Source organism: Rhinatrema bivittatum, chromosome 3, assembly GCF_901001135.1.
Source record: "Rhinatrema bivittatum chromosome 3, aRhiBiv1.1, whole genome shotgun sequence".
In the NCBI taxonomy this organism is placed as follows: Eukaryota; Metazoa; Chordata; class Amphibia; order Gymnophiona; family Rhinatrematidae; genus Rhinatrema; species Rhinatrema bivittatum.
The window spans coordinates 242286024-242430202 of NC_042617.1; the positions used below are offsets into that span (position 1 = coordinate 242286024).

The following is a 144179-nucleotide window of genomic DNA, read 5'->3' on the forward strand; positions in this document are numbered from 1 at the left end:
TTCCATATTAGGTGCTACAACCCAAGAAAGAGATCTAGGTGTCATAGTGGATAACACATTGAAATCGTCGGTTCAGTGTGCTGCGGCAGTCAAAAAAGCAAACAGAATGTTGGGAATTATTAGAAAGGGAATGGTGAATAAAACGGAAAATGTCATAATGCCTCTGTATCGCTCCATGGTGAGACCGCACCTTGAATACTGTGTACAATTCTGGTCGCCGCATCTCAAAAAAGATATAATTGCGATGGAGAAGGTACAGAGAAGGGCTACCAAAATGATAAGGGGAATGGAACAACTTTCCTACAAGGAAAGACTAAAGAGGTTAGGACTTTTCAGCTTGGAGAAGAGATGACTGAGGGGGGATGTGATGGAGGTGTTTGGAATCATGAGAGGTCTAGAAATGGTAGATGTGAATCGGTTATTTACTCTTTTGGATAGTAGAAAGACTAGGGGGCACTCCATGAAGTCAGCATGGGGCACATTTAAAACTAATCGGAGAAAGTTCTTTTTTACTCAACGCACAATTAAACTCTGGAATTTGTTACCAGAGGATGTGGTCAGTGCAGTTAGTATAGCTGTGTTTGAAAAAGGATTGGATAAGTTCTTGGAGGAGAAGTCCATTACCTGCTATTAAGTTCACTTAGAGAATAGCCACTGCCATTAGCAATGGTAACATGGAATAGACTTAGTTTTTGGGTACTTGCCAGGTTCTTATGGCCTGGATTGGCCACTGTTGGAAACAGGATGCTGGGCTTGATGGACCCTTGGTCTGACCCAGTATGGCATGTTCTTATGTTCTTATGTTCATATTATAAAATCAGGTAGCCGTGCCACGCATGCGGGTGTGTACTTTTGCAAACTCTGCGCAGCAACGCAATCGGGCCTTCCCCAGTTCCCTAACCCCCTGCCTAACCTTCCTTCCCCTTCCCATTGCCTAAAACTAACCTACCAGCCTTGAATGTTATTTCATTAGTTGCTGCTCCGCGGGAGTAGAATTAATTTATGCGCACTGCTTGCTGCCGGCATGCACTTTCCCGGGACACTGGCTAAAGGCCACTGTCCTGACCGGCTTCCATCCTGCCCCTTCCTGCCCAGACCATGCACCTGGCCCACCTCCTTTTCAGGGCCCAGTAATTATGCACGTATCGTCACTTACGCGTATGGCCGGGCCCTTTTGAAAATGTACGCGGGGTCCGGCCAAGCATGTGACGATATTTGCACGCATGGCCAATTTAAAATTCGGCCGTATATGCATCACCTTGCACTTGTCCACATTAAATTTCATCTGCCATTTGGAAGCCCAGTCTTCCAGTCTCACACAGTCCTGCAATTTATCACAATAAGTTTGAGATTTAACTACTTTGCATAATTTTGTGTCATCTGCAAATCTGATCACCTCACTGTCACAACTTTTCAAGAAAGTTATAACTGAATTTAAAAAGGTACAGAAAAGTGTGACCAAGATGATAAAGGGGATGGATGGAACAATTCCCATTTGAAGAAAGGCTAAAGGGGTTAAGAATCTTCTGCTTGGAGAAGAGGCAGCTGAGGGGAGATATGATAGAGGTCTACAAAATAATGAGTGAAATGGAACAAGTACACGTTAATCAGTTGTTTACTCTTTTGAAAACTACAAAGACCAGGGGACACACAATGAAGTTATAAGGTATTAGATTTAAAACTAATAAGAGGAAATATTTTTTACTACATGCATAATTAAGCTCTGGAATTCATTGCCACAGGATATGGCGAAAGCTATTACTGTAGCTGCGTTTAAAAAAGGTTTGGAAAAGTTTCTAGAGGAAAAATCCATTAAACATTATTAAAGTAGAGTTGCAGAAATCCACTGCTTATTTTTGGATAAGCAGCTTGGAATCTATCTACCCTTGGAATCCTGCCAGGTACTTGTGACTTGGATTGGCCACTGTTGGAAACAGGATACTGGGCCTGATGGACCCTTGGTCTGACCCAATATTGCAAGTCTTATGTTCTTATGATTTTAAATCAAAATAAATAAATGTCACCAAATTTTGCATGAAAGAGGAAAATGGATATATCTCACATAAGTCTGAAAATTAGAAACATTTTGATTCAAAATTTTCAGAGAATCGAGCCTCCCCAATCCCCATTACTTTTTATGGGAAACAGTTATAACTGCAGGATATTGTACTGCATTCCAACAGCACCCCCTCATCCTTCCAGGATTATGGCAAGTAGTGCAGGCAGTCAAATGAAAAAATAACTGAAGCAGCTGGTGGAACGTTATGCTAAGGCACCTTCCAAGCCATCTCATCCTACACTTTTCAAGTCACCCCTTGCAGCCTGCACACTCTGTACCCCCCTCCTATATACACCTCTTCCCCCCCCAAAAAAAACCCAACACATATAACACTGTTTACAGAAGAGAATGTTTGAATGAAGCTAGCAAAATTAAAAGGGCCAGATTTTAGTACCTACATATGCCCGATTTTATAACATGCGCGCGCATGTTATAAAATCCAGGGTCAGCGCGCACAAGGGGGTGCACACTTGTGCACGCCGAGCCCTAGGGGAGCCCCAATGACTTTCCCTATTCCCTCTGAGGCCGCTCCGAAATCGGAGCAGCCTCGGAGGGAACTTTCCTTTCGCCCCCCTCCACCTTCCCTTCCCCTACCTAACCCGCCCCCCAGCCCTACCTAAAACCCCCCCTAACCTTTGTTTGGAAAGTTGCGCCTGCCGGCCTAGAGGCCCTACAGAGGCCTCTGGCCACGCCCATTCCCCACCCCTTTTTTCAAGCCCCGGGACACACGCACGTTTCGGGGCTTGCGTGCGTTGCCGGGCCTATGCAAAATAGGCTCGGCACTCGTAGGGCTTTTAAAATCTGCCCCAAAGTGTAAAAAGCCATGGAGCCATATGGGATGCATTCTAGGATATTAAGGGAGTTCAGAGATGTCCTGGCCAATTGATCTTTGGAGATGGGAGTGGTTCCACGGTAATGAAGAAGGGCAGATGTGTTTAAAATCATGAGAGGTCTAGAACGAGTAGATGTGAATCGGTTATTTACTCTTGCGGATAGTAGAAAGACTAGGGGGCACTCCATGAAGTTAGCATGGGGCACATTTAAAACTAATCGGAGAAAGTTCTTTTTTACTCAACGCACAATTAAACTCTGGAATTTGTTGCCAGAGAATGTGGTTAGTGCAGTTAGTATAGCTGTGTTTAAAAAAGGATTGGATAAGTTCTTGGAGGAGAAGTCCATTACCTGCTATTAAGTTCACTTAGAGAATAGCCACTGCCATTAGCAATGGTTACATGGAATAGACTTATTTTTTGGGTACTTGCCAGGTTCTTATGGCCTGGATTGGCCACTGTTGGAAACAGGATGCTGGGCTTGATGGACCCTTGGTCTGACCCAGTATGGCATTTTCTTATGTTCTTATGTTCTTAATTATTAGGCAGCACTGCAAATATTACACCAGGCCCTAGAATATCAATACATGGGGAGTTCGATATTCAAATGCTACATAGCTGGATAAATAGGATTTATCTATAGAAACATAGAAATATGTTGGTAGAAAAATACCATATGGCCCATCAAATCTGCCGATCCAGTTATCTAATGGCTGTTGAATATCTGGTTATGTTCAGCGGCCGCTAGATAGCTGGATAAATTGTGGGCAGGCAGTGGGTGGATCCGGGTGGTACTACTTAACCGGATAAGTTATCCATTTAAGTAGCGATATTCAGTGTTAGGCACTTAACCTATCCGGCTAAGTTAGACCTGCTACTGAGCAGGTCTAAATTTAGACGGCTAAGACTTATCCACTTACTATGGGGATCTCCAGCAGCATAGCCATGCTGCTGAATATCCTTTCTAAGTTAGCCGGATATGTCTATCCGGCTAACTTAGAAATCTGGAAAACTTTTGAATATCTACCCCCTCCTGTTGGGAAAACATAATAAACAAGACTACTACAGATTCTACACAGAAACTACATGATAGCAGAATACCTCACCTAAATCACACATGCAAAACAACCCTCAAAAATACAAAATAAGTAATCACAAATTAAAAACAGAAATATGCAGCAAAAACTATAATGGTAACCTCAAGAAGCCAGACTCTGCATGCAATGCAACACTGGAGCACTAGAACCAGACATGCATTTTCCCCTAGACTAAGCTATGCACCAGTCATTTTTCTTGTGGGGCGTGAGGGCAGTTATGTTACATAACACACCCCACAAGAAAAACGACAAAGTCATGGCGGTGCCCACACAATATGAGGGCCACTCAGCCTTTGCCGTTTTTCTTGTGAGGAGTGGGTAGGAATGGAGGCAGGAGGGAGAGAACAACAGGAAGAGGAATGGGAGCAGAGAGAAGGGGAGGCCAAAGGGAGAAGAAGAGGGATGGGACAATGGGTGAGAGTAAGAGGGAATGGAGATGAGGGGAGGGATGTGGGATACTGAAGTGGAGAGAAGGGGTGGATTAAGGAGAGATGTAGGTGCTGAAGAGGGGAGACGGAGAAAGCAAGAAGGAGAGGGAGAGAGATGGGATGCTGAAGGAGAATGGGGTTGGGGATATAGGTGGGGTGCTGAAGAGAAAGAGGACAGGGCTGAAGGGGAGGCAGGAGAGGTTTGAGGGCTAGGAAGGAAAATCTGCCCCCAAGAAAAACAATGAAGGCTCTATGGCCCCAACATAATATGATACTATGTTGAACCTGCCAAGCCTTTGTTGGTTTTCTTGTGGGGGGAGGGGGGTTGGGGTATGGGTAGAGATTAGGGGTGGAGGCAGGAGGGAGAAGGAAGAAGAGGGGATGGCAGGCAGAAGGAAGCAAGGATGGAGAGAGGGGCTCAGGGAAGAGGTGGATAAGGGAGGGAAGTACAATGCTGTTGGGGGAAGAAAAGAGGGCTGACTCCAAGAAAAACAACGAAGGCCCCAACATAATATGCCCCTCCCCAACAAAAACTATGACCAGGCATCTCTTCTTGGCACCCTACTTTTTCTTCCTGATTCCAGCCACTCACCCTCCAGCATCCTACCTCTCTCTCTTCTCTTTCAGCCCCTTCTCTCTCCCCTGTAAGAAGGCTGGGGTTTGAGATGCTGCAATCATGTCTCTGTGAGCTAATCTTGGTTATCAGGCCTGGCAGTTTCACTCTCTGGAGTCCTTCAGTTTTAAAGGAGGTGGAATGCTCTTAGGTCAGTAAGTTTCTAATTTCTAGAATCTCCTCTCTACATTATAGGCCTTTTCCTGCCTAAGAATGTGTTAAACTGGTCTTCCATCCCTCAGTATTGATTCCTGTAATGCTATAACACTTTCCCCCATGGACTCTGTTCTCTCAACCCCCAATAACAATTCTAAATCCTTTTTATTCAATGACTTACTTAACCTCCAGTCATAGCAGTGATACCATTTTTAAAGCCTGCCTTAAGATTGCTTAAGAAACGCTCAACTTCGGGGGGGGGTTCCACTACATAATTTTTTTACATAAGGTAAAACAATTGCAATGCCATAGTCTTCAACACACAAAGCAAAATGAATTAGTAAAGTTCCACTTCTGGGTCTTAAATGTACAACCTGAGCAGATGCCAGACCAAAGTTTCCAAAGCACCAGACAAAGTCAATTAGCAACTAGTCAAGCTCTGGATTTGGGAGGTCAGGCAGGTCCTGTACCTGCCTGGCCATTGTAATATGGTGCCAAGCTCGCTTATGGCAAGCCTGGTGGGCTGGGGTGTAAACGTGGGGAGGGGGGGTGTTTTGGAGAAGTTCGTTAGCCTGTTAGCAGCCTTTGGCACAGTGATTTGGTGATAGAAATTCAAACAACCTGGGACTGTGGGAACCGATTGCTTCCTTTAGGTCTGGGGTAGTCTGCATCTCATTTCAAGGTCTACCGCTTACCATGATCAGCGTTCTGGTGGCCGATGGAGTTGGAGGAGGTGGTGATGCCATGTGAGGAGGCAATTTTGGTGCTGTTGGAGGAGGTCCACAGCAGTGCAAGTAGTGGTGCTACTCCCGCAGCGGTGAGCCTTGAGGGCTCAGCAGAGGTTGTGCGAGGTCGGGGCGCTCCGTTTTCGCCGCACTCTGATGGGGCGGTCAGTTCTGCCGGCTCCAAGGGAAGAACCGTGTGCCCGGGTACGCAGCAGCAAGAGCGCTGCTGTTAGGAAGAGGGCAGGTGCTTCTTCGGCCTCTCCTGTTCCCGACGCACAGTCTCAAGGCGGCCTTCCTCCTCCTTCTCACAAGATTTGCGGGCTGTCTTTCCCAGCAGCAGCTCCTGCTTCAGCTTCACACACAGAACTGTCTGGTGCTGAAGCTGGGGGTAATGCAGCTGCTGGAGTGCTGTTCCTCCATGCTTTGCAGTCAGGGCTAGCACATGCATCAGAGCCAGGTCCTGGGTGCGTGCAGGGTTGTGATCGAGGTGGCCCTGGTGGACGGTTTGAGTGGTGTGGGTCTCCTGGTTGGGGCCTTCAATATCCCAGGGCGGAGGCTTCTCTTGGAACGGATGGTTCCATTCCTGCTCCTGGCCCCGATTTGTCCGGTGATTGGTGCGGTGCTGGTGGGGTTCCGGGATATCTCAGGGGTCTATGGGACAAATGGGGTCCCTATTTTCCAGCCTGGGGAGAGGGTCCTCTGGCTCCATGGCCCGGCTGCTATCCTCAAGGGAGGTTTCCTCCTCCTCATGGATTCCCTTGGTGCTCCTCTTCTGGCCCATGGCAGGGGGTCCCGGCTTTAACCTCCTTCAGCCTGGGCCCTTGGCATTGGCCTTTCTCTTCCGACGGTTCTCCAGGGTCCTCAGGGGGTCCGGTGGTACCTGGGGCTACTGGTCCTGCGGTTTCTGCTGTTCCTTCTCTTTCACAGGAGTATCCGGCTGGGGATCCCGTTGATGGCCCTGGACCTTCGCAAGGGGATTTCAGTCTCTGCGGCAGTGACTACGTCTGGTACTGCAGATCTGAATTCCAGTGGGGTTGGTCCGACCAGCAGGCAGCCTGGTGAGTCATCTGCTATTCCTGGCACTGAGGGATGGGTCTGCTCCAGGTCCAATTTCTGGCTTGGTCCAGAGGTGGGGTTGCTAGCTTGAGCAAACATGCTTCAGCTTCACAGGTGGGGTTTTTGGAGCCGTCTGCCCCAACTCTTCTATTTCTAAGAAGCGGGAGACGTCCCGGTGTAAGAAGCATTTCAGATCTAGTTCCTCGGATTTTTCTTCCTCTTCTTCATCATCTTCTGGTCCCCTGCCTGCAGGCTCTAATGAGAAAGGTGGATCTAGTGAGATAGGGCACGATAGAGGAGCGCCTGTGTTGGTTAGCCTGTCTGAATTGTGGGAGGATGTTCCTAAGTCCCTTCGAAAGAAGATCAGACAGCATAAGTATATAGATATTTTCCAGCTGTTGGAGGGCCTCAGGGGAAAGTGGAGAGAGAAGAGGAAAAAGGGGGACTGTTGAGAGATTTCCTGGGACGCAAAGGAGGGTTGCTTGTAATATCCTCAATTGGATCCATTCCTTCCTTCCGTTAGCTAGTGTGGTGGGCCATCACGATCCTGCCCTCGCGTATGTGTATGCCATCTTGGCTGCTAGTCGCATGTACAACTTGGCTCAATTATGATGAGCATTTTAGGGATCAGATGGAAGAGAACAAATTCATGACCTGGGTACCAGAGATGTCGGGTTGTGGTTGACCCAGATGAATTCTAAGTCTGGGTCCTCCGGCGGTGGTAACGTTACCGGAGTTACCAGTGGGTCTGGCGGGCGGTCCTTTCAGACTGGGGCAGGTTCAATGACTGGTGGTCAATCGGGGGCTGGCTTATCGGATGTTTGCTGGAGGTATAATCAGATGGCCTGCAAGTTCCCCAATTGTAAATTCAAGCATGCTTGTTTCAGCTGCGGGTCGATCATCACACCTCTAAATGTCTGAAGCGATCCAGCAATGGGAGTCTCGGCGTGGTCGCTGCCAAAAGTACCCCTACATGAGATATTCGAGAGGACTCCCACCCCCATTCATGTTAAGGCCATACTGCCTTTGTTGGGGAGGTACCCAAAAACAGAGGCTACCTTTCTTCTGTTTCACGGTTTTGAATATGGTTTTCACATTCCTTTTGTGGGGATGGGGGCAGAATTGCCCATTGGTTCGGAAATTGTCTCATGTGGTAGCTGCCAAGTTGCAAAGTGAGATCGAGTCGGGTAGAATTGCGGGTCCTTTCCCGGTTCCCCCATTCCTAGATATGGTTCTGTCGCTTTTATCGGTAGTTCCAAAGAAGAAGCCAGGAAAGTTCCATATGATTCATAATCTTTCATTTCCGGAAGGCAATTCTGTCAATGTTTACATTCCCAGAGATCTTTGCACCATATGGTATGCTTCTTTTGAATGAGCAGTGGTCCGCTGCTGTGGCAAAGGGGCCTTGATGGCAAAGGTGGACATAAGTCCGCCTTCTGGCTGCTCCTTCTGTTGGTTTTTTGTTTTCAAAAAGCATTCCATTTTGATAGATGCTTGCCCATGAGGTGTTCAATCGTGTGTGCTTATTTTGAAGCTTTTAGTTCATTCTTCCACTGGGTAGTTGCTGAAAGGGCTGGTGCTGTAAACATTGTTCACTATTTGGATGATTTTTGGTTTGTGGGCGACTCGGCTTCGTCGATTTGCTTGCACTGCATTGTTTTCAGGTGACTGCCGCTGATTTTTGTATCCCTATTGATGAGGGTAAGGCAGAGGGACCTTGTATTCATTTGGCTTTCCTCGGTATTGAGTTGGATTCAGTTGAAATGATTTTGTGGTTACCAGTGCAGAAGGTGGTGGCCATGAGGGATCTCGTGGCCAGGGCACTGCTTTCTAAGAAGTTGACCTTGCGTCAGATGCAGTCTTTAGTGGGCAGCTTGAACTTTGCTTGTCATGTAATCCCCATGGCTAGGGTTTTCCTGCACAGGTTGACTTTCGGAATCTCCGGTGTGAGGAAGAGCAGTCATCGCATTCGCATAACCCAGCAGATGTGCGAAGACTTGCGAATCTGGGATCATTTTCTTTCTGGACTTTAACGGTTGTTTGTTGTGGCAAAATGAGTTTGTTTCAAATCACAATTTGGAATTGTTTACTGACGTGGCAGGATCGGTTGGTTTCGTTGCCAATTTTCAGGGCTCCTGGTGTGCAGCGCCACCATGAGGAAAGGAAAGCTACTGGTGTCACTAAGAACATTACTTTCCTAGAATTGTTCCCTATTGTGGTTTCAGTTTTTCTTTGGGGTTCGCACTTCCGGGACAGGAGGGGAGTGTTCTGGTGCGATAACCTTGGTGTAGTGGAAGTTATAAATAAACGATCTGCCAAATGTATGCTAGTCTCAGACTTGTTGAGCGAGTTTGTGTCCTTCCTTGCAAATTTGGGTTGGCAGTGGGGTCCGGTTTTGGACGGGCTCATTGTGCAATTTATTGAAAGTGCCAGAGCTGGTGGGGCTTCGAGGGCTTCCGTCTCTAGGCAGCTATTGGAGTTCTCCTTCTTCATGAGGGCCCATGGTTGGGGCTTTCCCATAGGGAGGTTCCTGATCTGTCGTTTACTGTTGGGGTGGTCTCGCAGTTCCGCTCCTGAACAAGATAAGCGTTTACTCATTACCCACGATATCTTGACCAAATTGTGGGAGGTTTTGTCCAGTATTTGTGATGGCTATTATGAGTGTTGTTTGTTCCATCTTGCCTTCATCCTTGCCTTTTTTGGTGCCTTTTGGAGGGTCTGGGAGTAAATGTTTGCTGGCTGGGTGGAGGGGAATGCGTTGGGGAGAGTTGCTGCCTTGCTTGCGTTGGGGGCTTGCTTGGCTCAGTCATTCACATGTTTTAGTTATTCATCTCGGGGGGTAATGACTGGGACAAAATGTCTGGCCGCAAGTTCATTAGCATGGTTCACAGGGACTTTATGTCCATTTCTATCCTTTTGCCTGCTGCAATTGCCAACAAAATTTGGTGTCGCAGTCGTGCTAAGGCTAATCAGCAGATTGGTTTGTGGTTGGCTGCTATGGGTGGCTTTCATATCAGACATGATTGGTCCTGGGACCTGGAGGGGTGGTCTGTTTAGGTGGGATGGGGTCCACTTTTCCTTTATTGGAATGGACCTATTCTTGAACTCAATACAGGAAACCTTGGGATGCATCCTCTGGAGGGGATCCTGGCTGCATCTTTGGGGTCACAGGTAATTCTTACCTGCGTCTGTGGCGGGTAGCCCAAGCAGATTGGGTTAAGCCTTGGTTAATGGTTGTCTGACTTGACAAGTGTCATGTCAGGGATTCCTAGCAGAACAACTGTGTGCAGTTCTTTCTGGTATGACTCCTTGCTGGACAGTGGCGGGGATCGACATGCTCAGCTCCTTGCTGGGTGTGGCGGGGTCGTCGGATCACTCTATTGATGTCACTTCATACAGGCTGGGTTAGCCTGCTGGTGCCTGTCTTGCTGGGTAGTGGCGGATGGGCGGTGGGGTAAGTTTTATTGTTATCCCATCAAACCTCAGACTGGAGCCATGCCTTTTAACTTTCAGAAAAGGACTTAAGACCTGGCTCTTTCAACAAGCCTTCCCTGAACCAGACAATCAATAGTTGGCCTTCATTGCTACTCGGTCTGGCACTCCATTTTTCAATGAAGGAATAAATGGACTCTGAGTCATTAAGGTTAAAACACCGTCTAAGTTTTTAACTTGTACTTTCTATGGTAAAATTTCTTTTACCTGCCTATCTTCCTTCCAGCTTGTTGCAAGCTTCCAAGTTCTCTCCCCTTGTTGATTGTAATTTTTGACTTATTCCTACTTATTGTTATCTTTCGTTTACGTGGATTTGTTACTCTTGTTGTTTTTCCCTTTTGTTAATCTGTAAACCGATCCGATATGGTAATTTACTAAGAAGGTCGGTATAAAAAACTGTTAAATAAATAAATAAATAAATAAATATGGATTTCTGGCTCGGGCTCCTGGGTGTTGGTAATAAAGCTGCGGCCTGTTTGATCCCAATTCCGTTGTTTATTTATTTGTTGTGAAGGGGCGGGCATGGGCATCAGTCCTGGCAACCCATATTACTAAATGTGTAACTTCAGTAGTTGTAGTAGTACAAGTTCCAAACCATTACTTAAGGTTAATTACTGAGAATGCAAATTCTGGGTTCTAGATACATAACTTCAACAGTTGCAGTTCCAATGCAACAAATGAGAGACTTGAGGAAATTAAAATGTCATGGGATAGGAGAGAATGTTCTCTTACGGATTGAGAACTGGTTAAAAGACAGAAAACAGAGTAGGGCTAAATGGCCATTTTTCTCAATGGAAAAAGGTAACTAGAGGAGTACCCCAGGGATCTGTATAAGAACTGCTGCTTTTTAACATATTCATAAATGATCTAGATATGTAACTGACAAGTGAGGTGATCAAGCTTGCTCATGATATAAAACTATTTAAAGTTGTTAAATCACAAGAGGACTGTGAGAAATTGCAAGAGGACCTTGCACGACTGGGAGACTGGGCATCCAAATGGCAGATGACATTTAATGTGAACAAGTGCAAAGTGATGCATGTAGGGAAGAGCAATCCAAATTATAACTGCTTTCCATGACTTTTTAATTTCCTAAGAAGTCTCTCATGAGGACTTGGTCAAATGCTTTCTGAAAATCCAGATACACTATATCAACTGGCTCAGCTTTTTCCACATTTATTTACACCCTCAAAATATAAAACAAATTTGTGAGGCTAAATCCATGTTGGCATTAACTATGCCTATCTATAAGTTCAGCAATTTTATTCTTTATGATAGTTTCTACCATTTTGCCTGGCACAGACATCAGGCTCACTGGACTGAAGTTTCCTGACTCACTGGTCTTTAGTTTCACCCCTTGATCCCTTTTTAAAAATTGGTATTACATTGGCAACCCTCCAATCTTCAGGTACCATAGACAATGTTATTGATAGTTTACAAATTTCCAATAGAAAGTCTGCAATTTCATTTCTCTGTTCTTTCAGCACTCTGGAATGTATACCATCTGATCCAGGTGATTTACTACTCTTTAGTTTATCAATTTGCCCTAATAGTTCTTCCAGGTTCACTGAGAATTGTTTCAGTTCCTCTGAATCATCACCTTTGAATGTCATTTCTGGCACGGGTATATTTCTTACATCTTACATATAGCCTCCAGGCAGGCGCAAGTTGCTCGCACCGTCAGCCTGCTGGCACTTGATCCTCCAACACAGCGGCAAATGGCTGCTGTGCCGGAGGCCTCTGGCCCCACCCCCACCTCACTCCCGGACCACCCCTTTTGTAAAACCCTGGGACTTGGACAGGTCTCGGGGCTTTACGCGCATCGTCGGGCCTTTACAAAATAGGCCCTGCGCGCGGAGGGCTTTTAAAATACAGCCCTTAATCTTTGCAGTTGTTCCTTTTCAGTTTTTTCCTAAACATTTTCATTTTCTCAGAGTCACCTTTTTGAAAGTTAAATGCTTTAGTACGCTCCCTCCAGTGATTGTCAAATCTGATAATGTTGTGATCACTATTGCTAAGTGGCTCCAACATTGTTACCTCTTGCACTAAATTCTGTGTTTCACTAAGGACTAGGTCTAAAATGGTTTCCCCTCTTGTTGGTTCTTGTACCAGCTGCTCCATGAAGCAGTCATTTATTTCATCCTGGAATGTTACCTCTCCACCATGTACAGGATTGTCATTCTCCCAGGCAATACTGGGTTAACTGAAATCAACCATACTGTGCTGCTGATCTTATTGTTGAACTCGTGGACCCTTGGGCCGATCGGAACCAGAGGATGAATTGCTGAAGGTGGTAGGAGCAGTGGCCCCGACCGGGAGGCGGCAAGGACAGACTCGTAGCTGGCCGCAGGAGGAACTCTGGGAGCCCTATGCGACCAAGGGCTTTGGCGCGGAAGACGGAGACGATGAAGCCAGCACTGTGGTGGGAAGGTCTTCGCCCTGGAAGCCGATCCTCCCCCGAGAGGAGCTCGTAGGAGTTCGGCCGCTGGGACTTAGGAGATTCACCCTGGAAGCCGGAGTCCCCCCAGGAGGAGCCCGTAGGAACCCGGCCGCTGGGACTTAGGAGGGCCCGCGGGGGCCGAATCTGATGAAGTCCAAGGTTGAGTGCCGAGGGGTCGTCGTTCGCCAGTCCAGAGTCAGGAACCAATGGATCACCGTAAGCCAGTCCGAGGTCGAGAGCCGAAGAGTCAACGTAAGCCGGTCCGGGGTCAGAAGCCAGAGGTTCACCGTAAGCCAGTCCGGGGTCAGAAGCCAGAGAATCAACGTAAGCCGGTCCGGGGTCAGAAGCAGAGAATCGTCGAAAGCCAAGGCCGAGTCAGGAACCAGGGAGTCACCGAAGCCGATCCGAGTCAGGAACCAGGAGACGAAGAGAAGAAGCAGGAACGGAGCAACTGGGAGCAGGCAGGACCTGAGAACCTCGTTGCAAGGCAGGGAAGGCTTGTAGCTGCAGGGCTTAAGTAGCCCTGCAGCTTCTGACGTCAGCAGAGGAGGAGCGGAGCTTCCCCGCGCTGGCCCCTTTAAATCTGGGGCTCAGCCGCGCGCGCGCGGCTAGGGGGCGGGGCCAGCCGCGGGAGGACGCCGGCAGCTCCGTCGGCGCGGCAGCAGCGCGTTTCGAGGCCTGCATGGCCTGGTCGAGGCAGAGGGAACCCGGAGCTGGGTGCAGGTAGGCGGAGGCGGTCCCGGCCGGCCCGGGAGCGCAACACTTATTAGCTTCTCTAATGTCTTTTAACATTTCATTGCCTGTTAGTTGTTTTTGGCCAGGTCAATGGTAATACACTTCCCACTACTATTTTATTCCCCTTTTCACCTGGAATTCCTACCCATAAAGATTCAACATAGCAATTTTTTTTCCTGCATAACTTTATCCTGTTTGTCTCAATGCTCTCTTTAACATATAGTGCCACCGCTCTACCAAACTCAACCATTGTATCATTTCAAGATAATTTGTATCCTGGTATCACAATGTCCCATTCCTTATCCTCCTTCCACCAGGTTTCTGAGATTCAGTTCTATCTACCTTGTCATCCAGTGCTATTCCCTCTAATTCTCCTATCTTATTTTTTTTTCTTTTTTTAGACGTCTAGCATTTGTATACAGACAGTTCAAGTGTTTTTTATTTGTATTAACAACCTGCTCATCAATTGACAGGGATAATTTGGAATCTTTATGCACTTAACTTAAAGACACCTGGTCCACTTTGGCATTTATTGCAACTTCTCTACTGGGATGCCCTTTTTTCCCTGTTCTGTTGGTATCCTTCAAAGATACATCATTATAAACCCTGTGCTTCTGAGCAACTGCCGGCTTTCTCCCATCATCTAGTTTACATGTTGTGCCTTATCCTTTTTAAAGGTTAATGGCAGCAGTCTGGTTCCACTCTGGTTAAGGAGGAGCCGAGCCCTTTGGAAAAGCCCCATATAATGAAGTCCAATTCCTAGCAAACCTAAAATCTTCTTTCCTGCACCATCATCTCCATACATTGAGACTCTGGAGCTCTGCCTGCCTCTGGAATCCTGCACAAGGAATGGGGAGCATTTCTGAGAATGCTACCCTGCAGCTTCTGGATTTCAGCTTTCTACCTAAAACGCTATATTTGGCTTCCAGAATCTCCCTCCTGCACTTTCCTATGTCATTGTTACCCACATTTACCAAGACAGCTGGCTCCTCTCCTACATTATCTAAAATTCTATCTATGTGATGCGTAGGGTCTGCCACCTTCGCACCAAGCAGGCAAGTTACCAAGTAATCCTCACATCCACCAGCCACCCAGCTCTTAACCTTCCTAATATTCAAATCAACAACTATAATGCCCATCCTTCCCCTTCCCTCCTGGGCATGTGCCTCTGGAGACCTAGCCTCAATGCAAGAGGATGCTACATCAACTTGAGGGGCAGGTCCTAGCTACAGGATTGCTTTCTGCTTCAACAAAGTGATGCTCTCCTTCCAGGTGACCTTTTTCCTCCAAGACAGCAAAAGGAATACTAGATTGGAGGTGGGACTTCTCTACTATGTCCCTGAAGGTGTCCTCTATATATCCCTGTGTCTCCCTTAGCTCCTCCAGATTTGCCATTCCAGCCTCCAGAGATAGGACTTGTTCTATAAGGGCTGGGAGCTCTTTGCGCTAGGTGCACATATATAACCTATCACCAGCTGGGAGATAATCATACATGTGACACTCACTGCAAAAGACTAGAAATCCTCCCTCATGCTGCTGGACTACTTCCTGCATCATAATTTTGTTGATTTGTTATTGAGTTAAAATTTCTAAAGATGAAGGGATGCAAAGCTAACCTAAAGCACCTTTAATCTATAAATTTATTTTATATTTGTCTAGCAATGACCCTCAAAACACTACAATTAATCTACCTTTATCTTCCTAGTTACCTTATTGACTCTAGTTTTAAATTAAATTCCTTTTGTATAAAATCTGCTGCACATTACTCCTAACAATCTCAATTACCACGTAAAATCAAAGATTTGTAAAAGCTCTAAGTAAAGTGAGTTACGCGTATCACTTTATTTCCATGCAAATAAGATATAGCAAGGTAAAAAGAGTAAAGTAAGGAAGTTTGAGGTGCGTGTGCCACTAGGCCCACAGTTCTGGTTCTTTTATGTTGCAAGGTGTGTGAGGTCTCTGTAAGCTGGGGCTGTGGAGTTCAAAGCCTGGATCACTCTTCCTCCAACACAATTGAGGGCCCAGGGATAAATGTTCAAGACATCAAAAGATTGTCTTAAACAGAATATTTTATGTTGAAACAGCCTTGTCTTCTTTTTGAAAGCAGATTTTTCTTTTCTTTGTAAATTTTGAAAGGTCACTAAGGACCGAACATATTGCAACAACTGGATAATTAAACATAATGAGGTGTAGCATATATTCAAGATATAACGTAAGACACCCACCACCCTTCTAAAAATCTGTGTTGGGATGGCGTTCTGATCAGACGCGTTGAAAGAAGCTCCAAGCCTCCGCTACTAAATTTCTTTGTTTAATACTTTATTCCTGGGTTCCAATGCCTCATACGAAGCGGAAGGCACGGGTTAGAGGTGTAGAAACAACTTCTACACCTCTACAAACAACACTACCCCATATTGGAACTTTTTTCTCCGCTGTACCGTTGTTAGCACTGGGAGACCTGGTCGCTGGAGAGCAGTCTTTGGAGCGGGACTGCTTCTCCCTGACTGAGACATCGCTGAGTCCCGGTTCGCCGGCAAGACCCACGCCACCAGGACAAACGGAAGAGAGCGAGAAGGGAAAGATAGCTGCTGAACCGTCCGAGGTATTCGGAGAAGGGACAGCGGGGAGTTTGGGGAAACACGAAATGAAGGGAGGACTTACTATTCAAGAGCCCCAGAGGAAGGTAAGGTCCCAGGAGGCAGGGAAAGCCGAGGGACAAAACCTTCCAGAAGGGCTGGGATCCGTGGAGCTGGTGGAGAACGCTGGTCTTGCTTCGGGTGGAGGAGGGGCTGTGAGAGTGCAGGAGGTACCGAAACTGTTAAAGCTAACAAAACCTCCAGAGGAAATATCCTTAACAACGATCTGGGGAGCACTTCAATCGATTGAAAAAGCCATACTGGGGCTTACTAAAGAAATTATAGAGGTAAAACAACAAGTGAATCTAAATGCTACTGAAATTGACCAGCAGAAACAAAATTTGAACAAAATGGAGAATCGAATGTCCAAAATGGAGAAAGTTCATTCAGCAGTGGTATTGACTCATAATGATGTGAACAGAAGATTGGAAAAACTTGAGAATAACATACGTGTCCATAACCTGCACTTCCTAAATTTTCCAGTGATAAAAAATGTCACACCACTTGATTTATTCAAGTTGTATGTTGCTCAGGTTTTGAAATACCAGAGGAACTAAAACCAGTGGTAACAAAAGCGTATTATCTATATCCTAAAGGAGGAGTTGATGGAGGGCATGATGAGCAAGTGTTACCTGATTTGTCCACAATACTGGATTCATCACAAGAATTGGCGATTACTTTAAGAAGACCCCTATTGGTAACTTTTGCCCTGTTAATGGACAGGAATAATATATTTAAAAATTACTTTAGAAATAGTCATATATTATTTTTTGGTCAAAGAATATGGTGCTACCCCGACCTTGTTAAACAAACACAGCTTAGAAGGAAACAATTTCTAAATATGAGAGAGGAGGTGGTAAAAATTGGAGCTAAGTTTAAACTCTGTTTTCCTTGTAAATGTTGCATGCAATATCAACAACAGATGTATGTATTTATGGAACCTTTACAGTTAAGGTCCTTTCTAAACTCACATAGTGCCCCTCATTAATTCCAAAGTGTGCGATAGAAATGTAAACGATGGTTTGAATTCAGAATGTCATATTTGCTTGAATATATTTTACTTTTTTGTAGCTCCTTAATTGCATGCTCTCCCAGTATTTCCTTTATTATTTTAGGGGCATAAATGTTAAATTTCCTATTGGAACTATTTCATGTCTTGGTTAAGAATGTTGACAATTTCTGATTTATGACCTTAACAAATTACAATGCAAGAGTTTTTCTTGTAATAATGTTTAAAATGCATAAATTAAAAAAAAAAATCTGTGTTTGAATGTAGTTCCACAGCCATGATTCTGCATGCTTTCCATGCTTGTTTATGGTTTCCAATATATGGAATGTTGCAAGGAATTATGTAAAAGGGATCCATATTTGTCTGTCTATAACAATAACACTCCAAAAAAAGGATCAGAAATTTGGCATGCAGTAAAAAGAAATAAGTAGGAATATTTCTGACAAATTCGAATAGTAGAAACATCAGGCCAGTATATTCAGAGAATTTAGCCTCCCAAAGAATACACATTGCTTCTTATGGGAACCAGAGCCTGCAGAATGTCGATGCCCTCCATCTAAAAACACAACCACATTCCCCAAATATTCCCTACCAACCCAACATCTATACACACACATCCCTTACTCACACACCCCTAATGCACCCTCATTCCCCCATACACACACACACATACACACACAAGAACATGCCATACTGAGTCAATCCATCAAGCCCAGCATCCTGTCTGACAATAACAAATCCAGGTCACAAGAATCTATAGAGTAAATCCATTCCTTATTGTTGACTATCAGGGATAAGTGAACATAAGAACATAAGAAAATGCCATACTGGGTCAGACCAAGGGTCCATCAAGCCATCCTGTTTCCAACAGTGGCCAATCCAGGCCATAAGAACCTGGCAAGTACTCAAAAACTAAGTCTATTCCATGTTACCATTGCTAACGGCAGTGGCTATTCTCTAAGTGAACTTAATAGCAGGTAATGGACTTCTCCTCCAAGAACTTATCCAATCCTTTTTTAAACACAGCTATACTAACTGCACTAACCACATCCTCTGGCAACAAATTCCAGAGTTTAATTGTGCATTGAGTAAAAAATAACTTTCTCCGATTAGTTTTAAATGTGCCCCTTGCTAACTTCATGGAGTGCCCCCTAGTCTTTCTACTATCTGAAAGAGTAAATAACCGATTCACATCTACCCGTTCTAGACCTCTCATGATTTTAAACATCTCTATCATATCCCCCCTCAGTCGTCTCTTCTCCAAGCTGAAAAGTCCTAACCTCTTTAATCTTTCCTCATAGGGGAGTTGTTCCATTCCCCTTATCATTTTGGTAGCCCTTCTCTGTACCTTCTCCATCGCAATTATATCTTTTTTGAGATGTGACGACCAGAATTGTACACAGTATTCAAGGTGCAGTCTCTCCATGGAGCGATACAGAGGCATTATGACATTTTCCATTTTATTCACCATTCCCTTTCTAATAATTCCCAACATTCTCAGGTCGATACAGTAAGGCCGCGGTAGAAACAGTGCGGCAGTGTCAGGCGCACCCTTCCTCCCCGCACGCACAGTTCTCTTGACTTAGCGCCTGCTACTCTCTTCTAATTGCATGCAAATGCATGCTGCGGCTTTAAAGCGTTAGGGAAGGGTTATGCCCGAGTAACCCATTTTACTGTATAGGCGCTTAATACAGGGCCTATACAGTAACCTGGGTACGCTGGTACCTGTCATTTCAAATGACATTTGAAATGACAGGCACCAGGAAGTGTAAAAAAAAAACAAAAACCCAAAAATATGTAAAAACCTGAGTGTTATAAAAAAAAAAATTTTTAAATACCTGTCACTTTCATGCGGTCATCCAGGCAGCGGCGTGGGTCCAGGCGGCCGGCGGCGGGAGCCAGGTGTTCGATTGAGGCTGCGGGCGGGTAGGCGCGTGTTCGATTGGGTGGGCGTGGCAGCGGGATCCGGGGGGCGGGTGGGCGCGTGTTCAAACGAGGCCGGGTCGCACAGGCGCACATTCACTGCCGGTGGGGGTTGCCGGAGGCCGCTTTCGCCACCGGCTCCCTCCGACTGAATTAATGCGCGCCTGTGCGACCCAGCCGGGTCTTACAGGTGCGTATTAATTCAGGCGGAGGGAGCCGGGTGGTCGTGCATTCATCCAGGCAGAGGGAACCGTGGGCCGTTTTCGCCACCGGTTCCCTCTGCCTGGATGAATGGCCGTGCGATTTCAGCGCTGAAGGCAGTCACATGCCGTGACGTCACGTCACGGCATGTGACTGCCTTCGGCGCTGAAATCGCACGGCCATTCCTTCACTGCCGGTGGCCGCGCGATTTTGGTGCCCAATCTTATTTTTGTTGTTATTGCGCCTTGCAGAGCGAGAGAGACCCCTGGACTAATGCAGAAACTTACCAGTCGCTCCCGGACAGCACCGCCCGTTGGGCCTCTGGTGGCACAGAAGAAACGGAACGCACACTCCTCGGTTAAAAGCGATACATCAACGATTTGCGGAAGAAAGAAAAAGTTTAAACTTCCACCGCTGCGGCACTCGCGCCAGTCCCCGCTCCACTTCCACTGTCTACAAACTGCCAGTGTCTGAAGGGCTTCTGTGGCTTACGTCAACACATTTTGGTGCGATTTGGAATGAATGGCCGTGCGATTTTGGTGCGATTTTGGCGTGCGATTTTGGAATGAATGGCCGTGCGATTTTGGCGCTCATGGCATGAGCGCCAAAATCGCACGGGCATTCATTCCGGCGGGGGCCGTACGTTCATCCAGGCAGAGGGAACCGGAGGCCGTTTCGCCGCCCGCTCCCTCTGCCTGGATGGATACCCATGCGAAATCGGGAGGAAGGGAGAAGGGGCTGCCGTAGCAGGCCCGAGCCTTGCTACTTTTTCGTTTTGTTTTTTTTTTGCTTCGGGAGGAGGGGACCGGACGGGGCTGCAGGAGACCGGGCTGGACCGGAGACCGGATGGGACCAGGGCAGGTAAGCAATGTTTTTACACTACACTACACTACACTAACGCCTACTAGGGGGAGGCGGTAAACTAACACGTTAAGGCCGCGGCAAAACAGCGGGTTACTGAGGAGATAATATCAGCGCCTGTTACAGTATCGGAGGGGAATAGCTAATTCCTTCATTATACAGCTTTTTCGTTCATTTACATGCCGCGTGCGGAAAGGGTTATGAGTCTATTTTAGGAAGCGCTAAGGACGCATGAAACTGGAGACTGTATCACTGAATCGCCTTACTCGTCTGTATTGTGCGCTCCCAGCACGTTACAGACGGGGAATCTTTAACTGCACGTTACTGTATCGACCTGTCTGTTTGCAGTGAGAAAGTGGTAACTTTCTCACATCTACTCACATCTACCTGGCTAATAATGGTTTATGGACTTTCCTCCACGAACTTGTCCAAATCCCTTTTAAGCCTAGTTATGCTAAATGCTTTAACCACATCCTCCAGTAACAAATTCCATAATTTGCTGAATGAAAAAATATTTTCTCCAATTTGTTTTAAATCTGCTACTTGTTAGTTTCATGGAATGTCCCCTACTCAGTGCAATTTGAAGGGGTAAATAACTGTCCACTATTTACTTGTTGCACCCTACTCATGATTTTATAAACCTCTATCATAACCCCTTTGTCACATCTTCTCCGAGCTGATGAGCCCTAGGCTGTTTAACCTTTCTTTGTAAGGCAGCCGTTCCATCCCCTTTATAATTTGTTGCCCTTTACTTTACCTTTTCTATTTTTTGAGATGGCGTGACCAGGAATGCACACAGTAGTCAAGGTACGGTCACACCATTGTTCAATACAGAAGCATTATGATAGTCACTGTTCATTTTCCATTCTTTTCTGAAACATTCCTACATTCTATTTGCACATCCATAATCCCCCACATACTTCTACAGCTGCACACTGACTCCCCACATATAACCATACATCCCTATTTGCAGTCATTTTGTTTCATACAGCTAAATTGTAAAAAAAAATAAAATTATATATAGAGAGGCATTGCCCTAATGCAGAGGCATTCATAATAATGAACAATTAGCCACAGAAATTACATGGTGTAATTATATATAAACTTTCCCTTGTCCCAGTGCAATCTCCCAGCAGCATTCAAATGATTCTTTTGAAGAAAGACCTCTAGAATCAATTGGAAAACATTCTAGAAGCTTGACTTTAGAAATATAATAATTATTAAAAATGTATTACCCTCCTGCTCTGTAGTTCACCATGCCTCAGAGTAGTAGTAGTGTTCTGTGAGAAAAGGAGAGAGAGGCCTTCCTACATTCAGCAGCATTTCCCCTCTCCCACTGCACCCATGTTCGGTGGTGGAATGGCAGGCTGTGAGATACCGGAGAAAACCAGACTGGAATCTCCATGACTGCAATTTGACACCCCTATTTTAGTAAGCAAGGCTTTAAATGTATAAAATTACACAATTTTCTGTACATTGCATCAGAATCAACCACAACAATATATCTAAATGCATTCTAGCTACATCCTTAGACATGTACATTGAATAAGTTAAAGATAAATCCCTTAGAAAAAGTTACTGTGTACTATTTACTATATCGTCCAAGCTTTTATTCATTTTGCGGAATACAAAAAAAAATACAGCTGATTGTCTAATGCATTTCTAGTTATTTTATAGGTTGTGCATCTTTCCTGACTCTGTCAGAGCTTTTTTCAGCTGTGGTCGCAGCTTGCGTTTCCTCCAGGTGCACAAGTTTCGCACTTATTTCCCAGAGGTTTCTAGCAACTGCTTCATCTTGAGCTTGTGGGGCTGGCTTTTTTTCTTTCATCCCATCAAAATACTTCCCAGATACACCTTCAAGTTCCTCAGCCACGGCTAGATATATGCTGGGTTGCGCTGCTTGCAGTGGAGTTTTTACTAGAAGCCAAAATATAGGTCCTAAAATAACAAAAAAAAAAAAAAAGGTATCCGAGAGTTAAGATATTACTTTATAACAAAACTGCTATCCAAATTTATCCATCAGTGCTAAGAACTCATTGGTGCATACCTGACACCTTGAATAGTTCATATCTTTCTAGATCAGACTGTCACACAAAACCTTGCTTGTCCTGCACTCGTAGGGTTGCCAACTGGCTCCAGATTTTCAGGACAGTTTGATCCAGTCCTAGTTTTATGCCCCTGTATGCAGGTACTTATAGTCTTGCTTTTATTAGGGAATGAAATAGGGAATTCAGAATAACGGCCTGCATGCAATGGGGTAAAAGTAGGACTGGATAAACCTGTCCCGAATATCTGGAACCAGTTGGCAAAACTATGCACTCTACTACTATGGAGCCTATGCACTAAAGGTTGATATACATGCCTATGCTATTTAGCATGCACAACATTTGCACATTATGGAATAAGTTCCTCATATATACACTAACCTGTACTCAGAAGATGTTAGTGGGTACATACAAAAATTAACATCTACCCACATATAAATGAAGGAATATCATATGAAAATGAAGCTTTAGAGAACATACAAAATATCACAGTATGGTGCTCCTTCACTCACGATGTGGTGTGCGCTTACTAAGTTCTAACTGTTTATATCTGTCTTAGACCAGGTGTTTTAAGTATGCATGCTAGATACATGGTTCAGCTATCAGCATATATTATAAGTTTTAAGATGGAGGCAATATGGCTGTTGAAGCAAGAGGAACTGAGAAGGGATCAAAGGAGAGATAGAGGAAATGGAGAACAGCAGGCGGTAGAGAGGACAATGAGAATGAGAAAGAAGAGGAGGAAGAGAGGATTCCTGATGGTGGCAGAAGGCAAGGAGGAGAAAGCCAAGATTAACAGAGGGCAGCAAGGAGAAAACTCTGCATATACATCTACAGATCCAGTACCACCCTATCGGGCTTACCAGAGGAAAAGAATCCGCATCTACTGCTAGAACTCAGAGGTAGTTAAGGCCCTTTATAAGGAGTTAAAGCCTGACACTGATTATCAGGTAGTTAGGTCCCATGCTGTAGCCGGGTTTTTCAAAAGGCTGTGCTTGTTACATTATTTCACTTATGGGTATTCTCAAAACATAGTCACTGCAATTGGTGAGATGGAGCAAAGCACTTACTCCATATGTTTCCACCAGAAACTGCTAGCCCTGCATAAATGAGCTGGGATTTATATTCAATATCACAATGAAAAGCAGGACCTCAAATGGGATTTTCATGACATTGCCAACCTACCTAATGTGATGGGTGCAACAAATTGTATGCATGTAAAATTTATGTTGCTTCATGAAATGGAAGGGGTCTTCAGGAATGGGAACTCCTTTCATTCCCAGAATGTGCAAATAGTGTATAATGTGCACATGCAAATTCTGAATGTGTTGGCCAGATTTTCCATGTCCTGTCATATAACCGGTTATATATTACGTACTGCAAACACTGTGGGGCAGATTTTATAAGGGTTACGCGCATATGTCCTGGGGCTTGCAAAAATGGATGGGGCGTGGGCGGTCCGGGGCGCGGGGGATGGCCTGAGTCTCCAGGCACAGCGGCCATTTGCTGCTGTGCCCGGGATTGTGGGCCGGCCGTTGGCCGGCGTGCGTAACTTCTTCAACAAAGGTAAGGGGGGGGGTGTTCTAGGTAGGACTGGGGGGCGTGTTAGAGAGGGGAAGGTGCAGGGGGGGCAGAAGGAAAGTTCCCTCTGAAGCCACTTCAATTTCGGAGGGAACGGAGGCAGGTGCGTGGCTCGGTGTGTGCAAGTTGCACAATTGTGCACCCCTTTGTATGGTATAAAGCCACTTCGGCATCAGGACCATTTTGAACAATTGTACTCGACCTGTCAAGGAGATAGGTAATGTTTGCCATTTCAAGTTCTCTGTTTGTGCCAATAGTGGTTGGATAGTCCTGAATTTTAAGTGGAATACATATTCCCAAATATTTTAGGTCAATTTTCACCCAGCATAAAGGAAGTGGAGATGGCCACAAATCTTGTAAAGTACCAGTCACATCAATGGCTTCCAATTTTTCTTCATTGATTTTCAGACCTGCGAACATGCCGAATTGTTTTTGCAGCCCTAACAGTTCCGGGAGTGAGACCTCGGGATTAGTCAAGAAAACTAACACGTCATCTGCAAACGCAGCTATTTAAAAAATATGCGGGTGGGTGCCGAAGCCTGTTATGTTCCTTGTGTTTTCTATTTTCCTCAGAAGGGAATCAATGGATAATATATACAAGAGGGGAGATAAGGGACATCCCTGTCGAACACCTCTTCCTATATGAATATCCCCAGAGATCAATTTATTGGCAATGATACGGGATATCGGCTGTTCATACAAAAGGAGTAGATATTGTAGGAATTCTCCCTTGATGCCATATCTACGAAGGACGGAGAAGAGATAGAACCATGACACCCTAACGAAGGCTTTCTCTGAGTCAAATCCTATAGCTAAGGCCGGTATTTGTTTAGTCTGACAGATTTGCATGGTGGTAAGTAGTTTAGTAATGTTAAGATTGGCTTTCTGCCCCTTAACGAACCCCACTTGGTGTCTGGATATAAGGGCTGGAAGTAGGATATTTAGTCGGTTGGCCAAAATGTTTGCTAAAATTTTGAGATCACAATTAAGTAACGAGATAGGGCGATATAACGCAGGTATGAGTGGGTCTTTACAGGGTTTTGGAAGTACCATACTATGTGCGAGATTAAAAACATGCGGGAACTTATTATCAGCAAGTCCATTGATGTAAAAATCTATTAATGGAGCAGCAACCTGGTGTCTGAGACATTTGTAAAAATCATAGGAGTAGCCATCTGGGCTACTCCTATGATTTTTAGGGGGCTTTCCCAGTTTTGACCGCACTGATCATTTGTAAGACTTCCATCGTTTGTATGGGTCTATTTAGAAACCTTGATTGTGAAGTCGACAGGGATGGGAGGTCTAGTCCAGTAAAGAAACAGGTTTCTTCCTCTTTTGCAGGAGTTTGGTCTGCGGCATAGAGGGTGGCGTAAAATTTCCGAAAGACTTCGCAGATCTCTTTTTTTTCTGTGACTTGCTCCCCCTTTGTGTTACGCATGTTAGGAATAAAGGTCATAGGCTTTGTGGTACGCACCAGGTTAGCTAAAATTTTCCCTGTTTTATTCCAATATCTAAAGTTCTGTTCTCCTCTCTGCATTTGATGTTGGGTTCTGAGATTAATAATGGTGTTCAATTGGTTAAATATACTAAAGAATTGTGCCTGATGTTGTGGTGTGAGATCTTGTTGTAAAACAATTTTTGCAGACTTTAATTGGTCCCCAAGTTCTAAAAGGGATTGGTTTAAGATTTTTTTTCTTGAACAAATATATGAGATGCTGCTGCCTCTCATAACTGCTTTCCCCGCCTCCCAAAAGAGCTGGGGCGTCTGAACATGTTGGCTGTTATTCAACGTATATTCCGCCCATTGCTTTTTCAAGTATTGATTAAAGTGAACATCATCCTTAAGATAATTAGGAAACCTCCATAGTCGTGGTCCAGTCCCGTGCCTCAAACTTAAACATAGAGATACTGGGGCATGGTCAGAAATAACTTGCGTTTCAATGTTAGCACGTACTACATCTGGGAATGCTTCCCTCACCACTAATATATAATCTATTCAGGAAAGGGATAAGTGAGATCTGGAAACATGAGTGTAATCGTGATCCTCTGGATGCAAGGATCTCCAACTGTCAACCAGTCTGAGTAGAGCACATAGGAAGCCTATACCTCTCCCCGTATCTCCCCTTTTGCATCGGATAGGTGGACTTCTGTCTATTGAAGAGTCTTAAACACAATTGAAGTTTCCCATTAGGTAGAGTGTACCGGACAGATTGCATAGTAATAGATTACGCAATTTCACAAAGAAAGCATGGTTGTATTCATTAGGTGCATATGTATTACAAATTGTTACTAGTGTTCCATTCCATTCTCCTATCAGTATAATATAATGCTCTTCTGTGCGTGATATGCTTCTGGTCACCTGAAAATTAGTTGTTTTATTGATAAGGATGGCTACCCCTGCCTTCTTTCCCTTGGCCTCTGAGACTACACATGTCCCCACCTAATCTTGGCGCAATTTTTCACTTTCAGTGGAAGTCAGGTGAGTCTCCTGAAGTCCAACAATATCGGGCTGAAGCTTCTTAAGGTGGGATAATATCATTCCAAGTTATTAATTTAGATATATTAAGATAGATCTCCATAGTTGGCAAGTAGATGAATGTTTAAGACAAAGTTAGGGTAGAGAGGCCCCCAGCTTAGCCTCAACCACCCGGACTGCAATTGGGGTCTCACCTGGTCTTCTCCACACACACAAAATGCATCGCCTATTAACATTAGAACTCCAATCAGAAGACAGAGAAATATATTGACAATCATAGAACACGGAAAACCAATGAACAAACCTAAACCCGTCTTATCATTGTATTGCAAGACCAAGAGGAATGAATTTTTGCAGTTAGATCCCCCCTCACCTCCCCCCTTCTGTTCCTGAAATTTTTCCCTAGTAATTGTCCATAACCAAGTCCTTCTACACAGAAGTTTAGAAGTCATGTGAGACTGTGTATGAGGAACATACTCCTGACGCGGCTCATACATTTTGAGAAAACCATAGTGGACATTAGGGCATCTTCAGACTCACCACTCACAAGTTCTAGCTATCGGTCAGCTCCCCCGAATGAACCACAGGGCACAGTCATGTCCAACAGGGCTATAAAAGGGTGGGTGAAAACATCAGTTCTGCTCTTGACCTTAGCCTCCTCTTAGAATGTTGGTATCAGTATCGGCTGTTATGTGAAGCACATTGTGAGAGGTATGCTTTGGGATACTAGGATTAATTCTAGCAGCCCCACATGTGCTCCAGTCTCTGTACATGTGAGCCCTCCTTCTCATCTGGCCTACCTCTCCGCTCCCTCACTGGGCCCATTATTGTATGCGGTGTTAGCTGGTTTATCGAGAAGGGTCGTGGTAAAGTCTTAGGGATCTCGATGCCGCTCACCAGACCTCGTGTCTTTGCAATCTAGGCGAAATGTCTGTTCCTGGCCACCGGGCATTTCACCTGCCCTTTGATATCGTGCTGGATTTTGTGCTTCATCATTCTGCCCCAGTCTCTCGTTGCATCTGGTCCCTTCTCGGGCAAAGTCTGGTACGGGGTGAGCTGGTATCTAGCAGTTCCATTCTGGGCAACTCCCCGCTGGCTTCCTGATGACCCAACAGGCACCCCATTCCGGTCCATCTGAGGTCAACGAGAGAGCCGAAATATGGCCGGTGTCCGGTTTCATGCCCGCTGTCCTCCATTTGCGCCGCCATGTTCTAAAGCCACTCAGAGCTTAGCCAAAAAGGCCCCAGCTGCCTCAGGTGTTTAAAAAACATGGGGCCCATCTGTATGCCAGACCCATAGCTTTGCCGGGAACTGCAGCACGAACTTTATTTGCTTCTGGTGAAGTGTGGAGCATATCGGCGAGAAGCGTTTCCGGGCTTCAGACACTCAAAGAGAGTAATCTTGAAATAGCCGGATCGTGTGAGTTTTGTATTTCAGATTTTGTTGCTTCTGGGATGCCTGCCATACTTGTTGTTTATGCTGGTAATTTAAAAATTTAGTTACAACCAACTGCGATTTTTGTGCATTTTCTCTTCTCGCTCCCACCCGGTGTGTGCGCTCAATCATCAGGCTGCCCTGCAGCTCTGGAAGGCCAAGCGCTTTGGGGAGCAAGGTCCTGATCTCACGATCCTCCACCATCTCCAGGAATCCTAGGAACCTGAGATTTGAGCGATGATCCCTATTTTCCAATTCGTCCAGTTTATCTTTTGGGTCAAGTGTTTTCTCTTGCCCTGCCAGTTTTGCAGCAGAAGCCGTTGTATCATCTTCTAATAAATGGATCCGGCTCTCCGCATGGTCTAAACGGGGGTGCAATTCAGCAAGGGCTGACTTAACCTCAGCTATTTGGGAGGCTATGGTAGCTAATTTTTCATCTAGCACTTTGTTTATAACCTTTTTTATATCTGAAAATGTAGCTGTAGTAGGACAGTTTTCTTTCACAGGCTCGTGACCGGGCGCCATCTTAGATTCAGGGCCTCGCGTTTTCTCTTTTTCTTTCCTACCTCCTTTAGTCAATATTTCTGGGGATGCTCGTTGCATATAATGTACAACTGACATATTCTCTAGCGTTTTTGGAAGAAAAGAGAGCTGTGTCCCTTCCGCAGAGGCAGGATAACAGGTGATAATCAGAGTTGTCCCTCAGAGCTCAGGCACTTCCCTCTAACCCAGATCACCACATCACGTGACTCCCGACTGCCATTGTTTTAAAGGGCCACTGGCCACCAAAAAAATAAACTGCGGGCAAATGGGGAGGTTGAGCAGGGGTCATTACTGATACCTGTTACAACCCAGGGCTGCCAGTCGAGGTGGGCCCAACTCCCCCAAAATAAGACAAGTTTAAAGTATGCACATGATGGCCTCCCCTGATGTCCAAGCCCCTCTTAATGCCCCTGGCCCCTCCCCCCAACCGTCAAAGCCCCCACACCAATGGAGCAGGCTCCCCCCCCCCCTCCGGGCTGAGCCTCCCTCCTGATGGAGTCCAATCCAAAGCTTTCCCCAGTCACATGGCTGGGGCAAGGTGAGGTTGGTGAGGCTTCATCCATCTGTTGCAAGAAAGACAAATTAAGGCGGTCTCTAGAGGGGGCAGGGTCTGCTCCATCGGGGAGCTGCGGGGAATGCTATTTGTGGGTGGGGTGCTTGGACATCAGGTGGGGTGCTGCAATACACAAACTTTCCCCACAATTCCATTGCTGCCATTCACGTGAAATCTATGCCCATGAACTTGGCACTGATACTGGGTCCAAAGCTTGGCTCAGCCCTACTCTAGTATATGCAGGGCACTTGCTGATTGTGTGTCTGCCTAAGACACAGGAGAATAGAACCTTCTTCAACCTGTTCCTGCCTCCTTCGCCTGCAGAGGTTCTGTAAGCATTCTGGGTTCATTACCCTGAGACTGTGGTACAACCTGCCATTCACCCGCACAGAAGTTAAGCTGGCACAGTGACAGACTAAAATGGGCAACAGTCACTTGTGAAAAGTTGAAAATTAAGAACTTAAAGCTCAAAACAGCATCCTCCCAAGACGTCTACAGAGGGAATACACACTTTACACAGTACATCTCAGATATACTCAGTCTTCAAGATCTCTGCACTGGATCCGGAGAGCTTGGATTAGAAAAATGCTTCACTGCAATATAATTGTCTATTTGACAACATGTCCTACTCAGGTCTGACAGAACAGTGATGTCACATATGACTCACTAAGAAGGGCTGGCTGGCTGCTATATTAAGTAATTCCTAACTGTATTACACCTGTTCTCCCATTGATTTCTATGAGCTTGTTCATATAACCCATTTAGCTCATGCTAATCATATTATTTTGATTTTTAAAATAATCACATATTAAGTGAAATATTTATTCCTATTTTTATTCATTCATGACTATTTTTCATCGCATATCTTTGAATATATTCATCACTAGTTATTACATTCTGACTTACGATGTTATGTTGAAACACAATCAATAGAAAGAACTACTGATGCTTATGTGCTTTATTATTACCATTTATATCATTGCATATATCAATTTTTACCTTGTATTACTCTGAGTTCAACTAGCAGTTATACTGGCTAGTTAGGTTTAAGAGGTAATGCGTCCTTTGCAGCACATGCCATCTTAAAAGGGAGGAGCTGTAGAGGTAAACCAGTCGAAAAGGATGTTTAACTGAACCAGAGCCTGCAGGCCTAAACAAAGACTGAACCTTGAGAGAAACTTTGCATCAAGCCATGAAGTGAACATTGTTCCTGAAAGAAACCTCCATAAACTACTAGTTTTTCTGTGGGAATATGCACATACATTCTGACACAAATGTATATGTATATTCTCAGTTTGTTTTAAAATGTGTGAAATATTATATATGTTTTTTGCTAAAGGCTGCATTAAGCTAAGGTATCAGCGGCATCTAAATGTGAATACATTGTCAAATCAGGAGGCACCAATCACATGTCTATAGATGGTGGTAACATCCAAATCAAGACCAACATTTGGAGTATATGTATCTGAATATGTATGAAATCCTGAACAGAGAAAAAAGCTTTGGCCTTTACAGATTACAGGAGAGGAATTTTTCTATTACTGCAGAAACTTTTCCCTGATTCCATTGCTGCTGATCATGTAAATTCTATAACCATGAACTTGAAATCAAGCCTAAGTCCAAAGCTTGGCCCAGTCCTAATCTAGTACCCAGAGCATTGTTTTTACAGAATCAGAGGAATAGGATTACTGTTTGGTATGCAATGCTTAAAACTAATAGGCTGGATTTTCAAAAGGTTACACGCATAAATAGTCATATGTGCTCCGGGCCTATTTTCAAAAGGCCCGGCAACGCGCATAAAGCCCCAGGACGCGTGCAATCCCGGGTTTTGCAAAAAGGGACAGTCTGGGGATGGGGAGGGGGCAGGGTGGGGTGGTCCGGGGGGCGACCAGAATTGTACACAGTATTCAAGGTGCGGTCCCTCCATAGAGCGATACAGAGTCATTATGACATTTTCTGCTTTATTCACCATTCCCTTTCTAATAATTACCAACATTCTGTTTGCTTTTTTGACTGCCGCAGCACACTGAACCGACGATTTCAATGTGTTATCCACTATGACGCCTAGATCTCTTTCTTGGGTGGTAGAATCTAATATGGGTTATTTTTCCCTATATGCATCACCTTGCACTTATGCACTTAAATTTCATCTGCCATTTCGATGCCCAATTTTCCAGTCTCACAAGGTCTTCCTGCAATTTATCACAATCTGCTTGTGATTTAACTACTCTGAACAATTTTGTGTCATCTGCAAATTTGATTATCTCACTCGTCGTATTTCTTTCCAAATCATTTATAATCATATTGAAAAGTAAGGGTCCCAATACAGATCCCTGAAGCACTCCACTGCCCACTCCCTTTCACTGAAAAATTGTCCATTTAATCCTACTCTCTGTTTCCTGTCTTTTAACCAGTTTGTAATCCATGAAAGGACTCCTTCAAAAAAGTGAACTAGATTTCTGAGGCAAGACTTGCCTTGGGTAAAGCCATGTTGACTTTGTTCCATTAAACCATGTCTTTCTATATGTTCTGTGATTTTGATATTTAAAACACTTTCCACTATTTTTCATGGCACTGGTCAGGCTAACCGGTCTGTAGTTTCCCGGATCGCCCCTGGAGCCCTTTTTAAATATTGGGGTTTCATTAGCTATCCTCCAGTCTTCAGGTACAATGGATGATTTTAATGATAGGTTAAAAGTTTTTACTAATAGGCCTGAAATTTCATTTTTTAGTTCCTTCAGAATTCTGGGGTGTATACCATCCGGTCCAGGTGATTTACTACTCTTCAGTTTGTGAATCAGGCCTACCACATCTTCAAGATTCACCGTGATTTGGTTCAGTCCATCTGAATCATTACCCATGAAAACCTTCTCCGGTACGGGTACCTCCCCAACATCCTCTTCAGTAAACACCGAAGCAAAAAAAATCATTTAATCTTTCCGCGATGACCTTATCTTCTTTAAGTGCCCCTTTAACCCCTCGATCATGTAACGGTCCAACTGATTCCCTCACAGGCTTTCTGCTTCGGATATATTTTAAAAAGTTTTTACTGTGAGTTTTTGCCTCTACGGCCAGCTTCTTTTCAAATTCTCTCTTAGCCTGTCTTATCAATGTCTTACATTTAACTTGCCAACGCTTATGCATTAACCTATTTTCTTCTGTTGGATCCTTCTTCCAATTTTTGAATGAAGATCTTTTGGCTAAAATAGCTTCTTTCACCTCCCCTTTTAACCATGCCGGTAATCCTTTTGCCTTCTTTCCACCTTTCTTAATGTGTGGAATACATCTGTACTGTGCTTCTAGAATAGTATTTTTTAACAATGACCACGCCTCTTGCACACTTTTTACCTTTGTAGCTGCTCCTTTCAGTTTTTTTCTATTTTTTCTCATTTTATTAAAGTTTCCCTTTTGAAAGTTTAGCACAAGAGCCGTGAATTTGCTTACTGTCCCCCTTCCAGTCATTAATTCAAATTTGATCATATTATGATCACTATTGCCAAGCAGCCCCACCACCGTTATCTCTCTCACCAAATCCTTTGCTCCACTGAGAATTAGATCTAAAATTGCTCCCTCTCTTGTCAATTCCTGAACCAGTTACTCCATAAAAATGTCATTTATTCCATCCAGGAACTTTATATCTCTAGCATGTACTGATGATACATTTACCCAGTCAATATTGGGGTAATTGAAATCTAGGCATTAAACCATCCAAACCACGAAGCAAACCTTGCACACAAGCAAGTATCAGCAAAACAACAGTGCAAGAACAAACTTCAACGATCCACCTTCAATGTTCAAAATAGTATTTAATTGTGATTTTTGATCAATATAACCGGCAACTCCATGTAAATTGCAGTGTTGTGTTTATATATGAGTCCCCCGACACGGTCCGTGTTTCGCTTGTTGCTGCATCGGGAGGGACCACAATTGAATTTAAATCTACAACGTAAACAGAATATAAATGGTGGACCACAAGAATTAAGGCTACATATTTAGAAACAATATACATTTGTACAATAAAAGAAATTGTGTACAGTACCTTTTAGATCAACCCAGGAGCGCGAGCGCCCCTAGAGGGATCAAACTTTTAAAGGGCAGAATTGGCGCCAAACAGAGAAACATCGCGGGATCTCTGAACCAATCAAGGGGAGCATACCTTTAACAAAACAAATGCCATTCTATTTCCTTGTTTAAGCCTTTTGGGCTGATGGTATCTAGGGTAAATATCCATCTGTGTTCCTTCTTCCCCAGCAGTCCAGGATAGTCTCCCCCTCTTGGGTGACGGGGAACCACCTCCAATACTGAGTAAAGAAGAACAGAGATGGTGTGATTTTGCTGTGACCAGTGAATTACCAGTGGTTCATCTACTCTTAACAGACGGATGTTGGAGCAGTGTTCAATAATCCTGGTCTTAACCATCCGGGTGGTCTTGCCCACATACAAGAGGGGGCACGGACATTGCACAACATATATTACCCCTTTCGTGGTACAGTCAGATTTTGTACGGAGTTGAAAAACTCGGCCAGTATTAGGATGTACAAACAAATTAAATACTATTTTGAACATTGAAGGTGGATCGTTGAAGTTTGTTCTTGCACTGTTTTGCTGGTAATTGAAATCTCCCATTATTACCACACTACCAATTTAGTTAGCTTCCCTAATTTCTCTTAGCATTTCATTGTCCGTCTCACCATCTTGACCAGGTGGACGGTAGTATACTCCTATTACTATAGTCTTCCGACACACAAGGGATTTCTACCCATAAAGATTCAATTGTGCATTTAGTCTCATGCAGGATGTTTATCCTGTTGGACTCTATGCCATCCCGGACATAAAGCGCTACAGCACCTCCTGATGTTTATTGCATCGGCCCCAAAGTGCGATAGCTTCTCTTTGCTTAATTTGTCAGTTTTGTTTTGCTTTTAATTTTTGCTTGTCAATGTTAAGAAACTATTTGTATTTGTTTTTATGTTGAGTTTCTCTTTATTTTATTAGGTATATTTTTACTGTAAGTGCTATAGAACTTTGGTTATAGTGCCGTATACATTTTTAAAATAAATAAAAAATAAAGAGCCATGACCCCAGATACGGAGTTCAAGTGGGGCAAAACTTCAAGCTCACTGTATTCTAACAGACAGGAAATGAATAAGCAGGACAGAATTCCTTTTTATCAATCCACAGATCCTGACTCCAGAAACTATTAAACAAAATGGAGTGAGTCTGATTAGTTGGTTACAGAGCTCAATTAGAATGATGTTGTAGTTCACAAATATAGCAGAGATGACTAATTTTACCTGAAGACAAAGAGCCAATCGAGTCACTTATAAGAACTATTGCATTTGGCTACTTACCTAATACAGAACTAGAAAAGGCAGATTTGTGCAGTCCTGTGTGTCTGCCAAGCTCAGTAGCAGCAACACCAGGGTGAAGAGAATTTGCTGTGACTCCTGTCCCTGTGTAAAGCAAAAAGTCAGCTACTCAAACACATAACACCAAATCATTTTCAAATGACTACAGATTATTATTAATCCAAATGAGAAATTTCTTCAGAAACAGTGAAGGAATAAACCAAGGAGTGCACAGATTTACAAACTGCATACCAGTAATTTATATATTATTGGTACAAAAGATAGAGAGACTAAATTAATTCAGGGAGACTCTCCTGATCTGGGTGCTATCACCTGCATAAAAGAAAATCAGTTAATGAGGTATGGGGGAACTTGATCTCACTGCACCAATATATGAAACAAATAAACTCATGAATTAGCAGAGAATGGGCAGAGTAATTTTCAAACATTTTTTACACTGGTAAACTGTTGTAAAATGGCTGCTGAAAATTGCACTCCCTCACCGAAGATAAAAATACTCATGGGAAAAAAAAAAGGCAAGTCAAGGTTAGGACAGGGAATTGAAACTAGATACAACTACATGTGAGTATCTGTATCCACTATGCGCTACTAGCCCAATTTTTAAAGGGAAACCCCAAGAGAAGATGAGATTCCCTCTGAAAATTAGCTTGCTGCATCATGTGCAATCTCAAAATTTGGAGAGTTCAAAACTGGGTTTAGAAGAGATTAAAGCTCACCGATAAGACTATCTTCCTGGGTGGAGAATTAACATTTTACAGTTAAGTTCAACAAATTCACTCAAGCAACATTATTACCGGGTGCTCAGTTTCTACAGGGAGATTCACTCGAAAGAGGCCCCAAATATTCTGTTGTAACTTCCATTAGGATGAAGCAATCTGAACAAAAATAAAATTACTATACATACCTTGACATATGTGTAATATTTTGCATTACATGCAATGCTGGAATTGATCGCCGATTTCTGCCAGACACATTTCGACATGGCGCTCCATGTTCCTGAACATGTTTGTGAGCATATCGGGGAGAATAGCAGCAATTTCACATTGGATGTTTTCCTTCAAATCTTCCACAGTGCGAAGCTTGTTCTGATAGACTTTTCATTTGAGCATACCCCAAAGGAAAAAGTCTGGTGGGATCAGATCCAGGGACCGTGGTGACCAAAGCCCCTTTGAAATTACCCTGTTACCGAAAAAGGACTCAATTTCTGTTATATTATTTGACGATGTTTGACACGTTGCTCCATAGAAACATAGAAACATAGAAATGACGGCAGAAGAAGACCAAATGGCCCATCCAGTCTGCCCAGCAAGCTTCACACACTTTTTTCTCTCATACTTATCTGTTTATCTTAGCTCTTGGTTCTATTTCCCTTCCACCCCCACCATTAATGTAGAAAGCAGTGATGGAGCTGCATCCAAGTGAATATCTAGCTGATAAGTTAGGGGTAGTAGGGGTAGTAACCGCCGCAATAAGCAAGCTACACCCATGCTTATTTGTTTTACCCAGACTATGTTATACAGCCCTTATTGGTTGTTTTTCTTCTCCCCTGCTGTTGAAGCAGGGAGCTATGCTGGATATGCTTGAAGTATCAGTTTATTCTTCTCCCATGCTGTTGAAGCAGAGAGCCATGCTGGATATGCATCGAAAGTGAAGTATCAGGCACATTTGGTTTGGGGTAGTAACCGCCGTAACAAGCCAGCTACTCCCCCCTTTGTGAGTGCAGATCCTTTATTCCACATTTCCTCTTGCTGTTGAAGCTAGAATGATGTTGGAGTCACAGTAAGCATGTGTACGTTTATTGAATAAGGGTATTGTCTCCAGGCATTAGCCATCATTCTGGCGAGTCACCCACTCTTCACTGGCGGCCTCTTGACTTTATGGATCCACAGTGTTTATCCCACGCCCCTTTGAAGTCCTTCACAGTTCTGGTCTTCACCACATCCTCCGGAAGGGCATTCCAGGCATCCACCACCCTTTCCGTGAAGAAATACTTCCTAACATTGGTTCTGAATCTTCCTCCCTGGAGCTTCAAATCGTGACCCCTGGTTCTGCTGATTTTTTTCCTACGGAAAAGGTTTGTCGTTGTCTTTGGATCATTAAAACCTTTCAAGTATCTGAAAGTCTGTATCATATCACCTCTGCTCCTCCTTTCCTCCAGGGTGTACATATTTAGATTCTTCAATCTCTCCTCGTACGTCATCCGATGAAGATCCTCCACCTTCCTGGTCGCCCTTCTCTGTACCGCTTCCATCTTGTCTTTGTCTTTTTGTAGATACGGTCTCCAGAACTGAACACAGTACTCCAGGTGAGGCCTCACCAAGGACCTGTACAAGGGAATAATCACTTCCCTTTTCTTACTCGATATTCCTCTCTCTATGCAGCCCAGCATTCTTCTGGCTTTTGCTATAGCCTTGTCGCATTGTTTCACAGACTTCATATCATTTGACACTATCACCCCAAGGTCCCTCTCCTGCTCCGTGCACATCAGCCTTTCCCCCCCCATCGAATACAGTTCATTCGGGTTTCCACTCCCCATATGCATGACTTTGCACTTCTTGGCATTGAATCTCAGCTGCCATATCTTCGACCACTCCTCCAGTTTCCTTAGATCCCGTCTCATTCTCTCCACTCCTTCCGGCGTGTCCACTCTGTTGCAGATCTTAGTGTCATCCGCGAAAAGACAAACCTTGCCTTCTATCCCGTCCGCAATGTCGCTCACAAAGATATTGAACAGGACCGGTCCCAACACCGATCCTTGCGGTACACCACTTAAAACCGCTCTCTCTTCAGAGAAGGTTCCATTTACCATCACACATTGTCTTCTGTCCGTCAACCAATTTGCAATCCAGGTCACCACCTCGGCACTCACTCCCAAGCTTCTCGTTTTATTCACCAGTCTCCTGTGCGGAACCGTGTCAAAAGCTTTGCTGAAATCCAAGTATATGATATCGAGCGCTCTTCCTCGATCCAATTCCTTGGTTACCCAGTCAAAAAAGTCAATCAGATTTGTCTGACAGGATCTTCCCCTGGTGAATCCATGTTACCTCTGGTCCATCAATTCTCCGGACTGTAGATAGTTCACTATTCTCTCTTTCAGCAGTGACTCCATTACTTTTCCCACCACCGAAGTGAGGCTGACTGGTCTGTAGTTGCCAGCCTCCTCCCTGTTCCCACTCTTGTGAAGCGGGACCACCACCGCTCTTCTCCAATCACTCGGCACCACTCCCGTTTCTAGGGATCTATTGAACAGGTCACACAGTGGAGCCGCCAGAACATCTCTGAGCTCCCTCAATATCCTTGGATGAATCCCATCAGGCCCCATGGCTTTGTCCACTTTCAGGTTCTTTAGCTCTTCCCACACATTTACTACTGTAAAAGGATTTTCATCTATTCCACTTCCCACCAGTTTTTTGTTGTGTAGAGATGGTCCTTCTCCAGGGTCTTCTTTAGTGAACACAGAGCTGAAGTATTCGTTTAATATTTCTGCCATTTCTTCGTCTCCCTCCACACATTGATCATTACCACCTTTCAATTTCACTATACCACTTTGGATCTTTCTCTTTTCGCTGATGTATCTGAAAAATGTTTTGTCACCATTTTTTATCTCCTTGGCAATCCTCTCTTCCGCTTGACTTTTTGCCAACTTGATTAATTTCTTTGTCTCCCTCAGTTGATACAAATATTCTTCTTTGTGTTCCTCCCTTTGGGATTTTTTATATGTCTTGAATGCTGTTCTTTTAGCTTTAATTTTGTCCGCCACCTCCTTTGAGAACCAGATAGGTTTCAATTTTCTTTTGCTTTTCTTTACATTTCTAACGTATAGAGCAGTTGCCTTGGCGATTGCTCCTTTTAGATTGGTCCACTGCTGATCCACATCTCTCTCGTTCTCCCATCCTTTAAGTTCTTCCTCCAGGTACTTCCCCATTTCCTCAAAGTCTGTGTTTTTGAACTGTAAAACTTGGGTCTTTGTGGTTCTTTTCCCTATTCTTTTAGTGATATTAAACCATACCGTTTGATGATCACTGCTGCTGAGGTGGGTACCCACCTGGACATCTGAGACATTATCTGCATTAGTGAGCACTAAGTCGAGTACAGCTCCTTCTCTGGTGGGTTCCAACACCATTTGTTTGAACAAAGATACTTGCATGGCATCCACTATCGCTCTGCTATTTTTAGTTTCTGCAGATGGGATTTTCCAGTCTACATCTGGCATATTAAAGTCACCCACGATCACCACTTCTCCCTTCTTACCTATCTTATGGATGTCTTCAACCAGGTCTCTGTCCAGCTCTTCCTTTTGGTTTGGAGGCCTGTAAACCACTCCAGTATAAATGGACGCTCCGTCATCTTTTTTTAGGTCGAGCCATAGAGCTTCTTCCTTACCCCAACTTCCTTGTAGCTCAGATGCTTGGATGTTGTTTCTGACATAAAGAGCCACACCTCCCCCTTTTCTATCCTCTCTGTCCTTCCTTAACAAGTTATAGCCTGGTATTGTTGTATCCCAATCATGAGATTCTGTGAACCATGTCTCTGTGATAGCAACAATGTCCAATTCTGCCTCAGCCATTAGGGCCTGCAGATCTGGGATTTTATTTCCCAAACTATGAGCATTTGTGGTCATAGCCTTCCAGGTACTCTCTTTAAGGTTATTGCTTTTCCTGGACTCCTTATAAGATATTAGTTGAGATTTGCTATTCAATTCACTCTCTCTTTTTTTAGTTGTGCCTCTGTTGACAGAGTTATTCATCTGAATTAGATTTTTCTTTTGGTTATGGATCTTGAAATACTGCATGCATTGTGTTTTTTCTCTCATTTCTGGTAACACTTCAATGTTTTTCTGAAGAACTTCTTCAGTTTTTAATATAGAGATGGCTTGTTCTTTTTGCATTTGGTACATTGTGTGTCTCCTCATCACAGGTCTAATTCTACCTGAGCCCACTGTATTCCTGGATTTTAAAGAACTTAATGACCTGTTTGAGTGGGGGGGTGTACCTGTTGGCTGCCCATCTGTCAAGAATGGGTGACTGTGGGTCCTACCTGAGCCTAATGAATCTCCTTTTCTTGACTCCTGGTTTTTTGTGGTGTTGGGGAATTATGTTCTGAGTAATGCAATGAGGGTGTATTACTTTTAATTGAAGCTAATTGATCTTTAATCTCAGTCAGCTCCTTTTTCAAGGAAGAGAGTTGTGCACAAATTGGGCAAGCTCTAAGTGTCCAGATGATTTCCCTCAGAATAAAGGCTCCACAGCAGTTACATTGGATAGTCCTCATCATGGGAATTTGTGAATTGTATTTTCTTGACTTTTACCAATGCACTAATTTATCTCACCGCCAATGGTACTTTAGGCAGTCTTTATTAGAAAACAAGCCCCAGGGGTGGGTGGGTAGAGGGGCAGGATGGGAGGGAGTCAAACAGGTAAGCCTGGGACAAGCTGGGTTAAGCAGGGCACTTCTGGACGGCTCCTTGCTTTTGGTCAATTGTTTTAAAAAACAGTCTTTATGCCCCAATTTTTGTTTGAACAACTTATTTATGCCAGCTAATTTCAAAACAGAGAGACTTAAACAGTTTACAAGCTGGAGAGCGATTTGGTATGGGGGGTGGGGGTTTTTTTTTGTTTTTTTTTTCTTTTTTCAACTTATGCAGCAGACAGCGAAATTAACTTACTATCAAGAACTGAAACACACACTATAATTAAAATTAAAACACACAAGAATTAAGAACAGAAGCTTTCTACACAAATTCTAAGCAACAGCAGAAATACTTAGCTCAATGCAATATACACTGCCTCCAAGAGAACACACTAACGTGTGCCCAGGACCACAATGGCTCTCCTGCTCAAGGTCTGAGACACAATGGCTCTCCTGCTCGAGGTCTGAGACACACCCAATTCAGTTAGATTACGTCACTTCTGGACGGTTACTTCCATCTTGCTGGAAGTAACCTTCCATTAACTCACAATCATCCAGTTGATTCACGAACTGTTCAAAAATGTCCATGTACACATCAGTGTTCACGGTGGTGTCAAAGAAAATGGGGCCTATGATGCACAACCGAGACATCGTGCACCATACACCGAATTTTGAGAATAGAGTAGTTTTTGGTGAGTGGCAAAGGGATTTTCAGCGGCCCATATACAGGTGTTTTGTGAGTTAACATAACCCGACAAATTGAACCACGCCTCATCTGAGAACCATGTGACGCCCAATATATTCCTTCGTTCTCCCTTACAAATGCCTGGAACCAGTGATAGTATCTGACTCTTTTCTCCATATCACTCGGTTTGAGCTCCTGAACAATGGTGACATGATATGCATGTAATTTTGCCCTTTTTGCAGCTCTTTGACATATTGAATATGATCTTCCAGTCTCCTGCGCTAGGCATCTCCGAGGTTTCTTAGGCAACTGCTCAGGAAGATGTTGCACGTCATCAAATGTGTACTGCGACATTTTTGGATGGCTTCCGCCATGAGAAGAATCAATGATCCCATCGTTTCCAGTTTCCGTACCATCTTCTGAATAACACTCTTTGAGGGTACATCACGAACACCATATTTCTTCCTAAATTCACTCTGACATCGCTTAAACGAATTAGTGACCCAATAGGTTTGCACCATGAAGACGCTCTGCTCAATACTTTACACCACCATCCTGATGAGAAGTCGAATGACTGAGTGAAAGGGAATGGGGGTATGCACCCAGAAGTCACAAACTGAGGTTAAACGTTGCGACGGCTGTCCGGCGCCTACCTCATCGCTCTGACGCGGGGCATCCCGGCTTGTTCAAAGCTCCATATACCGAGGAGCACATTGTACATTGTTTCATTCAGATTGCTTCGTCCTATTGAGAGTTACTACAGAATATTCGGGGCCTCTTTCGAGTGAATCTCCCTGTAGATTGTGAATGACAAGTGCTGATCCATGAACTTATTCCAATAATCTTCTTATATTCAGAAAAGACTTATTTTCTCTCATAACACATGACAACTGAGTTCAACAGGACATTTGCTTCCCCAGACCAAAAACTTAATTGCCAGCACAATTACACATGTGCATATGGTTAAGGGAGGGGGGGGTCATAAGAAGTAAAAGAGAAATAAACCCCCCCCCCTACAATACTATTAATGCTACCATTCCAAGAAAAATGCACAAACCTTTTGACTTTTGCATTTTCAGAATAAGAAAACTAATGGCAAGCATGAACTCTTGAGATTAATTCTTTTGTAATATTATAGGGCAAGAGACTGGAAACAGTAATTTTTTTGCAAATATTAAGACTCACTGAGTATTCCTTTTAGACAATTTCCATAAATCAATGTTGGAATCACCATAGGTACTTTGATCATCAGTGAGCGGGGGGTGCAATTTTCAGCAGCCGTTTTACAACTGTTTACCAGCGTAAAAAAGGTTTGAAAATTGCCTCACCCATTCTCTGCCAATTCATGCGTTTATTTGTTTCATATATTTGTACAGTGGGATCAAATCCCCCATACCTCTATCACTAACTGATTTCTTTTGAGATAGCGTCCTGATCAGGAGTCTCTCTTTGGTAGAACTAGAGGTCATGATATGAAACTACAAGGGGGATGACTCGGAACCAATATTAGGAAATATTTCTTCATGGAGAGGGCGGTGGATGCCTAAAATGCCCTCGCAGACAAGGTGGTAAAGACAAGAAGAGTGAATGAATTCAAAAGGGCATGGGACAAACATTGCAGATCCCTAACAGCTTAAGGTTGGAAATGAAGAAAGGGGATGGTATAACATTTCTGCATGGAGGGTAACCTGCACAGAGCAGCAGTTACTACCATAAGCAAATTGCTGGGCAGACTGAATGGACCATTTGGTCTTTATCTGCCAACATGGAGGAAAGAAGAATTGTAGATTTTCAGAACTATTAAAAATAAAAATACAGGTGATCTAAGGGAATAGCATAATGCAACCTCTGAAAACATAACATTAAACATTAAAGCTGTTTTAAGAGTGGTTTGAACCAGAGTGAGCCTGTTTTCCTTTAAAATGAAAGGAGAAACAGGCTCTAACAAAGCTCCTAGAAATGTTTTACATATTTTTAGTGCTCCCATTGGTGACTTTATTTCCACCTGGTCAGTGAAAGTGTTACAAAAGGAGACAGAATTGCACCCCGCTGCTGGAAGGTTGCTTCTCCAGATACCTTCCTGAATCCTTTTTTTTTTACTTGAAAAGGAAAAAGGTGTGTTAAATTAGCAAATGCAATGCTTGTGTATTTTACCTGGTAACAAAACTTGGAATTAAGCTACCAAAGCTCCAAGACATTTTTAAACCATGATACTGCACCTGAAGATATGAAGGGGATTCTTCACTTACCTTTCGGTAGACTTTCTACACAGAAACTGCACTGTTTAGGTTTATCAAGCATGTATTGTGCATGGATCAGGCTTACCCCTTGAAACTGTGCCATAACTATCACCAGCCATCAAGTTTACTGGCATATACCGTTTCACCATCCCCCATTAAGTCTTACAATTCTGACCACATTTTGGTCTACAACAAATAATTCCAATAATATAGCACTAAAGGAGTTTTTGGGAAAGAAGTCAGTGGTGGATTTGGAAAAAAAAAAAATTATCCTAGGAGAATTTTTAGCAGAGGTAAATAACTTGTTTTTCCTTGTGTGCTTACTTACCTTGAAGTTGTCTAGCCAGCTCTTGAGTAAATAAAATATTGGCAAGTTTGCTTTGGCAGTAAGCTTCTTTGGTATTGTACTTCTTTTTTTCCCAATTTATATCATCAAAATCAATTTGTCCTATCACGTGAGCTAGCGAGGAAACATTAATGATGCGAGCATTTCCCGTGCTTTTCATCTTATCTAGCAGTAAATTAGTCAACAGAAAATGACCTGAGGAAAAAGGCACAATAGGTATTTGTATTAGCAATAAAAGCCTTAACAGAAGTTATTTTGATGGGTAAGCCTTTATTAAAGCAATTATCTGTCACATTATCATCTACAAACTGCTTTATATTTTCCAAACCCAATTGACATCCCCTGAACAATCTGTTGCATTGCCAGCAATTTTGTGATAATGGAAAAAGTGTAACACGCTACTATGCAAAGCAAGATAAGCCAACCTTAGATATTGACAGATTAATGTAATTTTTTGCATACCACTTTTCTCAGGATGTTAAAAAAATGTTTCTTTTCAATTGCAATAGCATCTTGATTTCAACCCTTGTTTACATCACAACATTGATATGTGGATGGCTCTTCAGGACACAGAGGGAAGATTGAAAAGCCTGTGTAAATGGCTATTTATCCAGGTAAAATGACCATTCCTGTATGCAGGTAAATTGTGGGACAACAAACTTAACTTTAGCCACATTTTCATGAAGGTGTTTCCGGGATGGAATGGGGGATAGGGGAAAGGAGTGGGCAAAAGGAGAATGCATATGGGGCACTATAAGGGCTGCCGTCCTCTTCTTTCTGTTTAGCTGCAGGAGAGGTTAGTGAAGGGGACTGGGGGGAGATGGAATCAGGGTGAGTGAGAGATTCAAGCAGCGCGAGTGTGGTGCTCGTGGGGAGGAGGGATGGAGTGAAGTAGCGCGAGTGAGGTGCTCGTGGGGCGGAGGGATGGAGTGAAGTAGCGCGAGTGAGGTGCTATGGGGAGGAGGGATGGAGTTGAAGCAGCGCGAGTGAGGTGCTCCTGGGGCGGAGGGATGGAGTGAAGCAGCGCGAGTGAGGTGCTCGTGGGGAGGAGGGATGGAGTGAAGCAGCGCGAGTGAGGTGCTCGTGGGGAGGAGGGATGGAGTGAAGCAGCGCGAGTGAGGTGCTCCTGGGGCGGAGGGATGGAGTGAAGCAGCGCGAGTGAGGTGCTGTGGGGAGGAGGGATGGGGAAGAGAGATGGAGTGAAGCAGTGTGAGTGAGGTGCTCATGGGGGAAGAAAATCAGAAATTGTGAGATTTGTGGGGAAGGGAGGAAATTAACCAGGGTTTGTGGGGGAAACAAGGAATGAAGACGGTGAGTGAGGGTTCTTGGGACGGAGGAAGGGAACCAGGGTGAGTGAGGGGATCAAAATGGCTTTGGAAGGAGGGATAAGGGATATAGGGGATGGGAGAGGGGAGGGGGGCTGTGACTTCCTTCTTTCTCCATCCCTTCCCAATCTTCCCTCCTTCTCCTACACGCCAGGGCTGGTGCAAGGTTATTAGGTGCCCTAGGTGAAACTTACAAACTGCTCCCCCCACCCCTTCCCCTGTCACATCCTCCCTACACACAAATACAATTTATGCATTTAAAATAATTTAACATAAACAATTAAATCAAGAAATAAAAATTATCAATACAGTAAAACTATACAAATAAAAAGAATATTTCATAACAGCTGACAAATACTATTTAAAAACAACAAAGACATCAGAGAGCACCCAATAATTAAAATTAATAAAGATTAAAAAAAAAAAAAATCCCCTGCTGTCCATACCTTGGATCTTTTGAATTCCAGATGCCCTGAGATTGTTGTGGATTAGCAGGGAATGATAAGGGGGGTTGTTGCTCATAAAATTTATTCTCTCTCTCATATGTATACACATGCATGCTCTCTCATTCATACACACACACACACAAACACAAACATGCTCTCTCTCTCACATCCCCTCCCCTGGCATCACAAGGCCAACAGCAACAGCCTCATCCTTCAGCCCACGGTGCTCTTCCTCTTTCTTCAGTCCTGCAGGGGCTGATGCTTCTCTGCCTCCTGCGCAGCTTCCTACGGCTTCCTGAGTGGGCGGGGCCACGCTGGTCAGCGGCTGCTGCTGCTCTTCCTTTTAGCACGGCCCGGGCCAGTCCATTATCTTCTTGCAGAGAGGATGTGCTCTTCTTCTTCCCGTCTACATCGGCATGGTCTCTCCCTCTTCCTGCCCGTGCAGGAACCGTGCTCTCTTCCAGCCGCGCAGGCGGGAAGAGGAAGATGCCATGCCATGCTGCCTCCCCTACTGGTGGCGCCCTAGGCAGTCGCTTAGTCCACCTAGTGCTTCCACTGGCCCTGCTCTACGCTCATCCCCAATCCTTCCTCTCCCCCTCCCCCTCCCGTTCCTCCTTCTCCCCACTCCTGATGTCTCTTCCCTTCTTATCCTCCCTGAATCCCCCATCCTCTTCCCTTTCCCTCTCCCTCTGTACTATTCTATCCCTTATCCCTTAATCCCTACTGCCTAACAGGCCAATGCAATATAGTATGCTACTAAGTAGGCTACTAAGTAGGAGGAACCACAGAAAGCAGAATCACGCCATGCTCAAGGGCTCAACAAAAAAAATAATAAATCCTGCTTTCTGTGGTTCCTCATAGCGGGAACTATAGAAAGCAGTATCTCCAAGGTCTGGCCCAATTGGAACACCTGCCAGCAGTTAAGCGAAGGAGTGAATAAATCAATATTGTGTTGGGCATTTAATATTAATTTATTCACTCCTTCATTTACTGCTGATTGGTCCATTCACTGTCACATTTCAGTGAAAGGACCAATCACCTTTCAGAAGGTTGTTCTGAAAGTGTCAGTGAAGAGGACCAAATGGGAACAGCCCTGTCTGTGGTGGGGAGGGAGCTCTGGCCAGGCTGTTGTGGGCGCACAGCCACATCTCCTGGGCGCCCAATGCAGAGCGCTAGGGACGCACAGATTACCAATTGTGCGTCCTTTTTAGTGCAGCAGCTCATATGCCTGTTGCATCCAATTTGGACGCACAGTTTTTTTACGCAAGGATATTGCATCGGCCTGTAAGACTGCTTCTTCATTTGCCTCCTCTGCAGTCTCTTTCCATTCCCAGATCCCCTCCCCTCCAGGCCCAATCACTAAAAACCATTTTCCTCTAATAATCAAATAAATTAACCAGACATAGAAATGTCAAAAAATGACTATTTTTCTCAAGTTAAAAAAATACATAATTTAAATAAAAATATAAGCAAAATTATGCAAACATGCCAATTAATTGCTGCAGAATTTGCCAACTCTTGCCACAGAATCTTGAGAAATTGCCGCAGGAAACCAGGGATTCTAGCTACAGGCAATTCTGTATCAGGTGTCTTTGTAATAGGAGTCCCACCCCACCCCAATAAATAATCTCCCCTCGCCTCCCTACCCCCACTCATAATTTCACCAGTATGACAGCAGCATTTCTTACCTTTATATGCGGCCTCCTCTGCCAGTTTCACCATGAAACTAGAATCAAACGGGGCCAGTGGGTCCCACAAGACTAAGAAGCCCTGCAAGGTTCAAACTTCAGAGTGATGCCAGCAGACAAGAAGAGAGTCACAGTGTCACTTAAATTTAAGAAATTAACAGCTGTTTCTTACCTTCTGCAATACCTTATATTAATTTTGTGTTTGCCTTATATGACTCACTCACTGCAATGACAGTTTCTTCTCATACATAGAGCCAACTTTTGAAAATGATTGGGGATGCTGAACTCAACACAAATTACAGTGCCACCACAAAAAAGAAAAAAAAAAAACCAGAACACAGTGTGTTATGAATATGACTGACCAGCCTGTATTTAAATGTCCAGAGAGGAGCAGATAATGTGAGCATGGGAAAGACTCGTGTGGCCAAAACAAAAGCCAGGGAAATACTCAAAGTCCCACAATTCATTCTTCTCCCCAATCCCAGCTCATCCTCACCATCTCCTCCCTCCGATTCCTTCCCTGCTCCACCCAACCAACAAGCCATCCACATCACAGACTCTTCCCTCTCCTGCTACCACCATACTTTTCAACCTTCCTTTCCTCTCACACTCCTAATCTACCTTCCCTCTCCCCTCCTTACCTCGCTACTCTCTTAATTCTCCCCCTCCTGCATGGGAATGCTCTGATTTTTATATTTGGGGATGGGGTTTAATTCTCTTCTTTCAGCTCTACTCTCTACATCCCCTTAGAATGCTCTGCCCCCCATTTCCCACTGACCTGAGCTCTGTTCCTCTCCCAGTTCGTCTTCCCGTCCCTTCACTCCCCAGCAGGATTCTCCTCACCCCTCCTTAGCCTGCTGCCCTCCTCTGCAGACTTGGTTCACCCATCCCTTCACTGATTCCCACCCCTCATCCACATGTTAGGCTTACCTTGGTTGGCAGGTTCCACGCACCTTTCAATTTGTGATTCCCCTCCTCTACAACTTTGGATCACTTTCCTGCTCTGAGCCTGGCACTAATTCTTTCTGGAACTATCCCTACCTCCTCCCTGCATTCACCGATTACAGTTGAATCGGTCACATTTCTGCAGAGTCCACATAAGGCAATCCCACTACTTGCATGTGCTGAGCCCTAACAGCTCAGTACTTAATATCTCCCCAGCTCCAGGGCCACAGCTACATGTGGTGCCTTCCTGCCCTCGATTTGGAAACCCCAGAGAAAGTGTCTGTTTCCTATGGGATATAACAGGGGAATGTAAATGAATAATAAATAAATAAATAAGTGTAAATAACCAAGTCACATCTACTCGTTCAAGACCTCTCATGATCTTAAAGACCTCTATCATATCCCCCCTCAGCCGTCTCTTCTCCAAGCTGAACAGCCCTAACCTCATCAGACTTCTCATAGGGGGGCTGTTCCATCCCCTTTATCATTTTGTTGCCCTTCTCTGTACCTTCTCCATCGCAACTATATCTTTTTTGAGATGCGGCGACCAGAATTATACACAGTATTCAAGGTGCGGTCTCACCATGGAGCGATACAGAGGTATTATGACATTTTCCGTTTTAATAACCATTCCCTTCCTAATAATTCCTAACATTCTGTTTGCTATTTTGACTGCTGCAGCACACTGAGCCGACGATTTTAAAGTATTATCCACTATGATGCCTAGATCTTTTTCCTGGGTGATAGCTCCTAATATGGAACCTAACATCGTGTAACTACAGCAAGGGTTATTTTTCCCTATATGTAACACCTTGCACTTGTCCACATTACATTTCATCTGCCATTTGGATGCCCAATCTTCCAGTCTTGCAAGGTCCTCCTGTAATGTATCACAGTCTGCTTGTTATTTATTTATTTATTGTTTTTGTTATACCGAGTTTCATGACAGGCATCACATCAACCCGGTTTACAATTAACAGAGTGTGTAAAGCATAACATAACTTAAAACAATGTTCTCAGTAAGAACCTTGAACTTTAAATACAGTGAATAAATACAGTGAATCAAATAAAGGATGTGAGAAAGTTACAAAAAATCAGGGAAATCAACTTGGAACTGGAAAAGGGGAGAGATTGTACAGAGCAATATTTACATTTTGGCCTATTAATGTAATAGAGTAGCAAAGTGATTAAATAAGAATATGTGAGTAACTGTGGCGGTACATCACTATGAGACGGTACATAAATAACCGGATGCATAAATACGATAATGGTATGATAAAAGCTCAGAAGGTATTGATGAGTGTCAATTTAAGGTTGGTTGATTTGTATTAGGTCCAGTTATAGAATAAGAGTTTGTGCTATTTAATGGAGGTTTTATTCAATGCTTGGAAATGCTTTTTTGAAAAGCCAGGTTTTTAGTCTTTTCCTAAATGTTAGAGAGCATGGCTCTCTAACATTTCTGCTTGTGATTTAACTACTCTGAATAATTTTATAAATAAAGTAACTTTTTTATAAATAAATAATTATATTTTTATTTAATTATTATTATATTATTATTAAAAAATAAATAATTTTTTTATAAATAAAGTAATTTTATAAATAAAGTAACATCTCTGCTTGTGATTTAACTACTCTGAATAATTTTGTATCGTCCGCAAATTTGATAACCTCACTCGTCGTATTCCTTTCTAGATCATTTATATATATATATTGAAAAGCACCTGTCCAAGTACAGATCCCTGAGGCACTCCACTGTTTACCCTTTTCCACTGAGAAAATTGACCATTTAATCCTACTCTGTTTCCTGTCTTTTAACCAATTTGTAATCCATGAAAGGACATCGCCTCCTATCCCATGACTTTTTAGTTTTCATAGAAGCCTCTCATGAGGGACTTTGTCAAATGCCTTCTGAAAATCCAAATACACTACATCTACTGGTTCATCTTTATCCACATGTTTATTAACCCCTTCAAAAAAATTAAGCTGATTTGTTAGGCAAGACTTCCCTTGGGTAAATCCATGTTGACTGTGTCCATTAAATCATGTCTTTCTATATGCTCTACGATTTTGATCTTGAGAATAATTTCCACTATTTTTCCCAGCACTGAAGTCAGGCTCTCTGGTCTACAGTTACCTGGATCACCCCTGGAGCCTTTTTTAAATATTGGGGTTACATTGGCCACCCTCCAGTCTTCAGGTTCAATGGATGATTTTAATGATAGTTTACAAATTTTAACTAATAGATCAGAAATTTCATTTTTGAGTTCCTTCAGTACCCTAGGATGCATACCATCCGGTCCAGGTGATTTGCTGCTCTATAGTTTGTCAATCTGGCCTATTACATCTACATCTACATTTACTCTGCAGCACTTTTAACTCCTCTCCTCTCTTAGCTTCCCATATACCCACATCCTAAACATCATTCATAAGGCAAGATGCCTATATCTGTACTCTTCTCCGCCACTGCCAAATCTCAACTTCATGCTTTCTACCTTGCTGCACCAAATACCTGGCCTAGCCTTCTTGAGTGGGTGCATCATGTGCCCACTTTTACCATATTCAAATCCTGCCTAAAAACTTACCTCTTTGAGGCTGATTTTAAATTTTAAACCCTGGTTCTTCTGATCACAGTGTTCTTAATTTTAACCATTTTCTGAGTAAACAAAGCTTCCAAAACACCCAGTTTGTCTTGTCTGTATGTCTTAACTAAATTGTAAGCTCCATGGAGCAAGGAACAAAGACTGTCCCTTATATATGCGTATACATTGTTATATATATATCTTGTAGATTTAATTATGCTGAAAGTAGGACGCAGGGGTTAGGGGATCGCACTAGGCGGCGTGGGGGGGGGGGCAAGAAATGGAAAAAACTGCCGACAACACTACAGTTAGCCCACAGCATTGCAAGGAAAGGAGCCCCACACCCCAAAAGCCAGCTCTACCATTTCTAATAGGGTTGAAAGCCCAAAGAAATAAAAGGAAACTGCTGAGCAAAAAAAAAATAGTAGTAGTAAATTAGTGGGAAATAATATCAACAAACTTTAATGAGATCTAAAACAACATTTTCAATTTTACTATTTCTGGAATGCCTATGTTCTTTACACACCCAGAAATTTTAAGGGTGCTCATTGTAGCTTAAGCCAAAGTTCTTTGTACATTGTAGTAGAAACTCTCTCAGTCAAGAGGTACGAGTTTAGAAACATTTTAAAAGGGGGAGCATTAGAACTCAGAATTCTGAACTCATGGCAGAATACCTGCCAGATGTGTAAACCACTGTGCTCTTAAACTGAGTTTTACTGCTGATAGTCCCAATGTCCAACCCTTACTAATTGTTTTCACTCACCTAAGTGATTGACTCCAAATTGCATTTCAAATTCATCCTCTGTCTTCCAGTGTGGGCATCTCATTACTGCTGCATTGTTAATCAGGATATCTATGCGCTCCTCTTCTACAAAGGACAGAGAAAAATGCAACCAAATTCAGAGCTGCTAACTTGATATGATACAGAGTAATATATATCTAAAAAATATTATCCTAAAATAAAATTAATAAACCTTTTAAGTGGCATACACATGTACACACACTGACTACCTTAATCTGGAACCTGAGTGGGAGCGAGTAACAGGAAACAGAACTATTTTATGAGATCTGCCAGATACTTGTGAACTGGCTTGGCCACTGTAGGAGACAGGGTGCTGGGCTTGATGGATCTTGGTCTGTCCCCCAGTGTGGCATGTCTTATGTTCTTGAACTGCTTTCCTTCTTTGATTTGTTTCAGTTTCTCAGAGTTTTCCCTTTCCTCCCCAGTCAATGCTTATTATCATTCTCTGAGTCTGACTTCTCAAGTGCTTTCTCCCATTCTCTGCCACGAAAAGGAGAAATTACTACTTACCTGATAATTTCCTTTTCTTTAATAAGGATAGGTGGATCCAGAACCAATGGGTTATGCCCTCTATCAGCAGATTGAGCAAAATTGACGTTACGGTATATATACCCCTGCATAGACATCAGTCCGCCAGTATTCTCTGCAAAAGCCAAATGTGGACAAACTAACAAAAACTTGATTATTAACAGATAACCACTCAAGCACTCAGCTAATGGGAAACATTGAGCTCAGATGATGAGTGAAATAATACTAGTCTAGGGACTGGATTGACATTTACCAATAATCCCTGGAACCTGCAGCCACGCAGGAGGACAATAGCACAAATATCCGGCAGCCAAAGGTGGGAAGATGGATCCACCTTTCCTTATTAAAGAAAAGGAAATTATCAGGTAAGTAGTAATTTCTCCTCTCTTAGCATTTGGATAGATGGATCCAGAACCAATGGGATGCCAGAAATGATATTCAAAAGTGACGATTCAGAGCAAATGAAACAAATCTCAGTGAACCTGGAAGATGTACTAGGGGCAAATTGACAAGCTAAAGAGTAGCAAATCACCTGGATCAGATGATATACATCCCAGAGTACTGAAAAAACTATCAATAAAATCATCTATGGTATCTGAAGACTGGAGGGTTGCCAATGTAACGCCAATTTTTAAAAAGGAATCAAGGGGTGATCCAGGAAATTATAGACCAGGCAATATGGTAGAAACTATCATAAAGAATAACATTGCTGAATGTATAGATAAGCATAGTTTAATAGGACAAAGCCAACAGGGATTTAGCCAAGGGAAGTCTTGCTTCACAAATATGCTACATTTTTTGAAGGTGTAAATAAACACATGGATAAAGGTGAGCCAGTTGATATAGTGTATCTGTATTTGTTAAATGTTTTCTGGAAAGTCCCTCATGCGAGACTTCTTTGGAAATTAGAAAGTCATGGGATAGGTGGTAATGACCTATTGTGGACTGCCATTGGTTAAATTTTCCCAATGAAAAAAGGTGAATAGTGGAGTACCCCAGGGATCTGTTCTAGGACCAATGCTTTTTAATATATTTATAAATGACCTGGAAATGGTAACAAGTGAGGTGATCAAATTTGCTGATGAGACAAAATTATTCAAAGTTGTCAAATCACAAGAGGATTGTGAGAAATTGCAAGAGGACATTGCAAAACTGCATTTCTGGCCATGCAAATGGCAAATGAAATTTAATGTAGACAAGTGCAAAGTGATGTACTTAGGAAACAGTAACCCAAATTATAGGTACAAAATGCAAGGATCCACATTAGGAGTCATCACTCAGGAAAAAGATCTAGGTGTCTTCATTGAAAATACATTGAAATCTCTGCTCAGTGTGCAGCAGTAGCAGCCAATAAAAAAAAAAATGCTAGGTATTATTAGGAAAGGAATGGACAGTAAAACAGAGAATATCATAATACCTCTACATCACTCCATGGTGCAACCTCATCTTGACTATTGTGTTCAGTTCTGGTCACATCATCTCAAGAAAGATATAGCAGAATTAGAAAAGGTGCAGAGAAGGGCCAAGAAGATGATTAACAGGATGGAACAATTCCCTATCAAGAAAAGCTAAAGAGCTTAGGACTTCAGCTTGGAGAAGAGATGGCTGAGGGAGATATGATAGAGATCTATAAAATAATGAGTGGAATGGAATGAGTAAACATTAATCAGTTGCTTACTCTTTCGAAAAATACAAAGACTAGTGGACACACAATGAAGTTATTGGGTAATACATTTAAAACTAATGAGAAAATATTTTTTTTTACTCAACACATAGGGCCAGATTGTAGTAGGCCAGACTGACAAACTAAAGAGTAGCAAATCACCTGAACCGGATGGTATGCATCCTAGGGTACTGAAGGAACTAAAAAATGAAATTTCTGATCTATTGTACCTGAAGACTGGAGAGTTGTAACCCCAATATTTAAAAAGGGCTCCAGGGGCGATCCTGGAAACTATAGACCAGTGAGCCTGACTTCAGTGCCAGGAAAAATAGTGGAAACTATTCTAAAGATCAAAATCGTAGAGCATATATTTATTTATTTATTTATTTATTTAGATTTTTTTATATACCGGCATTCGAGACAGCAGTCACATCATGCTGGTTCACATAAAACAGGGGTGCAAAGTAAACATAACAATAACAAAGTGCTGAAAAGGCAGTTACATATAACAAGGTGATAAGAACTTGGCTTAGAGGAAGAGAAAGGACAGGTTATTAATTTACACAAGTAAACGATAGGAGATAAGGTCGACCATAGTGTAGATGGAGATTAGGGGTGGCTTGTAAGTATTAGATCAATTGACGTCTGGGAAGGCTTGTATGAATATCCAGGTCTTTAGTCTTTTTTTGAAGGTTGAGATGCATGGTTCTATTCTAAGATTTGAGGGTATGGAGTTCCATAACGGTGGGATGGCTGTAGAGAAAGCTCGGTCTCTTAGTGTGCTGTGTCTGGTAGATTTGGGCGGTGGAACCTGTAGCGAACCCTTGTATGCATCTCTTGTCGGTCTTGACGAATTGTGTAGTCGGAGAGGGATCTGTAGGTCAATGGGAGCCAGTTGGTGGATGTTTTTATATGTGGTGAGAATGGCCTTGTATATTATTCTAAAGTGTATCGGTAGCCAATGGAGGTTCTTTAGAATAGGGGTTATGTGGTCCCTTCTCCTGGTATTTGTCAGAATTCGTGCAGCTGCATTTTGCACCATCTGAAGCGGTTTGGTGTATGAAGCGGGAAGGCCAAGTAGGATGGTGTTACAATAGTCTAATTTTGAAAAAATGATTGCTTGCAGAATGGTTCTGAAATCTTGTGCATAGAAAAGAGGTCTAATTCTTTTCAGAACTTGTAATTGATAGAAACAGTCTTTGGTGGTTTTGTTAATAGTGGCTTTGAAATTCAGGCGATTATCAACTAGGACTCCTAGGTCTCTCACTTGTGTGATTGTTGGCGTGGCTTGCTGTGCAGAGGTAATGGGGTTGTTCTCTGAGGCGATGAGCAGTAGTTCAGTTTTGCCGGAATTTAATACCAGGTTTAGGCTGGTGAGGAGGAGTTTAATTTTTTGAAGGCATGTATCCCAGTAAGCCAGAGTTTTTGCAAAGGAATCCTTAATGGGTATCAGGACCTGGATATCGTCCGCATAAAGGAAGTGTTTGAGGTTGAGGTCTGTGAGTAGTTGGCATAATGGTATAAGGTAAATGTTAAATAAAGTAGGAGACAGGGAGGACCCTTGTGGGACTCCTACTGACGACGGGTGTAGAGAGGATTCTTTGTTCTGGATCTTGACCTTGTATCCTCTGTTGCTGAGAAAGGATATGAACCAGGAGAGTGCTGTGCCTGAGATGCCTATGGCGGTTAACTGGTTAATGAGTAGGGAATGATTGACGGTGTCAAAGGCTGAAGAAAGGTCCAGTAGGATCAATAAGAAGGCTTGACCTTTATCGATGCCCAGGATGAGGTAATCTGTTAAGGAGATGAGGAGGGACTCCGTGCTTAGTGTTTTGCGGAATCCGTATTGTGATGGGGATAGGAGGTTATTTTCTTCAATGTAGTTTGAGAGTCGGGTGTTCACCAATTTCTCCATAATCTTGGCTATGAAGGGGAGGTTGGCGATCGGTCTGTAGTTGTTTGGGTCATTAGGATCTAGATTAGGTTTCTTGAGTAGTGGTTTGAGAGAGGCCAATTTTAGGTCATCTGGGTAAGATCCTTGTGTTATTGAGCAATTTATGATGTCTGACAGGGATTTGGCGATGGAGTCAGGAATTGATAGAAGCAATTTCGAGGGGATGTGATCCGAAGGGTGAGAAGATGGTTTCATTTTCCGTAGTATACCTTGGATCTCAATGGAAGAGGTGAGTTCTAGTTCTTCTAAGCGGGTATTTTTGAAGGCGGTCTGAGGTGGTGTTGAAGTAGATGTGATGTTATGGGGCAGCTGAGTTAGTAGTTTGCTTATTTTGTTATTGAAAAATAGCGCTAGTTCTTCCGCTTTAGATTTGGCTTGGTTGAGAGCGATTTCTGATGGGTTTATTTGTGTGAGGTTAGAGACGTAGCTAAAGAGCGCTTTAGCGTCGAAGATTAGATGGTGGATCTTGGATGCGTAGTAGTTCCTCTTGGATCTTAATGTATTGGATTTATATTGGTGAAGAGTTGATTTATAGGTAGATAGGGTGATGGTGCATGGGTTTTTACGCCATTTGGCCTCATTTTGTCTTAGCAGTAGTTTAAGCTTTCTTAGCTCTAGGGTAAACCATGGTTGTCTTTTGGAAGAATTGGGGTGAGGTTTTTTTGTTGTCAGAGGGCATAACTTGTTGGCTATTGATTCCGTGATGTTGTTCCAAGAACGAAGCGCTGAGTTCGGATTGGTGCAGTCTATTTGGGTGAGATGTGATGATAAGTGGTTGCTAAGATCTTCTATGGTGCATGTTTTTCTGTAAGTGAAGCAATGTGAGGGTATGCGAGAAGGAATGGTATCTTTTATTGAGAATGAGGAAGTTATGAGGGAGTGATCTGACCATGGTACCTTCGTGCAGGTGGGGTGCTGGACCAGTTTGATTGCAGTATTGACGAAGATAAGGTCTAATGTGTGTCCGGCTTTGTGAGTGGATTTGTTAACTAGTTGAGTGAAACCTAAAGCGGAGTATGCTGTGAGTAAGGCTTCGCAGTTAGGTGATAATATGGAGTTGTCAACGTGCAGGTTGAAGTCACCTAAGATTATAGCTGGGGCATCTAGATTGATAAGGGAAGTAGTTATTTCGACCAGAGGAGAGGCGTCTATTTCCAGTACACCTGGAGGAGCATAGACAAGTAGAATTTGGAGTTTGTCTGACGAGAAGAAGCCAAGTAGAATTTGGAGTTTGTCTGACGAGAAGAAGCCAAATTCGAGTTTCGAGTCGGTATTGGTGGAATGCTGAGTGAATCTGAGGTCCTTTTTTGTAGCTAGGAGGATTCCTCCTCCTTTCTTTTTTCCCTGGCGTGGGATGGAGAAGAAGTTGTATGTCTCTGTGGGTAATTGGTTGATTATTGCAGTGTCTGAAGGTTTGAGCCATGTCTCAGTAATTGCGCATATATCCGGTTTCACATCGATGAGATAGTCGTTTAGTATTACTGCTTTCTTAGTTAGGGATTGAGCATTGAACAGTGTTAATGAGAATAGTGTGAGGCCTAGCAGTTGGGTAATGGGAGTGATCATGATTGGAGAGAGGGATTTAAGGTTGTGGTGATGGGCGTGTCGAGTTGAATGTCCTTTGGAAGATGGACAGTGTGGGAGGATTGGGATTGGGAATGATGGAGACATTCTTCCCAGATTGCTGGAGTGGAAGCTGGAGCGGCTGGAATTGAGTGGAAGCTAGGGCGGCTGGAGTGGATGCTGGAGCGGCTGGAGTGGATGCTGGAGCGGCTGGAGTGGAGTGGATGCTGGAGCGGCTGGAGTGGATGCTGGAGCGGCTGGAGTGGAAGCAGGAGCGGTTGGTTGAATGCTGAAGTGGCTGTAGTAGGTGCTGGATTTATACCAGGCAGTGAAGTCTGTTTGGCTCAGTTTTTGTTTTTTTTTTTGCTGGCGGCTACCGTATTATGGATGTGATTGCCTCCGTGGGTGTGGGTCAGGGCTCCCTCGGGGCTGCACGAAGGGGCGAACAAAGGGGCCTGCCCCTTTGTCGCGCTCCTTTGGCGCGCGGCGCCGGTCAGAGCAGGAATTTAAAGCCCTAGCAGGGCTCGCTCTGATTGGCTGCGCTGGGTGGTGGGCGGGTCCTGTGTCTCGGCGCGATTTTCGTTTTTCTTTGCAGGTTCTGCTGTTATTTTGATCGCGCTGTCGGCGCTGAGGCCCTCCGGGTGGGGAGCGTGCTTTACTGACCTTCCCCCGGTGGGGCTCGGCGCCGATCGCGCAGGTCCTCCCCAGTGGCCGAGAACGCCGAAGAAAGGAGATGGCGCCGGTCAGAGCAGGAATTTAAAGCCCTAGCAGGGCTCGCTCTGATTGGCTGCGCTGGGTGGTGGGCGGGTCCTGTGTCTCGGCGCGATTTTCGTTTTTCTTTGCAGGTTCTGCTGTTATTTTGATCGCGCTGTCGGCGCTGAGGCCCTCCGGGTGGGGAGCGTGCTTTACTGACCTTCCCCCGGTGGGGCTCGGCGCCGATCGCGCAGGTCCTCCCCCAGTGGCCGAGAACGCCGAAGAAAGGAGATGGCGCTGGGCAGAGCAGGAATTTAAAGCCCTAGCAGGGCTCGCTCTGATTGGCTGCGCTGGGTGGTGGGCGGGTCCTGTGTCTCGGCGCGATTTTCGTTTTTCTTTGCAGGTTCTGCTGTTATTTTGATCGCGCTGTCGGCGCTGAGGCCCTCCGGGTGGGAAGCGTGCTTTACTGACCTTCCCCCGGTGGGGCTCGGCGCCGATCGCGCAGGTCCTCCCCAGTGGCCGAGAACGCCGAAGAAAGGAGATGGCGCCGGGCAGAGCAGGAATTTAAAGCCCTAGCAGGGCTCGCTCTGATTGGCTGCGCTGGGTGGTGGGCGGGTCCTGTGTCTCGGCGCGATTTTCGTTTTTCTTTGCAGGTTCTGCTGTTATTTTGATCGCGCTGTCGGCGCTGAGGCCCTCCGGGTGGGGAGCGTGCTTTACTGACCTTCCCCCGGTGGGGCTCGGCGCCGATCGCGCAGGTCCTCCCCAGTGGCCGAGAACGCCGAAGAAAGGAGATGGCGCCGGGCAGAGCAGGAATTTAAAGCCCTAGCAGGGCTCGCTCTGATTGGCTGCGCTGGGTGGTGGGCGGGTCCTGTGTCTCGGCGCGATTTTCGTTTTTCTTTGCAGGTTCTGCTGTTATTTTGATCGCGCTGTCGGCGCTGAGGCCCTCCGGGTGGGGAGCGTGCTTTACTGACCTTCCCCCGGTGGGGCTCGGCGCCGATCGCGCAGGTCCTCCCCAGTGGTCGAGAACGCCGAAGAAAGGAGATGGCGCCGGGCAGAGCAGGAATTTAAAGCCCTAGCAGGGCTCGCTTTGATTGGCTGCGCTGGGTGGTGGGCGGGTCCTGTGTCTCGGCGCGATTTTCATTTTTCTTTGCAGGTTCTGCTGTTATTTTGATCGCGCTGTCGGCGCTGAGGCCCTCCGGGTGGGGAGCGTGCTTTACTGACCTTCCCCCGGTGGGGCTCGGCGCCGATCGCGCAGGTCCTCCCCAGTGGCCGAGAACGCCGAAGAAAGGAGACATGGTTAAATGGAACACAGTCAACATGGATTTACTCATGGGAAATCTTGCCTAACAAATCTGCTTCATTTTTTTAATAAACATGTGGATAAAGGTGAACCAGTGTAGTGTATTTGGATTTTCAGAAGGCGTTTGACAAAGTCCCTCATGAGAGGCTTCTACGAAAACTAAAAAGTCATGGGATAGGAGGAGATGTCCTTCGTGGATTACAAATTGGTTAAAAGACAGGAAACAGAGAGTAGGATTAAATGGTCAATTTTCTCAGTGGAAAAGGGTAAACAGTGGAGTGCCTCAGGGATCTGTACTTGGACCGGTGGTTTTCAATCTACTAGATAAGGGAGCCCGGACCGACGTGCCGCAAATGCACAGTAGAGAGCAGCTCTACCGCACATGCACACACGTCGGTCAGAGCGGAGCGTGCCTAAAAAAAATGGCGCTGGGAGGAGCGGCAGCGGCGAAGAGCGGTGGCGAGAAGCAGGAGCGGCGGCGAGAAGCAGGAGAAGCAGGAGCGGCGGCGAGAAGCAGGAGCGGCAGCGAGAAGCAGGAGCGGCGGAAAGAGCGGCAGTGAGAAGCAGGAGCGGCGGCCAGAAGCAGGAGCAGCGGAAGGAGCGGTGGCGAGAAGCAGGAGTGGCGGTGGCGTGCGCGAGGGAGGGCCCCCACCCCCGGAGATCTTCGTTGTGGATGAGCTGTGAGGGGAGAGAAGTGAGGAGAGGGGGGAGTGACTGAAGGGAGGTGAGAGTGAGGGGGGGAGTGACTGAAGGGAGGAGGGAGTGACTGAAGGGAAGGAGGAGGGAATGAGGGGAGGGGAGAGGGGGGGAGGGGGGGAGTGACTGGGGGGGGGAGGGAGGAGAGAGTGAGAGGGAGTGGGAAGGAAAATGTAGCCCGTTGTTACGGGCTTAACGGCTAGTATATTTATAAATGATCTGGAAAGGAATGCGACAAGTGAGGTTATCAAATTTGCGGATGATACAAAATTATTCAGAGTAGTTAAATCACAAGCGGACTGTGATACATTACAGGAAGACCTTGCAAGACTGGAAGATTGGGCATCAAATGGCAGATGAAATTTAATGTGGACAAGTGCAAGGTGTTGCATATAGGGAAAAATAACCCTTGCTGTAGTTACACGATGTTAGGTTCCATATTAGGAGCTATCACCCAGGAAAAAGATCTAGGTATCATAGTGGATAATACTTTAAAATCATCGGCTCAGTGTGATGCAGCAGTCAAAAAAGCAAACAGAATGTTAGGAATTATTAGGAAGGGAATGGTTAATAAAACGGAAAATGTCATAATGCCTCTATATAGCTCCATGGTGAGACCGACCTTGAATACTGTGTACAATTCTGGTCGCCGCATCTCAAAAAAGATATAGTTGCGATGGAGAAGGTATAGAGAAGGGCAACCAAAATGATAAAGGGGATGGAACAGCTCCCCTATGAGGAAAGGCTGAAGAGATTAGGGCTGTTCAGCTTGGAGACGAGACGGCTGAGGGGGGATATGATAGAGGTCTTTAAGATCATGAGAGGTCTTGAACGAGTAGATGTGATTTGGCTATTTACATTTTCGAATAATAGAAGGACTAGGGGGCATTCCATGAAGTTAGCATGTGGCTCATTTAAAACTAATCGGAGAAAGTTCTTTTTCACTCAACGCAGAATTGAACTCTGGAATTTGTTGCCAGAGGATGTGGTTAGTGCAGATACAGGTCCGGCAATAGCTGCATCCTGGTAGCAGAAGTGATTCATGGACAGACGGTGTAATCATCTGGCACCTCCTGGCCCCTGAGGAAGCGTAACAGAAACACGAGCCGTGTCGGGCCCCAGCCAGTTCGATATCTGAGCTGTTTCTGTCCTGCTACACTAGCCTATTAACCACACTGCCTGGACATTGCAAACACAACACAACAAATAATTTAAAATATCCCTGCAGAGTAACCAATGATTACAACCACTCGGTGACTTACTTATGTACCACCTATATATGGATGGCAATTAGGGCTAAGCAAAGAGAGCCCGCTAAAAATTAATATGAGGTTAACTCTGCAAGGGAAAATTTAAGACTACATGGGAATAGCTAGTTAACATGGGTTTGGATATATGATGCTGTTTTGAATTCATCACATGTTCTTATGTTTGTCATCTGACCTGAACCAAGGCACCTTCCTGTTGCAGGGGGATGCATACATGTCTGGGCTCCCCCGAAGTTGGAATATCCGATTCGCCACCCCCCTGATTCAGGGACAACTGGTGGGATCTGAAGGCTTAACTCAACCTGTCCACCACCACATTCTCCATCCCAGCAAGGTACATGGCCCTGCGCACCATCCGTGAGACAGGGCCCATGACCAGATCTGGACTAATTCCTGACATAGGAGGTATGATCCCATGCTTCTCTGCTTGTTAACATACCGCATGACTTCTTGGTTTTCAGTCTGGAATAGGACAACTATTTTTTTGAGTTGATTTCTGAAAGCCCATAGCATGTACCTGATTGTCCACATGTCCAGGAAGTTGATTTGACAAGAACGTTCCTGAGCGGACCAAAGACCCTGGGTGCCAAGCCCAGAAATCCCCTATTCCAGATTGGAAATTACCTGATACAAGGACAAAAGAGTCCCTGAGAGACAGGGTAACTTGGATGCAATCCTGCAGGCTCCGAGTAGCTTGGTGCCACTGTAACCTCAGGGTCCACTCCTGTGCATGTGCAAGCATGCCAAGGAGTGACATGGATGGTTTCGGTCATGTGGCCCAAAAGCCTCAACGTGCCAGGTTGATCCATCTTGTTGAGTCGAAGCTGACATCCCTTTGGGGTCATCTGGGCACACAAATGGCAACACCGGTCATCATGCAATGTCCCCAGGCATAGGATGCAGACTGCATAAATGCACTGGAGGCATTGGCGAAAGCTGGACATAGCCATGATGGGCGAAATAAAAGGGTAGAAGGAAGGAACGATGGTAGTGGGCGTCGTTGGCTGGCGAGCACCAAAGGAACCGCCATGACAGGGGGAACCAACCACGAAAAGAAACTTACCCAAAATGCCTAAAACACTGGAGACACTATGGGGAGCCACCAAGAGGGACCCAGCAATGGACTGAAGAAAAAGATCGTGAAAAAACGCTAAAAAATGTTTTCCATCAGGTAAAAAACCAAGGGGTAGATTTTAAAAGCCCTGCGCGCCGGCATGCCTATATTGCATAGGCCGCTGATGTGTGCAAAGCCCCGGAATGCACGTAAGTCCCGGGGCTTTGCTTGGGGGGCGTGTCGGGGGGCAGCGTGGAACACCCCGCCCCCGGAATGCCCACAGCGTTCCGGGGGCGGGGCTGTGGGCGTGGTGCTGGCCCGGGGCATTCCGTGGGCGTGGCCGAGGCCTCCGAACCAGCCCCCGGGCTGAGGAATGGCGGGCCGGCAGCCCACCGGCACATGTAACTTTCTTACCAAAGGTAGGGGGGGGGATTTAGTTAGGGCTGGGGGATGGGTTAGGGAGGGGAAGGTAGGGGAAGGTAGGGGAGGGGTCCAGGAAAAAAGTTCCCTCTGAGGCCGCTCCGATTTCGGAGCGGCCTCGGAGGGAACGGAGGCAGGCTGCTCGGCTCAGCGCAAGCAGGTTGCACAATTGTGCACCCCCCCTGTGTGCACCGATCCTGGATTTTATAACATGCGTGCGGCAGCACTCGCATGTTATAAGATCGGGCGTAGATTTGTTCGTGCCGGGTTACACAAACAAATCTATGCCCGCGCATAACTTTAAAAATCTACCCCCAAGTATTCAGAGCTCAATCAAACTGCAAGGTTCACAGTTCCGTGGAAAAAAAAAAAAGAGACTGAAGAGGGACCCCACGTGGATGCGTGATATACAGCATGTTGGGCATGCTCAGTGTGCCTATTCAAAGTTTCTAGAAACTTTGCATAAGTTTTCCACAATCGGGCTTCATCTGATGATGTCACCCATGTGTGAGGACTACCATCTTGCTTGTCCTTGAAGAATACATTGAAATCATCAACTCAGTGTGCTGTGGCAATCGAAAAAGCAAACTGAATGTTAGGAATTATTTGGAAGGGAATTGCAAATAAAATGGTGGATGTCATAATGTCTCTGTATTGTTCCAAGATGAGCCCGCACCTTGAATACTGTGTGCAGTTCTGGTCGCCGCATCTCAAAAAAGATATAGTTGCACTGGAGAACATGCAGAGAAGGGTGACCAAAATGATAAGGGGCATGGAACGGCTCCCCTATGAGGAAAGGCTAAAGAAGTTAGGACTGTTGAGCTTGCAGAAGAGACGTCTGACGAGGGATAAGATAGAGGTCTACAAAATCATGAAAGAACTTTAACAGGTAAAAGTGAAACGGTTATTTACTCTCTCAGATAATAGAAAGACATGGGGGAACTCCACAAAGTTAGCAAGCAGCTCATTTAAAACAAATTGGAGAAAATTCTTTTTCACTCAGCACACAGTTAAGCTCTGGAATTCATTGCCAGAAGATGTGGTTACAGCAGTTAGTGTAACTGGGTTTAAAAAAGGTTTGGATTAAGTTCCCATATTCATAAATTGCTATTAATCAATAAGGAATAGTAGCTTGGGATCTATTTAATGTTTGGGTACTTGCCAGGTACTTTTGACTTGGATTGGCCACTGTTGGACACAGGATGCTGGGCTTGATGGACCCTTGATCTGACCCAGTATAGCATATCTTATTTTCTTATTATGTTCTTATGAAAGCTGAGGAGGTGATATTTATTTATTTATTTCAATTTATATACCGGTATTCAAAATAAATCATACCGGTTTACATTCTAAAACAATAAGATACATCAAAATAAAAACAATAAAACATTCATAAAAATATTCAAATCCAACATAAAATAAAACAGCATCAGTAAAGATACTAACAACAAGTCTCTTCCATAGTTATGTCCTGCACTGCTAGTGAGCCTAAACCCCGTTGGGAGTCTCGCTCTTGTACAGTCATCAGCAGTGCATCATAACTGCAAGTCCACCACCAGGGATTTTTTCAAAGGACATACCAAGGGGAGTCACCCTTTTGAGAATCCTTTGGGAGAGCCAGGCTCAGAATTTTTGCCTGGATGATGGTATTCAATGTGGCTGGCAGTGCTTGATCTCTCTAGTGGTGAGGGTGGTTATTTAAGTGCATTTGGGTGGGTTTTATTTTATTTAATTATGTTATTAGGTAGGCTTAGGTAGGAGTATATTGTTTTTGATGTTTACTCACAGTTTGCAAAGCAGCCGATTTCCAACCCCAAGGGGAGGATGGGTCAGTTTGTAATAGGGAAATTTTGCACACTGATGTTTATTTATGGAGTGGATTTGATAGATATGATTCTTTTTTTCACTCCCCTCCTGAAAATGGGGGTTGTAGTCAGCTCAACTATATCAAGAATTTGTATTTTTAATTAAGTAATATTGATATATTTATGATTTATGTTTATTGAATTATGTTATACTGATGTATTTATTGCCTTTAATTGTGAACTGCTTTGGACTCCTTCCAGAGAAGAAGGCAGAATATAAGCCTAAACAGAAAGACAAAAAAAATCTTTTGTTTCTGGTAAGGTTCTTAAAAATTTTTTTTTCAGTAGTTCGCATCATGGTATTGACAAGTTTTCTGGGTTTTTGCAGTTATTATAAACAACAAACAGCTTCTCTGAAACATCTTACTGTGATTTTAGAAGTATACATATCAATCCTTACCTTCATTTACCTTCTTTGCAAATTTCTTAATACATTTCATAGATGCCAGATCAAGATGCCTGGCAAAAACCGTATGAGACAGGGTTTTCCCTCGAATTTCTTTTGCAGCTGCCTCACATTTATCCATGTCCCGACAAGCCATAATTATCCTGCCTCCTGTAATTCCATTAAAAAGAAAAATGACATGAATACAAAGGCCTTTCAGGCACTGTTAGACATGTCTTTTGTCTGAATGCAATAGTATTTGAATTTTATTTTTAGATATTTCAGTTGAAAGTTAAAACAAAGTCATTAAGATCCCCCTTTTTGTTTCACTTTATGTTGCATTTATGTAGACATATCAATGTTTTCAAAAACACCTCCTACTTTGCTACGCTCATCATCTAGAATTTCAGTAAACCGGGACCCCACGCAGGCATCACATTGATCCAGGAAAAATAAGAATACTGTATGAACAGATAAAGAGAAACTCAGAGGAGGTTTTGAAGACTAAGAGGAGGAGTGACAAAAGTGGTTTGAGCCAGTGGCAGCTCCCATAGACCACTAGAGCTGCCCCCAACTAGTCCACTGACAATGGGGAGAAAAAGAACTCTGCGAATGCTCCATCCATGATTGAAGGCCTCTCCACTCCTGCAGAGCTGGAAAGAAGCAGGAGAAGGCACAGAGGGCCTTGGTGGGAAGGGCCTTGCCCCCTGCTCCAGCACCAGCCTGGCCCAACATGTAGTGGAGAAGGAGAGAAAGGTCATGGCAGCAAAGAGCACCAACCCATGACTCAGCCTGGCTCTGCGGTGAGTAGGAGAGGAACAGAAAAGACAGATCGCTGTGCTGCAAAGACTGAGCCCCAAGCCTTTGTCTCTCTCCTAACCTGGCCCTGCAGCACATTTAGAGCTAGAGGAGCAGGAGTGGCCAAGTCCAGATGGCAACAGAAATAGGAAGCCGCCCCGCCCCCCCTTCTGATGCTAGTGGAGCAGGAAACAGCACAGCTAGCAGCAGAAAGAGCAACGCAGTGGGGGAGGAGATCAGTCCCATCATAGCTAGCAGCAGAACGAGCACAGCAGAAGGAGGAGTGGAGGCACAGAACTGCAGACTAACTTTGAGCCCGGGTTGGATCTCTGGACTGACTTTGGATTAGACTTCTGGCTTGACCTCGTATTGAACCTCAATGCCTTTTGACCTCTGCCTGCCACTGACCACTGCCTGAACCACAACACCAAGTGAACTCCGCCTGCTCCGCAAACTCCGCCCACACCACTGCTCGTCCTGACTCCTTTGTCTTCTCTGTGCTGGCCTGCAACTTCTTCTACCCAACAGATCTGCACCTCGACAGAGGCCCACGCGTAAGTCCAGGTGGCCCTGGCATTTTGTCTTAGCTATTGTGAATGGGAGTCAGGACCAGTGCAATTTGAGTGGGGGAAAGGGAAGGGAGAAGGAACTAAGGATGATAGGTTGGAGGTGAAGGGGTAATGGAACAGGTAAAGCTCGGCAGCAGCAGTAGAAGCTTAACTATGCGCTAAGTGAAAAAGAATTTCTTTGATTTGTTTTAAATGAACTACTTGCTAACTTCATGGAGTGCTCTCTAGTCCTTCTATTATCTGAGAAAATAAATAACTGATTCACATTAACTTGTTCAAGTCCTTTCATGATTTTGTAGACTTCTATCATACCCTCCCTCAGTCGTCTTTTCTCCAAACTGAACAGCCCTAATTTCTTTAGTCTTTTTGCAATGCGGTGACTAGAACTGCACACAGTGTTCAAGGTGCGTTCTCACCATGGAGCGATACAGAGGCATTATGACATCCTCCGTTTTATATTCCATTCTTTTCTTAATAATTCCTAACATTGTTTGCTTTTTTGATCGCCACAGCACACTGGGCTGACTGATTTCAATGTATTATCCACTATGACTCCTAGATCTCTTTCCTGGGTGGTAGCTCCTAATATGGAACCTAACATTGCGTAACTACAGCACAGCAAGGGTTATTTTTCCCTATGTGCAACACCTTGCATTTATCCACATTAAATTTCATCTGCCATTAGCCTTTCCTATCCACTCCCTGGTGGGTAAGGTTTGCATGCAGGGAATATTTTGGGCTTAAACAGACTTTAATTTGTAGAAAGCCTGGTGAGAACCTGTGCACCACCTGTGCACAGGATAGGGAAAATCTGCCCCTCTTCACCCTCAACAAGGATAGAGGAAAGTGGTGACCCGATGCCAGAACCTTAGGTGGTAACTTTATTTTGAAAAGATCTGGGAGGAAGTGTTTAGCTGCCCCTCATCCTACCCATCCAAAGGATATTGGAGCTGCTGTTCCCGCTGTATTCTTCCCATAAGGGATCCAGGTACAAAGAGAGTCTAAGGGAACTGCTAACTTTAACAAACTAATTGCAAATAGTGAGGACACCACCCACAGGAGTCTTTGCCCCTGGGGAGAGAGAGTATCTAGGCTCTCTGTGCAGAGACAGGACAGTTACATTTTACCAGTTTGGAAGGGGTTTCCCGCTCACCAAGGGAATCTTTGCCCACCTGGGGACTCTATTTTTCCACGCTTTGGAGCATAGAAGTTCCCTTGCCTGGAAATATTCCTGCACAAATGGAGGAAAGATTGTAAAAACCACACCTGAGAATTCTGTGGTGCTGCAGTTTGAGTTAATTTTGCCATAAGTCAACCATGATTTCAACAGTAAATATTTTATTTGTGGACACTAACTCAGTGACTCCAGAGTATTTCTTTGGCACCTACTGCACTCACCATGAGGACAAGTCCCCTCCCCCAAGGGAACACAGAGGAAAAAGAGCTGTATATAAAGGACACCCCTGATACTCTGGGCCATGAAAGTAGAACTCCCCCCCCCCCCCCCCAACATAGGACCCCGACTGGAGGAAAGGGAAACATGTTTCAGCTAGCCAGGAGTAAATCCAACCCCGAACCAAAAATAAAAACTTTTATGGCCCCACTGGAGCAGAGGAAGCTCTCCAGGATGGGATTACACAGAGAAATCAAGTTTCAAATCTCACTTCTCCCACTGGCACTCCTTGAAACCTTGAGCAAGTCACTGCCTCAGGTATCTAGTGAGATTGTAAGCTCTTTGTAAACTGATTGTAAGCTGGTAATGTTGCAAGCTGCCTTGAGCATAGTTTGGAAACGTGGGCTAAAAGTCTAAAAAAAATAACATATTAAACAGGTATAAACACAGTAAAAGAGCGTACTCTAGAAAGGCAAGTAACAACTTGGAATAATAAAATAAATAATGCCTCAAATATAATTGTGAAGGTCACGGTACCTAAAATGCATCCTCCATCCTCTCTCTCTCTCTCCTCCTGGCTCTCTGGATATGTCCTTTATCTTGGACACCTGAAATAATCAAGGTAGAGGTGCCTATATATTCTTCTCCTCCTAGTGAAAAGAGAGGTGCAGTTCACTCCTTTTCCTTCTGCCAGACTTATTTATTTATTTAAAAGTTTTTATGTACCGCACTAGGGGTAGTAGTCTATCCATCTTAGCGGTTTACATATTAAAACATACATAATATCAAAGACATACAATAAAATACAAACTTTACAATTACTTTACAACTGATTATCAATAGTGTCAGGCATTATAAGAAGCAGAGGTGAGATATTCATTCAGATATGTTGTAAGCGCAAGTGAATAAGTACGTTTTTAATGCTTTTTTGAAGTCATTACGGTTTTCTGTTAATCGAATATACTCAGGAATTGAGTTACATATAGTAGGACCTGCAATGGAAAAAGCTCGTTTTCTGGTTAACGTCAAACCTGCAGATTTTATAGTAGGTTATATAATAAATTATGAATTGTAGTCAGAATTTTGTAGGAAATACAGAATGGAATTGGAAGCCAATGTAAATGATATAGTAATGGTGTAATATGGTCCCTACGTGAAGCATTGCATAGCATTTTGGCTGTTGCATTCTGGACAAGTTGTAAAGGTTGTAATGACGATTGAGGCAGACCGAGGTATAATGCGTTACAATAATCTAAGGTAGTCAAAATCAGAGCCTAGGTCACAAGACGGAAGTCATGTGGTAGCAATAGTGGTTTGAGTTTTTTCAACATATGTATTTTGAAAAATGATTTTTTTGGATAGTGATAGGTGAGAATCTATGATCCATTCCCAAATTTTTTGCATGTGGTTTGATAGGAATATTTTGATTTTCAAATGTGAAAAACTGAGGTGGTTGATAAAGTGAATAAGAACATAAGAACATAAGATGACGTACGAGGAGAGATTGAAGAATCTAAATATGTACACCCTGGAGGAAAGGAGGAGCAGAGGCGATATGATACAGACTTTCAGATACTTGAAAGGTTTTAATGATCCAAAGACAACGACAAACCTTTTCCGTAGGAAAAAAATCAGCAGAACCAGGGGTCACAATTTGAAGCTCCAGGGAGGAAGATTCAGAACCAATGTTAGGAAGTATTTCTTCACGGAGAGGGTGGTGGATGCCTGGAATGCCCTTCCGGAGGATGTGGTGAAGACCAGAACTGTGAAGGACTTCAAAGGGGCGTGGGATAAACACTGTGGATCCATAAAGTCAAGAGGCCGCCAATGAAGAGTGGGTGACTCGCCAGAATGATGGCTACTGCCTGGAGACAATACCCTTATTCAATAAACGTACACATGCTTACTGTGACTCCAACATCATTCTAGCTTCAACAGCAAGAGGAAATGTGGAATAAAGGATCTGCACTCACAAAGGGGGGAGTAGCTGGCTTGTTACGGCAGTTACTACCCCAAACCAAATAAGCCTGTTACTTCAATTTCTATGCATATACAGCATAGTTCTCTGCTTCAACGGCAGGGAAGAAGAAAAAACTGATACTACACACATCCAGCAGAGCTCTCTGCTTCAACGGCAGGGGAGAAGAAAAAAGGGTTCGCACTCACAAAGCGGGGAGTAGCTGGCTTGTTACGGCGGTTACTACCCCAAACCAAATGTGCCTGATACTTCACTTTCGATGCATATCCAGCATGGCTCTCTGCTTCAACAGCATGGGAGAAGAATAAACTGATACTTCAAGCATATCCAGCATAGCTCCCTGCTTCAACGGCAGGGGAGAAGAAAAACAACCAATAAGGGCTGTATAACATAGTCTGAGTAAAACAAATAAGCATGGGTGTAGCTTGCTTATTGCGGCGGTTACTACCCCTACTACCCCTAACTTATCAGCTAGATATTCACTTGGATGCAGCTCCATCACTGCTTTCTACATTAATGGTGGGGGTGGAAGGGAAATAGAACCAAGAGCTAAGAGAAACAGATAAGTATGAGAGAAAAAAGTGTGTGAAGCTTGCTGGGCAGACTGGATGGGCCATTTGGTCTTCTTCTGCCGTCATTTCTATGTTTCTATGTTTCTATGTAAGAAAATGCCATACTGGGTCAGACCAAGGGTCCATCAAGCCCAGCATCCTGTTTCCAACAGTGGCCAATCCAGGCCATAAGAACCTGGCAAGTACCCAAAAAAAGTCTATTCCATGTTACCATTGCTAATGGCAGTGGCTATTCTCTAAGGCAGTGGTTCTCAACCTTTCTAATGCCGTGACCCCGCAATACAGTTCCTCATGTTGCGGTGACCCCTCGCCCCGCCCTCGCCCCGTGAGGGTGGGGTGAGGGCGGGGCTTTGGTCATATGGGGGCGGGGTTATGGATGGGATTGGATTTTAGTGCACACTTATCATTTAATTATGACATTTATAATGTGAATGTAACTCAACTCACCATAGGTTCTCACATGCATGGCACACTGACCCATGATCGTCACGGGGCTAGATGTAAAAGTACAGTTTGTATCCACAGGAACCCCCCTGACCCACAATAATGGATGTAAAGCAGAATTATGACATTCCCCATACAACTCACCCTACAAAAAAGATATTCTGGTTCTAGTGACATCTCAGTAACAGCAACTCAAACTCCTTCTATTTCCAGGCTCAATAGCCCTACTTATGAAAAGACAGCAGTTTACCACCAATGCATGTCCTCTGAGAAAACACAACAAATAAGACCGATACAAACGCTTACATGCTAGCAAAATATCTCCTCTCGGTAACAGACACAGAACCGACCTAACATACTCCCAGGATCTGTAGTAATGCACATAAACAAATCCGCACAAAGTTACACCTGTATTATGGAATCCACTCAAACAGGAGCAACCCTATCTATGAAAAGGCAACACTACAAATATTAAATCAGGTTCTAAAAACCAATACACCTCTTATTAGGAAAACAGAACTAGCAAGCAGCTATATATCCCCACACAGAAATAATTGTAAAACTATACTAATAAGCAGAATAAATGTTTCAAAACAGCTATGAACATCCAACAATTAAAAACTCATAAAAACTATTAACATTCTCCAAACACCAATAAAATATTTCAAAAAAGCAGACATCACACAATTAAAATGGCAGTCAAGAAAAATAAACTTAAAAAGCCACCTTTACTTACCCCCTCCAGCAGCTCTCCTACTCCCCTTCCCTGCAGGCCGTGGCACTCACCAGAAGCAGCAGTAGAAGCTAAGCTCTATACTTATGGTCCTCTTCCTTAGTGCCCATGTCTCTCACACACACACACCATACCAGTCATGCCCCCATGACCAGTTTCTGTCTCTCACACACCAATCATCTCCCAAACAGTCTTTGGCACACACACACCAGTCACCTTCCTGAACAGTTTCTCTCATGCCATACACACACACACACAGAGGCTTCCCACTCCCGTGTTCTACTTACATATACGGGCTTCTCACTCTCATAATCACTTTCTCACACACACACACACACACCAGTCATCTTCCTGAACAGTTTCTCTCATGCCATACACACACACACACACAGGCTTCCCACTCCCGTGTTCTACTTACATATATGGGCTTCTCACTCTCATAATCACTTTCTCTGTCTCTCTCTCTCTCTCACACACACACACACACTCACTCACTCACCAGTCTCTCACTCCCATGCTTGTTCTCTCCATGTGCACAGGCTTCTCATTCCCTGAATCACATTCTCTCATATTCACACACACACACCAGTCTTTTTCTCTCACACGCACCATCACCTTACCAAGCAGTCTCTCTCTCTCATGCATGCACACTCACCCAGGTTTCTCACTCCCATGCTTTCTTTCACCCCCACAACACCAGGCTTCTTACGCCCATGCTTTCTCACATACCCAGACTTCTCACTTCCATGCTTTTCTCTCTCTCACACACACACATCAGTCACCTCCCTGACTAATGTCTCACACTCTCACATACACATCAGTCATCTCCCTGAGCAATCACTTTCATTGTCTCTCACATACACACACACATCAGCTCTCTGACCAGTCAATCACACAGGCTGGCTGGCTGCTTCTCTCTCTTTCTCTCACTCACTTCCTTCCCCCCCCGAGCACAAATGGGAGCTGCAGAGGCCTCCGCTGGCCAAGAAAGAAGAATCCCATCGGCCGCGGGAGGCTCATGCTGCTGTCTCCTTTCTCCATTACCGGCTGCTTCTATTGCTCGAGGACCGATGCTGCAGCCGCTGCTGCTACTTTTTCGCGCGGCGCGGCTCTCTCTCCTTCCCGCGCACCACGATTCACTTCCTGTTCCGGGTCACGGGAGGGGGGGGGGGGCCAGGCGCAGGAAGAAGAAAAGGCCCAGCCACGGGTGCACAGCTTCTTCTAGCGCCGCTGCCGTTCCCGCTGGGCTTGAACGTGCTGACAGCCCGGCGGCAACGGCAGCGGGAGAGACCGGGAGCGCGCGACACAAGGCGACCCCTGTGTTTTGGGCGTTCGACCCCCGCCGGGGTCGCGACCCATAGGTTGAGAACCGCTGCTCTAAGGGGTAGATTTTCAAATAGCGCGCATAGGCGTACTTTTGTTGGCGCTCCAGGCGCCAACAAAAGTACGCTGGATTTTAGTAGATACGCGCGGAGCCGCGCGTATCCGCTAAAATCCGGGATCGGCGCGTGCAAGGCTATCGATTTTGTATAGCCGGCGTGCGCCGAGCCGCGCAGCCTACCCCCGTTCCCTCCGAGGCCGCTCCGAAATCGGAGCGGCCTCAGAGGGAACTTCCTTTTGCTCTCCCCTCACCTTCCCCTCCCTTCCCCTACCTAACCCACCCACCCGGCCCTGTCTAAGCCCCCCCCTTACCTTTGTCGGGGGATTTACGCCTCCCAGAGGGAGGCGTAAATCCCCGCACGCCAGCGGGCCTCTTGCGCGCTGGGACGCGACCTGGGGACGGGTACGGAGGGCGCGGCCACGCCCCCAGACCGCCCCGGGCCGTAGCCACGCCCCCATACCCGCCCCCAAAACGCTGCCGACACGCCCCCTAAACGCCGCGACGACCGGGCCCGCCCCCAACACGCCCCCCTCGGAGAACCCTGGGACTTACGCGAGTCCCGGGGCTCTGCGCGCGCCGGTAGGCCTATGTAAAATAGGCTCACCGGCGCGCAGGGCCCTGCTCGCCTAAATCCGCCCGGTTTTGGGCGGATTTAGGCGAGCAGGGCTCTGAAAATCCGCCCCTAAGTGAACTTAATAGCAGGTAATGGACTTCTCCTCCAAGAACTTATCCAATCCTTTTTTAAACACAGCTATACTAACTGCACTAACCACATCATCTGGCAACAAATTCCTGAGTTTAATGTGCGTTGAGTAAAAAAGAACTTTCTCCGATTAGTTTTAAATGTGCCCCATGCTAACTTCATGGAGTGCCCCCTAGTCTTTCTACTATCCGAAAGAGTAAATAACCGATTCACATCTACCCGTTCTAGACCTCTCATGATTTTAAACACCTCTATCATATCCCCCCTCAGTCGTCTCTTCTCCAGGCTGAAAAGTCCTAACCTCTTTAGTCTTTCCTCATAGGGGAGCTGTTCCATTCCCCTTATTTTGGTAGCCCTTCTCTGTACCTTCTCCATCGCAATTATATCTTTTTTGAGATGCGGCGACCAAAATTGTACACAGTATTCAAGGTGCAGTCTCACCATGGAGCGATACAGAGGCATTATGACATTTTCCGTTTTATTCACCATTCCCTTTCTAATAATTCCCAACATTCTGTTTGCTTTTTTGACTGCCGCAGCACACTGAATCGACGATTTCAATGTGTTATCCACTTGGGGGGGGGGGGGGGACACGGAGTATCCAAGACAATGGTATGTCTTGGATACTCTCTGATGATGTGGATCCATAAAATCAAGAGGCCGTCAATAACGAGTGGGTGGCTCGCCAGAATGACGGCTACTGCCTGGAGATAATAACCTTATTCAATAAACATACACATGGTTACTGTGACTCCAACATCGCTCTAAGCTACAACAGCAAGAGGAAATGTGGAAAAAAGGATTCGCACTCACAAAGTGGGGAGTAGCTGGCTTGTTACGGCGGTTACTACCCCAAACCAAATAAGCCTGATACTTCACTTTCAATGCATATCCAGCATAGCTCTCTGCTTCAACGGCAGGGGAGAAGAAAAACTGATACTTCACGCATATCCAGCATAGCTCTCTGCTTCAACGGCAGGGGAGAAGAAAAAACTGATACTTCACGCATATCCAGCATAGCTCTCTGCTTCAACAGCAGGGGAGAAGAAAAAAGGATTCGCACTCACAAAGCGGGGAGTAGCTGGCTTGTTACGGCGGTTACTACCCCAAACCAAATAAGCCTGATACTTCACTTTCAATGCATATCCTGCTTCAACGGCAGGGGAGAAGAAAAACTGATACTTCACGCATATCCAGCATAGCTCTCTGCTTCAACGGCAGGGGAGAAGAAAAACTGATACTACACGCATATCCAGCATAGCTCCCTGCTTCAACGGCAGGGGAGAAGAAAAACAACCAATAAGGGCTGAATAACACAGTCTGGGTAAAACAAATAAGCATGGGTGTAGCTTGCTTATTGCGGCGGTTACTTCCCCTACTACCCATAACTAATCAAGCTTGATATTTCACTTGGTTGCAGCTCCATCACTGCTCTCTACATTAATGGTGGGGGTGGAAGGGAAATAGAACCAAAGAGCTAAGAGAAACAGATAAGTATGAGAAAAAAAAAATGTGAAGCTTGCTGGGCAGACTGGATGGGCCGTTTGGTCTTCTTCTGCCGTCATTTCTATCTATGTTTCTATGCCAACTCAGCCGTTTCATCCTGGCACCAAATCACCAGTGATATAGCAAATAAGCTCTGCCCTCTACTTTCTAAAGAAATCTCCTCAGAGAAGAAAGATAAAAAACCTTGGTACACTCCTGAGCTTAGAAATATGAAATCTGAGCTACGTAAAACAGAAAAGAAATGGCATAGATACCAATCCACATCACTACTTTCAAAATTCCCATCACTTCTACACGAATACCGTAAAACCACAGACAAAGCTAAGAAAGACTACTATGCGTCAAGGATCCATAATTACCAGTTCAACCCACGTGCTCTTTTCTAATATGTATCTAGCTTCATCACCCCCCTAGCAAATATTAATGCAGAAAACGAGGATAAGAACAAATGTGAGAAGCTAGCCGCTTACTTTCACGACAAAATTGTACACTTATGGCAAGCTTTAATACCTTGCCCTCTACCACCATTGCTACAAATACCAACACACACATTAACTCCCCCACACACTATCCATATCAAACCCTACATCACTCAGCTACCCTTACAAACTTTGAAACCACGAGTGCAATAGAAATCGAAGCAATCCTCAAGAAGATCAAACCAGCAATGCACCCCTTTGATATCATGCCTACAAACACTCTCCTTTCTATTCCTACAATGATAGCCAAACCGATCTCGGATATTATCAACAAATCTAACACCACTGGACTGGTACCTACACAACTTAAACATGCCATAATAAAGCAGACTCTCAAGAAATTGGATTTGGACCCCACTGAACCTTCTAACTTTCGCCCAGTCTCAAACCTCCCTTTTCTATCTAAAATAGAAAAAATCATCAACAAGCAACTTACAGAATTTCTAGATGAAAATCAACTACTCTACCCCTCCCAGTATGGATTCCGCAAGTACCATAGCACTGAAACCCTCCTACTATCACTCTCAGAAACCATACTAAAAGCCCTTGACACTGGTCACTCTTACATTCTAGCGCTACTTGACATTTCTTCTGCATTTGATACTGTTAACCACAATACCCTTATCACCCGCCTCGCTCAGATTGGCATTGCTGGCTCCGCTCATTTCTGAGTGATAGGAAATACAGTGTAAAAATTGGCCGCCACGAATCTAAACCCAAAAAACTGCAACAAGGAGTACCTCAAGGTTCCTCTCTTTCTTCAACTCTATTCAATATCTACCTCACCCCCCTTTGTCAACTCTTGAATAAACTAGGTTTCCTGTACTTCATATACGCAGATGACGTGCAAATCCTCATCCCCATTAAAGACTCCCTACCTAATGCCCTGAAAATCTGGGATGCTGCTCTTACAGAAATAAAGAACCTACTCACGGAAAACTTCCTGGCAATAAACATTACCAAAACAGAACTAATCATCACTCCACAGAACAATGCTTCCCTCAACTCTTTTCATACGTCACAAACCAGCCCACTCATGATACAGCAGGTACGCAGCCTCGGCATATTCATTGACAACCATTTCTCATTAAAAAAATTCATATCGGCCACAGTCAAAAATGGATTCTTCAAACTACATACGCTAAAAAGAATTAAATCTCTTCTACACCCTCATGACTTCCGAACAGTCCTACAAGCCACAATACTATCAAAACTCGACTACTGCAACTCGATCCTCCTAGGACTGCCTAAACATTCGCTACAACCGTTACAGATGCTACAAAATGCAGCTGCCCGCATACTCACCAATGCACACCGCCACGAACACATCACACCTGCCCTACAATCCCTGCACTGGCTACCTGTAGCATCCAGGATATTGTACAATGTACTTACTCTCATTCACAAGTCTATCTATAACCAAGATATGCAATGGTTCTCTGATCATTTCACATTTCACAAATCAAATAGACCAACAAGAACAATTCACCAAGCCAAACTCCCACTCTCAAGCATGTCTCGACGAGAGAACGCTCATTTACTATTGCAGGAACCAACATTTGGAATAAAATGCCCTCTGACCTGCGCCAGGAGCCCTGCCATAAGAAGTTTAAACAAAACCTCAAAACCTGGCTATTTAAACAAGCTTACCCATAATAGGAATTTTCTTTATCTGAACTGCCAATCACTCCATCCCCTCTGTTATCCCCTTTACCTCAATAATTTCTCCCACTGGCAGTCCTTTGTAATCTATATATGTGTCCCCTAATATACAATAACATACTTCAAATAGAATGCAATTTTGACTCACCTTACTACTATTGTTTGAAAATACCTAATTATTAATACTTACCTTCTACATTACTACCTATTTCAGGCTTGTTTAATTTGTACTATATGTTTCTATCATACATTGACTTATTTGTACTTGTTTTGTTCTATGGTCATTAGACTGTAAAGCTAGTTGCTGAATTATTGTTTATTGTAAACAGAGGTGATGTTTATAACGTGCCGCGGTATATAAAAAAGTTCTAAATAAATAAATAATGTGCTACCGGGAAGCAGGAGAACTAGCCACACTGGACTACTATAACTGCCTGGGTATCAGAGGGGTCCTCCTTGTGGACTGGCAGCGCAAGTGAGGAAGATGAGGTGATAGTGGGTGACCAGCAGTGTTTTCTTAAAGCTGCGCACAGGAGCACACAATGTTTGATGCTTCAGCTCACAAAGTTTTAAATTTAGCGCACAACTGCCTGAGCTAGCTCACAGCCCTGCATTGCCGGGAAAAGCAGCAACAACACCTCCCTTGTTTTGTGCAAGGGCTGGGGAGGTGAAGGCATTCTCCCCTAAGCCCTGGAGAACCCTTTCAGGAACTCACCTGTGCCTCCATCTAAGAAGAGAAGTCATGTCTGTATCTCTTTGCCCATTTGTGGGCATCCTGCAGGAACAGTGGAGACCCAGGGCCGGTTCAAGGGTATTAGGCGCCCTAGGCGAAACGTCAGCTATGCCGCCCCGCCTCCACACACAATTAACTTACATTGTGCATTAATGAAAATAACGAAGTCTGTATTTATAACAGAACACTTACCGTATTTTTCGCTCCATAAGACGCACTTTTTTTCCCCCAAAAATGGGGAGAAAATGTGGGTGCGTCTTATGGAGCGAATGTAGCAGCTCTCCCTCTCGCGCGCCGTCCCCCGCCTCCTCCCAACTCCGCCCAATCAGCATGGTGGTGTAGGCGTGTGTATTCTGCCGGCGGAACTTGAGCTCCCTGCCGGTCTGCTGTTCCCGCGGTGCAGCTTGCTGCGAGGGTCGCCGCGGCGCAGGTCAGACATCACCTGTTTGACCTGCATGGGCTACGGAGGCCCTTCCAGTTCAGACGGCTGGCATTTGACCTGCGCCGCAGCGACCCTCGCAGCAAGCTGCACCGCGGGAACAGCAGACCGGCAGGGATCTGTTTGAACTGGAGGGGACTCCGTAGCCCACGCGGTTTAAACAGGTGATGACTGACCTGCGCCACGCCGATCTTGCAGTGAGATGCACCCGGAACCGGCAGGGAGCTCGGGCTCTGCCGTCGGAGGCTCTCACTTGCAGTCCAAAGTAAGAACTTCACTCGTTGTGGTTTGGATGTATTGGAGGGTCATGGGGGTGGTATACTGCCTAGGATGGAGGACACATGACACAGACCAGCAAATATAATTACTGCCTGTGCTGATTAAGTGACTACCTGTTGAAATATTAGGAGCAATTGCTCTCCTAATCAATGTAATATAGCCCTGACTATTTATTATTGAACTCTGGAGCAGTCATGAAAGTTTAAAATAACTGGTGTGAGAGAGATGTGTATGAGGGAGAGTCTGAGTGTGTGATTGTCTGTGGGTATGTGTATAAGTGAAGAGAGCTAGTGAATGTGAAAGAGCCTATGTATGTATGTGAGGGACAGAAAACCAGTGAGTGTGAGTACCTGTGTGGATGTTCTCTGCCTTACTATAAAAAAACAAAACAAAAAAAAATCCCACGGACGGCCACCAGGGGGGAGCTCCGTACAGAGCCCATCATGGGGACAGAATTTTTTTTTTCTTAATTTCCTCCTCTAAATCCTAGGTGCGTCCTATGGTCAGGTGCGTCTTATAGTGCGAAAAATACGGTATTTGACATTTTTATGCCATGTAAACCATTGAGATGATTTGTCTTATCGACGGTATAGAAACTCTTTTATAAATAAATAAATAAATAAAAATAAATAAAATAAACATAAACCAAAGCTATACTTGTTGCTCAAACAAAAAAAGCAGACACATCACATAATATTAAATAATTAAAATGGCAGTCAATCAAGAAAAATAAACTTAAAAAGCCATCTTTACTTACCCCCTCCAGCAGCTCTCTTACTCCTCTTCCATGCAGGCTGTAGTACACACCAGAAGCAGCAGTAGTGGCTAAGCTCTATACTCATGGTCCTCTTCCTTAGGGCCCATGTCTCTCACACACACACCATATCAGTCATGCCCCCATGACCAGTTTCTGTCTCTCACACACCAATCACCTCCCAAACAGTCTTTGACAAACACACCAGTCACCTTCCTGAACAGTTTCTCTCATGCCATACACACACAGGCTTCCCACACCCGTGTTCCACTTACATATATGGGCTTCTCACTCTCATAATCACTTTCTCTTTCTCACACACACTCACCAGTCTCTCACTCCCATGCTTGTTCTCTCCACATGCACAGGCTTCTCATTCCCATAATCACTTTCTCTTTCTCACACACATACCCAGAGTTCTCACTTCCATGCTTTTTCTCTCTTTCACACACACACACACACATCAGTCACATCCCTGACTGTCTCACACTCTCACACATCAGTCATCTCTCTGAGCAGTCACTTTCATTGTCTCTCACATATACACATACATCAGCTCTCTGACCAGTTTCTCTCAATCACACACACATGCTCTCGATCAAATACATTCTCTCACTTACACACAGGCTCTCAATCACACACAGGCTAGCTGGCTGCTTCTCTCTTTCTCTCACTCACTTTCCCCCCCCCCCCCGAGAACAAATGGTAGCTGCCGCAGCCTCCTCCAGCCCCCACAGGCCAAGAAGGAAGAATCCCATCGGCCGCAGGAGGCTCGTGCTGCTGACTCCTTTTCCGATTACCGGCTGCTTCAATTGCTCAGGGGCCGATGCTGCTGTCGCCGCTATTTTTTTCATGCGGCACGGCTCTTTCACCTTCCCGCCAGTGGCGTAGCCAGAATTGATTTTTTGGGTGGGCACAAGGTTAACATGGGTGGACTGTAGGCATGCAGGTCTACTAGTTGTTTTTTTACTGATAAATAATGCCAAATTATGCAGCATAGCATTCACATCTACGCCTAAGTATGAGGTTTACTTAATGATACAAACATAATTCACGGTGATTTGTGGTACTTTAGCCTTCTTATTATTACGATTTTATACACGGCTCCTACCTGTCCATAAATTTTGAGAGGGCGGTTGTGTTGCTTATATTTAAATTGCTAACATCTCAAAATATAGATATATATTTTTACCTTTGTTGTCTGATCTTTGTATTTTTCTAATCAGTTGGTCCTGGTCTCTTTTTCCCATTTTTTCCCTTATAGCTCATTTCCTAATTCCTTTTCAGTGTCTTTCTTCTATTACTGTCTTCTTCCCTTACACACACACACACACACACACACATACATGCTTTCTCTCACAGACTCCCTCACACACACTCAAGCTGTCACTCTCATATGCTCTCCCCCCCCCCCCACAAGCTCACATTCAAGTTCTCACTTTCTCACCCCTCCCCAGGCTTATATTCTTATGCACACACAGACGCACATCCAGGCACCCATTCTCACCCACACACATAAACCCAGACTCCCATTCTCACCCACAAACCCATGCTCCCAGTCTCACCCACACATATTCAAGCTCCCATTCTCATCCATACATATACACATTTAAGGTACTATTCTCACCCACATATACACACATTCAAGCACCCATTCTTATCCACATATTCAAGCTTCCATTCTCACCCACCCACACAAACCCAGGCTCTCATTCTCACCCATATATACCCACATTCAAGCTCCCATTCTCACCCACCCACAAACCCAGGCTCCCATTCTCAACCACACATACACACATTCGAGCTCCCATTCACCCACATATTCAAGCTTCCATTCTCACCCACATACACACCCAGGCTCCAGTTTTCACCCACACACACCCCCATTCTCATCCACACACACACATTCAAGCACGTGCACAGCTTCCGCTTTCTCCCCCAGAGCAGGAAGATCAGCTGCCTCTCCTGCTGCCACCGGCCTCCTGCTATCTTCGGGCGTCGGGCCGTACTGCCCACCGAACTTCCTGTCGGGGGGGGGGGGGGGGGGAGCGGAAGCGCAGCGCACAACGTCCGCTTCCTCCCACCCCCCCCCCAAGCAGGAAGATCGGCGGGCCATACCGCCCGACGCCCGAAGAAGATAGCAGGAGGCCGGTGGCAGCAGGAGAGGCAGCTGATCTTCCTGCTTTGGGGGAGGAAGCAGAAGCTGTGCACAGCGCTTCCGCTCCCACAAACAGGAAGTTCGGCAGGCCGTTTGGTCCGAAGATAGCAGGAGAACGGGTGGCAGCAGGAGAGGCAGCTGATCTTCCTGCATTGGGGGGAGGAAGCGGAAGCTGCGCGCGGCGCTTCCGCTCCCCCCCCCCCCGAACAGGAAGACCGGTTGGCCATACGGCCGCAGCAGCGCTTCCCCATGTGTGCCGTGATGGCGCGCGAGGCGTGGGTTCTCTTGTTCGCTGTCGCGGGGATGGGATCCCGCGACAGCCTTGCAGTTCCGGTGCCAGTTGGGTGGGCCTGGGTCTAAGTTGGGTGGGCACCTGCCCACCCAGGCCCACCCGTGGCTACGCCACTGCTTCCCGCGCATCACTTCCTGTTCCAGGTCAGGGGGGGGGCGGGAAGAAGAAAAGGGCAGCCGCGGATGCAACAGCTTTTTTTTTTTTTTTTGCACCGCGGGGCAGGGGCGGGCTACCGGCAGCGGCTCTTTTATTTTTATCGGGGGGGCGGCGGCTTAATGCAGCTCTTTTATTTTTACCAGGGCAGGCTACGGCTCTCTTAATTTTACCGGGGCAGTGCCGCCCCCGGGAAGCTGGTGCCCTAGGCGACCGCCTAGTTCGCCTAGTGCTTCCGCCGGCCCTGTGGAGACCACATGGTGTCTCAGGGGCTGGGGTGGGAAGAAATTGCCTGCAAGCCTCTGACTGCTGGGAGTAAGGATGTAACACTCACCTAGCCTGGTAGGGGGACTGCCTGCATATCTGCTTCCCCTCCTCAAGGAGTCCCCTGAGCCTGAGCTGGACTGGTGGGTCTGCCATGTACTCCATCCGGTGAGGCCGCCGTGGAGCCCATCCCACGGTGGCCAAAGATAATGGCCAGCAGGGCCACCCCAGAGTCCATCTTATACTGGCCAAAGACAAGGCCTGGTGAGGTGGTCACAGAGCCTGTCCCACAACAGCTGAAGACAAGGCCCAGAAGAGGGGGAGGCCGAGAGCATGTGTGTGTAAGAGAGAGGAGGGAGGGGAGGAGCCTGAGCATGTGTGACAGCGAAAGAGGGAAAGCCTGAGCATGTGCGACAGAGGGAGAAAGAGAGAGAAGAAACTGCATGTGTGTGAGAGAGCCTGCATGCATATGAGAGCATGTGAGGGAATGCATGAGAGAATGAATGTGTGTGTGTATGTGTGCGTGCGAGAAGATAAGGTGCAGCCTCAACAATCACTGGGTGACTGTAAATCAAAAGATACCCAGTATGGAGAGCTGGAGAGATTGTTTTAATCCTTATTTTAAATTTTGGGGTATTATTTCATGTGTCTGTTTTGAAATATTTTATGGTATTTTGTTAATATTAGAAAAAATTGAGTTTTTATAATTATTAGATGTTCATCAGCTTTTTTGACATTTATTCTTTTTATTGGTATCATTTAATATTATGAATGATTTTATATCTCTTGATTTTATTGCTCGATGTTTTGTGAGGAATGATGATGTTTCTGTGTTTCTGTTTTTGCACTGGACAATACAGTCAGACTTGTGGTTTCCAGCATGTATATGAGAGACAGTCTACATGTCTGTGAAAAAGAGAAGGAGCGTCTGTTTGTGTAAGAGAACATGTGTGCATGAAGGAGAGAGGGAATGTGTGAAAGCACGTGAGGGATTATATGAGAAAATGAACACGAGTGTATGTGTGAAAGAGAGAGAGGATAATGTGTGGCCCCCTCCCCCAATGCACAAAAATCTCAGGGTGACTGAAAATCAAAGTTCACGGGAAAGGAGAACTGGAGATATTTTAATCCTTATTTTAAATTTTGGGATTTTATTTCATGTGTCTGTTTTGAAATATTTTATTGGTATTTGGGTAATATTAGAATAAATACAGGGGACATTTTATAATTCCTGGATGTTAGTCAGCAGTTTGTTTATTCTTTTTATTAGTATCATTTTAATATTATGAATGATTTTATATTTCTGTGGCACTGTGAACGGCCTTAGGGTAGCCAGAGGCAGTGGCATAGCCACGGGTGGGCCTGAGTTGGGTGTGGTCAACCCATTTTGGGTTCAGGCCCACGCAATGTGTTGCCTGGCAGCCCACAAGGAGAGGTCCTATCACATGGCCACAGCAGAAAAGCCAGGTGTGCACATCCAGTGGAGTGATGACAGAAGCGGAGGAGGTCTGCAAAACCACTGGTGGGCCTATCCCACCAGTTGCCGAGAAAAGAAGCAGGCCTGGGAGCCACCAAAGAATCCCCTTTCACCGGCAGCGAAGAAGAGGAGGAAAACTGCCGGTAGACCCCATCCCAACGACTGTTGAATAAAAAAAGACCTCACTGGGAAGAAGCCCATTCTCTCACTCCTCTAAGTGCACATCCCTGTAGCATTCAAAACACGTGTGGCCAGCAGGTGCTTTATGCTAACTCATGCATCGTGTGATCAGCATACAGTAAGTGCTAGCCCCACATGTTCTGAATACTGCAAGGCAGGCACACGACAGCAGCCTTTCTGCTCCGGATGGGGACTCTGCCTATGTTTGTGGGCGTGTGCGTGACTGGGGACCTGCCTCGGGGTGTGTGTGTGTGTGGGCATGTGTGCGACTGGAGGCCTGCCTCGTTGTGTATCTGTGTGAACAGGCTTCAGTGCGCGCTTGCCTTGGTGCATGCATCGGTTTGTGAGCACAAAAGAGGGCCCAGCTCTGCGCGTGAAAGGGGAGCCTGCCACTGTGTGTGTGTGTGTTTGTGTAGGGGAGCCTGCCACTGTGTGTGTGTGTGTGTAGGGGAGCCTGCCACTGTGTGTGTGCGTGTGTGTGTGTGTGTGTGTGTGTGTAGGGGAGCCTGCCACTGTGTGCGTGTGTGTGTGTGTGTGTGTGTGTGTGTGTGTAGGGGAGCCTGCCACTGTGTGCGTGTGTGTGTGTGTGTGTGTGTGTGTGTAGGGGAGCCTGCCACTGTGTGCGTGTGTGTGTGTGTGTGTAGGGGAGCCTGCCACTGTGTGTGCGTGTGTGTGTAGGGGAGTCTGCCACTGTATGTGTGTGTGTGTGTGTGTGTGTAGAGAAGCCTGCCACTGTGTGCGTGTGTGTGTGTGTGTGTGTGTGTAGGGGAGCCTGCCACTGTGTGCGTGTGTGTGTGTAGGGGAGCCTGCCACTGTGTGTGCGTGTGTGTGTAGGGGAGTCTGCCACTGTATGTGTGTGTGTGTGTAGAGAAGCCTGCCATTGTGTTCTGTGTGTGTGTGTATGTAGGGGAGCCTGCCACTGAGTCTGTGTAGGGGAGCCTGCCACTGTGGGTGTGTGTCTGTGTAGCAGAGCCTGCCACTGTGGGTGTGTGTGTAGGAGAGCCTGCCACTGTGGGTGTGTGTGTGTGTAGGAGAGCCTGCCACTGTGTGTGTGTGGGGGGAGAGCCTGCCACTGTGTGTAGGGGAGCCTGCCACTGTGTGTGTGTGTGTGTGTGTGTGTGTGTAGGGGAGCCTGCCACTGTGTGTGTGTGTATATATATATGTAGGGGAGCCTGCCACTGTATGTGTGTGTGTGTGGGAGGGAGCCTACCACTGTATGTGTGTGTGTAGGGAAGCCTGCCTCTGTGTGTATGTGAAGGGGAGCCTGCCACTGTGTGTGAGAGAGAGAGCTTATGGGTGTGAGAGCCTGTGTGTGTGTGAGAGAGAAAGACAAAAGAGCATATGGAGGTGTCAGAGAGAGCATGTGAGTGTAAGAACCCTTTGTGAATGTGATGGAGTGCTTTGGTGTGTGGGAGTGGGAGCCTGCATGTGAGAAAGAGCATGTGAGAGTGAGAACATGTATAGAAGAGGGAGTTTGCATGTGAAAACCTGTGTGTATATGTGGGATGATGAAGCTGCGTTTGAAAGAGCATGTAAAAGTGAGAGCCTTTTTATGGGAATGGAAACCTGCATGCGGAAGACAGCATGTGAGAGGGAGTATGTGTGCATGTAAGAGAGTGGAAACCTGCATGTGAGAACGATACCTGTGTGTGTATATGTAAATTATCTATGGATGGGTTGGGAGCCTGCATGTTTGCGTGTGAGAGAGCCTTTACAAGTATGAGCCTGTGTGTGAGAGACAGCAAGTGTAAGTGAGAGCATGTGTGTATGTGGGAGTAGGAGCTTGCATGTGAAAGACAGCATGTAAGCGTGAGAGTCTGCATGTATGTAGGAATAGGAGTCTGCTTGTGAGAGCATGTGAGAGCAAGAGCATGTGTGTGTGAGAATGGGAGCCTGCATATAAAAGCATGTGAGCATCAGATCCTGCATGTGAGAGAGAGCATGCAAGAGTGGGATCCTATGTGAGAGAGTCTGTGTGTGTATTTGAAGGAAAAAGAAAAGACAGGAGAGTGGGCAGAATAAGAGACCCTGAAAAAGGAATAAGGAAAACAAATAAGGGGAAGAGAGAAACTGGGACCAACCAATTAGAAAAATAAGATCAGACAAAAAAAGGTAAAAAAAAATTATTTTGCCATTAAAGGCTGGAATAGAGTCCAAGATGGCTGCCCAGTAGAGAGGACGCAGCAAATCTCGCTCCGTGGAGAAATTTTTTCTTCTTGCCTTTCTTGCAAAGTATTGTCCTTCTTTGTTTGCCTATAATGCCCCACACTAAAAGAAAGGCAAAATTGAAGCCTTCATTTACCTCGACGCCGGTATCGGATGTCTTTCAGCCACGAATCGAGACGATGTTTGCAAGTACCGTGAGAAGTCAGCCGGCAGGAGGAAACGCGGGACTAACCGATGCTGGGCAGGCAACGGTAACCCATGTGGAGGAGGTATCCCTCAGTCCCGGCGCGCCACGTACCCCGGATCAACCGACTGAGATCTTCAGCTTGTCCGGAGAGTTTATAACCGGACAGCTGGAAAGGAAAATGGAACCCGTGAAGGCCCCGAGAAAGGAGGAGAGTGATCTACCCCTTTCGGAGAGCCAAGGAGAACGAGGCTCCAGGGACCGGGCGGCCATGGAACAACTGCCTGACGGTAAGACCGGGGACTTGGAGGCTTCAGGGAGGAGTGAGACTGGAATACACATTTTAGGAACTCTTCCTCTGGTAAAACCACAAGAAATAACTGTTGAAAGTATTTGGAGTATGTTTGTTTCAATGGATACATCTATAAAATCAATGTCAAGTCTATTAAGGGAAAATTTGCAACATACAAGGAGTATGGATGAAAAAATGTCAATTTTAGAGAAAAAAGTCTCTGAGAATGAGGAAAAAATCAAGGACATCAAGGAGATTCAACATAACTTAATAAAATCCGAGACTATTTGTTATAATAGGCTTGAGAGGTTGGAAAATGAAAATAGACGAGTGAATTTAAGGATTCTTAATTTTCCTAAAATAAAAGGACAATCACCACGAGATTTATTCAAAAGTTATCTTAATAACATCTTGAAGTTCCCAGAGGAGGGTATGCCAGCACTATCTAAAATATATTACTTACCTGGGTCTAAGGAAAAGACGTCAGAAAATAATCCACAATTACAAGTGAGAAAAGAAGAATCTTTGAATATTTCTGCGCTCCTGGAAATGACCTTAGAAACAGTTATCGTAACAAGAGAAACTTTGTTAGTAACGTTTTTGTTCGTATCAGAAAGAGATGCTGTTCTAAGAAATTTTCTTAGAAATCAAGATAAAATATTCCACGGTTACAGAATCTGGATCTACCCAGACGTTACCAAAGTGACTCAAGAAAAAAGAAGGAAGTTTCTGCAAATGAGATCTGAAGTGATAAACAGGGGTGCAAAATTTATACTACGCTTCCCCTGTAGATGTATAGTGATTTTTCAAGAAAATAGGTATATTTTCCTAGACCCGGTACAGTTACGTGTATATCTGGACTCACATTCCTGATATAAGCCCCAGGTAATGGCAAAAAGTTAAGCTCAGGTACTTCCCTTAAGGGCATGCGTTATGTTAGGAAGTATATGTTTTTTCTTTGTGACTGCTCAATTTGATCAAGGACTCCCTTTTACCTATGATTGTTCAGATATGAAAATGTTCTTTAATAATTACTTTGTATATCTAATTAGATATTATTATTATCTGTTTTTTCTTGAACTAAAGTTCTGTATAAGTGTTTAAAATTCAATAAAAATAAAATAAAAAAAAAAATAAAGGCTGGAATAGTCCATCTTTGAGAATGTGCATTTCTCATATATTTGTATTTTGCCTTTTCTTCAGTATTCCAGAGTTCAGAGTCTGGTTTCTCTGGCTTTCCATTTCAGTTTTGTCTGAATGTTTCAGTTTGTAATTCATAGTTCCTTATTCTATTTTGGGCAAGGGTCTGTGCATTTTATTTTATTTATTTATTTATTTCTTTTGTATACCGACATTCGATCGAGATATCACATCGGTTTCCAGATAACTAAAGGAATAGGGTGATAACAGCCCTATTTTACATTAAAACATGGTATTAAATAGATATAAGAATATTTTACATTATAACATGGTAATAAATATAACAAGAATATTTTACATTATAACATGGTAATAAATATAACAGGGGCAGTATTTGACTAGCGTGTAGTTTCTCTGTATTTTATTTATTTAAAAGTTCTTATACACCACCTATAAGGAGAAACAATAGGAATTTGTAGCAGTCAGACTTGTTCTGTTTGCCCACTAGGTAGTGTATTAGTGTTCTAGGGTCATAAGAACATAAGAACACAAGAACATGCCATACTGCATCAGACAAAGGGCCCATCAAGCCCAGCATCCTGTTTCCAACAGTGGCCAATCCAGGCTACAAGTACCTGGCAAATACCCAAAAACTAAATATATACCATGCTACTGATGCTAGTGATAGCAGTGGCTATTTACTAAGTCAACTTGATTAATAGCATTTAATGGACTTCTCCTCCAAGAACTTATCCAAACCTTTTTTAAACCCAGCTATACTAACTGCACTAACCACATCCCCTGGCAACAAATTCCAGAGTTTAATTGTGTGTTGAGTGAAAAAGAATTTTCTCCGATTAGATTTAAATGTGCTACATGCTAACTTCATGGAATGCCCCCTAGTCCTTCTATTATCCGAAAGTGTCAATAACCGATTAATATTTATCCATTCTAGAGCTCTCATGTCTTTAAACACCTCTATCATATCCCCCCTCAGCCGTCTCTTCTCCAAACTGAACAGCCCTAACCTCTTCAAGCTTTCCTCATAGGGGAGCTGTTCTATTCCCTTTATCATTTTGGTCGCCCTTCTCTGTACCTTCTCCATCGCAACTATATCTTTTTTGAGATACCTTTTTCCTGTATTAATTGCTCTTTATATACTTGCCTCTTATAGATGCCTTTAAAGTGGAGATAAATTGTAATATGGTTATTACCGTTATTGTTTTTGTTACTGGGAAAAAAAACATATACAAATTATCTCCTTTTTCTCTGTACAAGAGGATTATTGTGTTTACATGTAAAATGCATTAAAAATATATAAAATAAAAAAAACCCACACACAACTTGTTTTCATTCTAAAAGGGAGATGCTATTTGCAAGAAATGCTTTTGTTTTGGGAAAGAAATCCATAATACAGTATTGGAGGGATGAATTTGCCCCCTCTTACTGGCAATGGAGGAATTCACTACATGACACTAATGGAAAGCCTGGCAACCAGGATGAATATTGCTGGTAACAAACATTTTCTCAACATTTGGGAACTGTACATACAGAGTTTATCACCACAAGCTACAAGTTTGAGTCCTCAGCTTGGAGCTTTGGCTGTGTCTGGGCAGTCTGTTCTCTTCTGCTTGGTGGGTAATGAACCACTCATAGGAATTATTGGGAATGAGGGAGGGATGGAGTTAAGGGAGAACAAATGTAATGCTTACCTTTCCGGATCTTATTCGGGAACCTTCTGGTGTCAAGGAACAGGACACGGGGGGTGTCAGTGGGTATTGTACAACATTTGAAGTTTAATGTATGTGGGTTGGGAGGGAAACTTGGGGGGGTTTGGGTAAAGTTTCCAATACTGCAGTAAGCAAGCCATTCTATAAATTGTACATGTCTTGTGTTATGCATAGGTACTTTGGGGGGGGAGGGGAGAAACCATTGTAATTCAAGATTTTGCTCATGCTTTTTTGTTCAAAAAAAATGTTCTGAATTCAGAAGTACAAGTGAACCATTTAAACTAAGGAGGCAAGCAAAGATGCTGAGGACTATTAAATGAGAAGGGGGAAATAAAGGATTTATAATGTGAGGTCTCTTTTGCAGGGTTTTTATGTCTTTCTTGCTGTATCTCACAAAGTCTACTTATTTCTTACTCACAATCTCTCAATGTCTCTATCACATCTCATCTCACGACTTCTCTCACGGAATCAGCTAAGCCTGTGGTGCAAATCGTTGTTTTGTCTCCTTTGGGACAGAGGAGAAAAATTGCTAAGAGGAGAGAGTTAGAGAAAGAGCAGGAACCTGACTGCCAGGAGTAAGTGTGTGAGAGACAAAGAAAATTGGACTGCCAAGAGTGAATGTCTGAGGCAAACGAGGTATCCGATTGCCAAATATATGTGTGTGTATGTGTTGGAGGATATCTGATTGCCAATCATGAGAGCAGGGGGAATATCTGAATGTCAAAAAAGTGTTTGTGTGAGAGTTATAACATTTCTACAGCCCACCGTCTCAAGGTAAACTCAATTTTTGGTTCACACCTATTGAAAAGGCTTGCTATCACTATTACAGGCTGATTCTATCCAGCAAAATTTTGATCTGCAATGACACTTTAGAAAACAAACTTCTCCTATGAATGCTTTTTATGAATGACTCTGATTTACACATACTACTGCATTAAACAAGTAGTAAACTACTTTTACCTCTTCTGGCCAGTTCTAAAGCTGTTTCTTTCCCAATGCCAGTATTTGCTCCCGTTACGATGACTGTCTTTCCTGTAATAACTGCTTTGCTTGGACAGTTGCCACCACTTATATAATCCCTAAAAAACAAATTATATACAAAGGAATTACTTTGTGTAATCTTGCTATATTTATAACACTATTTCAGACAGACTGCTCCAATGTACAGTAAAATACTCCAAAAACAGACAGACAATCATATACACTCTATAAATTAATATTAACATTATGAAAACAATGTCAGTTAGAGTTCTGAAATGTAATTAACGCTTATAAAATAATGTTAGCAGGGAACAGGTACAGATTCATGACAGTAAAATATATTTATAAATGATTGTAACTAAAGTTTTGATGACACAAAATTAAGAAGTATAAACAAATCTTGCATATAAGTGAAAATTCTGGGACAGAGCTGAATACCTAGAAATGGTCCAAATATTTTTATTGCCCACTAAATATCATCACAGACCTGAACACCATGGTACAAAAGAATGCAGCAAGAGGTTCTTTAACATAATGGCGACCCCAACCTTATAGGACCGCCATAGCCAGGGCCACTGGTCCAAAACAAAAATGCGGGCAAACAGGGAGATGAAGCAGGAGGTCAATGATTTATTTATTTTTATTTATTTAGCATTTTTTTATATACCGAGGTATAGCATAGTTGCCTTCACTCCGGTTTACATATAGAACAACTTGTTACACTGAAAGATTTTAAACTTTAAATTTAACAATAGTGGGAAATGGCACCAAAAGAAGAGATATGAACAAAGAACATAGTGTAAACAGGGTGATGATGATCCCTGTCTCAAACCAGGGTCACCAATTGCCGTGGCCCTGACTCCCTAAAAATATAAATAAAAAAAAGTGCAATGGCCCTGACCCACTGCTGCCATACCTTCCACTCCCCCAAGTGACAACAGCCCCTGGACAGTCCATACTCCCACCTTCTCACCCTCCCTCCACACAGACGCCCCCCTGCACTTAAAAGCAGATCTCAGAAAGGATTTGGCCTTACCAGCATCATATTGTCCAATTTCGTTGTTGGACATTGATATTAAGCTTTTGGTAAAAATATTGACCCCCTCGTTTAGCTATCCCATCACCTACTATTATTGGGGGATGAGCAGGTTGGGTTTTTGAAGGGTTGTTATCCCATTAAGATCATGCGTAGGATAATTGCCTCTCTGGAAAGTAGTAAACATGGGCGGATTCCATCATTGGTGTTGAGCCTGACTGCAGAAAAAGCGTTGATCGTCTTGAGTGGGGCTTCATGTTTCAATCGCTGTCCGTTTTTGGAATCCATGGCTATTTTGTGCAAGCCTTAGAATTATTATATAGCAATCAGTAAGTCTGTATCTCAGTAAATGGACGGACTTCTGATCCCATTTTCTTAAGTAGAGGTGAGAAACAGGGATGCCTGTTATCTCCCTTGGTATTTATCCTTGCCTTAGAACCTCTACTAGTATGCATCTGGAACAATGCTCAGATTAAAGTGATTCTTTTAGATGGGGCAGGTAAAAATGGATTTAAGCTGGCGGTTTTTGCTGATGACATTGCTACATATAGCAGACCCTCAAGCGTCACTACCTGTTTTATTGGATGTAATGGCACAATATGGAGAAGTAGCAGGGTTGAAATTAAACTTAGAAAAATGTGAAGCGTTTCCCACATGGCAGTGTGTACAGGAGATCTGGGGAGATGGCTTTCTAATGCAACGGATAAAAGATTCTTTTTCTTATTCGGGCATCACTTCACATGTTGATCCTAATTAGTTATATAGAATTAATTGTCAGAGGTTATTAGCTTCCACAAAATTGCTCTTTCAACACTGGCGGGATTTCCCTTTGTTTTTGTCAGGCCGCATCAACCTCTTTCAGATTATTGTGCTCCCTAAGTAACTTTACATGTTTCAGATAATACCTTGTCTTCTAACCACCCGAGACCGTATCTCCGAAGGGACAGAGACAGGATGGAGGCGGTCCAGAGTAGGGCGACTAAAAGGGTGGAGGGTCTTCATCGAATGACTTATGAGGAGAGATTGAAGAATCTAAATATTGTGAAGGCTCACCGCCCGTGCTGCCCTGGGTGCCGCTCCGCTGCCTCCGGTTCAGGCCCCTCGCGAGTCCTGGATATCCCTGGAGTCTCTCAGTCTCACAGGACTCCCTGGGTTCAGGTCTCCGCCGGCCCTGGTTTTGCTGGGCCTCTGGGTTCTCTTTGTGTGGCGTGGGGTTGAAGCAGTCCCCCAACCCCCAAAGATAACATAGAGAGAGAGAGAGGTTCCTCAAAGCATTTTTATAAATGAGAGTAGCTGAATCTGTTACATTGGCTCCGTCCCCTCAGGAGCTGAACAAATGACCCTGCCCCCGCTCTCCAGCAGTCTAACCCCTTAACACAGGTGCTGGAGCAAAGGCACTGTTTGAGCCCCCTGGCTCTCCCGTCCACCCGCAAACACACCTGCCCTAACTTCCCTTAGGGTACAGGTTCTCTGTTTCCCTTTTCAGGCTAGGCGGTGCCCCTGAGACAGCTGGAGGATTCCTCTCCCCCCGGAACCTACCTCCATTTCCTTCTCTTTGCTTCCTGGCACTGGCTTTTTCTGGCCACTGCCGCTACCTAGGCACGCCCTCTTCCTCTAGCTCCCCAGGCTCACCTGTGTGACTCATTAGTGTCAGAGTCTGCCACCTGCTTGCCTCCAGGCTCTCCCTACAGGTCAGGTGGTGGTTCTAGGAACCTGGGATTTGTAGTTCTCGCCTTCACCTGCTCCTCCTGCTGGCTGGCTCTAGTATTACCAGCCGCCTTATGGAATCTTATCCATTCCTGCCTCCGGCAGCGCTGCACTCCATCACACAATGTACACCCTGGAGGAAAGGAGGAGCAGGGGTGATATGATTCAGACTTTCAGATACTTGAAAGGTTTTAATGATCCAAAGACAATGACAAACCTTTTCTGTTGCAAAAAAATCAGCAGAACCAGGGGTCATGATTTAAAACTCCAGGTTGGAAGACTCAGAACCAATGTCAGGAAGTATTTCTTCACGGAGAGGGTGGTGGATGCCTGGAACGCTCTTCCGGAGGAAGTGGTGAAGACCAAAACTGTGAAAGATTTCAAAGGGGCGAGGGATAAACACTGTGGATCCATAAAATCTAGAGGATGTGAAGGAAGAGAAGAGGCAAGGGGGTGGCTTGCTTGCGGGAATGACGGCTACTACCTGGAGATTAATACCCTTATTCAATAAACATACACACAGTCAATGTGACTCCAACATTGCTCTATGCTTCAACGGCAAGAGGAAATGTGGAAAAAAGGATTTGCATCCACAAAAAAGCAGGGGAGTAGCTTGCTTGTTACGGCGGTTACTACCCCAAACCAAATAAGCCTGATGCTTCACTTTCAATGCACATCCAGCATAGCTCTCTGCTTCAACGGCAGGGAGAATGAAGAAAAGATGATTGATACTCAGCATCAACCAACAAGGAATGAATTACATAGTCTGGGTAAACAAATAAGCATGGGTGTAGCTTGCTTGTTACGGCGGTTACTACCCCGAATCAATTAAGCATGATACTTCACTTGGAATACATATCCAACGCAGCTCACTGTTTCAACGACAGGGGCGAATGAAGTAAAGAGGATTTATATTCAAACAACCAACAAGGACTGAATTGCACAGGCAGGGTAAACAAATGGGAGTAGCTTGCTTATTACGGCGGTTACTACCCCAAACCAAATTAGCTAGATACTTCACTTAGATGCAGCTCCAGCACTGCTGTCTGCATCGATGGTGGGGGTGGAAGGGAATTGGAACCAAAAAGTTACCAATAAGGGCCCTGACCTCAGCGGTCAGAGTAACAGATAAGTATGAAAACAAATGGGTGTGAAAACTTGCTGGGCAGACTGGATGGGCCGTTTGGTCTTCTTCTGCCGTCACTTCTATAACAGCTTTGCGAAGCTATTGCACGCCTACCTTTGGAAAAAAGAAAAGCCGCGCTTAGCATTATATAAATTGACCCAGAGACAAGGTAAAGGAGGCTTGGGCCTAGCAGATCTGAGATTTTATAATGTGGCCTGCACTCTCTGACATGTGGCCGACTGGCTATTGGGAACACAATTTTACACTCCTACCCAAATGGAGCAGGAGAGGTTCTCCCTGTATCATCTGGGTTTTCTATTGCATTCTCCCACTACTCTTACAGATACCACGCTGAGACAGAGTTTTCTGCTGATTCCACTGGTTTGCACAAGGAGATTTCTCTGCTCAATGCTCCAGATAAACTTCAATAACACAACTGTTGCCATTAGTGGGCAATGGACATTTCCTACCTGGTCTTACCAGCCCTGTTTTCACCTCTTGGAGTTCTCTGGGTCTAAAACTGATTTCTCAATTTTTTTTTTACCGAGCAGTGAATGATCAAAACCTTTCCAGTGATGCTCAAAGAATTTATTTTAGACAGAAAACATTTTATGCCTACTTTCAGGTTAGGCATTATATTCATTCTCTCAGGGTGGGAGATTGGGATCATGTTAATAGAGAATCTCTATCAGATTTCTTTGACGTGGAGGATCCAGTTAAACACAAAGTATCCTTCACATATCCTTCACATATTTTTTGATGGACAGGCCGGTTATGGACTGTAGGCAACTTATACAGAGCTGGAGTATTCAGCTGGGTTTGGACTTGACTTCAGAGCAATATCTGGATTGTTTTAAACGAATCTGCACCCTCGACAGTAATATAGATTTAAGGGAAACACAATATAAGTTCTTAATGCGATACTATATTCCTAGGCAATTGGCATGTAAAATGAGATTATCTGCATCTAAACCGTGTCTTAAATGTAAACTGGCACCCGGAACTTTAGGACATCAGTTTTGGGTTTCTTCCATTATTAGGTCATTTTGAAAACAGGTGATCTGTTATATTCAGAGGATTACAAATGGAACTCTACCATATCAACCACATGTGTTACTTTTTGATAATTTAAGTGGGGTGGTGCAGGGGCAAAAATGTTTTCCAGAATTAGCAAAGAAAATGATCCTAGGGAATTGGCTCAGTGAACTGCCACCAACTACTCCTCAATGGAGGAATTACTTCATCATATATGTCTTTGCGAAAAATATGGGAAAAAGTAGACGTATATAAGCGGAGGAAAAATTTTTTGTTGGTCTGTAACCTATATATACAATCATTACCGCACAGAGCCTGGAGTTTAATTTTAAATTACTTTTAAATTGTAATTTTATTGCTGACGAGATGGATCATCTGAGAAGCCAAAAAACTGGCAGCCAAGACTGTGCAAATTGCATGCAAAGAAGGTCATTGTAATAGAGGAGGGTATCTGGCCAGGGAAATGCAAAGTATCACATCTATTGCACAATATATGCAATATAACACATGTTAGAGCACTAACACGGCTTAATGCATCACCCTTTAGGTTGGGTCTGTTCCGGTCTAGGTTGACTGTGCTCTCACTGTCTACTTTGGGCCAGAAGCTGTTTTTGCTGCAGAAGCAGGATCCTGCACCTCTGAAATTGCTGTAAGGGGCGCCTCTGGAAGTAAGGCCAGCATTAAGTGGACTGTTGCTATGAGCAGATTAACAGGGACTAAACTGTCACATGTGCTTTGATTTGAGCAACAGTTTCCCTGAGCTTATCTCCAAAGAAGTGGTCTCTTAGACAGGGAATGTCCACTAGCTTATCATAGACATTGCCCCGCAAACTGCTTGCATGTAACCAAACCATTCGAAGCGCTTCTATTGAGGCTAACAAAGAGCAAGTGATAGTGTCAAATACTTCGTAAATTGATCAAATAAAATGCACTCTTTCATGTCTAGAAATAGGTGTGAATATGCCGAGCCTGATGGATGGATGGATGGAATAGTTTCAGTTTTTGTATGCAATCAAATAAATATTGAACCATGTTGAGGTGGTGAGCAGAAATCTGTGCACTGAGCATAGAGCTCTGGAACACTTTCTTACCAAAATTGTCTAAATCTGGGATCATTTCCTGGTGGAGTATTGGAAAATATTCTTGTTTTCTTAGCTCTTTTAAGAGCTGATTCCGGAGATCACGTGATGTGGTGAGCTGGGAGGACGCTTTCCTCACCTGCTCCAGGGCCCAGTCCACAAATCGAGCCCCATCCTGGCAGGAAAACAGCGATAGCGGAGCTACAAATTTACGGAAGCAAAGGACAAATGTCCATAATTACATATATGAATAGAACAACGCCACCGATGACAACAAAAGGAGGAAAACGGGACAGGGAGAAACCTAAAGCTCCTGCACCCAAAATGGCGGCCGCCAGGGACAGTGAGTCCCCCTCTCCCTCTTCCAAGGGGCTTACTATCACAGATATAAATGCGGCGATTCGCGAAGCGCTTGATGAAAAGCTCGATTATATCACGGCTCAGTTGGGGGAAGTGCAGGAATCCCTAAATGAGTTGACACCCCGTTTAGAGCAAGCTGAAAATAGGATCTCTAGTGTGGAAGACTATGCCTTACAAACCGAGCGCAAAATGGCCGCCACAGACAAACAGATAAAAAATCTAGAAGATAAAATTGACGAGCTCGAAAATAGAGCCCGGAGGGACAACTTACGGTTTCTGGGCTTCCCGGAGAGCGTTGAGGAGAGATCTCTCTGTGAAGTCCTGGAAGAGTGGCTCCCTACATCTCTTATGCTCCCGCACCTACAAGGAAAATTAGTGGTTGAAAGGGCTCACAGGCTCGGGGCGAAACGAGACACCCACACCCGCCCACGTCTGGTAATCGCAAAAATACTAAATTCCGCCCATAAAGCGGAATTATGGAGGGCTTCCAGAGTAAAGCGGGATTTAACCTATCAAGGCAATGGAATACGAATCTTTCAGGACTTCTCGGCAGCGGTCTCCGAGGTCAGACGGGCTTTCTCCGCCGTTTGTTCCTCCCTGCATAGCCGAGGAGTAAAGTTCACTCTGCTCTATCCGGCCCGCCTCCGCGTTTGGCACGAGGATCGAGCGCACGTGTTTGATACGCCGGCCTCAACACAGGCTTTCCTCGCCAAGCTGAACAAAGACTCAGGGAGCTAACTACTGCGGGGCGGCGAATCTGACCGACAACTCCGGACTCTGCGTCCTGTGGAAATCATCGGCATGCAGGGTACATTAGCCTGTTTCTAGACTGTTTAACGGGGCGAAATCGCAGTAGGTACCCTGTGTTATTTTTTCCTCTACGTTACAAGTTTTGGCAGTTTGGCACGTTATATGCCTCCTTTCAGGTTGATGTTACTGGGTTTTTGGAGAGAAACTTATCATGGCGGCAGTGCGGGATCGGGCGGGAGAGTCAGAGTGACAGTGGCGAGGGGATGAAAAAAACCCCAAAAAACCCAAAAACCAAAACGGGGGTGGGGCCGCTTGGCAATAGTGATCATAATATGATAAAATTTGATTTAATGACTGGAAGAGGAACAGTGTGCAAATCCAAGGCTCTCGTGCTAAACGTTCAAAAGGGAAACTTTGATAAAATGAGAAAAATTGTTAGAAAAAAACTGAAAGGAGCAGCTACAAAAGTAAAAAATGTCCAAGAGGCGTGGTCATTGTTAAAAAATACCATTCTAGAAGCACAGTCCAGATGTATTCCACACATTAAGAAAGGTGGAAAGAAGGCAAAACGATTACAGGCATGGTTAAAAGGGGAGGTGAAAGAAGCTATTTTAGCCAAAAGATCTTCATTCAAAAATTGGAAGAAGGATCCAACAGAAGAAAATAGGATAAAGCATAAATGTTGGCAAGTTAAATATAAGACATTGATAAGACAGGCTAAGAGAGAATTTAAAAAGAAGTTGGCCGTAGAGGTAAAAACTCACAGTAAAAACTTTTTAAAATATATCCGAAGCAGAAAGCCTGTGAGGGAGTCAGTTGGATCGTTAAATGATTGAGGGGTTAAAGGGGCACTTAGAGAAGATAAGGCCATCGCGGAAAGATTAAATGATTTCTTTGCTTCGGTGTTTACTGAAGAGGATGTTGGGGAGGTACCCGTAATGGAGAAGGTTTTCATGGGTAATGATTCAGATGGACTGAATCAAATCACGGTGAACCTAGAAGATGTGGTAGGCCTGATTGACAAACTGAAGAGTAGTAAATCACCTGGACCGGATGGTATACACCCCAGAGTTCTGAAGAAACTAAAAATGAAATTTCAGACCTATTAGTAAAAATGTGTAACCTATCATTAAAATCATCCATTGTACCTGAAGACTGTAACCCCAATATTTAAAAAGGGCTCCAGGGGCGATCCGGGAAACTACATACCGGTTACCCTGACTTCAGTGTCAGGAAAAATAGTGGAAAGTGTTCTAAACATCAAAATCACAGAACATATAGAAAGACATGGTTTAATGGAACAAAGTCAGCATGGCTTTACCCAGGGCAAGTCTTGCCTCACAAACCTGCTTCACTTTTTTGAAGGAGTTAAACATGTGGATAAAGGTGAACCGGTAGATGTATTCTTGGATTTTCAGAAGGCGTTTGTCAAAGTTCCTCATGAGAGGCTTCTAGGAAAAGTAAAAAGTCATGGGATAGGTGGTGATGTCCTTTTGTGGATTGCAAACTGGCTAAAAGACAGGAAACAGAGAGTAGGATTAAATGGACAATTTTCTCAGTGGAAGGGAGTGGACAGTGGAGTGCCTCAGGGCTCTGTATTGGGACCCTTACTTTTCAATATATTTATAAATGATCTGGAAAGAAATACGACGAGTGAGATAAACAAATTTGCAGATGACACAAAATTGTTCAGAGTAGTTAAATCACAAGCAGATTGTGATAAATTGCAGGAAGACCTTGTGAGACTGGAAAATTGGGCATCCAAATGGCAGATGAAATTTAATGTGGATAAGTGCAAGGTGATGCATATAGGGAAAAATAACCCATGCTATAGTTACACAATGTTGGGTTCCATATTAGGCGCTACAACCCAAGAAAGAGATCTAGGTGTCATAGTGGATAACACATTGAAATTGTCGGTTCAGTGTGCTGCGGCAGTCAAAAAAGCAAACAGAATGTTGGGAAATTAGAAAGGGAATGGTGACTAAAACGGAAAATGTCATAATGCCTCTGATTCGCTACATGGTGAGACCGCAACTTGTTGTGTACATTTCTAGTCGCCACATCTCAAAAAAGATATAGTTGCGATGGAGAAGGTACAGAGAAGGGCTACCAAAATGATAAGGGGAATGGAACAGCTCCCCTATGAGGAAAGACTAAAGAGGTTAGGACTTTTCAGCTTGGAGAAGAGACGGCTGAGGGGGGATATGATAGAGGTCTTTAAGATCATGAGAGGTCTTGAACGAGTAGATGTGACTCGGTTATTTTCACTTTCGAATAATAGAAGGACTAGGGGGCATTCCATGAAGTTAGCAAGTAGCACATTTAAGACTAATCGGAGAAAATTCTTTCACTCAACGCACAATAAAGCTGTGGAATTTGTTGCCAGAGGATGTGGTTAGTGCAGTTAGTGTAGATGGGTTCAAAAATGGTTTGGATAAGTTCTTGGAGGAGAAGTCCATTAACTGCTATTAATAAAGTTTACTTCGGGAACAGCCACTGCTATTAATTGCATCAATAGCATGGGATCTTCTTAGTGTTTGGGTAATTGCCAGGTTCTTGTGGCCTGGTTTTGGCCTCTGTTGGAAACAGGATGCTGGGCTTGATGGACCCTTGGTCTGACCCAGCATGGCAATTTCTTATGTTCTTATGAGTGAGTTTATCAAATTTGCGGATGATACAAAATTACTCAGAGTAGTTAAATCACAAGCAGACCTTGATACATTACAGGAGGACCTTGCAAGACTGGAAGATTGGGCATCCAAATGGCAGATGAAATTTAATGTGGACAAATGCAAGATGTTGCATATAGGGAAAAATAACCCTTGCTGTAGTTACACGATGTTAGCTTCCATATTAGGAGCTACCACCCAGGAAAAAGATCTAGGCATCATAGTGGATAATACTTTAAAATCGTCGGCTCAGTGAGCTGCAGCAGTCAAAAAAGCAAACAGAATGTTAGGAATTATTAGGAAGGGAATGGTTAATAGAACGGAAAATGTCATAATGCCTCTGTATCGCTCCATGGCGAGACCGCACCTTGAATACTGTGTACAATTCTGGTCACCGCATCTCAAAAAAAGATATAGTTGCGATAGAGAAGGTACAGAGAAGGGCGACCAAAATGATAAGGGGAATGGAACAGCTCCCCTATGAGGAAAGGCTGAAGGGCTGTTCAGCTTGGAGAAGAGACGGCTGAGGGGGGATATGATAGAGGTCTTTAAGATCATGAGAGGTCTTGAATGAGTAGATGTGAATCGGTTATTTATTTATTTAAAATTTTTTCTATACCGTTGTTTAGTGATATACCATCACAACAGTTTACAAATAGGCACATAAATAAATTTGAGATGGATTGTACTTTAACCAGGGGTGCCGCAGTTGTTCAGATACATGATTCAATATTATAAGCTATATGTAAAGTGTATTAAAATTCCCTTTATGGGCTAACCGTAGATGCGGTATACTGTAATTCTTTAACTTAATACTTAAGTGTGATAAAATAAAAACACACATATTTCGCAGGTGACTTTTGCTTGTGCGTATAAGTCCTTTTCTTGTTTCTTAGTACTACCTATTTCCCATTCTCACTTTGAAAGGCCTTTTTGAAAAGCCATGTTAGTCTTATTTCGGGTGGCATTGAGTTCCATAATATAGGGTCGGCTAATGACAGTGCTCTCTCCCTTACTTGTGTCAGTTTAGCTGTCTTTACAGAGGATATGGTTAGTAAGGCTTTATTTGCTGATCTGAGATTTCTTTGGGGAACATGTAGTCTTAATGCATTGTTTAACCAATCAGTATTTTCTTCATTAATTAACTTGTGGATTGTGCAAAGTGTTTTAAATTGTACTCTTTGTTCGATTGGCAGCCAGTGTAATTCGGCAAGAGTTTGAGTGATGTGGTCCCTTCTGCTTTTTCCAGTTAGGATTCTGGCTGCAGAGTTCTGTAAGATTTGGAGTTGTCTTAGTGCTGAATGTGGTAATCCAAGGAAGAGTGTGTTACAATAGTCTGTGCTAGCAAAAATAAGTGCTTGGAGAACGGTTCGAAAGTGCGCTTGGGTTAGTAGTGGTTTTAGCCTTCTAAGGACCATTAGTTTCGCGTACCCCTCTCTGACTTTCAATGATATGTGTTTGAGGTTGATTTCATTGTTAATTATTACTCCTAGGTTTCGAGTTTTTTCGGTTAGTTCCACTATCTGATTGTTTCTGAGTTTGATGGGATTCTGGATTAATTCAGTTGTTTTTCTTTCAAGGTGTATGAATTCTGTTTTTTCAATGTTAATTACTAGTTCCATTTGGCGCAGCAGTTGTTTAATTATACCTAGGTATAACATTGCTAGGTTCAATGTTTTTTCAATTGTTTCGTCTACTAGTAAAATTAGCTGGATATCGTCCGCATATATGTAATGTATGATACCTAGACCGGCTAAGAGGTGGCATAGGGGCAGCATGTAAATGTTAAATAGAGTCGCCGAAAGTGCTGATCCCTGGGGGACTCCGGTTTTTAGCTGGATTTTGTCTGAAATAGTGTTTTTTATCTGTACCTGAAAGAATCTATTGTTTAGGTAGGACCTGAACCATTCAATTGTTTTGTTTTGAAGTCCTATTTCTTCAAGCCTGTTTAGTAGTATGTTATGATTTACTGTGTTGAATGATGCTGATATTTACACTTTTGAATAATAGAAGGACTAGGGGGCATTCCATGAAGTTAGCAAGTAGCACATTTAAGACTAATCGGAGAAAATTATTTTTCACTCAACACACAATTAAGCTCTGGAATTTGTTGCCAGAGGATGTGGTTAGTGCAGTTAGTGTAGCTGGGTTCAAAAATTTGGATAAGCTCTAGGAGGAGAAGTCCATTACCTGCTATTAATCAAGTTTACTTAGGGAATAGCCACTGCTATTAATTGCATCAGTTGCATGGGATCTTCTTAGTGTTTGGGTAATTGCCAGGTTCTTGTGGCCTGGTTTTGGCCTCTGTTGGAAACAGGATGCTGGGCTTGATGGACCCTTGGTCTGACCCAGCATGGCAATTTCTTATGTTCTTAAATTCTGCGCTCTGCAGTAGTGCAGAATTCCCCCAGGACTAAAACATTTTTGCTGCCCTGTGCAAACAATTACTGTGCTGCCCCCCTCCTTGTTTTTTTTGTTTGTTTTTTTATCACAGAATACCCCACCTCAATTAAACATACAGAACACAGACTCTCACCAAATTCAGAATAAAGAGACTATAAACAGAAATTGAACCAGAAACTGCAAACTGCAACAAACCAGACTCTGTATGCAATGCAGCAAGGGAGAAACAGAAACATCACCAGTCCTCATAAATCATTCATCAAACAATAAAATCAAGGAATATAAATCAATTATATTTCTAAAACCATACTTGGAAATATTATTTTTATAATGAACTAAGCAACAGAATAACATCCAATAATGAAGAGTCCATACAAAATTTTAATAATTTCCCAAGCAATAAATTATTTCAAAATGGCAGACACAGACATTCAATAAGAATGGAAAATTCACCGCTCTCCATACCTGAAAACTTTATTCCCAGTCATCCTGAGTAAGGCAGCACAAATTTCTTCACATGCACACCCAGGAAGGCTCCCATTTACACAAACAACCCCAGACAGGTTCCCATTCACACACACACCCCAGACAGGTTCCCCCCAACACACACCCCCCAGACAGGTTCACACACACACACACTCCTTCCCCCCCAGAGAGGTTTCCACATATACATATACACTCACCCTTCCACCCTCCCCCCACCCCCCCCCCCCCCCCCCCCCCAGCCAGGTTCCCCCACACATTCCTCCCCCAGAGAGGTTTCCACACATACACATACACCTACCCTTCCACCCTCCCCCCCAGACAGGTTTCCCACACAAACACACCCTTCCACCCCCACCAGGCAGGTCCACACACACACACACTTCCACCCCACCCCCTCCAGCCAGGTTCACACACACACATACACACACTTCCATCCCCATCCCCTCCAGCCCGGTTCACACACACACACACACACACACTTCCACCCCCTCGGGCCAGGTTCACACACTCACACACACACTTCCACCCCCATCTCCTCCGGCCAGGTTCACACACACACACACACACACACACACACACACACTTCCACCCTCACCTCCTCCGGCCAGGTTCACACACACACACACACTTCCACCCCCACAGGCAGCCTCACTGACCTTTCCCTCCTCTCAAAAAACACTACACACACACACACACACACACACAGAACAACCACACTTATTTAAAAAAAAAAAATCTCTTCCCACTCACTCCTTACACATATCCCAATTTTTCAAATTTATCTTGTAAAGCATTCTCAAAATCTCAGTGCTTTCTCTACTTTAATATATAGACCAATATAGATGGGGCCAATCCCTTTCCCATATCAGAGCTTTAATAGACATTTGTGGTTGCTTTCTAAAATATTTAAGCTTATTTTAAGCCCCTACATTTTACTAATGATTTTCTGCTGTATATCAGGTAATTATTCATGACATTTGTTACCTATTTTAGTGTTACTACTTGTGAAACCTCATATTTTTCCTTTTAATGTTTCAAATTTAAAGGAGGTCCAGTACCATCCTAGGTAGTTTTAACAGAGATAATGAAATGTGTTGGCAAGCAAGCACTATAATAATTCTCACTGATACTACAAAATATGTATATGAAACTGTAAAGGTCATTCAAACTCTGTTCTTCGAGCCGAGCCCAGGGCGACTAACTCGTTTCACTTTGTCAGGAAGTGGTAGTAAAATGAAAGGACGAACGAGCTCAAACATCAGCTTAAACCAATACTCACTTAATCAGGACTGCCCCGCCTACCACACTCCCCACCACGGAAGCCGGAAGTAAATATCGGTTCATCTGGATCCTCAGTCAAAACTATGGTGTCTGAAATCTGATATATGATCACAAATGCCTAGCACTGTTAAAACTGGGTTTCACTGACTGGTTTATAGTGCTCACTGGGGTCACCCTCACTGCGCCCTTTCCCGCAAAGTACGAAAGGTGGCCGAGACAATCTGGGGATTGGGCGGGGACGGCCGCTGCTATTTGAGCTGGTAGGGGGCGGGGGCGGCTGCTAATGACAGCACATCAGCGTGGCAGCGCGCGAGCGCCTGGGAGATACAGTTTTATCCCAGCAGATGGGCCTCTCGACTGCTCTCACTATTTCGGTGGGAGAGTGGGCTGGTGCCCCTCTCCCGGGCATTTTTCTGTACGGTCTGAAATAGGCCTCTCGACTGCTCTCAGCTAGTTGCAGGGCTAGAAAGGCAAGGAGTACAGGAAAAGACCGATGCAGAGTAAAAGGGAGCTTGTTCAGTGGCTACATTAACGTTTGTTTATAGCAGGACTCAGAGCACTCCTTGTAATGAGACCGATGGTGAAACAGGCACTAGTTGTGAGCGCAGGTTTTGATAGCCATGCACGGCTGAAGCTGGCGCCTCTGTGGGATGTAAAAAACAATTTATGCAAATGATTTGAACGCACAAATCTGCACACTCATGAAGAAACATGTCTACAGATGCGTGGTAAGCTGCTATGTAATAAGCAGCTGCATCCGCACTGATAATATACGCACAAACCTGTGCCTAAAAGAAATGTGGTGAGCTACCAGGTCCTCCTTTTTTTTTTTTTTTTATGTTATATCTTTTTATTGGTTTTCACACAATAACATGTTTAAAACTGCACAATAAATGTAGGGAACATAAGCATTGCAGATCCACATGGGCAAATCCGTACAAAATAACGTAATAGGATAGGATAAGCAAAACAGCATGGAACCAATAAGCAAAGTAATCAGGCAACATATAAAGGGTATGGTAGAAGCAAACACTTCTTAGCCTACATGTCCCTCAGCGGTTGATTTGGGAGGCAGCAATGATTCAAACATGTCAGTAGTTAACCCGATAGGTTTCACTGAACCAACCAAACATAACATAACAAAACAGAACATAAACCTCCCGGACCCTCTTCCCACCCCCCTCCCACTATCACAGCAGTAGTGAAAATAAAGTTTGTAACAGTGCAGTATTAGAGGCAGCATGTTAACTGTATCAGCATGTTAGCTGACACAGCATATGAACTGGAGCATAGGATCTGTAGCAGTAGGGGATTCTTACGCCAAAAATAAGCAGAAGTGAGCACGTCAGTAAGAGAAGAGAAAACAGAGAGTAGGACCCGTGCAGCCTTATGTGGAAATTAATCTCTCACAATACCAGTATGAGGTCCCATGGTAAGAGGATAGGCCATAGGCCGCACAAGGATAGTAATCTATGGCAAAGTATCAGTATTCAGGAAGGACCCTTGAGTGTGGTAATTCAGGAAGGGCTTCCAGAAAGCCGCCACTGATTTCCTCCGGCCCTCACTGTGCTGGGCAGCTGTCATCTGCTCAAAGGTAGCTAACTTAATCATTTTTTGTACCCAAAGCTTATAATGCGGAGCATCGGATGACGTCCAGGCGGCCAGAATCACCTGCTTAGCAAGGAGACCAGCCTTGTCAACCATTTGAGCTGTAGGGGGTGGAAAGGTAATAGATGCAAACACTTCGCTGCCTAGGAGCCATAGTATAGGGTGTAATGGTAAGTCTGCCTGTAGCAGTTTAGAACAGTGAGATTGAATGGTGGACCAAAACAATTGAATTTGTGTACAGGACCAAAAACTATGCCAGTAGTCTCCATTCTCCAGACCGCATTTCAGACACAGCGGGGAAACACTGATTCCTACTCGAAAGGCCTGCTCAGTCGTGCAATAAAGTTTCCAAATAAATTTGAATTGTATTTCTCGGAGTGTCACATTCTCGGAGAGAGATTTAATTTGAAGTAGATAAGTTTTAACTGTGTCCTGGGTTATTTGCATATCTGGATCCTTTTTCCACCGGTCACTAATAGATCGTCTAGTGGTAGAAAGCAAGTGACCTCTTAGCAGCCTGGAGAAAGTAGAGCAGGAAAGCCGACCAGAGTACCCAAGCCCCAACACAGTCCTGGCCTTTTGGCTAGTTGTTGCTGATACCCGTTCGGAGCCCAGGGATCCAATAAAATGCCGAAGTTGTAAATAGGCATAGAAATCATGGCTCGGTATTTGGTATTTATCTTGTAGATCGGAAAAACTGTAAAGTTGGTCCGTCTCCGGCATCACCACCTGGGACACTAATCTAAGACCCCTAGACGCCCAATGATGGAATACAGATTGGCCTTGCCCTGGAGGAAAGTTAGGGTTGTCGCTGATGGATGTAAGCAGTGCGTCCGAGTGTGGGAGCTCTAAGATCCTACAGAAATGTGCCCAGGCTGTCCGGCCCGACCGTATAAGGAGATACTTTTTATATTCCGGGGGTAGGGTGCGGGCATCAAGTTGTAACATTGCAGCCAACGAAATATTTGGGAAGTTACCCTGCAGAAAAGCCGTCGGAGAGAAGTATTCCGTACCCAACAGCCAGTCCCTAATATGGCGTAACATACAAACTAAGTTATATCGTCGGAAGTCTGGGCACGCAAGACCACCCTCCCCAACTGGGGCCATAAGATAATTTAACGCTAGCCTGGATCTTTTGCCCTGCCATAAAAACATGCGAATGGCTTTATGTAATTGCAAGATGTCATGACGTGTAAGCCAGATGGGCAACATTTGGAGTAGATATACCCATTTCGGGAGTTCCATCATTTTCAACAAGTGAACCCGTCCCGTTAGGGTAAGGGGGAGACCCTGCCATTGATGCAATTTTTGCTTCGACTTTTTAAGCATGGGTAGTACATTCAGATTATATATGGAATCCAGCCTGTTAGAAATCAGTACCCCCAAGTATTTTATGGGGCCCGAGGCCCATTTGAGTGGAAAAGATGTGCCCCATGCATGCTGGAGGTCACCATAAACTTCCAGGGCTTCCGATTTATCTGTATTTATTTTAAGACCGGAGAAACTACCATAGAAGAGTTGGTGGGACAATACCCGTGGCAATCCTTGCTGTGGGTTCGTAAGGAAAATCAATATATCATCAGCGAAGGCTGCTATTTTAAAAATATGTCCCTTGCACTCCAGACCTGGGATCATAGGGTCTAGGTTAATTTTTCTCAGCAAGGGATCTATCGCTAAGATGTACAAAAGGGGAGAAAGGGGGCAGCCCTGACGAACGCCACGCTGTGGAGTAAACGCTTGAGAGATATGTCCATTTGCTAGAATGTGAGAGGTAGGCTGTTTATAAAGAAGTGAGATGTATGTGAGTATCGGTCCTTGAAGGCCGTATCTGCGTAATACCGAAAACAGGTAACCCCAGGATACTCTATCAAAAGCCTTTTCCGAGTCGAAACTCACAGCAAGTGCGGGGATGGAATGGATTTGACAGTGTTGTATTGCAGTAAGCAGTTTAGCTATGTGTGTACTGGATGAGCGCCCTTTAACAAATCCTACTTGAGGGGCAGCTATGAGGCCCGGCAATACCCGACTTAGCCTGCACGCCAACAAGTTAGCAAGCAGCTTGAGGTCGCAATTCAGGAGAGAGATGGGTCGATAAGAGGCAGGGAGACTCACGTCCTTTCCCGGTTTTGGCAATACCGTAATATAGGCCTTGTTAAAATCAGCCGGAAAGGAGTCAATGGAGAGGGCATTGCAATAAAAGGACTGCAAGGTATCTACTAATTCGGGACCTAGGATTTTGTAGAAATCATAGGCAAATCCGTCCGGGCCAGGCGCCTTTCCGGGTTTACTTTTTGTTATGACAGACAAAATTTCTGAGGAAGTAATAGGGCCATTTAGTTGATCCCTTTGAAGATCAGTGAGGGTGGGAAGTTGGAGAGACCGAAAAAATTCATCTTCCTCCTTGGGACCTCCCACTCTATCCTCCGCATAAAGGTTGTTGTAAAACTTTTGCAATACTTCCACTATCGCTTCGCCGCTATGTACCCAAGTATCTTCAGGGGTTTTTAACCTTTCAATAAAGGTTTTTGACTGTCGGATCCGGACCAAGTTCGCTAAAGTTTTCCCAGCCTTATTTCCAAAGCGGAAGAAGGAATGTTCCTTATAATGCAGAAACTTAACAGCTCTTTGGTGGATCAGAGCATGTAGCTTTCCCAAAGTATCATGGTATTTTACCCACTGTGCCTGAGTATGAGTGCGGGAGAGGAGCATTCTATCAGTTTTAAGTTGTGCGTCCAAATGTAAAATTTCTGCATTTAAAACCTTATTCCTATGGCGAAGGTAGGATATTATTTCCCCTCTCAGGACAGTCTTGCCCGTTTGCCAAAATAGGGCAGGATTATCTCTGTGTTGGGAGTTAAACTCCTGGTATTGGACCCACTTAGTCTTAAGATACTCCTGAAAGGGTTTGTCAGCTTTCATATAAGCGGGGAATTTCCACCATGCAGACCGAGGGACTGTGGTATCCCAATTTATGTCCACCCAAATTAAGGCATGGTCGGACACCCCTGGAGTGCCTATGGCCGCCGCTGAAACAAAGGGGAACAATCTCTCCGATCCCAATATGTAATCTATGCGAGAAAGTGTACGATGTGCCTTAGACACATGGGTATAGTCTCGCTCCTCTGGATGAAGTACCCTCCAATAATCCAACAAGTTTAGGGAGTTACATATCCGAGTGATACTAGTCTTTTGGGGGGCCCGTAGCGTAGTGTTCCTTGGATTAGAGCGGTCTCTAGAAGGGTCATGGACAGCATTAAAGTCACCTACCAAAAGTAACTCTCCCTCCCTGTGGGTAAGAAGAAGATTAATTAGGTTTGTGAAGAATAAAGAGGAGGGAGAATTTGGGCCATAAATATTGGCTATAGTGATATCTTTCCCATTCAGTTTTCCCACAATAACTATGAATCTACCCTCAGGGTCCACCAGTTCATGGTTTAATTGGAAGGAGAGGTTCCTATGTAAAAGGATTGCGACACCTGCCTTTTTCCCAGCCGCCGGCGAGTAGAAACAATAGCCCACCCAATCTCTTTTAAGTTTCACACTCTCCATGGCAGTTAAGTGCGTTTCCTGTAGACACGCAATTTGTACCTTAGATTTCTTAAGGTGTTGTAGAACTTTAGTTCTCTTAATGGGATGACCTAGGCCATTAACATTGAGACTCGCCAGTTTTACCCCAGACTTAGCCATTGGTATATACTGATAAGAATAAATAATGTGAATATCCAGAAAGTAAACGGATGGCTCCCCAGCCTGAGCCCTCCGTCGGAAAATAGAGAAACCACATGGGCATCACAAACTCTCTTGGCCTTTCCCCCTGCCCCGAACTTAACGTCATATGCACAGTGCCTCTGTCTGTAATGAAAATTGCTTTGCTGTGAAAAATAAACCACCCCCCGAGTCCCCCCCCAACCCTCCCCTTTCCCAAACTTCTGGTGTCCTACAGTCCGCATTTATGATCCCAAACACTCTAGGGGCACAAATGCGTGGGGGCACGTTAAAGATGCGACGCGCCCCGCCCTCCCCACAGAAACCACTTGATAGAAATAAACAACATTGACAGTATAACCTCCGTTGATAAACAAGAAAACATTATGGGCCTGTTAACAGAGCCATACTAACTGATGCACACAATCCATCGCCACTGCAATCGCTCCTGCCAGCAATCCAACCAATCTGAAGACAGTCTCGAGAGCCCGGTACATAGGAGGAGTTCAGCAAAAAGAAAAGATGCTGAGACATCTATAGAGTGGCAGTAGCCCAGCATAGAAATAAGGCAGAACTGAAAAGTCCTTGTAAAGAGTTAACCCGAGGACAGTCCATCGCAGATCTGGCCCCAGAATAAAGACGGCAGCTGAACTGACGCCGTGGAGTAGCTGCATAGAACCTGTCTGGTAAGATGGTCAGGACGTCATGAACCTCCAAAACGGTTGAAACAGGCAAACTCTTCAGTGTCGATGCAGTACAGAAGATTCACTGGTGGCAGATAGGTAGCTTTACTGGCGACAGATGAGTAGAGAAAAAAAACTTTAAGAGATCCCAAACGCCTCAGGAGTCAATAGTAGCAACATAGGTCTTTGCAGGAGCCACTTCAGTGAAAACGCGGTCCTGGCCGCCATGCTTGAAACGCAATGTCGCCGGATACACAAGCTGAAACCTAATGTTTTTATTGTATAAGTCAGTGCATATAGGGCTGAACAACTTCCGTTTCTGTGCCAAGGCCACAGAGAAATCCTGAAAGAGACGGATATCCGCCCCCTTGTATTTCAATGCCGGTTGGTTTCTGTAAGCCTGCATGATTTTTTGCTTTTGCGCCCAATTGAGTATTTTAGCAATAATAAGCCGGGGCCGTTGATCTCCGTCTCTCCTTCTCCCCAGTCTGTGCGCTCTTTCAATACGGAAGGAGGACCCCATGTCTGTAAGCCCCAAGGCCTCAGGGAGCCAAGTTTCGAGCAGCCCCTCCAGATTCTGTTCCCCTGCCTCCTCTGGAAACCCCACAAAACGTATATTATTGCGGCGGGCACGATTTTCTAAGTCGTCGATTTTATCGGCCTGACTTAGGACGACTTGTTCCAGCTCTTTTACCTTATTCTGAGTAATAATCTGGCCGTCTTCCGCTGCGGAGACTCGCTCTTCCACTGCTGTGATCCGCGGAATGACCTTGGAGAGAGAGTCCTTCAGATCTTTAAATTGTGTGGATAGCTCAGTGAATCGAACGTCCAAGGCCGCAACTACTGCGTTGGTAACCGTTGTAGTTAGATCATGGGCTGGAGGGGCGGGCGTCGGAGAACACGGTGTTGCAGGCCGCGAGGGTCCGTCCGCCATCTTGGAACCCACGGGATTCAGCTTGTCCTTTTTTCCCCCTTTCAGAGGCATGGTGGTCGTCCCTTTCAGCATAAAATGATCAATAGACATTTGTTCAGTAAGGTCCGCAAGCGGTTTGAGTGAGCATCAGCGTGATGGCGGAGATTTTGAGAGATATAGGGAGGGCGAGGCGCAGAGCTCAGAGCAAGAGCGTCCGCTCGGCGTCACCGCATCACGTGACCCCCCCAGGTCCTCCTTTTTTGCAAAATTATTATCCTGGAATAGGAATGCATGTATGTCTAATAACTGAGGATTGAAGAAAACATGGTAAATATTTTAATGGGTGATAATTCACATGGATGCCATGACCTCTGTCACCTGCCAAACCTTATGCTGCTGTCAATCCTTTGTCGAAGCCAAGGATATACCACATCATCAGGAACAGCTGGACACAATCAGAAATCCCCATAGTAATAACACCATAGTTGCACAAACACACAACCACACCACACCAATGCAAGCAATGGAATAAAATGGTCCCTGAGTCGGCACTGTCACTTAACTCATGCCCTTACTGTGATACTAAAATACCTGCATTAAAAACCCGCACTAGCATTTCTGTCTTCTAGTGCGGCTCCCTGCATAGCCCATGAATAATCGCCTTCTTTGCATGCCATTATCATGCACTCGTGCAGAAAAAATTGCGAGTCAGTAGGCGTGTTTATATGTTCTTTTTCCCTACGCACAAAATCCTTAATACATATCCATATAGGGTTTTGCATGCGAAAACACATGTACAAACGGGCATATAGCCGCATAAACCCCTGGCAGCTTCAGGGCACCTTATTACATTGACCCCAGAGAGAGCCACAGTGCCCCAATGGTTTGTTGATGCAGGTGTTACACTGTGAGCAGTTTTGGGCTGGTCAGAGAACAGAATCAGGCTGGATTTGGGCTGTTCTCTCATAAACTTTATATTAATGACAAGAAAAGAAAACAGAAGCAGCTCTGCTTACCTTAAAGATCTCAGACAAAAACATCAATGTAATTCATTGTTCTGTAGTATTGGCCTTCCCTAAGCTTTCTTCTCTTCCTTAAGGCCTCTTCTCCCCTCCTGGGCCTGGCTAGTTATTCCTTCTACCTAGGGAAATGCCTGAGACCAGGCTTCCCTGCTACTATAGAGCTTAAGGTGGACTGGGCCAGATCTCTGGATCCAATCCTTTAAGGTTCCCAACCTTTTTTGTTTCATGGCATACCTGGCACAGGGGTCATTTCATTGTGGCACACCACCCACTTCCCCATCATCACATCTCCCCCTACCACTTGGCATCACCTTCTCCCTTCCCTCTTCCCTCACCATTGTCATCATGCCTGTCCCCTGGCACCATCTTCTTCCCATCCCTATCCCACACCACACTGGCATCATCATCACCTTCCCTCTCTCACCATCTCTTCTTTCTCCCTTGTATTATCATCACCTTCCATCTCTCTTACTTCCTGGCATCAACATCACTTTCTCTCACCACCTTCTTACCCCTGGCATCAACACCACCTTCCCTTTCCTTCTACCCCTCTCCTCCACTCCCTGGCATCATCACCTTCCCTCTCCCACTACTTCTTCCCCCACCCTTGCATCATCATCACCTTCCCTCTCCTTCCACCACTCTCCTGCACCCCCTGGAATCATCAGCTTCTCCACATCCTCACTCCTGACATCATCATCACTACCTTCCTTTTCCTTCTATCCCTCTCCTCCACCCCCCGCATCATCATTATCTCTCTCCCTCCTCCTCCTCACCTCTGGCATCATCATTATCACCTTCCCTCTCCCTCCATCCCTTTCCCCCACTCCCAGGCATTATCACCACCTCTTCCCCATTCTCTCACATCAATCTCCTTCCCTCTTCCTTCACACCCCCCCCATCATCAGCACGTTCTCTCTCCCTCTTCTCCTCACCCCCTGGCATCATTTCCTTCCCTCTGCTTCCATCCTTCTACCTCATCCCTTGGCATCATCATCACCTTCCCTCTCCCTCCATCTCTCTCCCCATCCCCAGGCAACACCTTCCATCACCTCTTCCTCACTCCCTCACATCATCATCACTTTCCCTCTCCCTTCACCCCCCATCATCATCATCACATTCATTCACCCCCTGGCATCATCTCCTTCCCTCTGCTTTCACCCCTCTCCCTCACCTCTTGGCATTATCATCACCTTCCCTCTGCCTCCACCCCTCTCCCTCAGCCCTTGACATCAATTGCCCTCTCTCTCCATCCTATGGCATCATCGCTTTCTCTTCTCTCTCCCTCCCTCCACTCCCCATGCCAATCACCTTCTGTTCCCTTTCCCTTCAACCCTCCCATCACTTGTCCTCTCTCTCACTTTCTGGCATCATCTTCATCATCTTCCCTCCCCCCGGGATCATCACCTTCCCTCTCTATCCACTCCTCTCCCCCACTGATATCATCAGTCTTCCATTTCCCCCTCACCCTGGCATCATTTTCATCATCCCTCTCCTTCCACCTTTCCCTCCCACCCCTTAAATCATCATTATCTTCCCTCTCCCTCAAGCCCTGGCATCATCAACTTCCTTCCCTTTACCCCCACACTCTGTGACACATTCATCTGTCCCTTTTCCCACTCCAACCTTAAGTCCCTGAACAGCAAAAGTCTAGGAGCAGACTTACCAAGTGCTGCTTCTTCCTTCTTTGCCAGCCTCCCACTACAATCTGAACTGCAAGAGGCCAGCAGGTCTCACAAGCTTACAGAGCCCCGTGCAGTTTCTGTTGCATAGAAGAGCTAGCAGAGGGGAAGAAGGAGCAGCTGCTGATAAGCACTGCTCTCCCATGCTCCCTGCTGGCAGGAGGACATTCTGCAAGCCAGAAGGGAAAGGGGAAATGAGACTGCAGCCGCGGCACGCCTGCACTTCAGCCATGGTACACTAGTGTGCCGCAGCACACCGGCTGGGAAACACTGCTTTAAGTAGTCCTAAGGTGTTCTCTTGTATACCCCTTCACATAACCTCCCTGGCAGCTCAAACTTCTCTGGCTGAGCCTTGCCATTAAGGGTATATTCTTCAGAAAACCAAGGTTCCTATTTTCCTTCCCCATCCTATGCTGGGGCTGTCTAACCCTTCTAGGTTTTTCCTTCCCTGCCCAATCTGGGGAACCAGGAAATCACAGGATGCCTGCTGTTCTGCCTTTTTTGCAGTAAATTCCTCTAGTTCTTCCCATCTAATTCTGGAAATAGGTCTTCTTTACAATTGGTGAACTCAGCGTTAAGCTGGACCCACGGAATCTCAAAGTGGGGATTATTGCACACCAATTAGATATGGGAGCTCGAGAAGCACTCCCACCTCTACACTGGCTTGCTCTGCCATAGTTTCAGTACCTCTTCACACTCCTTCACCTGCTGCTGTTTCCCTTAACCTCCTAGCTGGAGAAGCTGTTATTGCTTGGCAGCCATAGCAATCAATGAGCAAGGGACATGAATGTGCTCACATGTCCCATCAGGCCCCTTCTTCCCCTTTAAAAAAATAATAAAGGGAGGTAGTAAAAGCATAGGGGTAAGCAATTCTGGTCCTCACGTGCAGCAAGCTGTTCATATTTTCAGAATATCCACAATGAATATGCATGAGATGTTGCAGTTCTGGCCGCGAGCACCGCGGCAAGGCCCTTACCTCCAGGTTCCCGGACCTGCTCCCGCTTCCAGAGGCCTGGGTTGCGGCCTGTTTGGCAGCATCCCCGCTGGGGCTGCACCGCTGCGAGGTCTCCCTTGGATGCCCAGCCGGCACTTTTCTAGGCCTTTTCCCACCAGTGGTGACTCCGTCCAACTCTTGACATCAGACGCCGCGGCCTTCATAAGCCAGCCGCTGTTGCAGTCTCCACCGCTTCCCCTCCGCTAGGACTGAACAGTGTCTACCTCTGCCGCTGGAAACGCCGCGTGGGTGGGACCCCGGCGGCACTGCCTGCTCCACGTGGTGGCTGCCATTGCTTGCCCGTCTCTCCGCTGCCTAGCGCATGAGCGAGGACGCCCACTTTGTGCACATAGCTCCCGGAAGTCTGGCCCCGCCTGCGCTGATGACGTCACGCCCTAAGGCCGAGATAACCGGCGCCCGGACTCCTTCTCTTTGCCTTGCAATGAGGTTCACTACTGCCTAGTAGTTCTGAGTTGCGCTTCGTCTGTTCGTTGTTCCTGCCTTTGACCCTTGGACTGCTTTTGACTCGTCTCAGCTTGCCGCCTGCCTCTGACCTTGGTTCGTTCCCGACTTCGCTTCTGTCTGCTGCCTGCCTCTGACTCCGGCTTGATCTCGACCTTGTTCCAGTCTACAGCCTGCTTCAGTTCCAGCCGGCTACAGACTCCGTTCCAGTCTATACCCTGCTGCTGTTCCAGCTTACTACGGACTCTGCCTCAGTATCCGATTAGCTACAGACTCCGCTGCCGCCCGCTGTCCTGCCATCAGCTGGCCCTTGGCCTGTACAGCCGATTCTCGGACTACCAAATACCTTTGGACTTCCTTTGCTTCAGCTCCGGCCTAAGGCCATCCCTGCCACTGGACATTCAGCCTATTTCCCAAGTCCCAAGGTTCCAGGACCCTACGGGCTCCTCCTGGGGGGTTCCTGGTTCCCGGGTGAACACCGCCAGCCTGTGGCTCCGCCTCCCGGCCTACCCTGTCATCCTACGTGGGCCGGCCCAAGGGTCCACTACCTCGCCTGCAGTGTCAGACTGCAACAGCCGCGGCCATCCAGTCTTTGCCTTGCAACGGGTTAGCCTCCCGGTTTCCTGTTGCGCTGTGCCCCGGAGTGACTCTCCTTGCTTCGTTGCTCCGTTCCTGCTACAGTACCTGCTTGGTTCCTGCCTGCCTGCTACAGTACCTGGTTGATTCCTGCTTGCCTGCTATAGTACCTGCTTGGTTCCTGCTTGCCTGCTATAATACCTGCCTGGTTCCAGTACCCGAATCCTGCTACAGTTCCTGCCTGGTTCCAGTACCCGAATCCTGCTACAGTTCCTGCCCGGTTCTGAAACCGTCTCTAAAAGTCAGAAAGAAGGTCCAGACAACTGATCCGTAAAGATAGACTTTTATTGCCAGCAAGATGCAGCTAAGACAAAGGCTTAGTACAACTGCATGCCACTCCCCTTGGGGAGTGGACTTTTATACATTCTTTCAAGTAGGTGTAGCTTATAATCAGACCATTGTTCTCGTCATTTAATTGACGTGATATGTTAGACATTTTATAGCAGCAATCGTATTAATACAATACAAATTATTATTACAAAATGGTGGTACGTTCCACTGAATGTCAGTATGTAAGTGCGTAATTACGTAGTGCATGCCATTGCGTTTCAAATGTTAGTACATTCAAGATGGCAGTGCGTTTCAATGCGTTTCACTGCTGGCGTTGTTAAGTAGAAGGTTTCAGTTTTCTCATTCAACGATTGTCCATAAAATTTAACTCCTTCAGTTCCAGTACCCAAATCCTACTACAGTTCTTGCCTGGTTCCAGTACCTCAATCCTGCTACAGTTCCTGCCTGGTTCCAGTACCTGAATCCTGCTACAATTCCTGCCTGGTTCCAGTACCCAAGACTTGCTACAGTTCCTGCCTGGTTCCAGAACCCGAGCCCAGTTACAGTATTGCTACTGTCCTAGTCTGGTTCCAGTTACCTGTCCTGATCCACAACCCGCCTAAGTCCCAGCGGCCTGGCCCCTACGGGATCCTCCCGGGGGAGCTTCGGCTTCCAGGGTGAAGCCACCTAAGTCCCAGCGGTTGGGCTCCTACGGGCTCCTCCTGGGGGAGTACCAGCTTCTAGGGTGAAGAGCATCTACGTCCTGCCTGAACATCTGCCTCCCGGCCTGCTATTCATTAGAGACAGTGACCACCTTTCCCAGTCTCCAGCAGGTCAGCCCAAGGGTCCACTAAACAGAGACTCCCATAACGTGAGATGTATTTGTATGCAGTAGAGGCAGTACATGCAAATGCATGTCATGAATATTCATTTTGGATATCTTGAAAACCTGACTAGCTGGCAGCATATGAGGACTAAAGTTGCCTATTCCTATGGAGTAGCAGAAAGAAGGAGCTAGAGTTTTGGATATCTTGAAAACCTGACTAGCTGGCAGCATATGAGGACTGAAGTTGCCTATTCCTATGGAGTAGCAGAAAGAAGAGAGCTGGAGTTTGCGCCCAGAGCAGCTGTCTCATTGTTATGTTATGGTCTCAACCACTGGAGAAAGCCCCTTAATAAGAAATTTATAATATATCATTGAACTGACTTCTCTGCTGGAGGGTGTTCAGCTGCCCTGCTGAATTGTATATCACAGAGGTTGCCTGTTGCAGCTAAACCTTCAAGGCGCTTCTCCCCTCAGAATCACACCTTGGCTAATCACAAGCCGAAAAGGAAGAGAAAAACACATGATCCAAACTATCTTAATTTATGCAGTAATAGATTATAGTATGAAAAGCAATAACAGGCAATCAATTGATTAATAGTTCTCTTCCTGGGGAAAGCTTTTCTGACAGGCTACTCCTTGTAGCCAGACCACAGTACTTTCCCACAGACTAAGTTCCTAATCTCAGTCTTTACCCACTTTTTTGTTCTACTGCAGCTAAGTGCAAATTATTAATCTATGCAGTTCTAACACTATATCATTGTTCTCTCTAACAACTCCTCTGAAAATCCCTACTATCTCACCCACATCCCCCTGATACAGTTGCCATTGCTGTTACTGGGCATTTCACCAACCAAATTGATGTTGGTCCTCCAGATTATGCAAGATTCCCAAAAAGCTGTGTGCAAGATTGACTGTCAGCAGTTTTCATTAGTGCCCAAGTTAAAGTAGTAACAGCTCTTTTTGAACTGGACATGCCCAAAACCTGTTAGCCCTTGTACTGTTAACCCTTAATCTGATGACTCTCTAAAAGGGACATGGTAAACTCAGCTCTAATACTAGAATGGTAGCAAGGGCAAAATGGGTACTCATTCTGTGCTTCTCTTCTTGTGGGATGCATAGGGTGGTTGTTAAACAGGTGCTTGCTTTCTGGACCATATCAAAAATGGTTTCTTAGCATTCAGTCAGGTGAATCCAGAACCAGTGGGTTATGCACCTCTACCAGCAGATGGAGATGGAGCAAACTTGACATCACGTGTCATCAGCCCGCCAGTATTCTCCATCTCCAGCAGATGGTGGACTTGCTTCTCCCTAGTGGGGATTGCTTACAATTTTTAAAGGATAAGAGAAGGAAAATTTATTCACCCCACTCTCCTGTTAGTCTCCCTCCCTCAGTTGAGAATTCCTGAGGTGATTTCTTTGGGTCCTTCCCTCAAATGAGTGCCTTGGTCCGGATTGGCATGGACTTAGCTGTAAAAAAAAAAAAAAATAAATCCCCGCAGCCGGAGACTGACCTTGTACTCAGCCAGGACGAGCTGAACTCAGGTAGAGGGTAATTAAAAAAAAAAAAAGAGAGAGACTGAAGAAGGGTAGTTTAGTAGGGATTCCTCCCCTTCCCCCCTGGTCTCCGTGCTCAACACACTGTTCTGACAGACATTCCCGCCTCTGGGGGAGCTTAGGGAACGTGGGCAGCTGGGCGGGTTGAGCAATTTTTTTGGCTAGGCCCCACTCTCAGGCTTGTCTTGTTCGCTTTGTGGTAGGCCACAGCAGTGCTTTCATGTGTTTTTCTGTGCAGCAGATCTCCCTCTTCAGTTCATGCTTGTGCACCCAGCTGTGTGTCCCCTTGTGCGTCCAGGTTATGTACCTAGTTGTACGCCTAGTTGAGCACCTAGTAGGCGCATAGGAGCGCCTATCTGGGCGCTCAGTTGTGCCCGCACACACACATACTTATTTGTGTGTACTATCTGAGCATCCTGGTGGGAGCTCAGTTTGTGGCCTTATTAAGGCACAGTGTTGAACTCCTACATTTTAAGCTCCTAGTTTTTGCAGCGCAAACTCAGCTGAGCACACTGTAGTCATATGCCTGCTAGGGCTTATTGACAGACTGATGGCACCCATAGCAAAGAAACCTAAGCGCCTTGCCCTATGTGTTGCTTGCCATATTCAGGCACTCCAGCCTGGCGTTCCCTCTAACTTGTGTCAGTGCTGTTTGGACGTTAAGGGAGAACTGCCTCCATCTGATTTTACTAAGCCTGGTTCTTCCCAGCCTGGTTCTTCCCAGCCTGGTGCAGGAATGGATAAAGAACTGTCAGAAGTGACGCCTGATTTTGGGACTCCCCTAACTGGTTCGTCAGCAGGGGAAGGTAGCACAGTGGGTGCGGTCCGATGTCTGCCCACAGCGGACCTAGGCCCACAGCAGCCTAGGTCTGCTGTGGGCCTCCCTGATAGGGACCCTGATGGCACGGATGATGACGCCGATCCTTCCTCCCTGCAGGATGGGGAAATTCCTCTGGGACTGGAGCAGTAGAGAACTATGTTATGTTTATTTCATAGAGATGAGTTACTGGCTCTGATTTCCCAGACATTGAAGATGCTGGGAGTTCCAGGGGCTGAATCCATGTCTGAGCCAAAGAAAGATCGCATTTTGATTTCTTTGCGTAAAGCCTCTGGTTTCTTCCCTATTATGGAGGCCTTTTAAGATTGGATTGATCCTGAATGGGGTGCCCCGGAAGCTAATTTTAAAGGGGGACGAGACTTTGAAGGACTATATGCCCTGAATCCAGCTGCAAGAGAACAATTGCATTTTCCAAAGGTGGATGTGTTTGTGTGTGCCATTACCAAGTGGACAACTATCCCTGTAGAAGGGGAGTGGCCTTGAAGGATGTACAGGATAGGAGAATTGAGGCTATTCTTAAACAGGCTTTTGAAGCAATGGCAATGAATTTGCAGATCGCTTATTGTTGTTCCCTGGTGGCTTGCTCTTGTTTGCTTCTCTCTCAGGAGGTCGATGAATCTGGTGTGAATACCAGGGCAGTGATTGAATCAGCAGTCACCTCTTAGGTAGATGCAGGCTGCAATTTGGTCCTCATTTCGGCTAGAGGGGTGGCTGCGGTAATAGCGGCTAGACGTCAGCTATGGCTGAGAAATTGGTTGGCCAATACAAACTTTTAAACTTACCTCCCAGCTCCTGGTAAAACTTTTAAACTTACCTACACCTCCACATGATACGGTAGCACTTTTCTCTTTTGTCTCCTCCTGCTCTCCACAGGCCCTGATCCCGGAAGTCCCGCAGTGCTCCCCCCCCCCCCCCCTCACAGATGTCGACGCTGACGTAGGAGCATCGACGACTCAGTGAGGGTTGAAAAGCACCGCGCGCCTGTTTCGCATGCCTAAGGGGCACGACCAAGAGGCATGCCCCTTGGTTTCCCCTTAAAATTCCTAAACACACTGTGCGTTACCCCTTATTTTATTCCTCTAAATTAAACTATAGACTATGCTAAACAACAACATGGATTCCATCATCTCCCTCAATAGACAAAAATAAAAAATAGTTAAGAACATAAGAACATAAGAAAATGCCATAATGGGTCAGACCAAGGGTCCATCAAGCCCAGCATCCTGTTTCCAACAGTGGCCAATCCAGGCCATAAGAACCTGGCAAGTACCCAAAAACTAAGTCAATTCCATGTAACCATTGCTAATGGCAGTGACTATTCTCTAAGTGAACTTAATAGCAGGTAATGGACTTCTCCTCCAAGAACTTATCCAATCCTTTTTTAAACACAGCTATACTAACCGCACGAACCACATTCTCTGGCAACAAATTCCAGAGTTTAATTGTGCGTTGAGTAAAAAAGAACTTTCTCCGATTAGTTTTAAATGTGCCCCATGCTAACTTCATGGAGTGCCCCCTAGTCTTTCTACTATCCGAAAGAGTAAATAACCGATTCACATCTACCCGTTCTAGACCTCTCATGATTTTAAACACCTCTATCATATCCCCCCTCAGTCGTCTCTTCTCCAAGCTAAAAAGTCCTAATCTCTTTAGTCTTTCCTCATAGGGGAGTTGTTCCATTCCCCTTATCATTTTGGTAGCCCTTCTCTGTACCTTCTCCATCGCAATTATATCTTTTTTGAGATGCGGCGACCAGAATTGTACACAGTATTCAAGGTGCGGTCTCACCATGGAGCGATACAGAGGCATTACAGTTACGAAAAAAATTCCAAAGCCACGTAGACATCTAATTTCTTTCCCCTTAATTCCCAAAAATAAATTACTTACAGGCCAATACAGTACCTGCCCTTGGACGCGCATTTTTCCTTACCCCTTATTCAGTAAGGGGAGGAAAACGCTCGTCCAACCCGCGGCACCTAATAGCGCCCCCAACATGCAAATGCATGTTGATGGCCCTATTAGGTATGCCCGCGCAATACAGTAAGTAAAATGTGCAGCCAAGCCGCACATTTTACTTTAAGAAATTAGCGCCTACCCAAAGGTAGGCGCTAGTTTCTGCCGGCACCAGGAAAGTGCACAGAAAAGCAGTAAAAACTGCTTTTCTGTGCACCCTCCGACTTAATATCATGGCGATATTAAGTCGGAGGTCCTGAAGAGTAGAAAAAGTTAAAAAGAAAAAAAAATTTAAAATGGGCCGGCGGCTGTCGGGCCGAAAACCGGACGCTCAATTTTGCCGGCGTCCGGTTTCCGAGCCCGTGGTTGTCAGCGGGCTCGAGAACCGACGCCGGCAAAATTGAGCGTCAGCTGTCAAACCCGCTGACAGATGCCACTCCGGGTTAAAAGGAGGTGCTAGGGACACTAGCGTGTCCCTAGCACCTCCTTTTGCCTGTTTCTACTGCACCACCTAATTTAAATTCTGAATCGCGCGCGCCGGGACAGCGGGCGTTCGTCCGCTCTCCCGTAGACTTTACTGAATTGGCCTGTTAGTCTTTCACTTATTTCCCTACTATTGGTAAATGCACAATCCCTAGTCAAAAAAATGCCTATCCTTAATGACCTTCTCACAGATAACAACCCTGATATATGTGCAATCACTGAAACCTGGTTTAAAATAATCTATGTTCTTTTAAATGAATTACCTAAAAATAAATATGACATCACATCTATTCCTAGGCTCAACAAAAGAGGGGGTAGTATAATGATACTGTCAAAAAAGGAACTCCTCCTAAGAATACAACAAATAAATTCTCCACCCAAATTCGAAATAGCTCATTTAAATTCCAAGTGGCTACAAATTTGTTTAATCTATGCACCCCCAAGCTTACTAGAACTTAATGTCTCTCAATTAATTGAGTTTTTTGTTACTAACCTAAAACTACCATCATACTCGGTGACTTTAACTTACATGTCGATAAAGACCCATTATCCCACAACTGTGATGCATTCTTAAACTCAATGTCAGCATTAGGTTTTCATCAAATAGTAAATCAATCAACCCACAAAGCAGGACACACACTAGACTTAATATTCATCAACTCTTATCTCAACACCACTCTCAGTCCTACTACTTCCCCAATCCCATGGTCTGATCATAAATTAATTACCTGTGATATAAACATCCAATACACAACCTTAACACCCCCAGCAACCAAGAGCAGAATTGAATACAGGAAACCTTGTCAACTAGATACCCTAACTGATCATCTCTCAAAAGCTCTGAATGACAGACACATCAAACAGTGATAACGCAATCAATTCATGGTTCTCTTTAATAAAAAAGAGTAGCTGATAATTGCTACCCACTTATTAAAAAAGATATTTCCATTAACAAAAAACACCACACACCATAGTACAACAATGAATTAAGGATATTTAAAACAACACTGAGAAAAGTTGAGACATTGGAGAGTTTCTCCTTCCACCGAAACACTAGCTAACTACAAATCTGTTACATAAATACAACGAAGCCACCAATAAAGCAAAAAAAGAATTCTATCCTAACAAAATAAATACATTTCAATATAACCCTAGAGCTCTATTCTCAGATGTAAAAGACCTGACCAGTCCTATTGAAACTCCCATATCAAACAACTCTCCTAATTGCTATACAATTGCTCAATATTTTAAAGAAAACACTTTAAACATAATAAACATAGCTCCCCTGAACTCTAACCAAATTGTACTACCAAGCAATCCTAAGGACCATTTAACCTCCTTTGATACAGTTTCATCCCTTGAAGTCAAAGGTATAATTAAAAAAATGAACCCAGCTGCCCACCCAATTGACCATATTCCAACTAAACTATTAAAAACAATCACCAATATAGTATCTAAACCTATTGCCGATATAATTAACTTGTCCATAACCAAAGCTAATGTCCCACACACTTTAAAATCCGCAATAGTAAAACCAATCACAAAAAACCACAAGCAAACTCATATGATCTCTCAAACCTAAGACCCATTTCTAATTTACCTTGTACATAAAAAATTCTCAAGAAAGTAATTAATAATCAACTAACAGATTATCTGGAAAAACATAGTACCCTGTACCCAGCACAACATGGATTTAGAAAATACTTTAGTACAGAGACCCTTTTAACTTCACTACAAGATATCATCCTAAGAGGAACTGATAATAACCAATCTTACTTCCTGATCTTGCTAGACATCTCAGCAGCCTTTGATACAGTTAATCATAACATCCTCCTTGATAGACTAAACAAAATAGGCATTAAAGACTCAGCGCTCAAATGGTTTAGCTATTACCTAACAAATAGAACCTTCAAAGTAAAATTTCTTGATAAAGAGCCACATCCTATCGATCTCAACTTCGGAGTACCCCAAGGATCCTCTCTATCCTCTACACCAGGGGACAGGAACCTATGGCTCGGGAGCCAGATATGGCTCTTTTGATGGTTGCATCTGGCTCGCAGACAAATATTTAATAAAAAAGTAAAAATCTAACAAAATCCCCCACCCTCCTGACGCCCCCCAAGACCTCCAAAATTAATTTACTACAACCCCCACCTTCCTGACCCCCCCAAGACCTGCCAAAAGTCCCTGGTGGTCCAGCGGGGGTCCAGGAGCGATCTCCTGGACTTGGGCTGTCTGCTGCCAGTAGTCAAAATGGCACAGACGGCCCTTTGCCCTCACTATGTCACTGGAGTCGACCAATGGCGGCGGTAGCCCCTGTGACATAGTAAGGGCAAAGGGCCGTCGGCTGCCAGTAATCAAAATGGTGTCAACGGCCCTTTGCCCTTACTATGTCACAGGGGCTACCGCCGCCATTGGTCGACCCCAGTGACATAATGAGGGCAAAGGGTCGTCGGCGCCATTTTGACTATTTTTATTTATTTATTTAAAGGTATTTATATACCGTTTTTTAAAATAAAATTTTATCAAAACGGTTTACAACATGTTAAAAATAAAATAAAAATAAAATATAACTAAAATAAACTTAAATACATAAATTTGACTAAATAGCTAGATGATAACTAGCTAAAAACAAATTATTAATTAAAATTAGAATAAAATAAAGGTAGCGTGCCTTGAGCAAGGAGGGCAGGGAGGGTAAAAGGGGAACGAGAAGGGACGAATTGTAATATCCTTAAAGAACACTGATGGGAAGATAGGGGAAGGGAGAAGTTAAAGTGACATGTAACGGATGAGAGAAATTTGGGAGATGAAGCCGACAGCCCAAGTCCAGGAGATCACTCCCGGACCCCTGCTGGACCACCAGGGACTTTTGGCAGGTCTTGAGGGGGTCAGGAGGGTGGGGGTTGTAGTAAATTAATTTTGGAGGTCTTGGGGGGGCGTCAGGAGGGTGGGGGGTTTTGTTAGATTTTTACTTTTTTATTAAAGATTTGTCTGCGAGCCCTGGACCCCTGCTGGATCACCAGGGACTTTTGGCAAGTCTTGGGGGGAGGGGTTTAGGAGGATGGGGGGTTGTAGTAAATTAATTTGGCAGGTCTTGGGGGCGTCAGGAGAGTAGGGGGTTGTAGTAAATGAATTTGGTAGGTCTTGGGGGAGTCAGGAGGGTGGGGGGTTGTAGTTAGTATGGCTCTCACAGAATTACATTGTAAAATATGTGGCGTTCATGGCTCTCTCATCCAAAAAGGTTCCCGACCCCTGCTCTACACTATTTAATATCTATATGCTCCCTTTATGCAGCATTCTATCAGACCTCGGTCTAACACATTTTATCTATGCCGATGACATTCAAATTTTAATACCGATCCAAAAGTCCATTGACCAAACTCTTAAGCTCTGGGACATATACCAATTCGCCATTGAAAAGGTATTAACCCAAATGAATCTCTCTCTAAATACTAAAAAGAACCTGAAATTCTATACATCTCACCTAAATTAAGCAAGACAAAAGAGCTTGAAATTCAAGAAGTGGCCATAAACTACCCCATCTCCCTAGAAGTGTTATGTTCAGGCGTCTGGACCCTTGGCCGGCGAGAGGATGGTATACCTTTTGGGGGGTCCGTAGGTTCTCTCGTCGGGTGGTGAGGCAGAACAGGAGGCAGGACCAGCTGACTCTTGGCACTGGAGACTGAGGCAAACACGGAGGCGATGAAGAGATGAGATAAGGCGCTGTGTCTTCACCACTGGTGGTCTGCGGTCCCCCCGGGAGGAGCCCGTAGGGACCCGACCGCTGGGACTTAGGTGGACCTAGGGAGGTCAGAGCAACGGTGCAAAGGCCAACTGGAGCTTCGCCCTGGAAGCCCGCGGTCCTCCCAGAAGGAGCCCGTAGGGACCCGGGCTGCTGGAACTTAGGTGGGCCCTTGGAGACAGAGTCTCCAAGGGCCCACCTAAGTTCTTGAAGGAGTCCTAGGACTCCTTCAAGACTTAGGGCCCACCTAAGTCTTGAAGGAGTCCTAGGTCGAGTGCCAGAGGGTCGTCGCTCACCAGTCCGAAGTCGTGCACCAGAGAATCACCGCTTGCCAATCCGAAGTCAGGAACCAGAGAATCACCGTAAGCCAATCCGAAGTCAGGAACCAGGATCACCAAGACGGAACAGGAACTGGAGTCCAAGCGCAGGGAACTCACTGAAGCAAGCAGACTAGACAGCGAGGAAGGACATTGCCAAGTCACTGGATGAGCAGAGGAAGTTGCCTTTTATACCAACTTCTGTAATAAAATCGCTAAACATTTTGAAACTAAAGTACTTAACATTTCTGCTGAATTCTCAAACCTTCCTTATCCCACTCAAAAAAATGAAGTACCCAGTCAATCATGGTCAGAATTCACCCCTACCTCAGACACTTCTATTCTAGCCATTATAAACAAACAAAAACCCTCCAACTCCCCTTATAATCCATGCTCTGGAGCCTTTTTCAAAGCTCTCAAACTTGAAGCCTGCTCTTTTCTTACTCTTCTAGTTAATCAATCTCTAGAATCAGGTGAATTCCCCCACACTTTAAAAAAGACCTCTATACTACCAATCTTAAAAGCTAAAGCAAAAGATACATCTGATCTCAACAATTACAGACCTATAGCATCTCTTACTTCCCTGGCCAAACTAATAGAATCTGTAGTACTCCATCAGTTAACCGATTTTCTTACAGAGCACAATATTCTTCATATTAATCAACATGGATTTAGAAAAGGTCATTCCACAGAAACACTTCTTCTATCCTCTTTTGATACTTTTTTCCGTGCATTCGACTCATATACAGACTACATTATAGTTTTCTTAGATATATCAGCAGCATTCGATACCATTAATCATCAGATACTCATTTCAGGTCTTCAAAACATAGGCATCACAGGTACAGTTTTGAACTGGTTTACATCCTTCCTCTCCAACCGACCTCAACAAGTCAATTATAGTCAGCACTGCTCTTCCCCATATATCATTAATTCCGGCGTTCCTCAGGGCTCATCTCTTTCTCCTATTCTGTTCAACATATACCTACTTCCTTTATGCTACATTCTATCCTCTCTTAATCTTCAGTTCAAAATTTATGCAGACGACATCCAATTTTTTGTCCCATATAAATCATCCTGGTCAGACACTCTATCTTTAGTTTCTCTATACTTATCTACAATCAACTCTTGGCTCTCCCACAATCGATTAAAACTGAATCCAGCAAAAACTGAGCTCGTATACTTAACTTCCATCTCTGATTCTTCATTAGGTCCACCATCACATCTTACAATTAATAATGTTACTATCCCCATAACACGCTCTGCTATAAGCCTAGGTGTAAACATTAATTCAGATCTTTCTCTAAAACAACACATATCCTCACTTACAAAAAAATCGTTTTTCAAACTACGTCTGTTAAAACATCTTCGTCCTCTACTATTTTACCGAGATTACAGAACCATTCTTCAATCCTTAATCTTCTCTGGCTTAGACTATTGTAATGCTCTCTTCCTAGGATTGTCAGACTCTTCACTATACCCCCTTCAACTGATCCAAAACTCTGCAGCCCGGATACTAACCAGAACATCTTTACGTCATCATATCACCCCTATTCTACAATCATTACACTGGTTACCCATAAAGTTCAGAATAAAATACAAAATTCTCTCTATTATCCATAGTTTAATTCATAACCATAATCATACTTCTACCTGGCTTTGTTCAATACTGCGCATATACAAACCGACGCGACACTTAAGATCACTTAACCAAAATTTACTAGATATCCCTTCTCCTAAACAAGCCAGATTAGACCTCACTAGAAAAAGAGCCTTTTCAATAGCCGGTCCAACACTTTGGAACACTTTACCAAACCATCTTCGCTCGATATCCAACCCTGCACATTTCAAAAAATCTCTCAAAACATATCTTTTTCAACTTGCATTCAACACGTCTTCTAATTAAACTTAATCATCAATACCGAAATTACCCTCTTAAACATAGTTACACCCATTACAATCCCATTTATACTACACATAACTACAACATACCTGCTCATTCACACGTTTCCAACTATCATACCCTTCTCCCTTCTTCCCTTTATCTCATATAATTTTTACGCTCTATTTCTCCCACTTCCCCTTCCTCCTCCCGTTCCCCTTCCCCCCCTTTTTCCCCTTTTCCCCCAAAACAATAAGCCCATGGTTCCAAACTTTTTATATTTTTAATAACCTTATATACTAGCATTCTGTCTAGTTATTACCAATTTTTATGTAAAGTTTAAAAATTCCATTTTATTTTGATTATTTTATTTTTGGTTTTAAATCTGTGAACCGTTTTTGATAAAATTTCTTTTTTAAAAAACGGTATATAAATACTTTTTAAATAAAAAATAAAATAAAAATATCACAAGACTATTGCAACTTCTGCAGAATTCCGCAGCTAGACTCTTGATAGTACTAGAAGATCCAAACATATCATCCCAATATTAAAAGAACTTCATTGGCTGCCGGTCAAATACAGGGCCCAGCATAAAATCTTATCACTAATTCACAAAACCCTTTACAATGAAAAAATTGAATGGCTAACCTCTTCACTTTACTTCCACACCCCCTCAAGAATCACCAGATCAATCGGAACAGGGATGCTGCCAATTCCTTCCCCCAAAATTGCCCACCTAAATAATGTAAGAGAAAGAACTCTCTCTATTGCTGGAGCCCTTCTATGGAACTCTATTCCGCAGGAATTACGACTAGAAGCTGACATCAAATTATTTAAAAAGGGGATTAAAACTTAGCTTTTTAAACAAGCCTACCAAGAGCTGTTAGCATAACATCTCACACTTCTGATTTTATGCCAGGGTAATGTATATATATATTTTTTTTTATTATACTATCTCTACCCTAACTATACTACCTCTAAGGGGTAGATTTTAAAATGTGTGCGATCGTGTACTTTTGTTCGCGCACCAGGCGCGAACAAAAGTACGCTGGATTTTATAAGATACGCGCGTAGCCGTGCGTATCTTATAAAATCCGGGGTTGGCGCGCGCAAGGGGGTGCACATTTGTGCAACCTGCGCGCGCCGAGCCCAGCGATGGTTACTTCAAATTAAACATACTCAAAAGATTAAAACTCCTCCAATTCCCAAAAGACTTTAGAACTGTGTTACAGGCACTTGTCTTATCAAGATTAGACTACTATAACTCACTATTCTTAGGCCTTCCCGCAAATATCACAAGACCATTGCAACTTCTGCAGAATTCTGCAGCTAGACTCTTGACAGGTACTAGAAGATCCAAACATATCATCCCAATATTAAAAGAACTTCATTGGCTGCCGGTCAAATACAGGGCCCAGCATAAAATCTTATCACTAATTCACAAAACCCTTTACAATGAAAAAATTGAATGGCTAACTTCTTCACTTCACTTCCACACCCCCTCAAGAATCACCAGATCAACCGGAACAGGGATGCTGACAATTCCTTCCCCCAAAATTGCCCACCTAAATAATGTAAGAGAAAGAACTCTCTCTATTGCTGGAGCCCTTCTATGGAACTCTATTCCGCAGGAATTACGACTAGAAGTTGACATCAAATTACTGTAATGTATATATATATTTTTTTTATTATACTATCTCTACCCTAACTATACTACCTCTAAGGGGTAGATTTTAAAAATGTGTGCGATCGCGTACTTTTGTTCGCGCACCAGGCGCGAACAAAAGTACGCTGGATTTTATAAGATACGCGCGTAGCCGTGCGTATCTTATAAAATCCGGGGTTGGCGCGCGCAAGGGGGTGCACATTTGTGCAACCTGCGCGCGCTGAGCCCAGCGCGCACTGCCTGTTCCCTCCAAGGCCGCTCTGAAATCGGAGCGGCCTCGGAGGGAACTTTCCTTCGCCCTCCCCCGCACCTTCCCTTCCCTTCCCTAACCCACCCACCCCCCCCTATCTAAACCCCCCCCTACCTTTGTTGGCTTTCAGCAGGCGTAACTTTGCGCGCGCTGGCCGGCAGCCCCGCTTAGTGTTCCAGTCCCGGGGGCTGAAGAGGTGTCTTAAGCAAGCTGGGATCAGGGCTGGCAGCAGTGGCAAGCAAGACAAGGAGAGAGTCAAAAGGATGGTCAGATGAAACAGAGATCCAGCACTGGAGAGAAGCAACGGCGTAGTCAAGTGACGCAGAGTTCCGGGGCTGGAGAGAGGCAACGGAGTAGTCAGGCAATGCAGAGGTCCGGGGCTGGAGAGAGGCAGTGGAGTAGTCAGGCAATGCATAGGTCCGGGGCTGGAGAGAGGCAACGGAGTAAGTCAGGCAATGCAGAAGTCCGGGGCTGGAGAGAGGCAACGGAGTAGTCAGGCAATGCAGAGGTCAAACCAGGTCAGCAATCCAAGGAGAGATGAAGGAAAAGGGAACACAGGAACAAGGAAACAGGAACGAAGGCAATCAGGATCGAGAACCAGGAACTGAAGAGGCAACAAGTACTCGACTAGCGAGGAGACCTGTTGCAAAGGCAATTTGAAAGAGCGGAGCCCGGGCTTATACCGGAGCTCTGCCATCATCGTCTGGGGCTGCGGCCAGGTTCCCGCTGTGGGCCCTATTTAAAGACTAGCTGGGCGCGGCGCTGGTCGGGACGGCGTCTCTCCATGGACCATGCAGAGAGGCCAGATGCGGAGCATCAGGAGCTGCAGCAGAGCCGGAGGCCCCAGAGGCGGCCCGAGGACGGAGCCAGCGGCCCACAGCCACCAGAGATGAGGGGCCAGATGCTGGATCACTTTGAAAGAGTTGAGAGGGCCAAGACGCGAGTCTGCTGTGGCCAGCGCGCATAACACAATGGCCATACAGTCATCTCGGTCATTGTGGACTGTTTTCCTATAATGACAGATTTTGTACCTATGGCAGGGTGGCCAACTCCGATCTTCGAGAGCCTCAAACAAGCCAAATTTTTTGGATACCCACAATGAATATACATGAGATAGATTTGCATGTTCTGCCTCCATTGTATGCAAATCTCATGCTTATTCAATGGGGAATCTCTTCAAAACCTGACCTGTTTGTGGCTCTCAAGGACTGGAGCTGGCCACCCACTTCCCAACAAGAATATATTCCCCACCACCTTAGCCCTCCCTCGCGTAACCAGTGCACTGACTGCCAGCATACAAAAATTGAAACCAACCCCTGCAGTAATACGGGGATTAGCCATCTGGGGTGCACCCCTCACCTCTTGACAAGATCAGACATCCCCTCCCCCCCCCCCCCAGGCCTTGTTATGTTGAAGAGTATGTATGCACACTATAATGAAACAAACTGAAAAACCACACAACATTTGCAATAACCTGTAAACAGTTAAACAGCCGTCCTCTGCTGTAACAAAGAACTCACAGCCCTCCTGATTGCAGATGCCAGGGCTTCCCTACAATATTACATGTAGCTCCAATGCCCTGGAGCTCACATTGTAGAAGAAATAGCACTCAGTCCAGCATGTAAATCTCGTGTCTTCAACCTTGGACACTAGTAGAAGGCTGAGAGATATCAGATTGGTGCTTCAGGCGTTTACCTCCCTTTGCTGCTCATTGCCACCTAGGATGTGTATCCATTTTCAATGCTGTGGCCGCCATTTTAGGGGCTTGGAAGGAGGCAGGTAACTGAGCCTGTTTAAATGCCTCCGCTGCTTCTTCCAGTGTTTGAATTTTGTATGTAACCCCCTTAACCTGGAACTGAAGGCCGAAGGGGAATGTCCACCGATACCGTATGGAACAATCGCGGAGATTAGCTGTTACATCACGAAGAGCATAACGTTTAGAAAGTGTTGATGGCGCCAAATCTTGATAAATGGCCAATTTGTTATTTTGCCAGGCTATCTCCTTCATTTTTCTGGTTATCTCAAGAACCCTCTCTTTTTATGAGTAATTGTGAAAGCAGATAATATCTCTGGCTCCGGTGTCCCTTCGTGGGCCTAACGCGCGATGCGCTCTATCCAGCGTGATATCTGCCACTATGACCGCTTCTGCATTCTGATCGGAAGCATGCTGATTTAATATAAAAGTGCAGATTTGCTTCGCCACTGCTGCTGCATCAGAGAACGCTTCCGTGTCAGGGACTCCTCTAATGCGTAGGTTACTCCTTCTATTTCTATTTTCCAAGTCCTCTAGTTTATCTGTCAGGGCCGAAACATCCTTGCGAAGGGTTCCTTGCTCAGAGTGTGATTTATTGAGTCCCTGTGTTGCTCTACCCGAAGATCCAATTCGTCGACCCTGTGGCCCAGCGCGCCAAAATCTTCCCTGAGCTCCGTCATGGCTGCCATGAGGTCGGCTTTCTGTTGGCGCAATTCAGATCTCAGTTCGATAAACCAGCCCCTTAATTCATCCCTCGTGGGGAAGTTATAACGATTTTCCTCTCCTACCAGGCTTGCACCGGGGAGCTCCGATGAGATTTCCTCCGGGCTGTTCGTTTTTGCTGGCACCGCGGCGGCCATTTCAGGGTCCTGGTCTTCTGGCATCTTGCCATATGCAAACTGCTTTAAATCGGTCGTTCTGCGCTTACATGCCATGAAGAAAGCAGGATCACACTTCCCTCCAGGTAGATAGCTATTTTCACGGGGCTTTGAGTATAAAATGCTGAATTAGGACGGGTAATAGGCCTGAGGGGGACGAAGCTCTGCACTCAGACGTCCTCTCTCATCGGCTCCCTAGAGCGCCCCCCATCCTGCATATCTTTTTAGAACTGTAGCAACTATTTTTTTTTACATCCTGCATATCTCCCAAATAGACTCTTTTGCGACAGTTACTATTCAACAAGACCTGAACTTCCTGAGATATTTGCCCTCCTGAAGCCCAAATTGACCAGGAATGTATCAACCACTATGTTTTTATTTGTGATATGATGACAGTGCTACAGATTTCTATATTGCTATATCAACTATGAATTTCTTGACAGTTTTGCATTTTTTTAAAGTGTTCTTGTAGAAACTAGTGAAGAATAGACTAAGATTGTGTTAGTCTATTTGTCTGTGATCCTACTTCAGCTCCGAAACCTGCAGAGGTCCATGCTTGTGCTTTGGGATATAGTGTTTGCGTGTGTGTGTGTGTGTTGGGGGGGGTTCCCAGTTCTAATACTGGGGATTTAAAGGGTGGCTGGCGTCCTTATCAACAGTACGGCACCCCAGGATAGATAACTAACACAGACAACCATACTTAACTGGACACAATGACAAACTTGTAAAGAGGGATACTGAGTGTGAGCCAACAGAAGAGGTACAGATACCCACTGCAGTAGGGAGAGGATGGGAATGAAGGCTACAGTTTAGTTGGCAAATACTGGCCCATTTACAAAAATACCACTCCTGTATACACTTGGTGGGAGTATACATTCTGTATTTGTAAATATAGACAATATTCTACTTTTTGTAACCCTTTAGTACATAGCAGGTTTCAAGATCCTGAATACTGGAGAAAGTTATGTTGATGTGTTTATTCAGTAAAATAAAATATTTAGTTTTAATAGATGTAATGTTGCTTCAAAATAATTTTTTTACTGTTTAATAATTGACTGAAATTTTCTTTGGTCTAAGTACAAAGGCAATCTTCCCTAACAGAATAAACATTAAGCAACTACTCCACCTAGTGGTAAAAGCAATAAATTATTAATAAAATAACTAACCTAAATATAGAGAATTAAGGGTCAACAAACAAGTTGTACATTAGCGCTTGTCAACCTTTTTTATTTTGTGGCACACTTTCAAGTTCTCAATCAAGTTTGTGGCACAAAGAACCAAATTTTGCACAATTCTCACCCCCTCTCCTTCCCACTGGCAGGAGGAGAGCAGCACTTTTTTATCTGTATGTGTTTCGTTCTGCTAGCTTCAATTTGACATCTGACTTTGCAGGGCCCCACACAGTCAAACTTCAGACTGAAGTTGGCAGAGAAGATGCATATAGGTAAGAAGCACTGCTGTCCAGTTGCCAGTGAGAAAGAGGAATGGAGAGTAAAATTACCATATTTCCAGTGGGTGAATCTGGGAAACTTGTTCCTTGTAATGCAAGCAATGAGCAAGAATTTCTTTTTGGTGGAGGAAGTGCAGTGGGGAATTCTGCTGGAGCATCCCTATCAAAAATTGTAGTAACCTGTTCTCAAAATATACCTACATGTATATTCTTTAAGTGCTACCACAAAATATTTTTGAGCCCTCTACAAAAGGATCAAGGCAGGTGAGTATGTCCTGCATATAAGAGAATTAATTAGGAGTTTGAACAAAAAAATTTTTCATTCAGTTTGTTTCATTTTCAGTGTATTTTATCAGAATTGTTTTCATTTTGGGAGGAAGTGACATCATCTGAGCTGATGGCAGCCTAACTCGCGAGCTCCCTTGATACCCACATTAAAAGCTTATTTTCAGGAATTTGAGCAAGCTGCTTTTGCCCTACCGAGAGCAGCCGACAACGGAAGACACAGCGATGATGGCAGCGAAATGAAAGTTGGTCGATTTTCAGTGCTTTTCTTACAAAAAGCCCAGCAAGCAGGGTCCGGCTGATGGCGTGCCTGGCCCAGACACGGGAGGCCCGCTGGCAGAGATTGATTTGGATGATGCATTTAACTTAGCCTCGGAGGAGGTACCGACAGGCACTGAATTCAGAAACTGGTTCTGCAGCCTGAGAAATGACTTAAAAAGCTATAAAAAAGAAATTCACGAAATGTTGGATGATTTTCACGAAGAACTTACTACTATGGGCCATAGAGTGGATGAAATGGACATTAGATTAGAAGGCCAGACTGAAGTCACCAAACAACTTCAAGAAGTGTGTAATGAGCTCCAGGACGAGAATATCACTCAGGCCGATACAGTACAGTGCGCTCCAGTGGAACGCACTGTTAACTGGCATTTGGACGTGCGTTTTCAATGCGCTAGCTTAACCCCTTATTCAGTAAGGGGTAATAGTGCGTTGAAAACGTGTGTTCAACCCCCCTGAGACTAATAGCGCCCGCAACATGCAAATGCATGTTGATGGCCCTATTAGTCATTCCCGCGCGATACAGTAAGTAAAATGTGCAACCAAGCCGCACATTTTACTTTAAGAAATTAGCGCCTACCCAAAGGTAGGCGTTAATTTCTGCCAGCGCCGGGGAAGTGCACAGAAAAGCAGTAAAAACTGCTTTTCTGTGCACCCTCCAACTTAATATCATGGTGATATTAAGTCGGAGGTCCCAAAAGTTTAAAAAAAGTTTAAAATGGGCCCTCGGCTTGCGGGTTGAAAACCGGACGCTCTCCCGCGATTTTTACTGTATTGGCCCGTATGAGAGCAAAAAATGGCCAACTTGGAGAATGGAGCTCGACGGAGTGATCTGAGATTCCGTGGGTTCCTGGAGACTCCTGAAAATGCGGACTGTGAGAAAGCAATTACTCGCTTCTGTACCTATTTACTCGATAAAGATGGCACTGGGGAGCAGCCTTTACTTATCTATATTAAGTTTGATAGAGCGCATCGAACATTGGGGCCTATGGGAGCTAGCAAAGCGCGCAATATTATTGTCTGCTTCCATGAATATACCCAGAATGAGAAGATAGCAAACCTGGCCAGAAAACAAATTCGGTGGCAGTGGGAAAATCAGGAGATATCGGTTTTTGCTGACCTCTCCCAGGCCACATTGCAAAATAGAACAGAGTTGCGAGAGGTGACTCAGTTTCTGCGCCAAGAAAACAATAAATATTGATGGATGCACCCTTTCGGGGTTACTTTCACCTGGGACAGGGTGACCTCCCAACTGCGATCCCTGGAGGAAGACACTACCCTTTTGCAGGATAAAGGATTTAAACCATAGGCTCCCCCAGGTCCTGGGGTCAAGAAACCTGCTCCTAAGGGTCAACACCCATGCTGGCAAAGAGCAACCGCCCGTAACAGTAGACTGAAAAGACATTCTGATACTTACACCAGGAAGGACGAACTTTCCTGAAGAGGAACAATGTCATAAGATACCTTTTTTGAGGTCATGGCTTTGAAATATGGGGCATTCAGGGACTCAGGTTTTACCAGATGCTCTATGGGAATGCTGATTGCTAGTGGAATTGGGGGCTCTCTGCTATGGTAGATATTCTGTTATTACTGTATAATTCCTGTTCTATTGTTCTAACATGGGTTCAAGGGGGTTTGATGTTAGATATTGTCTTCCTCGCTACAATACATAGATATGGAAGTGCGGGGAGGTGAAGGCAGATCTGCAATTGGGGGGTGGGGAGCGCTTGTCCATCTGGGATTGTGAAGTCCCTATCCATGATAGCTGATCTGTGGGCTCTCAGTATTTGCATTGAACATATTTCTTGTCAGCGTAACACATTTCCTGTTTTGACTACCTTTGCCACGGGCTCCTCGTCCTGGGGTATTTCCTCTGGGGATATGAAGGCAGGGGGGAGTGGATATACCTAAGTTAACATGGCCACGATTCGCATAAGCTCCCTGAATGTGAAAGGTTTAAACACCCCTTTAAGCGACGGTTATTGTTTACAGAATTGGGTCATTTACATACAGATGTTATCTTTCTTCAGGAAACACACTTGAAAGCACGGCATGAAGCTTTAATGAAGTCCCAGGCCTACCCATCCCAGTTCTATGCCCTGAGCTCTAATTGGGCGAAATACGCAGGAGTGGGGATACTCTTTGCCCAGCATTTTGTATTTGATTGCCAACTTTGTATTAGAGACCCACTGGGATGCTATCTTATCCTAGTTATTCTAGTGGATGGGGTAGCATATACTTTGGTAAATATTTATGCCCCTAATGCGGAGCAGGGTAAATTCCTAAACCAGATGCACCAACTACTCTTGACGCATAGCAGAAGCACGCTACTCCTAAGGGGGGACGACTTTAACTTAGTTCGGAATCCCATTCTTGATGCTTCTAAAGGGTTCGTATCTGCACCTCGGATACACAGGATGCGGCTCCAAGAGTTAATGGATAGTTGGCAGTTACTCGACATTTGGAGGACCCACTATCCGCAATCCAGATCGTACACATATTACTCTGCCACACATTCATCACACTCCAGGACAGATTACTTCCTGTCAGATAGAGGGCTATTTAATAATATTCTGAAGGCTGATATAATACCGATCGCCTGGTTGGATCATGCTGCCGTGACCATTGATGTTAACCTTCAGAATTACGATAAAGGGATCAGGTTTTCACGCCTTAATGAACCTCTGCTTAATGATGAGGACTTTATTTATTTAGCATTTTTTATATACCGAGGTATAGCAGAGTTGCCTTCACTCCGGTTTACATACAGAAACAACATGTTACATAGAACGATGTATGAAGATTACAATTTAAAATTAACGATGATAAATACAACAGGAGAATGTATAACAAGATAACATAGGATAGAACCCTGAATAGATGTACATATATCTCATGAAGCATTGAAGGGCATCTGTGTCATTGTAACAGGGAGAATGAAGAAATGGCAGAATATATAAAAGAATTTTAGAGTCATTGAGTGCTATCTTTAAAGGATTGGCTGAGAAGCCAGGGTTTTAAGTCTTTTTTGAAGGATTTTAAGTTATCTTGATTGGTGAGGCAATGAGGAAGCGAGTTCCAGAGCTTAGGGCCGATGATGGAAAAGGCTCTGTTTCTGGTGGAGGATAATTTAGCCTGTGGAAGAGAGGGAATCACTAGATTAATTTTGCTGGCGGTTCGTGTAGTACGTTGGGAGCAATGGATGTGAATGATGTCATCAAAGGCGGAATAGTCGGCATTGTATATTGCTTTGTGGAGTATGGTGAGGACTTTGAATTCTGCTCTTTTTTCAATAGGGAGCCACTGTAATTGGTTGAGAACAGGTGTAATGTGATCAGCTTTTCTTGTACCTGTTAGAACTCTGGCTGCAGCATTCTGAAGGAGCTGCAAGGGTCTCAAGGAAGATTTTGGAAGGCCGATCAATAGGGAGTTGCAGTAATCCAAACCTGAAAAAATGAGGGCTTGAAGGACAGTTTTGAAATCATGGGGGTGGAGTAGGGGTTTTAGATGTTTAATTATTTGAAGTTTGTGAAAGCCTTCCTTTATTTTTGTGGAGATGTGTTTTTTATAGATTAGGTCAGTGTCTAACCAAACACCCAGGTCTTTAACGCTCTCTTTGAGAAGGACGAGGGTCTTGTCAAAGTAGAAGGGTGGAATTGTTAAATGTCCAGGATATTTTTTGGCAATTAGGATACATTCTGTTTTGCTTGTATTTAGACATAATTTGAGATGAATTAGCAAGTTTCTGATAGTATCCAAGTGTGAGGCTGCTTTAGACATAGCATCTTCTATCGAGGAAGAAATAGGAATGAGTAATTGAATATCGTCTGCATACATGTAATACGTTATGTCAAGACTAGATAAGAGATGGCAAAGAGGGGTTAGGTAGATGTTGAATAGGATTGGTGAAAGTGCTGATCCTTGAGGCACACCTGTATCGAGGGGGACAGGAGAAGAAGAGCTATTGTTGTGAAAAACTTTGAAGTGTCTGTTACTGAGGAAGGATGAGAACCAACTGAGAGTTTTGCCAGCCAGCCCAATGGATTCTAGACATGAGATGAGAATTTTATGATCCACTGTGTCGAAGGCAGCAGAGAGGTCTAAGAGAATCAGAAGGTATCCTTTTTTGTTGTCAAAGCCTCTTAGGATGGTATTGGAGAGTTTAAGGAGGAGGGTTTCAGTGCTGTGGTTTTTTCTGAAGCCGAATTGGGAAGGAGAAAGAATTTTATTATCGTCTAGATGGTCGTTGAGTTGTTTCAATGCCGCCTTCTCAATCATTTTTGCAAAGAAGGGTAAGTTGGAGATTGGGCGGTAGTTGTTTAGGTCTTCTGGATTGAGGTTTTTTTTCTTTAATAAAGGAGTGACGGTGGCAGTTTTTAACTTGGGAGGCAGCTCGCCTTCCTCGAGCGATTTGTTGATGATTGCTGAAATTGTTGGGGCTAAAGGATAGGCAATTTCTTTAAGAACTCGGGTGGGAATGGTGTCGAGTTCGTGACGAGCAGGGTTGATTTTCTTCATCATTTTTTCTGTTTCTGTAATGGAAATAGGTCTGAAGTCCAGCCAAGGAGGGATGTTAATTGAAGAAGTTTGTAAATTGAAGAAAGAAGAGGTGATGAAAGTGTTTGTTATTTTGGAGATTTTATCCTTAAAATAGATGGCTAAATCTTGGCTTAGGTTTTTTTTGGTAATAGTAGTGTTGGAGATGTGGATATCAGAGATGAGGTTGTTTACAAGGTTGAATAGGGATTTGGGTTTGTTGGAGGAATTTATAATTTTATTGCCGAAGTAGTTCCGTTTTGTGTTTTGGATAGATTTCTTGTAGGCTGCTAATTGTGAACGGTATTTTTGTAGTGTAGCAGGCAGTTTATTTTTTTGCCATTCTTTCTCTGTTTTCCTGAGATCTGATTTCATGTTTTTTAGGGTGGTGTTAAACCATGGGTTTTGTATTTCTTTTTTGTTCTTTAGGTGTTTGATCTTCTCCGGGTTAATGATGTTAGCGGTTGTTTCAGTGATTGAGGACCATGATTGGATAGCGTTATTTATGTTTGATAAGTCAAGATTCGCTAGTTGTAGACCTAGCTCTTGAAGGAGAAGATTAATTTGATAGGGTGGACGGAATTTGAAGGATTTTTTTGTAGAGTTATTATTTGTTGGGTTGTTGAAGTTTGTTTGGGATTTGCAGAGTAAGAGATGGTGATCAGACCATGGGACTGGGTTGTGAGAAATAGAAGAGTTCATGAAGAAGTTGTTGGTGAAAATCAGGTCGAGAGTGTGACCTGCTTTATGTGTAGGGTTGTTCACTTGAAGGGTGAAGTTTAGACTTGATAGCATGTCGAGAAGAGTTTCGCAGCTAGGAGAACGGGGGTTGGCGTCTGTATGGAGGTTGAAGTCTCCAAGAATGATCACAGGTTTTTTTATGTTGATGTTAGAGATGAGAAATTCAATGAGCGGAGAAATGTTGTTGTCTAGTAGTTTAGGGGGGCAATAAACGAGGCAGATTTGAAGATGTTGGGAGTCGAAGAGAGTAACTTCAAATTGTTTAGGGAGGTTGTGTGGGATTATTTTCATTGAAAAGTGTTTTCTTATGATAAGTAGCAGGCCTCCTCCTCTTTTGTAGTTACGGGGAATTGAAAAGGTATCGTAGTCATTGTTGTTAAGGTGGTTCAGAATTACTTGATCGGTGTTTTTTAGCCAGGATTCAGTTATGGCGAAGAAGTCAGGATTTTTTTCTTGTAGTATGTCAGAAATTAACATGTGTTTCTTAGACAATGACTGCGCATTGATGAGAAGAAAGGTGAGACATAAGAAGTTTTTGTTGTTTTTCAATAGGGGGATGTTAATAAGGTGGTTGTGTCTGTTTTGGAAATAAGAGTTGGAGAAAGCTGTCATCTTTGATTGGGTGAGGGGTACCAGAAGTTGAAAGAGACTGTAGGGGCCGAGTGGTGGATGCTGGAAGTTGAATGCTGTCCGAGTGGTGGACACAGGAGGTTGGGTGCTGTCCGAGTGGAGGTTGAATGCAGTCCGAGTGGAGGTTGAATGCTGTCCGAGTGGAGGTTGAATGCTGTCCGAGTGGAGGACACAGGAGGTTGGATGCAGTCCGAGTGGAGGTTGAATGCTGTTCGAGTGGAGGTTGAATGCTGTCCGAGTGGAGGACACAGGAGGTTGGATGCAGTCCGAGTGGAGGTTGAATGCTGTCCGAGTGGAGGTTGAATGCTGTCCGAGTGGAGGACACAGGAGGTTGGATGCAGTCCGAGTGGAGGTTGAATGCTGTCCGAATGGAGGTTGAATTCTGTCCGAGTGGAGGTTGAATGCTGTCCGAGTGGAGGTTGAATGCTGTCCGAGTGGTGGACACAGGAGGTTGGATGCTGTCCGAATGGAGGTTGAATTCTGTCCGAGTGGAGGTTGAATGCTGTCCGAGTGGAGGACACAGGAGGTTGGATGCAGTCCGAGTGGAGGTTGAATGCTGTCCGAGTGGAGGTTGAATGCTGTCCGAGTGGAGGACACAGGAGGTTGGATGCAGTCCGAGTGGAGGTTGAATGCTGTCCGAGTGGAGGTTGAATGCTGTCCGAGTGGAGGACACAGGAGGTTGGATGCAGTCCGAGTGGAGGTTGGATGCAGTCCGAGTGGAGGTTGAATGCTGTCCGAGTGGAGGACACAGGAGGTTGGATGCAGTCCGAGTGGAGGTTGAATGCTGTCCGAGTGGAGGTTGAATGCTGTCCGAGTGGAGGACACAGGAGGTTGGATGCAGTCCGAGTGGAGGTTGAATGCTGTCCGAGTGGAGGACATAGGAGGTTGGATGCAGTCCGAGTGGAGGTTGAATGCTGTCCGAGTGGAGGTTGAATGCTGTCCGAGTGGAGGACACAGGAGGTTGGATGCAGTCCGAGTGGAGGTTGAATGCTGTCCGAGTGGTGGACACAGGAGGTTGGATGCTGTCCGAATGGAGGTTGAATTCTGTCCGAGTGGAGGTTGAATGCTGTCCGAGTGGAGGACACAGGAGGTTGGATGCAGTCCGAGTGGAGGTTGAATGCTGTCCGAGTGGAGGTTGAATGCTGTCCGAGTGGAGGACACAGGAGGTTGGATGCAGTCCGAGTGGAGGTTGAATGCTGTCCGAGTGGAGGACACAGGAGGTTGGATGCAGTCCGAGTGGAGGTTGAATGCTGTCCGAATGGAGGTTGAATTCTGTCCGAGTGGAGGTTGAATGCTGTCCGAGTGGAGGTTGAATGCTGTCCGAGTGGTGGACACAGGAGGTTGGATGCTGTCCGAATGGAGGTTGAATTCTGTCCGAGTGGAGGTTGAATGCTGTCCGAGTGGAGGACACAGGAGGTTGGATGCAGTCCGAGTGGAGGTTGAATGCTGTCCGAGTGGAGGTTGAATGCTGTCCGAGTGGAGGACACAGGAGGTTGGATGCAGTCCGAGTGGAGGTTGAATGCTGTCCGAGTGGAGGTTGAATGCTGTCCGAGTGGAGGACACAGGAGGTTGGATGCAGTCCGAGTGGAGGTTGAATGCTGTCCGAGTGGAGGTTGAATGCTGTCCGAGTGGAGGACACAGGAGGTTGGATGCAGTCCGAGTGGAGGTTGAATGCTGTCCGAGTGGAGGTTGAATGCTGTCCGAGTGGAGGACACAGGAGGTTGGATGCAGTCCGAGTGGAGGTTGAATGCTGTCCGAGTGGAGGTTGAATGCTGTCCGAGTGGAGGACACAGGAGGTTGGATGCAGTCCGAGTGGAGGTTGAATGCTGTCCGAGTGGAGGACACAGGAGGTTGGATGCAGTCCGAGTGGAGGTTGAATGCTGTCCGAGTGGTGGACACAGGAGGTTGGATGCTGTCCGAATGGAGGTTGAATTCTGTCCGAGTGGAGGTTGAATGCTGTCCGAGTGGAGGACACAGGAGGTTGGATGCAGTCCGAGTGGAGGTTGAATGCTGTCCAAGTGGAGGACACAGGAGGTTGGATGCAGTCCGAGTGGAGGTTGAATGCTGTCCGAGTGGTGGACACAGGAGGTTGGATGCAGTCCGAGTGGAGGTTGAATGCTGTCCGAGTGGAGGTTGAATGCTGTCTGAGTGGTGGACACAGGAGGTTGGATGCAGTCCGAGTGGAGGTTGAATGCTGTCCGAGTGGAGGTTGAATGCTGTCCGAGTGGAGGACACAGGAGGTTGGATGCAGTCCGAGTGGAGGTTGAATGCTGTCCGAGTGGAGGTTGAATGCTGTCCGAGTGGAGGACACAGGAGGTTGGATGCAGTCCGAGTGGAGGTTGAATGCTGTCCGAGTGGAGGTTGAATGCTGTCCGAGTGGAGGTTGAATGCTGTCCGAGTGGTGGACACTGGAGGTTGCAGGAGGCTAAAAGCACTTAGATTTGACTTAGAGCTCTAAGCTGCGGTGAGGAATTGTGGGTTACCACAGAGAGAGTTCCAGAACAAAGAGAGAGCGGGTTCAATCCGCTTAGAGGTGGCACGAATCTCAGCAGATGGAGGGGTGAGAGACGGTTGGGAACGGGTGATGAACTAACTTTTTGTTTATTACTATTTTCTCTCACTTCTTCTTGGACTCAGTGGCTGCACGAAGGGGCGCACAAAGGGGCCAGCCCCTTTGTCGCGCTCCTTCGGCGCGCGACGTAGGCGCGCGGCGCCTGGAGGTTTTAAAATTTAAATCTCCCTCTCCGCTCCTGATTGGTGCTTCCCTGGTTGGTGGGAGGGTCCCTGTTCTGAATGGAGGGACGGCGCGGCAGGCTGGAGGTGCGATCGGTGGCTGGGCTCGCCGGGGGGAGGGGAGATAAGAGGCCTTACCCTGACGGGTCTGGGCGCCGATCGCGCAGGCCCTACCTTCCTCCAGGCACAGCTGCGGTGGTGGTAGCAGCGGCAACGGAGGTCCGGAGAAATTGAACTCGGCGCCTGCAGGTTTTAAAATTTAAATCTCCCTCTCCGCTCCTGATTGGTGCTTCCCTGGTTGGTGGGAGGGTCCCTGTTCTGAATGGAGGGACGGCGCGGCAGGCTGGAGGCGCGATCGGTGGCTGGGCTCGCCGGGGGCAGGGGAGATAAGAGGCCTTACCCCGACGGGTCTGGGCGCCGATCGCGCAGGCCCTACCTTCCTCCAGGCACAGCTGCGGTGGTGGTAGCAGCGGCAACGGAGGTCCGGAGAAATTTTAATAAGTCATTTATTGAATGTATTAAAGAATTTTTCCACACTAAATGATACCGAAGAGATGGCACCCTCTTTAGTGTGGGAAGCCTTTAAAGCTTACTCGAGGGGTCTATTAATAGCAAGGGGCACCTATGTTAAAAAATGAAAGATCTGGGAAGCCCGAATGCTCAGAACGCAGATAGCATCCCTTACTGCACAACACCAATCCTCTGGCTCAGGCAAGGTCTTCATCCAATTGATCAAAGCCAGGGAGGACCTTCTCCGTTTGAGTCTGCCTCTGTGAACCATCAGATGCTGCTAACAAAGCAGGCACACTTTGAAGTAATAAGGCTGGGAAATATCTAGCCAATACCTTAAAGAAGGTACAATACCAAAACCTTATAGCTAAAATTAAAACTGAACATGATGTCATGCTTACAACTAATACCGACATTCGTAACCGTTTTCTAAATTTTTACACCACCCTCTATAGTGCTAACCAATCGAATTCTAAGACACAAGTTGATGATTATTTAGAGAGGACACCCTTGCCCAGTTTAACGGCAGAGGCTTGGACTATTTTGGATGCTGAGAACTCCACTGCAGAAATTCTTGACACCATTAACTTTCTTAAACAAGGGAAATCGCCTGGACCGGATGAGCTCACGGCTAAGTTTTATAAACTGTTTGGCCCTTATTTAGTTGCACACTTACAAAAATTGTTTAACCATCTCCACATGGGGGGCTCTTTGGGTCCAGACACTAATAAGGCGGGTATCACCATTTTGCTCAAACCAGGGCAGGATCCCACCTCTTGCGGGTCTTACCGCCCTATTTCCCTGATAAATATTGATCTCAAAATACTGGCAAAACTATTGACAGCACTGGTAAACCTGTATCTTCCTGACCTCATCCACCAAGACCAACTGGATTCATACCGGGGAGACTCGCTGGGGACAATATTAGAAAACTAATAGATTTAATGTGGATGGCCCACAAACACCAAACAGAATCGCTCTTCCTGTCCATTGATGCTGAAAAAGCTTTTGACATGGTGCATTGGCCTTTTCTGTTTGGTGTGTTGGAAAAAATAGGCTTCGGGCCCTTCTTTTGCACTTGGTTATCTAAGCTCTATGAACACCCTAAGGCCTGTCTGAAAGTCAATGGGGGCTTTCAGAATGTTTTGAAGTATGTAGGGGAACTAGGCAGGGGTGCCCACTATCTCCTCTCCTATTCGCCTTTTTTCTAGAACCCCTGGCTATTAATCAGGCGAAGCGCACTGTTAACCCGCGATTGGATGCACGTTTGACGCGCTAGCTTTACCCCTTATTCAGTAAGGGGTAATAGCGCGTCGAAAACGCGCGTCCAACCCCCCCCCCGAACCTAATAGCTCCCGCAACATGCAAATGCATGTTGATGGCCCTATTAGGTATTCCCACACG

The 144179-nt window shown here is 44.8% G+C and overlaps 1 protein-coding gene across 8 annotated transcripts; it reads right to left on the bottom strand.

The window, feature by feature from the left end:
* Positions 1-21856: 21856 nt before the first annotated feature.
* RDH13 (retinol dehydrogenase 13) lies at positions 21857-113187 on the bottom strand. Of its 8 annotated transcripts, none has more exons than XM_029594363.1 (9): positions 103490-103737; positions 96171-96259; positions 89536-89654; positions 67414-67484; positions 64132-64287; positions 50689-50793; positions 42925-43137; positions 34245-34346; positions 21857-22199 (listed from the first exon to the last, which is right to left on the bottom strand). In XM_029594363.1, the coding sequence occupies exons 5-9, from the start codon at positions 64271-64273 to the stop codon at positions 21928-21930; spliced, it is 834 nt and encodes a 277-aa protein (XP_029450223.1). In that variant the 5' UTR covers positions 64274-64287; positions 67414-67484; positions 89536-89654; positions 96171-96259; positions 103490-103737; the 3' UTR covers positions 21857-21927. The 8 variants fall into 8 exon arrangements, with proteins under 8 accessions (XP_029450223.1, XP_029450222.1, XP_029450220.1 ...); XM_029594362.1 differs by having other exon boundaries at positions 67414-67526; XM_029594360.1 differs by lacking the exon at positions 67414-67484.
* Between the last annotated feature and the right edge of the window lie 30992 nt (positions 113188-144179).

Coding starts and splice junctions, on each gene's coding strand:
- RDH13 (XM_029594356.1), bottom strand. CDS start 103,554: ATGAACCGATATTTACTTCCGGCTTCCGTGGTGGGGAGTGTGGTAGGC. Junction 89,655..103,489: donor GGCGGGGCAGTCCTGATTAA/GTGAGTATTGGT, acceptor TTTGTTTTTTAG/GGATTATATAAGTGGTGGCA. Junction 64,288..89,535: donor TTTAGAACTGGCCAGAAGAG/GTAAAAGTAGTT, acceptor ATGGAATTACAG/GAGGCAGGATAATTATGGCT.